The sequence below is a fragment of the Stenella coeruleoalba genome (assembly GCF_951394435.1).
Source record: "Stenella coeruleoalba genome assembly, chromosome: 3".
Lineage (NCBI taxonomy): Eukaryota > Metazoa > Chordata > Mammalia > Artiodactyla > Delphinidae > Stenella > Stenella coeruleoalba.
The window spans coordinates 157,939,550-158,050,528 of NC_137148.1; the positions used below are offsets into that span (position 1 = coordinate 157,939,550).

The window sequence follows — 110,979 nt, forward strand, 5'->3', positions numbered from 1 at the left end:
GGGGCATCTTGTCCCCTTACCCTTCCCACTAAGGTATGAGGCCCCTCCTACAACGATTCAGGTGCCTGGAGGCCTGTGGCACTCCTTCCTCAGTCTGATACCTGCCAACGCTCTCAACCAGGAACCCTATCAGGGAGAGCCCTTGCTGCGCAGAACCGCAAGAACCACCTGGGCTTGGGTGAAGGAGACAGGGCCTGACGGCAGTAGGCTGAGAAAAGGCCTGGAACACGAGGCCTGGCTCTGTCCTGGCTGCCCTGTGCTGGGCATCAGACACCCAGGCCCCGGCAAGGTGCCACTCAGCCTGGTCTGCTGTGCCTTCTACTTTGCAGCTGACAGGAACTCCTGCGCCTGGCTCTCCCTCCTCCCTGTCTTCACATTCCCACTTGCACCCCATCGCATCCACAGAAGAGGAGCAAAACCTGCTGTTCCAGTCTTGCTGTTGCCTCCCTCTTGGCCTAGCACCTCTCTCCACCTCCCTCATTCACAGCCCCTTGTAAGCGGAAGGCAAGAAGGGAGCCACTGGCCTGTACTGCTGTCCAGGTCGTACTCAGCTCCATACCCTGCCTTGGAGCCTCACTTTGGGTTGGGTTGTTTGGGAGATTGGGAGTCGGGGGGTGATCCCACACTGGTGCTGCAGACAAAGGACCCAAAGACCCCAGAGGACTGGTCTCCTTCCCAGCCCCTCATAGCCAGGACGGACCCCCAGGTCCTGCTGCTGTGGCTATGGTACATCAGACCTACCCGCCACTGGCCACTGTTGTGGAGCCTCTGGTTGGCCGCTTGACTTGGCTCTGCTCACGTCTGACTCATCCATCCTGTCTGGGAATGAGTGAGACTGATGGACCTCTCAACCAATGCCCACAGGGGCTTCCTGCCAGGTGCTGCCATGCCAAGACCTCTCCTCCTCAGCCTCTGCCACTGTGAAATGTTGCCCAGCCCCCTGTCCCCGAGGCCCTACCCTCCAGGCAGGGGGAAGAGACAGTTGGGGCGGGGGGTGGGGAGGACAAGCTGCACGGCTCGCTAGGGATATGACCTTCCTCTGCCTTGAATTTTGCATTTTTGGTTTTAATTTTATTTCCAATGCTGCTATATCCACCATACATAGGAACTAGACAAACAGATGTGTTATTGTTGTTTTCTTTTTCTTTCTATGAAAGAAATTATTTTAGTCATAGCTTGTGAGTTTCAAACTATGGGGAAAGTAAAAACAAACAAACAAAAACGAAAAGAAGAAACAACCAAACAAACCTGTGGATTGTGCTGGATTTTTGGTGGTGGGTCAGCAAGGCATGGGGCCTGGATTGGTTGTGACCCTCTGGGAGGGGCCACGATGGGAGGTGGGGTGGGCATGCTTAGCTCAGAGACTCCTGGGGCCTCTGCAATAGCCTCCAGAGCCAGAATTCCAGGGGAAGGAAGAAGGATGGCCACTCCAAAGAAAGGAGGAAGCAGCCAGTGGTCTTGAAGTCTGGGGCGGGGTAGACTAGAGACCAGGGCAGAAGACCCCAGTGGAAGTGCAGAGAAAGGGAAAAGGGGATGTACAGTGCAGTGAGCAGGGGACCATGGCAGCCCCAGGGGGGAGACCCCATGCAAGTCAGTGGTGCAGCAGGACATCCACCAAGTCAGCTGAAAGCCACTTCCCCAGACATCCACAACATGCTTCATTCAGCTGACATTTGAGCACCAGCTACGTGGCCATGCTCCCTGGGCTTGGGGACATGGCCCCTGTGTGGGGTCCCCTTCTCAGCCCACCAGGGGCATTCTAGGAGCCCAGTCTGGTTGGGAGGACGGACATGTTCCCTCAATTTGAGGCTCACCAGCCTGAAGCCTGGAAATCAGGCAGCCGCTTCTCTCTGGGCCTGGCCTCCTTCTACCTCCTGCAAAAGCCACTTTAGAAGTCCAGCTCATGCAGCTGGAATCCAGTTGGGAGGTCATGAGGGACATCCCTCACGGGCAGAGAGTTGCTGCATGAACCCAAGAACTCCCAGGGGCTCCCTCCTGCCTCTGTCCATCCTCAGGCCAGAGGCTAGAGCTGACGCTGGACCCCTGGCCTCCCCTCCACCATAAGGCATAGCTCAGGAATGCAAGTCTTGGCAGAGGTCAGCAGTCTCTCAATGTATGGTTGGCCAAATCCTGGCATCATGCTCAGAGCCTTGGGATGGGCATCTTTCCAAGGCAGACAGGGAGAGCCTCAAGGACAAACGAGGCATTCTGTTGGCAGAAGCCTCACGTTGTCCCTCCATGGCTATTGCCTACATCCATCCATCCAGGGTATCTGGGGTATGCAGAGCTGGGTGGGCCTCTGAAAACTTAGGCTGCAGGAGCCAGGGGGTGAAGGAGTGGCTTTCTCAAGGCCACACCTTCATCTCTCCAAGCCAGGAGCAGGGTCCTTGCTTCTCTCTGCGTCCTTCCATGCCCCTCTCCCCACTACTACCACCACCTCTGAACGCTGCCTTGATATCCAGCCAGACCCACAAGGAGGGAGAAAGCTGAGGAGGGACAGGCTAGGACAGGTGGGGGCCGGGGGGAGATGATGCTGGAGCTGAGGGGAGGAGGCCTAGTCCCACCCACTCAAAGGTCAGGCCCAGCATAGCCACCCTGCATGAGCCATATGCTGGAAGGGAGGGGGCTGGGAACAGACAGGAGCCTCGTAATTGGGAGGCCCGTGCCTGCTGAAAGCAGAGGGAGGGAAACCCAATTCAGCTGGCTCCGTGGCTAGACATCAGGGCCACATGGTGTCCTTGAGAGTAGGGAATGAAGGGCCACCCTCTGCCAACAGAGAGTCGTGGCTGGCTGGGCAGGGGTCCTGGACAAGGCTGTGCAGACCCATCGTGGGCAAGAATGTCCATTCCACACAGAGCCCTGCACTGGGAGAGAGCTGTGGTAGGGTATGGGGAGCTGCCTGATGGATGGAGTGGGAACCCATCAAGGGAGGGAGGGAGGGAGGAGAGAAGGAAACATGGCTTCATCCCTCAAGACAGGACTCAGGGAACACCAACCCCACCACTTTACTGGCCACAGTGGTCTTTGCTGGAGGCTCCAAGCTACTGAAGACAGAGCCAGAAGAGGCCCAGTGAGGCTAAGGGACTAGAGACAGATGCAGGGCTCTGGACCCCAAAGCCCCTGCTTTCACACTCCAAATCACGCATCAGCTTCCCGGGCTGGCACACCAACGTCCCGCCCCAAGCCCATGGCCTTGTTGGCTCGGGGCTCACTGCTCCCCCACCACCAGGCCCATTTCAGGCCAGGTCACCCACTGTTCCGGGACTGTAGCTGACCACCAGCAATTCCCAAATGGGGCCCCAAGGGGTTGGCTGGGTCCAGACAGACTGCAGGCAGACACTCTATAAAGAGGGAGACAGTGATTAAGCACACAGGACAGTGTCCGAGACTGGAGTGCAGGTGGCCAATCTCACCCACGGGTGTGAGTCACCAGCCGGGAGGACCCGCAAGCCCTCACAGCCCACCAGGCAGTAGAGCCAGGTCAGACACTCCACACAGGGGTTCAGCCCTGGAGGTGGGGGGTGACAGGTGCCCCACTCGAGCTGCCTATGGGCCACATCCACAGTGCACGGACAGTACAAATGGTGCGGCACCTCTAAGTTAGGGTACGGGCAGGAGTTGCCCTAATTGGTACCTGCTGGGAACCAGGTGCCAGGGGCTCCTCAGATGAAAGGGTAGGGGAGACAGGTTGGGCAGGGGGTGGAGGCATAGCCACAAGGTCACAAGGGTGAGATGCCAAGAGAGGAAGCAGGGACAGAGCCGGGCCTCCTTAAGGGAGCAGAGCCCAGATACCAAGAAACAAAAAGGAGCTACCCTGGGAGCTGATGCAGAGGTAGGTTCTGCCTACCTGGTCTCAGCTCTCTACCAGGTGAAGCACCAGGCTCCCACTACCCATCGCCACGGCTCCAGGACAGAGAGGGGCAGAACCCCACCAGAAGAGGCCCATAGATCCACAGGACAGGCCCCAGTAAATGGGCGAGGGGAGCTAGCAAGAGCCTGTGTGAATGAGGAGGCAAAACTCTCAACTCTCTGCTGGCCAGGAGCAAGCCCCGCCCGGGGCCTCAGTTTCCCTCTAGTGCCAGAGGAAGTGAGATGAGGGGGCTCCCCAGGGCCTCTCTGCTCCTGCCTTTTGCTGATGTGGGATCTATCCGGAGCCCCCTCTAGAGCCCAGCTGGCCCCCCTCACCTGCCAAGATCAGCATGTCCCCATGAACCCTGGCCCAGCCCCTCAGCCCCTGCCCTTTACCCTCAACTCAGAGGGAGGGCAGAACACAGGGCAGCCTGCCTGGGCCTCAGAAGCACCTCTCCAGGGAGTTTACAGCCCCTCCCGCCAGCCCTGAAGAAGGAGGAAATGGGCCTGGTGGGCCTGTTCACAGGTAGTTGAGATAGGAGAGGAATAACCATATTAAAGGCCCGGAGGTAGTAGGGCCTCACCCCACCAGGGCCCCCCTTGGCCCAGCCCCCTGCAAATCTCACACCCCCAGGGCAGCAGCTTTGAAGTCCTGGAGGGTGTGTGGCCAGCCCCCTCCTCCTGGGGCCCCCACAGGCCCTCCCCTCCCCCCTCCTCCCCATACTCCCACTTTCTGGGTCCTAGGACCTCAGTTTCCACACATTTCAAGAAAGCTCTGAAGCACCCCGTGCTGGGCCAGAACCTCCAGGGCTGGGACCCCCCGAGCAACAGGTGCAGGGCCAGCTCTGGATCACCAAGCCCGGTACAAAGGGCTGAGGACCCCTGGCCAGGTTCCCTGGTCCCACAGTGATGGCCCACACTGCCTACAGCAGAGCCTGGGCTGGATGGGCTTTAAGGCCCTGCTGGCCAGGCCTTTGCCCCTGTCCTGAGGGTCTGGTCTGGGGGACATGACACAGCCCATCCTGGGGTCTGGCCTGATGGCCTGGGGTTGCCCCAATCCCTCAGCTTTCCCCTTCAGGGGCCTACCCCCACCCCAGCCCCCTGTCCCTCCCCAAGCTGCTTGGCCCTTTTGCCTGTGACTCATTTCCCTGTTAGAAACCTGTGTCCCTTCGTGAAACCCTCTGGTTGGGACACCCAAGGACAAGGCATCCTGGCAGTCAGCAGCTTCCTCTCCAGCAGCCCCTTGGCCTCCTGGCCTGAGCAGGAACAGGACACCTTACCCGCCCACACTGCCCTCCAGCCTCCAGCCTCAAGTCCAGCTTCAGTCTGGACTGAACAGACTGAAGCTGGACTTCAGGCTTGAAGTTGTCCCTGCAGGCAACCTCCCAGGGTGATGTCCAAGGCTTGGAGGAATGAGACAGCATCCCTGCAGGGGTGGGAGTGCTGCCAGCCCTTCTGTTCATAGACACTGACAGGTAAACTGAGACCTACTGGGTGAGGTCTCTCTCCCCAGTGTGAGTTTATGAAGGCAAAACTACCCCATTTTCTCCCTCCCTCTCCCACCATAAAGTAGGGGGACAGGAAGCAGCTAACAGAGGGTACTCCCACCTGCCACACCCCTCACCCCCCCTACTCTCTCACCTTGGCCCCAGAGATTTGGGTGATGGCCCCTTCTATATCTTCTGGGTCATCTGGGAGGGCTCCCAAGAGGAGGTGAGCATGTGGTGCTGTTTCTATGGCTCTGACATCCACAGTCTGGGCCCCTTAGGCATCCTATACTACTGAGAAGTCCGTCCCTACAGATGCCAGGACGAAGGGGGGTGCCCAGGGCACTGGGGAAGCCCTGGGGAGGGCCCCAGCCTGGGAGCCACCACTGCCTGGCCTGGCAGCTGGGACAGAAGCTAGTCAGAAGGTGCTAATTGATGTTTAGATCCAGGCTGGCTCCTCAATCACGTCTTTCTCTTTCTCTCTCCCTCTCTCTTTTTTTATTTGAGTCTCTGGAGCACACAGTAAACAGTCATTTGGCTCTCAGGGCCCTGCAAATTGGTGTTTATGGTATAAGGACCAAGAGTCGTCCACCCAAACACGGCAGGCTGGGAGGGAGGCGCTGGGCTGGTAGGGATGGCACGCCCTCCTGCCCATGGAGGCCCAGCGCTGGGAGGGCCTTCCCTCCACTCTTAAAGGAGGAGGCAGGCCTACTTCTAGCAACCCCTGATGCCTGCATCCCAGCCTGAGGTGAGGAGCCAGCTAGTTCACCCACCGGCAGTGGGCCAGCACTGGCCAGAATCCTGCCAGCTGGGCACTTGTGTGGTTGGAGGTGGCCAACACTTGAGGAATTGCCATTAATCCAGGAGGGCTTCTAGGAGGAGGTGAGTTTCTGTGAAAGAAAGGACCCTCCAAGGGGAGCTCCAAAGGTTCGTCAGCACACTCAGATTCCCCAGGGCTCTGTGTCCAGTCACAGCTCCTGTCCAAGCTCCTCTCAGGCTTCCATCTCCTTCAACCTTCTCCAAGTTCCTATGGCAGATGTCAGGACCCTCTACACACACACCCCCTCCCAACCCCAGAGGCCATCTGCAGAACTAAAGACAGGAATGTGGGGAGGTCTAGGCCTTAATGCAAGAGGTTGAATGGTGGAATTCCAGGACAGCAATGGGAAGGTCTTGGGAGAGAAGGGGGACTTCCCAACCTGTCTGCCCCCTGCCTTACAACCAGACTGCAGAGAGGCAGGCAGGCCTATGCAGAATCTCCAGCAGGGCTCAAGAGCCCTCCCCGGCTCCTTAGCTCCCTGTGCTGCCTATAGGTTACAGGGGTTCATTTCACCTCAACTGGCTCGCCCAGCCTGTCAGCCTGCAACCTTCAGACAGGCAAAGCCGGGAGCCCTGGGGAAGGCTGTTTGATGTTTGGATTTTGGAAGGAGCCCCATAGATCACATGTGCTTCTTCCCTGAGTGTGCTCTTAGCTCCCAGGTCTGGGCCAGAGAACAGGAACCTCAGGAACAGAGGACATGGGTCGCACATCCCCAAGCTAGCCCCCTCCTCTTCTCAAGATACTTCCATGGCTCCCCAGTGCCCATGAGTTGGAGTTGGAGTGCCTCAGCCTGCACCCATCACAAACTGGTTCCACTCTGAGCTAAAGGGGGACCTCTAATCCATGGATGGATAAACTGACCTGGGCAAGACATGACTTGCCTGAGGGCATTCAGCACGTTAGTCAGGACAGAGTCTTAAGGAAAACTGAGACCTCATATATACCTTCTGGTCCCACCCACAGTTCACTCTCACCTTCCTTCACCCTTGCCTCCATCCCTCCAGTCTCAAGTCTCCCCTGGCCTCTGCTGCAGCCTTCTCACCACCTCACTGCCATAACCTTTGTGGTTCCTGTATCACTGTCCCCTGGGGACATGGAAGGTCAGTGCCAGCCATACCTCAGGGGCCCATGCAAGGCAGAGGAGAAGCTGTGTATGTGTTGCATGTGGGGGTTGGTGGTGGGGGGATCTGATGCCAAGCTGGCCCGTCCCCAGGGCTACAGGCCTCTGCAGGGGCCCTGACCAGCTCCTAGGGCTGAGCTATCTCCCCAGCTCTAGACCCAGCTCCTAACAGATCCACCCTCCCCAGCTCCAGCCCTTGTGCAGGCCAGTCTAAGTAAGCCAGATTATCAGAACACCTGAGGGGAATGCCCCTTATCTGGGAGGAGATTTGGGAGTGGTTGGGACACCTGCAATGGGCCACCCTTACAACAAGTGGCGTCAGTATCAGCTGTCTCTGCAGCGATACCAGGGGGTCCCTGTGTGCATGCCCACCATGGAGCCTCACCCCAGCTCCCATATCAGGGTCCCCAGGAGGTGGCTGTGAGGAAAGGTGTCCCAGGTCTCTGGTCACATTGCAAACAGGGAAACTGAGGCTGGGAAAGAGGCAGGCCTTGTCCCAGCCTCTCAGAGTCAACGGCACATTGAGGACAGGCAGGATCCATACACTGGGTCACCCCTGCGCTGGAAGCCCACCAGGAAGGGGCTGCATCCAGCGCAGGCAGCTCCAGCTGGGCAAGTGTCCAGGAAGGACAGGTGCTGCCTGGGACAGGATCAGGGTCAGTCTGAGGTCAGAAGTCAGCCTGGCAGCTCAGAGCTGGGTCTGAGTCTGCTCCTTGCCTGTCTCCAGAGGGCTGGTTTTCATGGATGTCCCCCATGGTATGGGGTATGGGTGGCCTCACCCAGGCTCCTGGACACCCCTGCGGGTGCAGCAACAGCTCCCTGGTCCCCAGCCCATGCCTAAGCGCCTCAGCTCCAAGTCTCCCACCCACTGGACCACTGGAGAGCTGCCCTGGCACTTCCCAGTGACCCACAGCCCTGCCAGTGCTTGTTTGGCAACTACTCCTGGGGGTTGTGGAGGTTGGAGAGTTCTAGCCTCTCAGATGGGGAGGATGGACACCCCAGCCCACAGCTGGTGTGAGGAAGCTGGTAGAGCTCCAACCCAGCACCCACCCACTCAGACTAGGAGGACAGTGTGGCCTCCTCCCCCAGACAGCTCAGCTCAGCTTGCCCCAGAGTAGCCGAGGATAACAGGTATGCTGGGGACTCAGGTGGGGGTAGTGCAGCTGGGGACACTGCAGGTGAGAAGGACACTGCAAGTGAGGAGGATGCAGGTGGGAAGGAGAGAGTACAGGTAGGGAGGATACAAACGGGGACCCTGCTGGTGTGGATGCTGCAGGTGGGGACAATACAAGGGAGCATACTACAGGTGGGGTTGCACACAGCACAGGTGGGATACCTCAGGCTAGGACACACTCACAGGTGGTTCAGACCCGCTCTCTGCCTCTCCCTGTCACACGGCCTGCCCTATGATGGACAAAAAGAGAGGAGTTTTGTTCTTGACCCCGGGTTTAGCCCCTCCCCTGGGATGACCCTCGACTGTGAGCCAGTTGGGGCTGACCCACAGGGTCCAGCTCCTGCAACCCAGCCCAAGGCTGACATGACAAGTGGGACAGGCCACCATCCACTCTGATATGCTTCCTCAGCCAGCAGGTTCAGGAACAGGTGCGACCACTTCCTATTTCCCCTATCACAGGGCTTGGGGTCCCTGAGCAGGCCCTTGGGTTGAGGGACATGAGGACACACCTGGGTCCTGGAATGGGACCAGAGGCCTCTCCAGGGTTCCCCCTGCAGCTCTCCAGCTGCAGCTCAAACCCAGCCTGGCCTGACACGCTGGCAGGCAGCAGCACCAGCCCAGCTGATACCCCAGCATGGCCAGCAGTCTCCAGCTCTGGGTCTGTCCCAGGGTCAGGTGTTCTTTTTATATTTTCCTTGTTCAGTTATGAGGAATCATTTCTCTCCAGGCCCAGAAGCAATGCTGGGCCTCCTCACACCACCTGGCCCACCTGCTCAGGCTCCCCCAGCCCTCAGCCTAGCTCTGCTGGGCCTCTGGGTCTGGACTCTGCCTGTTGCCTGATGTTCAGGCACTGGGCAGCGGTGAGACACTCAGGCCTTCTTTATTCCCGTCTATGGCAGAACAAGGCCTGCTTTTGTCAGGGACTCGCCTTCCTCGGCCTATCCATGTCTCCCTCTCTAGAGCCAGGCCTTTGAAGGATCAGATCCCAGATCCTGATGTCCCTGACTTCTCATCTGGCAGGCCTCTGCCTGCCTACTGGCCTCCCTCACAGGGCACCCACCCCCTTGAGCACACCTGGGGAGCCAGGTGCCTTCCAGGGCAACCCTGGCCTGTCCTTCACAGACAGTTCTAACAAGGGGTGGTAGGAGGTAGCAGCCTGTGCAGGAAAAGGCTTGAGACACCCTCCCAGGAAGGGGACTCTCCAGGGCAGGTGCCCAGCTGGGCTTGCAGGTAGAGATGGGGTGCTGAAAAGGGCAGGGCCGGCCCACCATGACCTGGGAGCCAGAAGCAGCACCCAGCCCCCCAGGCTGGACTCAGGACCTGGCACAAACAGGCTGGTGTCCCCAGAGCCAGGCTGCCCTCACTCGGTGGGGACAGCAAGCCACTTCAGAGCCTCAGGATCCCTGAGGGATTTTCACTCTCTTGGAGAGACCAGAGTGGGGATCATGGAGCTGCACCCCAATGTGGGGTGGCAGGTGTGAGGCCAGCCCTCTGGGGTATGAGGCAGGGTGCACGCGGGCAGACCCTGGCAGCAGATGCTGGGACACCGTGATGCCTTTGGCTGGGCTTTTTAATTAACCTTGGCCACTCTGAAGGGCCCCAATTAAATGGAGAATGTGATGGCAGAGTGGGGTCAGGCAGAGAGATGAGTTTTAATTAAAGCACAGAAGGTTCCCAGCCAGGGTAGCAGTTGCCTAGGCAGGAGCGCCCCCGCCTGACCGCCTTTGCTCCAATCTTGCTCCAAAGGATGATGGCACACCTCAGATGGCAAGAGTGAGCACTGCCTGCCCTTGGCCTGGCAGGACACAGCATGGTGCCTGCAGAGCCTGTGACCTCTTATCCAGTCTGTGTGGCCCAAGATCAGGCAGCTCCTCTCTGAGCCACTGTCCCCTGCTGGCTGCCCCCCTGCTCTCCTTCCCATCTGTGAGCATCTATGGTGTGTCCACTGCAAAGGACCTGCTGGGTGGTGGAGGATAGACAAAAACAATGAAACAAATGTATTAAATACTTTCATGTGCAATGGAGGAGAGTGGAGTGAAGGGCTGAGAGAAGCAGGGAGGGCTGCTTCAAATGGATAGGGGGTACGGAGGAGCACCTCCTTCCTCGGAAGGAGGAAGGAAGGAGGGAGCGAGCTCACCTGGATGGGAGCAGTCAGTGCGAAGGCCCCGGGACAGGACCCTGGGCACAGCTGAGCTGCCTGATACCTGCAAATTAGAACGAGAGGGGGCCAGACGGCAGAAGGCCGTGGGCATGGGGGGCTTTCAGCTTCACTTAGGGGGACAGGGACCACATGCAGCTTCTGAGCAGGGCCACTTGCCAGGTGCCAGGAACCAGGGTGCCTGAGCCCTCCATAACCCAGACCCCAATCTGCTTGTCGTCCAGGCTCCCTAGCCTTGCTCAGTGGGATGGCAAGCAAGATGCTCATGAGTCCTTGAGAGATTCTGTGAATCCTGACTCCTTCTTCTGAGGATAATCCACACCTGGGCCTGGGCCTGGAGCTGGCTGGGGGAGGCGGTGGCAGGCAGGCACATGAGCCCGCCCCCACAGCTGCCCATCTTTCTTCAGGGCAGTTTTGCAATAACTGCAGCTACAGAGACATTCTCCACACCTGGCTTCCTCCAGACACGGGGCTTTGGGAGCGATGAGTGAAGGAAGCAGGGTGAGGGAGTGTCTTTCAGTATCAGCACGGACTGCCTCCAGTCCTTCCCCTAGTCCTGCTGAGGGCTGCAGGACAGGGGGCACCTGGGAAGGGACTGGTCTGACCCCAAGACCCAGAACCACTTCAAGGTGTGGCGGTCACAGCAGAGGACACATGCCCAGTGGGGGACACATACCCAGCTGGGCAGGCTAGGTGGCCACTTGCTAGAAGTCGGCCACCCTCAGGCTGATGTGTGCAGATACCACCCGGACAGGCAAGTGAAAGGAAAGAGGGGTGTCTAAGGGGCCCCCATCCTTTCAGCCCCAGGAACCAGCCCACATGAGGCCCTGGGGAGGCCATGACAAACTTCCACAAACGTGGTGGCTAAAAACAGAAATTTATTCTCTCCAAGGTTTGGAGGCCAGAGCTCTGAGATCAATGTGTAGGTAGAGTGTGCATCCTCTAGAGACTCTAGGGGCAGATCCTTCCTGCTTCTTCCAGCTCCTGATGCCCCAGGCGTCTCTTGGCTTATGGCTGCATCACCCTAATCTCTGCCTCTGTTGTCACGTGGCCATCTCCCCTTGTCTGTGTCTCAAATCTCCTTATAAAGACACTTGTCATTGGATTCAGGGCCCGCCCTAATCCAGGGTCATCTCATCTCAAGATTCTCAACTAATTACAACTGCAAAGATACCATTTCCAGACAAGATCCCGTTCGGAGATTCTGGATGGGTGTGATGTTGGGGGTCGCAATTCTAACCCCCTGCAAAGCCTGTGGTGTAAACCCAGGCACTGCCGCTGTCTGGCTGCACCTCACGCAAGACTTCATGCCAGTACATGTCACCAAGATGCCGCTAGGTCCTAACCCCCAAGAAGGTGGCATATATAAGGACTGTCATTTTAAGCCACTAAGGTTTGTGGAACTTGTGGAACTAGTCACCAGACCGCAGAACGGGCGGGGACCAACTTTTCCCTTTCCTAGGGTTTTTGGAACCCTGAATTCATTAGATGCCTCCCAGGCCAGGTGGAGTCCCTCCCTCCTGCTGTCCTCTGTCCGGGGATCGAAAGGAGAGAAGGGCCCCCAGAGAGAGGCACAGACACCAGCCCCCTCAAACCTAGGGGTGAGTCCCAAGAGAACAGCTTGGTCCAGGTGGAGACTAGTGTTGCATGCCCCCCCACAATCTGTGTCTCCCTACCCCCAGACCCATGAGGGCCCCACTCTTCCTCCCTCCCCTGCCCACCACCTTGCTGGGTGCTGTGGCTCCACACCCTGGTCAGCCTGGTCCTGGTGGCCTCCTCTGCTGGCTCCCTGGCCTCCAGCCCCTCCCTGGCCACACAGCAGGAACCACCAGGGAAAGCCCCTGAGTCACTGGGGCTCTTCCTCAAATTCCAGTGCAGACATCTCTGCTGGCCACCTGCTGCAGCCTGTCTTACATATCCCCAAGTGGGGCCTCTCTCCCACCCCTACTGACCTCCTCCAGAGGTTAGAGCAGAGAGGCTATGTAGGCACCAGGGACCCCCTAGCAGGCTGGTGAAGCCCATGGGCTCCTTCTCAGAACAAGGTTTTATTACTGCCTAAAATAAATGATGCACCATCACAAAAGAAACAGATCCAGTTATCAAAAGCTTTAAGACTTTTGTGGCATGTGACTTCAGGGGCAACAGGTTTCCATTACCTTGACAAGGGTGATGGCTTCCAAAACGTTCTAAGTGTGGTTAGAACTTTCCAGACCACACACCACCAGTGTGTCCTTCTAACTGCGTTCACCTCCATAAAGCCAGAAGATATGGAAGTGAAGCGTTGTGCAGAAGGGGGCACGGCATGCAGCATTGTCACCAGCACCAGAGATGAAAAGGCTGGCTGCAGGCTGACAACCTCTGTAATTTCAGTTGAGCAGGGAACAGAAACAAGATTTCATGGTTCCTGCAACAGCTATGACACGACATGAAAATGTCTTGAGGTTTCTGTTGCTGATGTCATAGGTCCAGCACATACTGCTGTTTGGGAATGTCACCTATATTCAAAATGGGAGGAAAAGCTAAATGTTAGTCAGAGGGTCCTAAAAACAAAGATGTGCTTTTTGGCACCCCTGTGCGAGGCTCACTGAGCGGGGCTCCCTGTACGCGCCTTACCTGTTGTCTGCCCAGGCATGGAGTGAGGCCGAAAACCAGGTGAGAAACATCCTTGCCCAGTGGAGCTGGCCTTCCAGGGAGGACCATGGTGCCCAGGAGAGCTGAGGTGAGCGTGCAGGAACCGCCCATTCCCAGACAGTGCCCCAGGCAAAGGGAGAAAGGCCCTGGGTGGGGAATGGTCCCGGCCTGTCCCTGTGAGCTGGGCCAGAGTGAGGGGGCCATAGTGAGGATGCAGGGAGGGAGGGGCCTGCATGAGATGGGGAAACTGAGGCAGGAGCAGGTATGCTCAAAGGGTCCGAAGGTGAGAGAGACCCCAGAGCCAGCCCTCTCACATGTGTGGAACTGGGCTATGGGGGTCCTCACACTGCCCCTTGACCGCTGTGTGGCTCTGGGTGAGCCCACCCCTGTGCCAACCACAGGCTTCCCACATGACCTGGCAACCCCCAGACTCCAGCCCAGGCCCAGGACAAGGGGCAGAGCTGCCCAGGGGTGGGGCAGGAAAATGGACATGGAGGGTGTGTAAGTCCCCTCCTGGGATCCACACCATCAGAATAGCTGTAATAATCCCTGCACCTGCACCAGGAGGGACATGTAGGAGGGTGGGCTTGGAGAGTGCGCCTAGAGAAGAAGGGATCTGAGCTGAGCAGAGGGAAGGGTGCGGCCCTCTCCACACCCCACCTCTATCTGGACAGAAGCCTATCTCAGGGTCTCCTCTGGGCTCAGGAAATCTATAGAGGCCAGCCCAACAGAGCCAGGAGCAGGTAGGGGAGTGCAAATAGGCAGAGGACCCCCATCCCCACCCCACCCCCATCCAAGAAACTCTTTAAGAGGATAAAGTTCTACACTTACGTCCTGGACGTTGAGTGCCTTCACAAGTAGTGAGCTCCCCATCACAGGAGGAGTCCAAGATAATGTTGCAGCCTGCAGATGTACTGAAGCTCCAATGTCTCCAGAGGCAGGGTAGGGCCAGAGGAATAATGAAGGTGCTGGCAACAGGCTTTCTGGAGTCCCAGTTCCAGGGGCTCAATCCTAGCTGTGTGACCTTGGGTGGGCTTGCAACCTCTCTGACTGCCAATAACCTGGCACAAACGCTGTCCACCTCACAGGTGCCACACACAGAAGCTGCATGAGGTACCTGCCAGGCCTGGGGTCTTGGCATTTCCTATTCCCTCTCTCTCCTGCCTCTGCCCCTTTGCTCTTACTGGTACTTCTGTCCCTCTAGCCACCTTCCCCAGGGGGCCTTCTTATTCAGCATCCTTGTGTCTGACCTTGTATTTGGACTCAGGGACCCCCAGAGGGGAGGAACTTGACGCCAGACCCCAGGCAGGCCCCTGGCGTGGGTCAAGCTGAAGGTGAGGATCTGGGCTGGGGACTCTGAACCTGACAATGGAGGTGGCCATGGATGTTGGCAAGCCCTCTAGCCAGCTCACCTCGCCCCCTCCTGGCCAAAGCTGGGTAGGCACCCTGTTCTGTCCATCCCGTGTTTCCATCGCTTGGACTCCAGGGAAGGGGGCAGGGAGGTCCTGGTGGGCACTGGGGCCTCACTCTCCCTAGGCAACTGCCTGACACCTCCTGGCTCTCTAACAGGTCTCCTGCCAAGGGCAGGGATCCTTCCCCTGAGGTGCCCACCATGGGCTATCCATACCTGTCTGGCCTGAAGATGCCTCCTTTTCCCAAGGGAGGGGGGGCACCAAACCAGGAGAACAGAATCAGGAGGAAGGTAAATTCAGTAACCTGGGGATTACACAGGAATCCATCTTATTTTTTAAACTGTGCGTGTATCTTTCACATGCTCCTTCCTGTCTCTCTCTCTCTCTCTCTCTCTCTCTCTCTCTCTCTCTCTCTATATATATATATATTTTTTTTTAAAGGAAGCTCTGAGGACACAATAATCATTTGCAGACAGTCAGCTGTGGGTCAGTTCTCTGGGGGTAGAGAGCCAGCACCACCAGAAGGTTCTGTGCCCCTCTCTGGAGATATAAACCCCTGAAGGCACTTTGAGTGAGCATTATGATGTGTTTACAGCATTGGGGGGGGCAGCAGCTGAGGTGCAGAGCACAGGCTGGGTCTTCCATAGATAGTGAGGTCTGCGGGAGGCTGGGTCTCGAGACAGGGGACTGGTAGGGTCTGGCTAACAGGGCCTAGGGCCCTCAGCCTCTCAGGAGAAGAGGTCATCAGTGTTTGGGGCAGGAGGGCTGCCCTGGGTGTGTGTGTGTGTGTGGCTGGGCAGCCCTGGGGAGGGCTGGTGAGGTCCTAGCCACCCCAGCCCAGTAAGGAGGCCCTGCCCAAGAGAAGTGGGTAGGTGAGGGGGGGCAGAGAAATGACAGGAGCCTGCCGGCATACTGCACAACACCTCAAGGCTTTTCTCTGCTGGGCAGGCTCCTGGGCCAAGACCCAGGTGATGGCCTGCTTTGCGCCCTCCACAACATGCAGGGCACTTGGGGAAGAGGGCCCCAGCAATCTCACCAATGACTCTTGATTTGGGGACCCTTCACAGCAGCAGGAGTGTAGTGGGGAAGAGAGTTCAAGTAGCACAGGGGTGGAGGGATGGTGCGGGACTGGGGGTTGGCGGGGGGCCACAGTCAGACCCCCAGCCGGGAGAACGTGCAGAGGGACCACGACAGGCCCCCTCTCCCTTCTGATCAGCTCAGGGAGGCTTCCCAGAGGAGAGGGCTCCCCCGTCTGTCACCTGGAACCCGCCTCGGTGGCTACCTCGGGGGAGCGCTGTTCCCTGCCCAGCTTGGCTCCCGGCTCCGCCCGTGCTACTAGACGCCAGCTTTATTTGATCTTGGGTCTTGCTTCTTCAGGTCGGCTCCTCGGGCGCGCATGGGGCTGCGTGGGTCACTGCAGTCACCCGAGCTGAGGCTGGGGAGGGGAGCTGGCACCTGGGCACCGCCCTCCCGGGACCGCAGGGCCCACCCGGGACTCAACCTCTGCATCTGCGAAACGGACGCGAGAGCTCCCCCAACGGCCGACCACTGAGAGGCGCGCGCAGGCGCAGCCGTACTCTGCCGGGGCTGAGGGAGAGGGGGGGCTGGGGGCGGGGGGAAGGAGGGGTGCGCGCAAGCGCAGCGGTGAGAGAGGAGTCGTCCCTGAGCCCCGCGCCTGTCCGCGGTCCCGTCCCCACCGCCCGCCCAGAGTCTGCGTGTGCACGCCGCAGCGGGGGAGTGGGCGGGACTGCGGGCGGGACCGCCCCGTTCCCCAGCGTCCCCCGCGGCAGCAGGCACTGACGTGGCTGCCGTCAGAGCCGCCATCTTGTGGGAGCGAAACCAACGCCTGCCTCCGAGCAGCAGCTGCGCCGCGGCCGCCGAGGGTGAGGCTGGGCCCGGGCCGAGGGGGGGGCGGGGGCTGAGTTAAGGCCCGGCGTGAGGCTGGGCCGGGGCGGTGAGAGCCAAGACGGGTCCGAGGTGAAGCCGGGCCGGGCGAGGGGCGAGTTGAGGCCGGGCCGTGGGTCGAGGCGGGGAGCCGAAGTGAGGTAGGTAGAGGCGGGGAGCCGAGGCCCGGCAGGGTCCAGGGTCGAATAGAGGCCGGGGGCTGAGGAGAGGCTGGGCCGGTCTGGGGGTTGAAGCCGGGCCTGGGACCGAGGCGGGGCGGGGCAGATTGGGTGCTGTGTGCTGGGCCAGGGGTCTAGGCTGGGATGGGGGTCGAGTAGGGGCCGAGCTGGGTCGGGAGCCGAGTCGAGGCCGGGGAGGGGGTTGGTCGCGCAACCCTCTCCTCAAGCCCCCCAGAGCCGCCGGGGCGGGCGCCGGAAGTCCGGCCCGCAACGCGGGCTCTCCAGGAAGCCTCGCTTCCTGCTCCGCCTGCGAGGCCTCCTGCCTCGGGGTCGCGAGGACCAGGAAACTGAGGCCCGCAGCCCGGGACGCGGCCAAGGTCACACGATGGCCAGGGTTTGAGCCCAGTTCCTGTCTGTTCCGAGCACGGAGCCGGCGAGGTGGGGCGGGGTTCGGGGTGCGGGTTCCAGGGCGGGTGCTGTGGAGCTGGGGTCTGAGTGGGAGTGCCTGCGGCCCAAGGAAGCCCCCGATGGACGCGCTGGCGACACTGTAGGGCCCCTTTATCCAAGCTTGCTGCAACCCCGGGATTGCTTCCTGGGTTCCTTTGGCATGGATTAGAACACACTTCCGAGCTGGTGAATCTTTAACCTACGTTTGGAACGACCTGTCCAGGGTTGAGGCGGCCTCCCTAGCAGAGCGTCCTAAAGCTTTCTTGTTGCCCAGTCCAGGTGGTTACGGGAGGTAAAACGGTAGCTTTGTTAATAAGGCTTGGCAATTATAAAGTCCTTAAAATATTAGCTAATCAACTGAGCACTTTGGAGCTCCTCAAAACACCAAGTTGCTGTTTTAAATGAATCGAGCAAAAATGCACAAGAAATCATTGGCAGGAGACAGAGGCAATTCGGACGATTTGGGGAGGCCCCGGAAGTCACTGTTGAGAGCTGTGTAGTTGATGTAGTTGTAGCTGATGTAGTTGGTGTTAGAGTAGTCAGCTCTAGTTCTTGTTTCAGAACTGGTGGTCAGCGTTTTTTTCTGCTGGCTGTTTGCGTGGTTGCTCCTACATTTCTGGCAGTGTGTGTGTGTGTGTGTGTGTGTGTGTGTGTCTGAAGGAGTGTGAGATGCCATGGCGCATGCTGTGTGTGGTGTTCTTGGAGTTTTCAGAAACTCAAGAGTAGCCAGAACTGGAAGAACTTTGAATGCGTGGTGTTGTTAGCTGGGTCCAAAATTATGAAGAATTGAGTGTGTATGTGTTTTTCACAAATTTGGCCACTTTGTTAGAGTGTGCCATAAAGGTTTTCTCTAGTTAACGGGTAGAATGTAGTGTGCCTGTTCACTGGGCATGTCCTGTTGAAAACAGATCCTTGTCACTTGGGCATTAGAAACCTGCTGTTTCCCGTGAGGGCTAACTTCAGATACAGGTATTCAAAATTGCTACTTCAGAAAGATTTAAAATAGTTGGTTTGGATAATAGCTGACTCACATGCTGTCTGCTCATCATTGTAAGAAAGTTAGTAGAAAGCAAAAACTGGTTTTGTGCTTCTCACAGTTCTGGTTTTTAAATCATGTGGTTTAGCTATTTGCTTTGCCTCTTGCACAATGTGAAGAGGGCGTTCAGACCTGCTAAGCCACCTCTACCAGAGATCAGACAGGGTTTGAAACTACAGGAAGGTACACCTGGACTTTTCTGTTTACTTTAGTAGAATTCAGTATGGACCATCAGCCACTGAGGTGATCTCCAGGATCGAATGGCTGTAGGAATAAATCTAACATAGGGGAAAAACCCTTGTGCAAGTTCATAAATAGTATATTAACTTGGTTTGAGAGAGTTAAATCAGTTTCCTTCAAATTCTTCAAATTCAATGTTGCCTTGAGATATATGAATTTAAATCTGCTCTTGATCACAGTTCAGGCTCACCAAGCATTTCTGCAGCCTTCCTGAGGGTTGTGATCACTTACCGAGCTGGTGTTCAGACCCAGCTAGCCTGTGCTTGCCATAGCATTTATGACTGGTCTCTGTACACGTTGTCCCATAGATATTCTCCCCTTTGACCTTCCAACCTTCGTAGGATTAGGAGAAAGAAGGAAATAAAATGCACATCTGTCAGAGGTGGTTGGGAAAGAAACATGAAAAATTCCTTTCAGTTGGGATCTTAACATTAAATAAGAACTTACCTCTTTTGTGGTCTGTCTGCTCGTCATTGGTGTGGATGGTGTTAGAGATGTCCTCCCAGCACCATCTGAAGTGGTCTTTTGGAAATGTTTTTGACCTAATAGTGGGTTGGGTGTAACACTTCCTACTGGCAGGTAAAGGAGGGCTTGGGAATGTGCGAGTGTGAAAGAATAGGGGGTGAGGTTAATTTCAGAGTGTGAGCCAGGGAGAGGGGAATACTTCATCCTTAGGTTCTTATCCTCTCGTGATTGTTATAAAGTCTTTAAAATATAGTATCTGTTATAGCTATACAGCTCTATCACTATTCTGGAAGGTAGTTCAACATTCTCAGATGGTTCAGATGGCCTGATTAGCTAGAAAAAATGTGGCAGAATTTAACACAAAAACATCAAAGCTCCTTATTCCTAGGAGAATCTGTTAGGCCCTCACCCAGTTCTTTCAGCCAAGCTTCCTTATATGAGTGGGAAGAAATGGTGAAGCTATCTGTTGCAGGGACTAACCTCCATATTCCTAACAAACCCATGTTTCCTGGGTTTTGCATACGTCGGAGACAAGAGCTTGGCAGCCTGTCATCACATAGAAAGGGAAGAGTGGGACTTATCACTCACTGAAAAGAAGAGACAGAAAAAAAGCATACAAGACAGGCAGATTTTACACACATAGCATTCGGGAGCGATTCTCTTTAGGAGGCAAGCATTTTTACACACCTGAGGCTACAGGGGTAACTGTTAGTATACATTATAAATTAACAGAAGCCCCAGTTATGATCCATGCACATTTTCAGAAGTTAGAGATGTACAGTATATTTTAGAAACATTAATTAATGTTTAATCAGAATTTAGTAAGTTTTGCTCCTCAGAGGGATGCTAGCAAGCTAGAAGAGTTTGTCTCCAAAGAGCAAGTCATATGTAAAATAGCCAACATCTTTCAGTTTGTATTGTACATCAAATTATTTTTGCAGTGATGTATGTGGGAGCTAAACAGAAAGCTTAATAGTACTAGGTCTCTGAGGTCCTGGAAATTTTTAACGTGAAGTTTTTAAGTGTCCTATCAGTTTGACTTAGGGACAGATGGCCAAGAAAGCAGTTTCAAGATTCTGTCTAGACTTATATGTGAAGAGTAGGAACGAAGGCAAAGTTAGATGTGCCTGTGTTTTGATCACAGGTTTCAGAATAACGGATGTCTTTAAAAATTGCTGTTAAGAGTGTGTTTTCCTGTCAAGTATTCTATCATCTGTAGATGAGCATGCAGTTCCTAACTGATGGAATCTATTAATTTATATTTAAAATACTGTATCTTTTGTCAATTTTGGTGATGTAACTTTGCTTAAAATAGCTTTTAGCATTTCTCTTTTGTCAAAGTGATATGAGATCTTGCAGATTCCTGGGGAGATCACTGAAAATATATTTTAAGTCACTGGTTGCATGTACCTGAGGGCAGGTTTAGGAAGCAGATTGTGTACACACCTCTCCTGTGGTATTGAACTTTGCTGAGATGGACGTGTTTGCCCTGAGTAGTTATCTGTGTCTCTACAGCCCAGATTTCCTCCTCACTGGAATGTCAAAGGAATGTTCAGATTCCATCACACTCATGTATACTTTTAAACCAGTATGAAATTCATCATTGAGTTGATAGGGTTTTTTTTCTGACAAACTAATTTTTCAGAAAAGCATATGTGTATGATTAATCTTTCTACTTTTTCATACTTAAGGCCCTGATAAATGTTCTTTTATGATTCTTTTCTCCTCTTCTTGACAGTGAATCTCTTGGGTGCCCAGGGAGGTGGCCAGTAGAGAAAAAGACAGGTGGAGATAGAGAGATGGGTGGAGGAAGGTGCGTGAGTTCTGGGCAGAGGAGTACTCACTGGCAAAGTATAAGGCTGGGTGGAGACGCAGGGCCATGGCAGTGAATGGAATGGAAAAGCAGGCCAACAGGACACAGTAAAAGGAGTGGGCACTGAGTCAGACCTATCAGGAGGATAGGGGAGGAGGTGCCATTTGAGTAGAGGTATAAGGGAGTGGGGGTCCTGTGGGTCTTTGGGAGAAACAAGAAGCTTCTCCCAGGCAGGGGAACAGTAAGTGCAAAGGCCCTTAGGTGGGAGTGCACTTAGTGGTTTTGGAGACCTGCCAGGAGCACAAGAAAGGAGAGAAGCCTGCTGGTGTGTACCAGTGGTCCTTTGAGGGATAGCCCCACAGAAAGGGTATTTTGGGAACTTGTGGGAGGATTTTGGGCTCTGCCAATGGTGAGAGGCAATACTGATGTTTAGTACGTTTAGCAGCAAGAATGCATTCAGCATGACTTTCATATAGGTGAAAAATCTGTTTATATCTTAAACCTAATTCTGTTTATGTATGGAGTCAACGTGTGTGTGTGTGTGTGTGTGTGTGTGTTTGGTTTTAGTAGATGTTCTGAATTTTCTAGGAAAGAAACTACCTGGTAAATTAAGGGTGATTGTATTTTGTTCTTTGCAGAACTTTACGAAGAGTTGTTCTCTGTTTCCGGTGGTGGGACATTTCATGGACACAGCAGGTTCTGAGTATCTGAGATGCTGGTGTATTTGTGGCAGTCTTCATTAGGTGGTTCTCTGACTACCTCCCTTGAACTTGTAGTGTGGTCATGACCAATACTGAAGGTCATGTGTTATATGACACCATCTTTCATTTCCGTGTTACATTTTAGTTGGGGCAACATGGGTTTTTTGCAGTCTGGTGTGTATGTTGGTTGTATTGTCTGCTAGTTTCCTTTCTGGATGGCAGGGGTGGTGCTCTGAAATGCCATGGGGGTGTTGGCTCTGATCTTCTTAAAGAGCCTGACTTAGTCTGACCTTTCCTAACAGGACCCTCTTGCTGGCATTGAGAACACCTTGCAGAGTGGAAGCTACAGGCTTTGGGAGTGCCAGAGGAGAGATGAGGTGCCTGGGACCAGGTGGATAGTGATGGGGAAGCACCTTTTCAAAGGGAGAGGTGATGGGACTTGCCAGTAAAGTAAACAGATTTGAGGATGAGAGGGACAGAGAGAGGAATTGTGAGTGTCTCTGGGGTTTGGGTCTGAAGAACTGGGAGGAAGTTGCAGAGAGTTAAAGTGGGAAAGAGTGGGTCCTTTATATTTGAGGATTAGATTTTGATGGGAAACCCATGTGTTAAGGGGGTAGTAGAAGAGACGTCTGGAGGTGAGAGGAAGCCTCAACTGGGGTCCCATGTAGGGGACTGCATTCCTCTGGGAGTGAATGGCTGGATAGGGGCAGTACTAGGGAGTGAAAGTGCAAGACACTGAGTGTGATGGGACTGCTGGTCACCTGAGGCGGGTGATGGGGACTGCTGGGAGGTTTGAAGCAGAGGATGGCAGGATTTCATATGAATGAAATTTCCCTGAGTCCAGGGCTGTCCAGGGTTTGAAATGTGAGCAGAGGTAGGAAGAGGCCTATTGAGAGGTAGCTGTGGCTGTTCAGGCCAAACAACGAGAAGTTCCCACAAGGACATTGTCCTCCCAGCCAAGACCAGCTGCTTGGAGAGTGAGGCAGAGGTTTCCCCGAGTGCTCTGAGCTGGTGCACCTCTGGGTGCTCCTAAAAAGGGTCTCAGGAGGGCAGATCTGGCAGGGGGCTTGCTTCAGAGGTAGGAGGATCTAACAGAGGCTCTCAGCCACTGCTGCACTTTGCTATTCTGTGTCTTCTGGGAAGCCCATCACTCAGAAAAAGAGGTGGGGCTGTAATTTTTTTTACATTTTGTTTTCAAAATGAAAGTTCTCTGCAGGCAAAAATCAAGTTTTAGAGATTGGTTTAATCATTTTAATCACTCACAAAGTCCCCTTGTGCTGAAAAAGCCTCAGGGGGCTGCCTGCCACTCTGAGAAGTTTGAGGAGGAAGAACTGGGCACTCTGACAGCTCATGGTTGGTTGCAGTTCCCTTTTTCTTCAAGGGTGTGGAAAGGGGTCCGAGCAATGCTGGCTTCTCCAGAGCCCCACCCTTGTGCCTGGAGAGGGTCCTATGTCTGCACCATGGGTGCAGGTGGCCTCCTTGAGAAGACACCAGAACAGAAACCATAGGGGCTTTAGCATGTTTGTGGTGATCATATAATTAAAGGAGTGACAAAAACAAACTAATGTAATATACTTCACAACAGAAATCAGAATCCTGAATTGCCTTCTCTTCCTTGTTCTCACTACTGGAACTGAAACATAGGACTGTGTTATTTGACAGGTGTGCCTGTCCTTTCTGTCAGGATCATGGGGACTGAGACTTCAGCAGCTGGAGCTGTGTGTGTGTGTGTGTGTGTGTGCGTGTGTGTGTGTGAGAGAGAGAGAGAGAGAGAGAGAGTGTCTCTGTGCTCATGTTGAAGCTTTTAGCTGCATTGAAAGGACTATAGTGTAACTGTGGATAAGTCTTTGACATTGCTTGGCCCAGAGCCTTGTTTGCCATTGAGGTGAGGTTGGAAGGATGAGCACTCTGTTCCACTTGTGTTTCACCATCTGTCAGTTGGATTCATTGAGTACTCTTGAGCTTTTGTGTGCCCAGGGCTGTGCTCATCACACAGCTGCTCCTTACATGAGTGTGCTGACTGTTAGCCCCACAGTGTGTGGAGGGTATGCTGAGAACAACAAAAAGGAAAGGACTCTTCCCTGTGGAAGATGGCATCTGAACTTGGCTTCAGAGGTTGAGTGAAGGGCTCGGTGGGCATGGCATAGAAAATCAGTACGGAGAGGGGACTGGGAGCACAGCCAAGGTCAGAATATAGGCCTGAGTGACTTGCTGAGGAGTTCCAAACCAATGGTGGTCTGTTTGCCACTAGGATGGGTTGAAATACAATTCTAATTGATTTCCAAAGAACCACTGATGTGCAGAATTAGTAAGGAGTTGGTGGTCAACACTTTTCAGGGTATCTGGGTGGTTTACAGTTGCCTGTAGTTTCTCTAATCCTGCTTTGCATTTTAGTCATAAATTGCTTTGTTTCCTCCATTTTCAGTTTAATTTGTTATACATTTTAATGTTCTGAGGTTGATGCAAATTTGTTTTTGGTTTTGTTTTTTCGATCTTTTGATTTCTTTTTCCAGTAACAATTTCTTTAGACTTAAGTGTGTTTGGAGTCAGATGGAGGGTATATATGCCCTGACTTCTGGAGTAGAAGTGCTCGTTAGGGTCCATGGCACTGGCCCCACCACAGTGGGGGGCCCAGGCGCCCACCACCAGGTCTGCAGGACCTGGAAACCATTCCATCACTGTTGCCCCATCCCACGGGCTAGCATACTCAAATGGTCCTGCATAGCTACAGGGGGCTAGGAATGTAGGTTTACTCTGGAAGGCCTCAAGCCCAGGGACAGATCTGGGAGAAGAAAATACCAAGGAGCAGCCAGCGTCTGCCACCAGGATGAATGCACAGAACTGTGAGAGATGCTCCTGATGTAGCGTCTGAGTGAGGCCTCAACTTGTGGGTATCATCCACTCTTTGTTTTACTTCAGTTGGGGGCCGCATGACATTTGTGTTCAGAGGTCCTACATGGATATTGTTTTCATTTGGGGTAGACCATCTGGTTATTTGTGCCCATCTGTAGATTTCACGTCAGTGTAAGTATCTTTGGTAATGGGCTTTGAGAACAGTTATGTTAAAAAATAGTAAAACTTTAAGACTATGAATAAGGGAGAATTGCAGAAGATAACTAAATATATTCATCAGTTAAATGCTTTGGATTTTGTAGTTATTGGTAAGTAGGATTAATTGCAGTTTCACTGTTTCCACGCTCGCCTTGTGGTTCGTATGCTTGTTCCGTTAGACAATGGACAGTGACTCTTGGATGTTCATGTTAGTGTAGACCAAGAGCTACATTCATGAATGAAACTCATTTCTTGTTGTCATTTTAAGGATTTCACCTTGAATCTTAAGCTGGCCAAGAGGGACCTAAATTGAATTTCACTGGTTGCTCCTCCTAAGAATCAGACCTGACCGGAAACCCCTTCCTTCAGCTTTGGGAGGCAACTTGCAGGGCATCTGGAGACCAGGGTTAGTGTACTAGTCTATGGATTTCTGGTACTCATCATCCTCTGGGGGTGGCGGTGGGGGGGTTGTTGGGAACGGGACTGCTGCATAGAGGCCAGGTCTAGTGCCTAATTGATTCCTGCAAAACATCCTAAAAGTTTTGTTGTGAAAAACAAAAAACAGTCTCTCATTGGAATTCACCTTTAGCAGACCAGAACTATTCAGTTCTAGAATGTTTTTGCATGTTTTTCATTTATTCTTTTTCTTTGTATTGAAAGTTCAGAGTCAGTGTAGATGAAATGGGTGGAGGTGGTCAAAAGGTACAAACTTCCGGTCATAATATAAGTAAATCCTGTAATATGAGGTACAGTATGGTGACTGTAGTTTACCGTACTGTATTTATATTTGAAAGTTGCTAAGAGAGGAAATCTTAAAAGTTTTCATCACAAGGAAAAAAAGGGTGACTGTGTGAGGTGATGGGAGTTAACTAGACTTTTTGTGGTGATCATTTCCCAATAATATACACATATCAAGTCATTATTTTGTACAGCTGAAAATAATACAGTATGTCAGTTATATCTGAATAAAACTGAAAGGAAAAAAAAAGTTCAGTCAACTTAATTACATCCTTTGAGTGTCTCAGGCTGAATATTCTTCCTTCTGAGCGTGTTGTTGATTCTTACCTTCATCACAATTGTGTTAGGCCTGTGAGGTGTATCTGCCTATCACTAGTATTGGCACATTCAGTATTCTTATGCTAATTTTAATGAAAAAGTTACAACACGTAACGCTCTACCCAATAGCAGAAAAATGTTAGAGCTACAGAAATGGAATGTTGGACTAATAGAGTAATGACTGAAGGCTTTATTTAGCTGATGGGGTGGAGCTACAAGTTGATGTACAAAAAGCAGTTTGTAGCAGATTATATTATGTGATCATATTGCCTATGAAAGTAGAGGACCCCCACCCCTTAAAATTAAATCCTACATGTCAGGGATGAATTAGGCTTTTGAGTGGTTGATAATCTAAGCACATATTTGACTGCTTGAAGAATGAATGAAACCCTTTTTTATAATGTATATCAATTCCTCAGGAAGATCTTCACTTTGTTAATTTTTCTCAAATTAGATATTAAAATTGACATTATGAACTATTGAGCTGTACATTTTACTGTATGTAATTTACACCTAATAAACTTGACTTTTTTTTAAAAAAAGCAAAACGAAAAAAGTTCTGATGTCACCTAGCTGTTCATTTGAATAGGGGATTCATCCATGTGATCTCTCATTTACAGAGGGACCAGAAGAGCCCATCACATCTGAGGCACAGAATAGAATCCAAACCCTTGTTTTTTGCCTCCTTGGGTCACATTTTCGTTTCCCAAGACATGCTCTAGGTTAGTGGTTTATTCTTCCTACTGATTCCCAGCAGTTTAGGTCATCTTGATATGCATACAGAGATTTTGTTAAGTAAACCAGCTCTAACAGTTTCAGAAAATGTGACAAACTTTCCTTCTGCAGAAGTAAGCTGCACGGCTCTGTAGGGGAGGGCTGTCCCATGCTTATCTTGAATCCTCTGAGGCTTGTTAGGAGATGCAGCAGGCACAGGTAGAGCTCGTGGGTACATATATTTCTCTTCAGCAGCTAAACCAGTCACTCTGGATTCATTTACTGGAGTGGAACGGGTGTAAACTCACGCTACATTTTTTCCTCCCTGCACTGGCTTCCCAGGGAGGCCTGTTGTTGGCCTTGGCCTGTAGCCTAGTAGGTCTTTGCATGCAGGAGTGTAGGCAGCCAGTTGTGTCCTGTTCTTTGCTATAATGTTGAACTGCCACCCTATCATTGTTTCTGGTCCTAACCAGAAAAAGGAAAAAACCATTCTTAAGGGGCTGTGTCCGCTCAGAGCTTTCTGTCTCAGGAAAGAGACGTGCTGTTGTTACTCTTGCATCTTATGAGCCAGCTCGAAGGTGCAAACTCAGGCAGGTGCGGGGAAGTGCTCTTTTGAGAAAATCAGCGTCTTCACTGCTTACAAATACTCACGGCCATTACCATGAACCTGAAAAACAGGTTTTGACCTTAGTGCTAGGGATCCTGGTAGAGGAAAGGGTGAAATAGGCCTAGGCTGGGCATCCTACAAGTTAGAACCTGTGTGGAGAGGCCACGGAACAACTCTCATGGTCACTGTTGAACCTTTCCACTGTGATACTGTGTTAGGTCAGGAGCTGCCAGGGCCCCTGGATCAGGTGCAGGGCGGTTATAGATAGATGCTTGTATAGTGGGAGAGACCAAGTGCTGTGTGTAGCGTCTTAAACCCTAGAGTGTGTGCTCATCCCCATCCAGGTTCAGCCACCAAATATATGGCCCACTTCCCCTTTGGGGCTTCAGGACTTGAGTAAGTTAAAAAACTGTGTGTGGAAGGCAAGGACCACACTGATAATCAGGGCTCAGCAGACTGCACGGCCAAGGCAGGCCAGGGGTGAGTGGGCAGACACGCTTGGGTGGGGAGGGGAGGAGGCTCTTGGACTGCCATGGCTGTGACTGACTGCATTTTGAGGCTGACATGCGGGTGTGGGCCTGCTGCTGTGCCCAGTTTACCTGGAATGTTCCATCAGTCCCATGTGGGAGTTGGGAGAGTACACTTAACCTTTTCACCCCTTAGTGCCCAGGTTTTTGTGTCAATTTGTAGGAACGTAACACTAAAACAGGTATAAAACAAGTATAAACAGCAGTCTTCCATCCTGCCTCCCAGGGATAGCCTCTTTCATGCCTCACTGTACTAAATAGTGTGCTAATACTGTTTCTCAGTGTGTCAGCTTTGGACAGTGAGGGTTGGCCCTTGAGACCACAAGTTCTGGCCTCAGCTTTCCAATACCCAGCAATGACAGTCAAAGTATCATGACTGAGTAAATATTGTTCACTGCTGAGTCAAGTGGTGACTGGCTTATGGTTTCCCTCAGGAAATCTTAAAATGACTTCTTTGCATTTTCATCCTTGGGTTTTTTTCTGTGTACCTGTGATTAGTTTTTCCCAATTCCCCTAGAATTGCCAAACCCCACGTTTAAACCACATAGGTAACTGTTCCTCTTTTCCTGGAACTCTCCTCCTTCCTGCTGCAGTCTGCGCTGGCTGCTGTTCAGGCCTGCCTCTGTGTCTCCCTCCATCACCTTGGGGGCTCCCTCTGCCTGTGGCAACCTGGAGAAGAAGGCATGTGTGAAGCCTTGCAAATCTAACCTCTGTTCTGCCCTTTGGCTGATACAGAATTACAGATTGAAAGTGCTGCTTATGTCTCTCTTTTGGGGGAACAGTTTGAGGTTCACCACATAATTGAGGGAAAGGCATGGAGATTTCCAGTTCCCACATAGCCTTCCTCACTATATCCCCCACTAGAGTGGTGCATTTGTTACAGTTGATGAACCTACATTGATACATCATCATCCAGAGCCCATAGTTTACCTTAGGGTTCACTCTTGGTATTGTGTGTTCTGTAGGTTTGGAGAAATGCATATTGACACGTATCTGCCATCGCAGTTTCACACAGAATAGTTTCACTGTCCTAAAAATCCTTTGTGTTCCACCTATTCATCCCTCCCTTCCTCCTAACCCCTCACAACCACTGAAAGGATCTTTTTACTGTCTCCACAGTTTTGCCTTTTCCAGAATGTCATATAGTTGGAATCATAGGTGTGTAGTATTCTTAGATTGGCTTCTTTCACTTAGTAATGCACATGTATGCTCCTCCACATCTTTTCATGTCTTGATAGCGCCTTTCTTTTTAGTGTTGAATAATATTGTTTGGATGTACCACAGCTTATCCATTCACCTACTGGAAAACATCATGGTTGCTTCCAAATTGTGGCAAAATTTTGAATGAATAAAACTTTTTGGAATGAATAAAACTTCTGTAAACATCAGTGTGCAGGTGTCTGTGTGGATGTTAGTTTTCAGTTCCTTTGGGAGCATGATTGCTGAATTATATGTTCAGAGTATGTTTTGTGAGAAACCTCCAAACTGTTTGCGGACAGCTGTACCATTTTGCATTCCCTCGGGTAATGGAGGAGAGTTCCTGTTGCTCCACATTCTTGCCATTGCCAGCGTGTGTTCTGGATTTTGGCTTTTGGTCATTCTAATAGGTGTGCAGTAATAGCTCATTGTTTTAATTTGCATTTCTCTGAGGACATATGATGAGCATCTTTTCATTGCTTACTTGCCTTCTGTAAACCTTTAATGAGGTTTTCATTAAGATCTTTGGCCCATTTTTTTAATTTTAAAATTAAATTTGTTATTGTTGAGTTATAAGTGGTCTTTGTATATTTTGGATGACAGTCCTTTATCAGATGTATCTCTTGCAGATATATTCTCTCAGTCTGGTTTTGTCTTTCACAGAGCAGAAGTTTGTCATTTTAATGAAGTTCAGTTTATCAGTTATTTCTTTCATGGGATCATATCTTTGGTGTTGTGTCTAAAAAGTCATCACCATACGCAAGGTAGATGTTGGTCTTTTAAATTGCTCCTAGTTTCCTCCCTTTTTTTTTTTTTAATATTTATTTATTTGGCTGCGTTGGGTCTTAGTTGCAGCATGCAGGACCCAGTTCCCTGATCAGGGATTGAACCTGGGCCCCCTGCATTGGAAGCTCGGGGCCCTAGCCACTGGACCACCAGGGAAGTCCCAGTTTCCTCTTTTTTAAATCTTGTGTGTGTGTGTGGATTTTTTTCACTTTGGTTGTGAGGTCTGCTGTTCTCTGTGTCCTAATGCCCTGTTCTTGTTTTGTGGGCACCAGGTCCCCACCATGTCGATGCCAAGGCTGTGTGTGGGTTGGGGATTTTGTTTGTTTTTTATTGTTTTTTTCTTTTTAAATGTCTTCTGTCTTCTCTCCAAATTCTTTGTTTCAGTCACTTGCATTGGGGGCTTCTTAAAGGGAGATAGGGGCGTGGCTATTTGAGGGCCTCCAGGTGCAAGAATCCATAGGTCCTTGCTTTGAGGCCTCTGGGTTACATGTGAGGGTCTGCAGGGAAGTGTGCCTCCCTGTTGATTTTGCCCATATCCATCTGTTTCCAGTACAGTGCACCCCATGCCCTCCTCTGCCTGGATAGTGGAGTCAGGGCCCCTGGTTCAGCCGCTCCAAAAAGGTCCCTTGGCTCTCCTGCAGAGCTGAGGATGAGCACTCGGTCAGGGTCAGACCTCACCAAAATTTGCTGACTTCTGTCACCTCTTTCCACCTCCCCCCACTTTTCTCTTTTGAGTCAGTCATCACTTATTTCTTCATTGGTAACGATTTCAGGAGTAAGCTGAGATAAATGTGTGTGTTCAGTTTATTCTGTCTTCCATAATTTATCATCATCTATAGGAAAAATGGCTGTCTGCAGAAAAGGAAATATAGTAAAGATATTTTTAAATTTTACTTTTATAACTAGGTAATATTATTCAAAACCAAAAAGCATTAAAGTGTTGAAAGTGCACTGAAGCCTGCTGGAAGCGCCTCCAGGGGACACCTCTAGGACCATTGGAGCATCTAAGTCACAGTGGGGTAGTGATTCTGACCTACTGAGTAAACTAGGAATGCACAAGTTCACACTATATCAATATATGGAGAAGTGGTTCCTTGCAGTAGAATGCTAACTAACTAATAGCTGGAAGGAATGACTCAATAGAAAATCACCATTTGACAGTCCTCATGGTAATAATTCAGCCAGGAAATGTCAGAGTGCTAAAACTAGAAGGTGGAAGTTGGATGAGGAGCAGGACATGGACTTAGTCACCAAATACTCACTGATGACTAAGGCAGAAAGTAACTTGCAGTGGAGGCCTGGCGACTCCACCTGAGCCTGTCATCAGAGGTGATAAGGAATGGTGGGGATCTGGGGCACGCCCCCCAGGTGGAGTGCAGTGGGGCGTGCCTGTGGCAGGCCCATATCTGTGTCCTTCATGGGTCTGGCCTCTGACCCCAGCAGTGTCCATCCAAAGTCCAAAGACTGGGGAGTTCATTGTTACTTCTAGGGGGGTTACGTATGCAGGGCAAGGCTCCTTCCAAGCCTTGACAGTGGCTTCCACCAACACCCTCTCAGAGGTCAGGTGCAAGCAGCTCCTGCCTGCTTGGAACAAGTTCTCTGTGGTTCATTTGGTTTTCTGTCAACACTCACACAGAGTTATTCCCAGTTGAAGGCTGCCCAGCTCTCCACAGCTTGACTTCACCATAGGTGCCAAAAGTCCAGATTCCTGGCTTTCCTGGTGGCGCAGTGGTTAAGAATCTGCCTACCAATGCAGGGGACACAGGTTCGAGCCCTGGTCCAGGAAGAGCCCACATGCTGCGGAGCAGCTAAGCCTGTGTGCCACAACTACTGAGCCTGTGCTCTAGAGCCTGCGAGCCACAGCTACTGAAGCCCACATGCCTAGAGCCAGTGCTCTGCAACAAGAGAAGCCACTGCAGTGAGAAACCTGCGCACAGCAACAAAGATCCACCTCAGCCATTAATTAATTAATTATTTTTTAAAGTCCAAATTCCTAAGCATTTGAGAAAGTGACCGTTTTTTCCTAAGGCCTTGTTTGCAAATAAAACAGTTGAAGGAGGAGAGTACTGAGCATGGAGAGGCCAGGCCTGTGCAGCTCTGGTGCCTTGGGCACCTTTTGGGACAGGAGATCCTCTCCTCCTTGAGCCTCACTCTCCCGCAGCTGTGGTCACTTGTTCCTTCCTATAGGTCTGGGTGTCTGGGCCTGGTCTCTGACCTTGGGTCCAGCCAGCTCAGTGGTATCCTAGCGTTTCTGCCCTGCTGAGTGAGGAGAGCCTGGTGGGAGCCCAAACACAGCACACGTGTTCTCGTACAAGCATGTTGCTGCACCACACAGGCCCTCTCTGGGACAACACTGACCACAGCTCTTGGGAAGGTGTCCCCTGGCAGGCTCCCCAGGGTCATTGTTGTGGGCTCACCCTTAGACTGAATGCCCTGGTGTGCTGCCCTAGAGCCCAGGTGTTCTCACTCCACCGGTCCTGCCTGCAGGGTGTGCTAAGCTCTCAGCGTGTTGGGAAAGGTTGGTCTCTTTTGGTCTCTGCCATGGGCCCTCCTAGCTTCTTGTGTGTTAGTTGCCTTAACATTGGACTGTTTTTCACTGAGACTTGGAGCAGTTGGGAGACATGGTAGGGCCTTGGAGTGGTTGTTTATGGCCCCTTGAAAAGCTCTGTATTAGATTATGGAGACTCTAGCATTCATTTGAAAGCCACACCTCTCCACGCATGTTGGACATTGCACCCCACAGTGACAGGTTGTAGGACTTAGAGGTAAGTTACCCTGAGGCCTTGGGCGTCACTTCCTGATACAATGGCAGTAGCTGCTTCAAAATCCGGTCAGCCCTGTTCTAAGATTCCCATTCTCTCCCTTTTAAGGGTGATTTTAGGGCTCGAGAGGCAGGCAGGCAGGACTTTTTCTTTTGGATAGGAACCAGAATTTCATCAGCTTATGCCTTGTGAGTTTTCAGGAGAGATAACAGGATGTCCATCTGTCTGTCTGTGGATGAGTCTGTCTCTGAGCTGCTGCTGCTTTGCTGGCCCTGGGCAGCACAGAAAGAGACACAAGGGCTCCTTGTATCTGCAGGTTTCTCTGGCCAGTGTTGCTCCCACCAGTCTACAGCATGGGGAATATCTTTGCAAACCTCTTCAAGGGCCTTTTTGGCAAAAAAGAAATGCGCATTCTCATGGTGGGCCTAGATGCTGCGGGAAAGACCACCATCCTGTACAAACTGAAGCTGGGTGAAATCGTGACCACCATTCCCACTATAGGTGAGGAGACTGGGCCTCGGGAGGCTAGGGGATAGTGGTAGCCCTAGGGAGAGCCTCACACTGGGTCTCCTCCAGGCTTCAACGTGGAAACCGTGGAATACAAGAACATCAGCTTCACTGTGTGGGACGTGGGTGGCCAGGACAAGATCCGGCCTCTGTGGCGCCACTACTTCCAGAACACACAAGGTGAGGGTGGGCCACCCCATTACAACCCTCAGGAGGGGGGCTATGGCCTTTGGGAGAGGTTGGGAGTGTCCCAGGTGCCTACACTAATGCTTACTGTTCCCTATGCAGGTCTCATCTTCGTGGTTGACAGCAATGACAGAGAGCGTGTGAATGAGGCCCGAGAGGAGCTTATGAGGATGCTGGCAGAAGACGAGCTCAGGGACGCTGTTCTGCTCGTGTTTGCTAACAAACAGGTAACGCATGACTGAGCCACCCTGTGTGCTGGTGGTGGGTGCACGTTAGGCAGCCAGCCTCTCAGCGATGGAGGTCTGACGAGGCGGGGGTCACAGGTCAGGTGGAGAGGGTTCCGTGCAGTCCCCTTGACCCACGCCTGCTTTGCTACCCTCCCCCCTAGGACCTCCCCAATGCCATGAATGCAGCTGAGATCACGGACAAGCTGGGTCTGCACTCTCTGCGCCACAGGAACTGGTACATTCAGGCTACCTGTGCCACCAGCGGGGACGGGCTCTATGAGGGACTGGACTGGCTGTCCAATCAGCTCCGGAACCAGAAGTGAGCTGTACTCCTCTCTCCTCCCTTCACACTCCCTCCTTCTGCCCTCGCTTTACTCTCATGTGGCAAACGTGCCCCTGTGGTGTGAGTGCCAGAAGCTGTCTCCATGGTCGGTCACAGTGTGCTTCACCATGCTGTAAATGTGCAGACGCAGCCTGCAACTGGGTTTTTATTTAATGTAAATAGTTTTTGTTTCCAATGAGGCAGTTTCTGGTACTCCTATGCAATATTACTCAGCTTTTTTTATTGTAAAAAGAAAATCAACCCACTGTTTAGTACTGAGAAGGGATTTTAGGCACACGGGTCATCCAGGAGTCGCTGTGTCAGAAAAGCCCGATGTTCCTCTTCTGGGCTTTACGTCTGTGTTGAGATCCATTTTGGTGGTTGGTTTTTAACCCAAACTCAGTGCATTTTTTAAAATAGTTACAAATACAAGATAAGGAGAACACTTGAACACACAGAAGGGAGAAATGTGCCTAGTGTAGGTTCTGCAGTAATGGCCTGAGTCCAGTCCACCAGTGGTCTGTTTCCCGTTGGGAACGTGAAACGGGGCAGAACCAGCTATGATCCATTCTGCATGGTCACAATAGGGTCCCTGTGATTTGCTCTGTCTTGGGTCATCCCACACCCCATAGCGTTTGTGCTTGTATCTGTGCTTACATGGCTGCCCAGGAGATGGGCTGGAGGCTGCAGCCACCACTCTCAGACCCCTTGGAGGAACCCCAGCCTTTTCTTGGGTCAGCATGGGCACTTTGGTTGGAACGCTCTGGTTTGAGCGGGAGCCCTGCAGTCCCCTTGCTTGCCTGCTCCGGGCTCTCTGGGGTCTCACCAGCAGGAGCGCGGGTGGTCATCCTTGAGCCCCAGCCCCTCGGAGCCCCTGTCTATGTGTGCTTTCACTCCCTCAGCCTGCAAGGGTCAGATTTGCCATCGAAAAATGATAACCTCTACTTTTTTCTTTTGTATTTTGATAAACACTGAAGAAGCTGGAGCTGTTAAACTTTATCTTGGGGAAAACCTCAGAACTGGTTTATTTGGTGTCGTGGAACCTCTTAATGCTTTCAATACACAATTAGTAATCAACTGTTTTGTATACTTGTTTTCAGTTTTCATTTCGACAAACAGGCACTGTAATTACAGCTATTAGAATAAAATCTCTTAACTATTTCATGGCTCTCCCATTTTTGGGTGCCCCTGACTGACAGTCTGCCTCTTGGAAGCTGGGCAGGGACAGCTGCTTCCTCCTCACTTAGGGAGGGCAGCATTGATCTGACTTGCCCTGTTCCCTCTCTCTGCCCATCCCTTCCCTGCCACCCGACCCTTGTCGCCCTACCCCCCTCCCCCACCGCTTCACTTTCCATGGGTGGGTGTGGGTATGTCCCAGTGCCCTTGTGGTGACCACCTCATTGGTCTCATGCTGGCAGTCCAGCCCCCTGGTCCCAGTCTTGGCAATGCCTGGTTGTGAAAGGAACGGCAGGGTCACCATATGGAGTATGCCCAAAAGGCTAGGGCCAGGTGGTATGTGGAGGAAACCCCCCACCCTTCCTAACATCCACCCTCTGTGGTACCCCCCAAGCCAGCCAGCTTGTCCTCTGGAGGGGCGGGAACCCCTGGCCAAGCTCCACGTCACTGCCACAGCGATTGACCCATGCCTGGCTGGGTGCTTTGTGCACCTGTGCCATAGACCCTGTCCCACTTTTGCAGGGGTTGTCCCTCTGACCTGGAGCCCTTCTTGGCACCCTTGTTCCCCCCACTGGGTGCAGGCATTGGCAGGTGAAGTTCCAGGTGTCCTTTCCCCCAGAAGGCAGGCTGCCCCACCATAAATAATGATGTGCTCTAACAGGTTGAAAACCAGTGCTGAGTGCTCTGAAGACAGAATTGCCTTCAGCTCTCATTTCTTGGAAAATCAGAAGCAAAACAAGAACCTCCATAATGAATCCAGGCTGGGTTTTGTCTTTATTCCAATGTGGTTGTAAGATGTTTTCACTTTTTCTGTGGAGGGCCAGGTTGTATGTATGCCTCCCAGCCTTGGAGATGGGGGGCCGGGTGGAGGGAGCCAGTGCCATAGCACGCAAAGGGGATGGGGGTGAGACAGTGGTTAAGAGGTCCCTTGGTGGCCTGGAGAGACAAGGGTGGCTCCAGGTACAAGTCCAGCTCCCCATGATCTAAATGCCCAGGCTGCCCCTTCTAGCGTGCTCACCTACCTGCAGCTGAGCACTCTTTGGCCCCTCTGCCTTCCCTGCTGGCCACACATGACCCGGAGCTCTTGGTACACCTGAAGTTGATGCAGGGGACCAGGCCAACATGGGACCCCAGGATGCTGACCACCAAAAGGACAGTGCCCCTCCCAATGGGCTTGCAGGTAGTCTTGCTGGAACTCAAGAGATTTACCACATTTTCACACATCACGTTCTACTGTGACACATGACAACAACCTTCCCTTTAGTATGAGACACTTTCCACTTAAAATAAGTTTATTTAAGTACAAAGAATGAGTCAACACAAAGAAGAATAGAAGTAGCCATACTTGGCCACAACTAAGCCTCTTTGGGGACCTGGGGTGACCCCCACAGGCCCGCCCTCCAGATCCCTGGGCCTCAGTCGCTGTCATGCCTGCGCTTCCTCTTGCAGCAAGTCGAGGAGTCTGAGTCATGCCTAAGGGAGACCAAGGGACACCTGGCGTGAGGGCCGCTGCCTGCCCAGCACTGTGTCTCCATCCCCAGGCAGCTGCACCTACTGGATGGGAGCAGGGGGCTGTGAGGAATCCGGCCCCTTCCCGTGCTCCTTTTCTTTCCTCCTCTTCTCTTTCTTGTGCCTCTTCTTCTTTTTCTTCTCCTTCCTGCTCTTCCTGTGGCTTTCAGGGCTGCAAAGGATGATACGGAGTACCAGGAGCCTCTGGGGTTTTGGGGGTCTAGCCGGGGTGGGGCCACCACAGTAGCCACTGACCATGTGTAGCCATTTCAACCTCAAATCACTAAAGGAAACTCCTCAGTACCGTGTGTGGCCAGTGGCTACCATGGTGGGCATCACAGACACATTCCAACCATGGCAGAAAGGTCTGCAGGGCAGCACCTGACAATCTCATGGCTCCTTCCAGCCTTCCCATTGGGATGCCCCTGCACTCTTGGGGCCGGGTGGTGACCCCCTCCTGTGCTCCCCAGACCCTCGCACAAGTGGCCCATGTCTGAGCATCCTCCTCCAGGGCCCCTGACCCTGCAGGAGGTTGGTAGGCAGTCCTGAGGCTGCTCCAGGGCTCAGAATCTCCAGAGGCTCCTCAAAAGAAAAAAGGGGCTGGAGCTGGGGAGTTCACTGACTGGAGAAGCAGCCAACATGCCGAGAAAACAGTGAGTTCTGTGCCCTGGGAGGCCTTACCCCGGCTCCACCTTCTCCTCTGACCGAGGCTTCTTTTTGGTCGAGGCCGGGGAGGTCCCTGTCCGACTGCTCTCCACGCGGTGGTGCTGCCGAGAAAAGCCACAAGCCACTCAGGGGGTGTGCGGGGCGCCCTGGCATACCGACCGGCGAGAACCAGCCAGAAGCTGGGAGGGTATCCCCAAGGAGAGACGGCCTGCCCCCATGGCCCTCAACAGGAAGAGGCACTCAGACCGCCCCCCACCCCACCATGGGATCCCAGGATGTTTGGGGGTAGTTACCGTGAACACTGAAAGCCCCAGCTTAGCAGCCTCTTTGTCTTCCCGGGACAGCGCCACTCGACCTGCAGAGCCACTGCGGGGACGTGGGTGAGATCCCCCCATGGTGAGACACACCCCCACAGACACACCCACGGCGAGGACCGCCCATCCCCAGGCCTCCCTAGAGAAGTGGTGCGCCCAGACGACCCGTGCTAGCGTCCACCTGGGCGGCTGACAGTACGGAGCCCCGAGGAGCCACGCCCTCGCGATTTCTGGGGCCCCCAAGGACCCTCTGGCCCCGCACCTGGAGCTCCCCAGGCCCAGGAGCCGGTCCACTCCCTTCTCGGGGTCACCGCCTTCCCGCTTACAGACTTCAACAAAGTCCTGTTGGGGAGGGGAGTGCAAGTGCTCACCGCAGCGCAGGGTCAGACCCCTCCCAATCCCGCCCCCGCACTCCAGGAGGGCCCATCTCTCACCTCCTTGCTCAGGCCGGTGGGCTGCTTCCTTACGTTCTTGTAGCCTCTGCGGGGGCCGCGCGTGAGCTTCAGGGAGCTGCGGGCCTCGCCTCGGCCCCTGCCCCTGCCGCGCCCCCACCCGGAGGTAAACCAACACCCTCCCCACCCCCACCCCGGCCCAAGCTCTCAAGGCGCACTCACAGCGCTGCCATGAGCGCCTCCTGCTCCGCCTGCCTCACAGCCGCCAGCTCCTGCTCCCGGCTCAGACCCGCGCTGTGCTCCCGGCCCTTGGCGTACCAGGTGAGGTCACGGCCCTTCTGCCAGCGGCCCACCGGGGCCATGAGCGAGTTGCCTGCGGGGAACGGAGCGCCGAGTGCTCGGCACGGCCCGCGGGTCGGCGCATCCCCAGCCCGCGAGCCCCCGGTCCCTGCGCCCCACTCACCCAGGTAGTTCTCCCTCTGCTTATCAGTCTTCACATCCTCCCAGCTGAACTGGTCCTGCCCGCCGCGCACGCCGCCCCGGCTGGAGCCGAACATGGTAACAGGCAACCCTCTACCTCCGGACTTCCCGGTACCCAGGCCCCACAGGTCCCCGCTCCCACTCACGCGTCGCACGCGGTGACGTCACGCCTGCGCCAAACCCGTGCGCTTGCGCTCTGTTCCCCCCTCGCCTCCCGAAGGTGTCCCGCCCTGGCGCGCCTGTGCCTCAGTGCCGGCCCCCGAGCGCTTGCGCACTGCCACGGGCCCAGCGGTGGCGCTGGCAAAGGTGCGGAGGCTGGACCCGGGCACCCCAATGACAGGACAGTCGTTATTAGAAGTCACATAATGTGGGTGACGCCCCAGAGTCACTGTTCCCATTGTGTGCCGTGTTCCCTTGGCTGTGCCGGCAGAGGGGCAGGCACTGGAGAGACGTCTGCAAACCCGCACTGAGTTTCCCGGCTATAGCTGCTTGAGGTTTCGATCAGGTAGCAGGCTGCCCCAGAGACAGGGAGCCGCCAAGGTCAGGTCGCGCCTGCACCGCTCGTCCTCCGCCCTCGGGGGTACCGGCTGTGTCCAGTTCCCAAGGAAGCACACCTCATCGCGTTCGTTCCCCAGACAGCGCAGAGAACGCCTCAGTCACCCACAAAGTGTTGGCAGATGCTTCTCATTCGGCACCGTTTCGGTCATTGCTGCTGTCAGGTGATGGCTCAGTATCCGAAGTAAATTGAGCTAGTTGTAGGGCAAGCGCGTTCCGTTTATCACCAGAGCGAACCAGACTAGATTCAGTGATAACGGTGCTAGTGAGTGGAGGGGTGCCACTCTATTAGCCAACCCCTGCTGAATTGAAACCGTCGGGTGAACAAATGTTCTCTGAGGAATTTACAGCAAGGTGTCAAGAGTGTTATTCTGTATGCCCTTTGTATTAGTCCTTTCACAAGACACTGCCCTCCTTCAGGTTACTCAGTGAATTCACCTGATGGGCTGGCAGGACATTAAATGAGAAGAGGCCTTTCACCTGGCCTTCCTCTGAACCTGCTTTCTCGGGGAATCCCTCACTTGCCTGACGGCTGCCGGGGGCATCCTTGAGCAAGCCAGGTTGGCAGGGCCTGAAGTGGACAGCTGCTGTGGGGGCCGGGGGGTGGTGCAGTGCAGTGGACGTCCCCGTGCAGCTGTACAGTGCTGGTGTGGTGAGTGGACCAGAAGGGGTTGGCCTTCTGATCTAGAGATAAGGTACAGGGTTCATCTCCCACAGGCTGCTGGCTCCTGCCTCCCAGGTCATGAACAGAACGCCGTCCCCACCATCTACTATATGACAGTGCTCTACAACTGGCCCTCAGGTTTATGAAAAGGAGCCTGACAACCAAGGACCTAACGAGAAGCAGCCTCAGGCCTGGGCCGGGTCAGCTGCCTTAAAAAGGCTGGGAATTGCTCCCTTGGGTCTTGCAGGAAGGCTGCCAGGGTAAAATCAACCCCTGGAGCAGAAAGGCAGCAGTCAACTGGAAGGCCTAGCAGATTGTAGCTACAATGCACTGCAGACCTCAGTGGCGTTAACAAAGAGGGGCGGCCAGTCCCTTTGGCCCCTTTGATGGGGAGCATCTTCCCACTGCGTGCTGGGTAGGGCTGAGGGAGCCCTGGTGAGGGGTAGGGCAGGCCAGCTGTAGGCTAGGTGCAGATGTCCTTGGATCCCAGACACCCTGCTCCTCCCACCTACTCTTGGTGGCCACTGTGCTCCCCCAGGAGAGTCCCTGGTGCCCTGAGGCTGAAGGCAGCGCTAGAACCAAGGGGGCTCCAGGACCCAGAGGGGCAGGTACAGCAGTGGCCAGGCTTCCCTGCAGTAGGAAGAGCACCCATGACCTCGGTACTGTTGAAGGATCACATGCCCTTTGGACCTCATCCTAAAACCACAACTGACCTGATTCTAAGCTCTCCATTCAGCTCAGTTGTAGAGACCCTCAGGCTAGGGCACATGAAAAGGAAAGACAAGATGGACACAGCTTCGTGAACACATGATTTAAAGACACATGCCCCTCCCTGCTCCACAGCATCCCCCTCGGTCAGAGCAGCTTCCAGGCACCATCACTTTTTGGTCCAAAACTGCTTGTACTGCTCCACATCGAAGTCGTCACCGATCTCTGGCTCCTCCTCCTTCTCTTTGACCTGGGCCTCTCGTTTCCGGAACCGTGCACGCCTCTCCTCTGGGGACAGAGAGTCCAGGTCCACGGGCATCTGCGGGGAGGAAGGGATGTGTACATGGCTCAGGTGGAGTGTACTAGGATGTTCTCCAGGGTCTCCACTTCACCTTGTTATCATCTACCACACAGTTTAGGTCTTATGTGTTCTGTTGGGTTTTCTCTCCCTTTGAAGCTTTTATTTTTTAAAAAACTTTTTCTGCTTGTTTTCTCAAGACGTGATAGTTTTTTGAATACACACCTCACTACTGCTTTCTCATCTTGATGTGTGGAGTGAGCTCCAGGTCACCCTCCTCCCTCTCCTCAAACAATTCTGACCCATGACTCGCCTTCCCTCCCCAGTCCAGTGATGGTGGGTTCTGACCCCATGAACCCCTAGAGGAGCCGTTTCTACAGGCTAAGACCTGCACCCCAGGGGAATGTTGGGGAAAGAAGCTTACTGTGAGTATCTGTCGAGGCTCCCGGTAGCGGATGTGGATGGTGGAACCATCCTGCTTGACCAGGAGCACAGGATAGAGGCGTGCGTAGGTCTGCCGGTGCACTCGAGTGAGTGAGGCTCTGTTGCAATCAGCCCGCTGGGAGGACATATACAGTTGGCGGCGGCTCTCAAGGGCAGCCCCTGTCACCACACGCTGCCAGAGCAGTCTGCAGACACACACGTGCTGGTCAGCGGTTGGTGCCAGGACCAGAGTGGCCACGCAGCCCAGCTCCTATGGGGGCACACAGCAACCCGCACCAGGGCAGGATGTGGTCAGAGTAGCTCCACCCCACATCCAGAAAGAGGCTGCAGGGGTGAGCCCACAAAGCTCTCAGATGGGTGAGGACAGAGTCCACAGCCAGGACCCTGGTGGGTGTCTCTGGTGAGGCCTGGCCCCATAGCTAGGGTGCTAGACTACAACATTGAGTGGGAAGCTGACTTCCAGGGGACTGCAAACCTGGTGCTTGGACTGACCATTTGAGTCCATCCCACGCCCCCTTCCCCATTCACACATTGAAGCCCTAACCCCCCGTGAGATGGTGTCAGGAGGTGGGACCTTTGGGTGGTGATTTGGATTAGATGAGGTCGTGAGGGTAGGGTCCCCCCAGTAGGATTGGTGCCCTTATAAGAGGAAGAGACCAGAGAGCTAACTCTCTCCTCCATGTGAGGACACTGCAAGAAGGCAGCCATCTCTGAACCAGGAAGAGAGACTTCACCAGAACCCTGCTGGCACCCTAATCTCAGACTTCCAGCTTTCTTAAGCTGCCTGGTCTGTGGTGTTCTGCTAGGTCAGCCCAAGCAGACCGAGACAACTGGTCCACTTGGCTTCTGAGTGTGGTGGGCGCTCAGCCCTCCCGCACACAGCAGAGCACATGCTCCAAGGTGACAGGAAAGGGCTAGGTACTCTTCATGCCCCACTCTACCCAGCCACGTGACCCCACATTTGTCTCACCCACTCGGGACCTCGATTTCCCTGTCCCAGCCTTTCCCTGTGACCCCCCGCCCCAAAGTCCCTTCCAGGCTGGCTTTCATGCAAACTTGAATTCAGAGCCCCAGGCTGTGCCTCAGTCCATCCGTTTCCTCCCTCACAGGTTTGAGGAAGAATGCATTCAAACAAGTACCAGAATTTCCTGGAATTGTCGGGTACTCTGGAAGTGACCTTCTTCTCCTGGCATTCTTTTGAACACTCACGGTGGACAGGCATCCTGCACACTCACCATGTGCCTTTTCCCAAACCCCTCACTGCATGGGCAGTCACATCATTGCAGACCTTCCCAACAGCCTCCCACCTGGTCCCCATTTCAATTCCAGTTAAGTTCTCCTGCTTTGTGGGTAGTGATTCTAAAAACCTGATATTCACATCACTTCAGTAGCTCCCACCAGACTTTCAGGACTTCTCTCTCCACAAAGCAGCCAGCATGAGCACATGGGCCACGCACAGCCACAGTATGGCAGCCTCTGCTTTGGTTGTGGTTCCCACCACCCCCTGCACTCCCCAGCTGACACCTCAGGCTGAGGGCCCATCTCCTCCACTAGCCTGATGGCCTGGGGCAAGAATTGCATCTTATTTGCTATCAAGTCCCAGACCCTCCCTAGCTAAGTGCTTGTAAATTTTGGCAAAATGAATCCAGTCCCTGCCTCCAAAAGTGCAAGACTGGAGAAAGGAGGTGGTGGGCAAACTCCAGCACCAGAGGAACCTGCAGTCAGTTGGGCAGGGCCTGTACCTAAGCAGCACCAGGGAGCCCAAGCGCACAGCTGCTCCAGAGAACCTGGGGTTGGTGACTCAGGAGGCTTCTGGAAGGGGCTGGAGTCAACCCTTGAGGGGAAAGAGTGGATGTTTTCCCACCAAATAGCAGCTGCAGTTCCAACATGAACCTTCTCCAGCAATGAGGGCCCTCCTGGGAACGCTGCAGCCCGAGTCCCTTCTCCATCTTCATACTAACCCACAGCTTCAGGTGCCACATCCCTCTCCCTAGATTCCACAGAAACAATTCAAAACCTACATTCATTTTCTCCTCCATCAATACTTCTCACCTGGGGGAGACCAGGGAGTGAGAGGAACATGCAGACGGGGAGGCAGTTCTGGTGGTAAGAGAAGGAAGGCCATGATCTTCTCCATGGCTGGCCCGCAGGCTCTGAATAGGACAGTGACCACCATCACATCTGTTTGGTGCCAGGTACTCACAAGTCACTTCCATTCCTCCTTCAACACTTAAGGTGTCCACACATATGTACTTGTATGTATTCTCTAGATAAACACACTGGCTCTGGAGGTTTTCCTGAGGCAGCAGACCCTAAGGCTCTTGAGTTGGCATTCTTTGGGTGGCCCCATTACAGCAGTCCCAAGAGGCCTGGAAGTCCGTGCTTACCCAAACAGTCTGCCCTTGGCCACCATTCCTCCTGCAGCACGTGAAAGCCCAGGGTCAGTCACTGGCCCAGTGTGTGACCTGCTAGGCAAAGAAATGAGAGACCTTTTTAAAAGGCAGGCTTTTCCACCTAACTGATTCTCACCAAATCCCAGCCAGGAACAAATTGGTCTCCGAGAAATTACCAGGTCAGTGCCAGTCTTGCCCAGTAACCTATCAGGCTTCCAGCCCTGACCTGGCATTAGAATCACCTGTGGAACGTTTTTGACCCGGAGATGCCCCAGTCCTACTCCCCAAAACTCTGACTTAGTACGTCTGCAGCAGGGCCCGGGACCTTTGTGGTGGGTTGCTGAGTCACGGGAGCCACTCTGAGGATGGAATGCAACGTAAACGGCGAAGACTAGCTCATACCTTGTTTTCCAAGGTCATTGCATTCTCACAAAATCCAGCGAGGTAAAGATTACAAAAGGGCAGCCGCGGCTTACTAAACCTTGAGTCCCAGGGAAACTGAGGTTTCCGCGGTGACAAACCTGTTGTTTCAAATGTCGAAGACCTGATGTATCAGACATTCAGACCCCAGGAAAAGAGCCCTCCCGGCCGCGATGAGAAGGTTTGCCTCGCTATCCCCAGTCAGGGCAGGGCACCTGCAGGCTTCCTTCCGCCTTAGGACGTGACTCAGCAGGACAACGAAATGCTATAAACCTCCCAAGCGATACCCGCCCATTCTCTCGCCCTCGAGGGCGGCTTGCGGCGGGGCCCGGACCCTCCCTTGGGGGAAGCCCTCCAAAACCCGCGCGACGCGGCGCCTTTCCGGCACCAACTTGCCACCCTCACCGCCTCCGGAGCGGCCTCGAGGACCAGCGGCCAGGCCGCCACTGGCCAATCGGGCGCCGGACTAGCCAGAGCCCAATCCACAATCACCGTAAACGCGGCTTTCAGTTCTCCTGCAGCACCGCCATAACGTCATCCGGCGGGCGCAGCGTCGTGCTGCGCTGACGTACAGCCTTGAAAGGCGGGGCGAGGCCGGCGCAGCTCTGACCAGCTTGCCCGCTGGCTGAGGCGGGTCCGGCGCCAGCGCTGAAGTGCTTCTCTGAGGGGCGGAGAGAGGCCGGCGCGGCGCTACTCTGTGACGTACGTCCCCGCGGGCGGTGGCGGCGGCCCTTCATGCTGCGGCGCCCGCTGGCCGGGCTGGCGGCGGCCGCCCTGGGCCGGGTCCCCTCGGACGGTGAGTGGCGGCCCCTCGCGTGGGGGCGGAGGTCCGGGCGTGCGCAGGCCCACGGGAGGGCCTTCCTGGGGAGTCCGGTCCCGGGCTCGCGTGTCGCTGTCTGAATCCGCGGAGGAGAGACGGGGACCGCCGCTGCTTGCGTGCGAGGGGCCGCCAGAGCCCGTGCTGAGCGCCGGTGTCGTGGACCTGCCTGAGGGACTCGTGGGGCTGTGCTCGTGAATTCTGTCATCCCGCCAGGCACCGAAATTGCCCTCGGCGGTCCTCAGTGGTTTCCAGAGTTCCGTCTCGGAGCGAGCAAAGCAGGGTAGACAAGGAGAGGGTAGTGTGTCTTCTCATGGAGTTTGCAAATTCAGGGAGGCTTTCCTTCGCTTTGAAGTTGTATCCCGTGTGTCTGTGTTTTAGAATTGCTTTTGGTAGTTACTATTTTACTTAGAGAAATTAAAAGGTGGTTCCCCTGTGTCAGTCCTCAAAATGTAGGAGGAAATTCTCCTGGCACGGGAAGATCCAAACAGCTTGTAAAACCCCTGCAGCTTGAGGACTTCATGCTGGATGCCATTGTGGACCCTGCAGGATGCGTGGGGGCAGAGAGGGGAGCAGCCTGACACCCCTCTCCAAGGTGGGCCACACAGCAGAGCCGAAAACCCTGCGAGATCAGGGTTTTGAAAGACCTTAGGTTGCCCCTGGTATGGCAGAGTCGCAGAAGTCCCGATTAGCTCACCCGGCCTGTAGATGTATGTAGTCTACCCCGAGCTCAAGAGGAGCAGCACAGATAACAGTTGTGAAACCCTCCCGGTGGTCCAGCTTTGGTGCTATGTTTGGTTCCCAAATATTGCCAACGCAGGGGCGTCCTAGGTGGGCAGAGCTGACTGCTCCAAGGACTCCCAGCCAGGAGGGCCCCTGGGACTGCTACAGGTTCCTGGCCAGCGCCACAGCCCAGCGCTGCTGGACATTGCAGATATGGGTACTCCACGCAGGAGCAGGTGGTTGGTGGCAGGCCTTCCTGACTCGTGGGCATGGTAGCTGGGGTTCAGCTTCCCTCAGGACAAGACACCCCAAGTCTAGGTTGCTGGAGCTGCCCATCTGCTGATTTTAGACATTGTTTTGGGAGCAGTGACAGGGAGTGAGTCTCCACCCAGATGTTGGTTTGAGGAGGAGCAGTGAGGGGTGCCACCTCACATGTTATCAATGTCTTTTGATAAGGGTGGAGGAGGTGGAAGCTCAGGTGATGACTGGCCAGTGTGGGATGAGGCCCACGGGGACAGGAGGAGGGAGGCCAAGGTGTGCTTCTCATGGTCAGCCTTGCACGAGTCCCCTGTGAGTGCCCCTTGGCAGCATGCCTGGCCAAATGTGGACTTTTCTGTCATTCTTTCACTTCCCAGACCATGACTTGTGAGGGACCCAGGAAAACCTTCACCTTCGCCACCAGGACGGATGTGGGGTGGGTGTGGCTTCCTGTCTTATCATTGACAAGCTGAATTTCCTGCCACGTGAGCCCCCACTCTGCCCTTTCCTTGTAAGAATTCCACACACTTGCCTGCACACACCAGGCCAGCTTGTGATCTGGGTTGGTGCCACACCAGTGATAGGTGTAGTTTGCTTGGGCTTTCCTTTAGACTCTGAGAACACGTTGATCCAGCCCTTGACCTTTGTCTGGAACTGGTAAGATCAGCAGTTTATTTGAGGAGCACATTCTGCAAGTTCTGAAGTTGTACATTTTTCTTCAGCCACACCCAAACTTTTTTTTTTTAAACACTTGAACTGTTGATCTCCATCGTTTGCGTCACATTTAGCATAGCCCAAGAAACACGTTCAGAGGATTTGAGGAAGAGCAAGAAGGAAGGTATTATGATGTGGTTGGGGGTGGAAGGAAGTGACCCCAGTCCTCAAGGAGAAAAGGGGAAGCACAGAGGGTGAGCTGTTGGGGCACTGGTATGGAGGCAGGTGCTCTTCAGTCGGACTCTGACCCCTGGCTGAACCTGTGTACCAGGCCTCTGTTCCCCCTGGGTCCGTCTCTGATCCTGTGCGTGCTGGGCCTTGGTTTCCCCTGGTCCCTGGCTGAGCCTGCATGTTCCAGGCCTTGATTTCCCCTGGTCCCTGGCTGAGCCCGCATGTTCCAGGCCTTGGTTTTCCCTGGTCCCTGGCTGACCCTGGTTGTGCTTGACCTTTGTTCCCCTCTCTGTGAGAGTGAACGCTGCCCCAACCAGAAGGGCTTGGGCTTTTTCTTGCTCCATGATTTGTATGTCCTAGACCCCTTTCCCTTTCATGCTCCCTCTGCCTTCCCTTAGGGCTAGAACTGAGGATCTCACGTGGGATTGAGTCCCGGTTCTTCTCCTTGATGGAAAGAGATCCAGAAGCAGCTGTGTAGTGCCATGACAGGCCTGAGTCCTCCATAGTGTGGCTTCTTGCCAACACTTTTGAAGGACAGGCTTCCTCTCAGGGAAGGCATGGGCTCACCCCACTGCCGGGAGAGGAGGTGAGAAGAAAATCGCTGGCTGCGTTGTGGCTCTCCCACTTCAAGTCAGGTTCTTGAAGGTTAAGTGGTTTCTTAAGGTCATTGGGCCAGGACATGTCCCACACACGGAGCACCTGAGGCCAAGGCCAGCGTAGTCCTCCTGTCCCACACAGCCTTTTGGGGGGATAGGGCATGACCAGCTATCCTAACCCAGATCAACTCATGTCTTGTGGCTTGTGTTTCGCAAGAGGGCTGATGGGGTTTGACTTTCTCTTCTGTGTATCCTCAGAGGGTTGCACCTTGTCTTAGTGTCTCATGGAGGAGTGGGGAGGGAAGTGGGGTGGTGGCCATGCCCAGCCCTTGGGACAGGGCGGGAAGGCAGGTGGAAGCAAGAAGGAGAGCAGGAAATGCTTCTCGAGGCAAGCCTTCCAGGGCTGCCTGAGGAGCTCTTCGTGAGGGGTTCCAGCAGAGAGCATTCCAGAATGCACAGGCTTGCACCAGCGACTCCTACAGAAATTGCATCCCTGATCCTTATTGCTGTCCTTGTGAAATTTCCAGTTTCTTTCCAGGAAGCTGGGGTTCAGAATGGTGGAATAGTCAAGGAGTAGAGGATACAGAGCATTCCTAACTGCCAATCAATTCTACCAGCTGCTGGGGCCAAAATCAGGCTCAGGGGTATCTGGCACATTTGATCACTGGGACTGAGAGGCCCTGAGGTCTGTCCCACACTGAGTGTGCTCCTGTCAAAGGTGGCTTTAGTGAGCACTCTATCACCATGATCACTAGGTGGAGCCCAGTACCCAGCGACTCCCCAAGTGCCTTCTGCAGGGCTAGTCCACTCCGATGTGGTCACTGTGGCTCGGGCCCTTGTGCTAAGAGGAGGTGACCTCAGGGAGGAGCCCCACGAGAGGAAGGACTCTGGATCCCACCCACCTCAAGGCAGTGGTGCTAGGTGGGTGCCCCCTCCCCTTGTCATCAGTAGTGTAACCTTTGAAGGAGGGCACGATGGATGGCCAGCACTGGGAAGGCCTGGGGCCTGGACTTGAGGGGCAGGTTGGGGCTCAGGAGGATACCCTGTGAGGAGTGGGCTGGCAGGGTAGGGTGATGATTTGGACCCAGGCAGGGAGTGAACTTTGCAGCCATCAGCCAATCCCCATGCGTGCGTACATACCTGCTGCTTACTGCCAGTGGTTGTTGGGCTGGGGATGGGAGGTCTCAGTGGGATGCAGGTGCCGTGCCCATGCCCCCAGGGTTCACAACATGGGGTAGAAAGCCAGATAGAAACCAGGTAAGATGATGAGTAAGACTTGTGCACAGCATGCTCCTTGAGGGTTTCAGGCGCTGGGACTTCCACGTGTAGCGTTTGGTCCTGATTGAAGACATGTCTTCCCTATGCAGGTTTGCAGTGTCCAGATGTTAGAGCTTATGACCACAACATCTGGCCATGATTGCAGGCATGGGGGACAGGGCAGGAACTGCCAGGGAAACATGTTAGGGGCCTGTGTGCTGGCCTGGAGGCACAAGGCAGGTCAAGACCATGTAGCCTCTGGGTGTTGCTGGCAGGTTTACAGTTGAGGGCTGTGGGACGTGAGGGCGGGGCACCTGTTCAAGTTGGCAAAGGAGCATAGTGTTCCTGAGGGGCTTCTTCATAGATAAGCAGGATGGGTCCTCCCCTCCCTGGAGGTGGATACCCCAAGTTGGATCCAGAGGGCACCAGCTGCATCCACTGAGTTGAGGGTTTGTTGCTCTGAGCAGGGCCCAGGTAGGCTTTCTGGTCCATCTCTTGTGAGCATTGCCATGTGTCCACTTGATGTTGCCTCCGCCCTGGAGAAACTCACATTCCTGTGGCGCCTACATGCTGCCGGGTCCTGGGAAGACCTACACTGCTGAACAACCACAGCCCTCCTGCTTGCAAGGTGGGGAGGCAGTGTGTGTGCGGCGGTGACTCGGCCCAGTCCAGAGGCCAGGCACTGTGGTGGCAGACCCCAGCCTCCATTGCCTTTCTCTTGCCAGGGCTCCTCTAGGAGCAGCAACCTTACTCAGGGACTGACTGGCCCCCAATATCTCCTCTGTCCTCCTATGCCCCTCCACCCCGACGTAGCTCTCTCCACAACCGTGGTCACTCACTGTCAAGTCAGGACAGACTCAGGGGGGTGGGCTGGGTTGCCCACAGGACATTCATTCTGCAAAGGAAGGAACTTTGTGAAGGCCAACAGTGAGCCAGAGATGAGACCTTCCCATGCACCAGTCCTTAGGGTAGGGCGGGGGCTGCGGTCTATTGGGCCACAACAGCAGTGGGCTTACAGTCGGACACACACACATGTGGGCATTTGTATGGTGGCACTGTGTCTGGGTGGGAAAGTCAAGACACCAGAAAGGAATTGGGAGTCCAGTGGGACCGTTGCTAGATAAAAACGGTGTACTGTTGTAATAGGAAACTTGGAAGAGACAAGGGAACTAAGAACGGGTCACTTAGAAGTGACAGGTAATTGATGAGCTCCTCTGGGTCCATTTCTTCTATCTCTCTTCAGCAGGGGAACGTATCTGTTTCCTGACTCCTTCTCCGGGGTGTTTGCATATGGCATGATGGTCCCAGAATAGCTAGCTATGCTTTAGCCAGATTACCCAGGTTGGCCTCATTGCGGATTAGGGAAGCAGTGACCACCTGGGGCCCGGCTGGAGAGCTGCCCTGGGCTAGATGACTGGGTGTCCCCAAGCAGAGTGGCCTGTCCCTCCTGGGCCTCATCGCTGGTCTGCTGGCCACTGACTGCTCCTCCACACCTTACCAGGCACCCCACAGACAGAGCCCTGCTGGTGTAGGCCAGCTCACCACACGCCCTCCCAGGGTCTCCCTCCGGAGCAACACATAGCCTCCCAGCCCCCTAGCTCAGTGCCTGCCTCGATTCCTGTCTTCTGAGGCTCCAGATGCACCTGACCTTCCTCAGCCCATCTTGTTCATGTGGCTGGGTGGGCAAGTGCGCATCTCTAGGGTGAGGAGCAGCCTTTGCCCTCTGCTGAGCAGGTGGTGCTGGCTGCCCTGGGAGGGATTTAGTGCTTAGAGGGTGGGGAGCAGGCAAGGATTACCACTCTCCTCTCAGCTCATCCCGAGCAGCCCCAAGGTGAGCACAGAGGCTGCACCCCACGCAGAAGGTAGGTCCTGTATGAGGGGTGCTGGGGTGATCCGATGGGCACAGAGCAGGCTAAGCTGATGCTTCCAGAGCTCCCCCACTATTCCTGCCCTCGGCGTGTTCACCTGTGGCAGGTGTCTGAGCCCTGTGCTATGAGCTGGGAGGGTGGCACCCATTGCTCTCCTGCTGGCTTCATGAGACCCAAGTATCAGAGAAGGGGAGTCAGGAAGCTGTGGTCGTTTGTGGTCAGCCCCTTGCTTTTCAGTGGAAGTTCCCAGAACAGAGCTTGGGTTCCGCTGACCTTGACCAAGGGCACCTCTGGGGTGTGGTGCCAGGAGACACAGGAATTGGGACCCGGACATGCCCCTCCCAGGAGCTCCTTGATGGTGGGATAGGAGTGGACAGCTGGGGAGGCCACACGTTTGTGGTCAGTGCATGTATTACCAGGTAGCACGCCCAAAGGGAGGCATAGCCAGGGTTTGAGCATGGCTCTGAGTGACTGCCCACAGCTCTGCCCAATTTCTGGGGTGAATTCACTTGGGGCAGAGGTGGGGGCACTGCAGCCACCTCGCCCACTTCCATAGGGAGCAAGGCCCTGCTGATATTTGTCTCCCCTGTCCCCCGCTACAGGGATGTCAGGACCAAGGCCCGTTGTCCTGAGTGGACCCTCAGGGGCTGGGAAGAGCACCCTACTGAAGAGACTCCTGCAGGAACACAGCAGCATCTTCGGCTTCAGCGTGTCCCGTGAGGCCCCAGGGGAGGTGGGGGAGGGTCTCAAGGAAGCTGGGGGCGGGGACCCCTGCTGACATGCTCTGAAGCCCCCCACACTCCCACACGGTGGGGCGGAAGCCCCCACACTGCTGACCCTAACCTGGAGCCTCCTCTCCCACACCCCGAGATGGGCTGAGCCAGGCCCTGTGGGCAAGGCCCTGGGGATGGGATGCCTGGGGCTCCAGGTGTTGTCCCAAGTCAGTCACTGGTACTTGTTCCTAGACACCACAAGGGACCCGAGGCCAGGAGAGGAGAACGGCAAAGGTGAGCTTGGCCAGCCTCAGTGCTCCAGCACAGGAGTGGAGCAGCCCTCCCTTTGTCAGAGTGATGCATGAGGCCTCAGTCTCCCCATCAGCTCCTCCTCCTTTGCAGATTACTACTTTGTGACCAGGGAGGTGATGCAGCGGGACATTGCCGCAGGAGACTTCATCGAGCATGCCGAGTTCTCAGGGAACTTGTATGGGACCAGGTGGGCCATGCTTGGGGCCCTCCCTTCCTCCAGTTCTCTCAGGAACCTAGAGTGGGCAGCCCAGGCAGGGATATCTCTCTGTGGGCACTGAGCAGCGGGTCTCCCCTTGGCTGGGCCCCAGGTGGGGGGTTTCTTTCTGTGGGCTGTCTGGGCAGTTGGGGCAAGGGACCCAGCCCCCCAGGGGTCAGGATGCAGCCACAGTCAGGGCTCTCTGGGCCACGCCCTCCTGGCCCAGCCCCACTTGTGTCTACCTGGCCAGGCTGCTGTGAGAACAGTGGGCCACACGAGGGCCTGGTATGCAATGAGGACTTGGAGGACCTGGGTCTCATAGGTCGGCAGGTTGCACTCCCCCCCCCACCACCTCCAACCCCTGGGGTAGCCTGAGAGGGTCCCTGGCACAACAGCAGCTGCCCCTCCCAACAACCCACCAGAGCAGGGTCTTTGCTGGCTCCTCGCACCTGGCTTGCAAGGCCTGGAAGCAGTGCCTTGACACAGGCAGGCGTGCCTCTGTGCATAGCCTGTCCCTGAGCCACCTAGCTGGGTGAGGCAGGGACCCCACAGGACCCAGCATACTCTGCCCCAGGTGCAGATGGGAAGAGTGGTGGGCTGCCGAGTGGGGTCATTTGGCCACTGTGGGGACACTCAGTGCCTGCTGAGGGGCAGTGCCCCCAGTGGATGAGGAGCACATGGCACGTGGTGACCCTAGGGTGAGGGGCCAAGGCCTACAAAGGGTGGCCAGGGGATGAGGAAGCCCAAGGGCGTGCCGTGTAGTTCTGTGGGGGCCATAGCCAGGGCATCCCTCTCCAAGCAGGGCCCCAGCATGCAGGATATGGGAGGGTGGTCGCCATCGCTAGCCTGAGGGCACGATCCAGGGGGGTGATGCCAGAAACTTCTGGAGGCATGCTTGGCGGGTGGGACTGATTGGGGTGATGGAGTGGTGTGGGGCCTGGGAGCAGGTGCCAGGAGGAGAGGCCCTGGGCCAGGGTCTGAAGGTGCCTCTCCCTACTGCCACACCAGACCAGCAGAGGGCCCCCTTGTGCAAGGGTTGCTCAGGGAGTACTTCCAGAAAGAGGGAGCAGATGCCACAGTTAGGGTGGGCCCCTGTGGGCACCCCCAGAGAGGCCCAGAGCAAGGGGTGGGCAGTAGATGGTCCCACTGAGGCTCTTCGAGGCCATGGGGTCTGCTAGGGCCTCAGGAGCCCACAGCTGAGTAGCCCCCCTCCTATCATCCCCCAGCAAAGCAGCTGTGCGGGCCGTGCAGGCCATGAACCGCATCTGCGTGCTGGATGTGGACCTGCAGGGCGTGCGCAACATCAAGAAGACCGACCTGCGGCCCGTCTACATCTTTGTGCAGCCACCCTCACTGGATGTCCTGGTGGGGGCTGAGGGAGGAGGGCGGGGGGGCAACCCTGGAGGCTCTGACCTTCTGACTTTCATACTTCGTCTCAGGAGCAGCGGCTGCGGCAGCGGAACACAGAGACGGAGGAGAGCCTGGCTAAGCGTCTGGCTGCTGCCCGGGCTGACATGGAGAGCAGTGAGTGTGGGCACCTATCCCTCCGTGTCCCTGGACCCTCTCCAACCCCCACAGTAGAACAGTCCCACCCAGCAAGGGGCAGAGGAGGGCTGGAGCCATCACCCAGCACTGTGGTCCACGTGAAGGGTCCCCGGACCCCCTCCTCTGTCACCAGAGCCTCCACTGACCCTGCTCCCACCCTCAGGCGAGGAGCCCGGCCTGTTTGACCTGATCATCGTCAACGACAGTCTGGACAAGGCCTACTGGGCCCTGAAGGAGGCGCTCTCCGAGGTGGGCTGGGAGTGGAGGTGGGGCCTCAGACCTCTGTCTGGCAAACGGGGAAAATAGGCTGGGACAGGTGATATGGCGGCCCCAGGCCCTGGGCGAGACCCTCTTCCTTTTCCCAGCCTCTCTTCCTTTCTCCCCGGCAGGAAATAAAGAAGGCTCAAGCAACTGGTCACTCCTGAGCAGGTCCACCGGCTATAACTCCTCAGGTGGGGCCTAGGGCCTGGCACCCACCCGCAGCGGGCCAGGATCTCCGGCGGTGGCTCTGCTCACCTCAGCTAGCACCCAGGGTTTGGGGTGCTGCGTATCTTCCCTCACTCCCCCACCGTGACTGGAGGACTTTTCTCTCACCCCCTCTCCCCATGTCCCTTTCTAGGCTTCCTCCCCACCCTGCCCTATCAACCCCCCTCCCATGGAAGCTGGGCCAACATCCAAATAAAAAACTGCTGGGTTAGAGTGTCCTTGAGCCCTTGGATCATGGCCCTGGGTGGGTGGGGCCACGGTATACCACTCCAGACCCACCCCCCACCCCACCCTGCTCTTGGCAACCACGCCCTAACTGGCCAGCCCCTGGAGGTCCTTGGGCAGCAGCATCCATCTGACATCTGCTGCTCTGGGCTGCCGGCCCCCAGAGAGGGCTGCCCCTGAGCTGCTGCACGCTACTTGCCCAGGGCTCCCACCAGGTGGGTGCAGGGCCTCATCCCCCACTGTCTCTTTGAGTTGCCATTGAGGCCGGGGTCAGAAGGTCCTGGGGGCTCATCCTGCATGAACCACTCCTCCTGGTCCCTGAGCTGGGCTGATGGTGGCAGAGGGACAGACATTGCATACCTGAGGAGGGACTGAGACTACAGAGGATGGACCTCTGCATCTGGGGGCCTTGTGCATGGCCCACTGGGGGTCTGGCCGGCCGTAATGTTCCTGGAGAGGCCAGCCCAGGGAAGACACCTGGGGGCCTCTGTTAGGGTTCCAGGCTCTGTGGAGTCTCAGAAGATACCTCCAAAAGCTGCCCATCTCAAGTTGGGGCAGCTGAGTTGTACTAGGCACAGGAGGCACTCGCCTGAGCCCTGGTCCATGCCCAGGCCATGCTCCTATGGTGGAACCCAGACAGATGGTGGATGCAGACCTGGAGGAGGCAGGGAACCCAGACAAATAGAAAGGCTGGGCTCCATCCAAAAGTCCAGATGAACAGTGGAGGGCAGGCGGGAGCTGGGCCTGGACACTGGACGGTGGGCAGAGGGGCACTGGGCAGCCCCTAGGCCTGGGGGCAAGTGAAATGGGGCTGGGCTGCCTCCTGACCTACTCTACAGCCTGGGAGAGACTGGTTCCCTCTCTGGGACCCATCCAGCCCCAGGGACAATCAGGGATTCAGACCCCGAGCCTCAGGGGGAACAATGGAGCCCTTGAAGGCCCTCCCCCCACATTGTGCTTGGTGGTGAGAGGTGGCCCTGGGTCGGGTCGGGCCCTGGACTTAGCCGGGTGCACACCCTCAGGAGGGCTGGTGTCCAGCCGGCCAGCAGGTGGAAGGGCTCAGAAGGACTTGTTTCCTGGCCTGGAAAAGGTAGGGTACCACCAGGGGACCAGGTTTGGGGTGCCCTTTGGGGCTGAGCAGCACCCTGTTTACTTTGGGCCCAGGGTCTCAGGGGCCTGGACTCAACTCTCTTGGAACAGCCAACCCCGGGAGATAACGGGTGCTGAGCCTGGTCGGGTGGCCCTCCATTCTGGGGGTCTGTCCATCTCAGGCCCACTGCCCTCACAGGGCCATCAGTCTGGGTGGTGATTCAGCTGCAGTAAGACTCAAGGGTAGGAGGAGGTAGAGGCAGAAGTCTGTCCCTCCCCCTCCCCCAGAAGCTGCTCAGGCCAGCTGATGAGCAAGGGGGGAGGGGGGTGGGCCTCCGAGCAGCTGGGACCCCTCAGGCCATGTGGGACTGGCCAGCCCCTGCCAGCTAGGCAGCTGCAGTGTATCCAGAGGCTGATGCCTTGGGCTATTCAGCCCTGGGGGAAGGTTGGGGAGCCCCAACTCTTCCACATGGGCAGACAAGCTGTAGTTGGTACACCTGCCTGCTGTCCACACTGCTCCTGGTTTAGCCTTTATGTGGCCACGGGCACCTCCTAAACCCTTGTGGCCACCTGCTAGGTCTTGCGTCCTCAGATCTGGGTCCTGGAGGCTAGCAGAGCAGAACAGACTCCTGTTCTCCAGGAGCAGCACCCACTGCGCCACAGATGTGAGTTGTCTGGATGCGGATTGCATGCAGGGTGGCTGGACATGAATGGGGAGCGGGACTGGGCTGGGGTCCCGACAAGGGGCAGCACGGCTGACGGGCGGCAGCTGGTGCTGTGGTATGCCTGGCTGTTGGAGGAGCAGGTGGACACAACAGGTGTTCAGGGCAGGAAGGGGGTATGCAGGGCAGAGAGAGTGGCACTGCCACACACTGAGGGGGCAGAGCCTGCAGTGGCTTTAACGCGGCGTTTTGGGCCGCATCAGGGTGGAGGGTTGAAGGAAGGGTTGAAAATGTGGGCACCCCATGGAGTCCGAGGGGCACAGTGTCCTGCCCTTGGCCAGCAATGCCTGGGGAGGTCCTTGAGGGGGCACCGAGCTTGGGCAGGGGTCCTGGTTCAGCCTCACACCCTTGCTCCCCCTGACACCTCCCGCTGCCAAAGCCCAGGGTTCTACGGCCCAGGCCACCCTGTAGCAGCAGTTCCTGGCCTGGCTGCAGGAGCGGTACAGGCTGCGCCACCATGACTCACTCCCTAGGCCTGTCCCCACCACACCCTCCACTCCTGCAGGAGGCCCCTCACTTCCCAGGTTCCAGGCTGGAGCAGAGCAGAGAGGGGGCCCCCTCGTTCCTCCACAGACCCAGAGTGCCATGTCCTAAGGTCACCATGGGACGTGGTTACCAGCCCAGCCACCTGCACCTCCAGAGGCCCTGGGAGGGAGGAGGGCCCTCCCACCTCAGGTTTACACCAACCCTCCCCAGAGCTTCCAGGCAGGGCTCCATTGCCTCAGACATTGAATCATCCCACTGGCATTTGCTGAGCGTTTGTGTGATTGGGGGCACTGAGCATGCGCAGTAGGGACACCTCACTCTTCTGGCTGTGGAGGGAGCTTCCCAGAGGAAGGCCATTGGAGCAGTACAAGGCAGAAGGCAGTGCGTGTGTGTGCCTGAGTGTGAGGATGAAGTGTGTGGGCGTGCAAATGCGTGTATAAGTGTGTGGGTATGCAGTTGTTAGAGGGAGGGAGTCCAGACATGGTCAGCTCTGAGGTGGGCAGGAGCAGGTCAGGAAGTTCCTGAGGACCTCTGAGGATATGGGCTTTGTGCTGAGAGCCCCAGGCTCCCTGGGACCCAACCCAGTGGGGCCTGTGTCCCCACCTTGGGGTGCCTGCAGGAGGGGAGATGGGGGTAGGGGACTGGGAAGGGAACCTGGTCACTAGCTGGTGTCTACACTGTGGGAGGCTGTGGTGTGCACTGGAGTTGCTGGGGGCGGATGGATGTGGCAGAGGGTCCCCAGGCCTGGGGTCTGGGTTTTGGGCACCTGGGTTGGGGGCGGGTGCACACCTCTCAGTGGCCAGGGGGTTCAGGCAGGACGCAACTGGGGCATCCGGGACAGGGGCACAGGGAGGGAGGGACATGGAAGACAACCCACAGAACCACTACCAAACTGACAAGGGGGAGACCTCGTGGGCATCCTAAGGCCAGGCTGTGAGGGAGGCCACCATTGGGAGGCCTGGGGGCTAGTGGAGGTGGAGAGAAATCAGATTTCTTCAGGCATACAGCACTGGGGACTGAGCAAGGCAAGTGCTGCAGCCCCACTCTCTGAGTAAGAACTCTCCCCCACAGGGCACTTCAGTGGGTGGGTAGGCAAGCAGCAGGAGGGAGACCTTAGCCTGGGAGGTGGGTGGATTGCAGGAGCAGCCCCTGGTCCCTGATCTAAGGCCTCAAGTCTCCCAGGGCTGAGTCCGCCTTGGGCTACTTGTAGGTACTCATATGTAGAGGAGGGACCACCCAGTGCCAGGTACGTGCAGGAATCTGAGTCCTCAGGAAGGGAAAGAGGTTATCTGAGATGCCCAGATTCCCAGGGAAGGATTCCACCAGTCCTCTTAGTGAGCTGAGCACTCCACTCTGGGGGGGTGGGGGTGGGGCAGCCAGGCAGCCCCACCTCAGCCAGAGGAAGTCCACCCACCATGAGAGGGGGCACATGGGAGGAAGCTGGGCCAGGGATGGAAAGGAAATGGCTGGGCAGGCCCTGACCTCACTAGTACAGGAGGAGGCACTGGGCATCTCTGGTTCTCAGCCTTTGACCACCCCCCCCACCAGCCCAGGACCTTTGTTCAGACCCAGGGGTGAAAGGGGCTTGAAGCGGGGAGAGCCCAGCTGCCCACCCCTGTGGGAGCCACTCCATTGGTGCCAGAACCAGGTGTGCAGGGCCCAGCCCACCCCAGCACAAGTCATCCTGATGCCCACTGGAGCCCATGGGGCCTGCCTATCACTCTCCTCCCAATAGGGTGCCTCCTTGGGCAACTTGGTGAAGATGACCCCAGCCCCCTTCATGGGGATCCCCCATGTGTGCCCTGCACCCTGCCCAGTCACCCCTCCCTCCCCCGACCCCACACCCTTTACTGAACACTCCCAGGCCTGCCCCCTCCCAGACCTGACACCCAGGTGCACCTGGGCCCCTTCTCCCCAAACCTCGTCCTGGATCCCACTTGAGTGGCCCCCATCCGCACTTGCTCTAATATGTAGCTTTGGATGAGATTCCCTCTGAACAAAGGTCCCAGCAAATGCCAGGGCCTTGTTCCCTGAGGGGCCAGCACCCCCTCACACACCCTCCTCTCCTGCTGGCCCAGCCCAGAGCCAAGCTCCCACTGGCTGCCTGCCATCAGCACTGGGCAGCCATGGGCCTGGCCTTTGCCTCCCACTGCCCCATCTCTGTGTTGGGGTCCTTCTTGCACCCCACAGCCCCAGGACAGGTCACAAGCAAAACTCCCAGCTCTGTGCTTGAAGCCTCCAGACATAGAGAAATACGTTCCAGATGGGGCAAGACAGGGAGAGGGAACTTGAAGTGATGGAGTAGGAAACCATTTTAAATAAGGTTTTTAATTTTACAACACGTGTGATTTACAGAGAAGCTATAAAGAGACCAGGGAGAGTTCTCATTTGCCCCCAAACCCAGTTCGCAGTGATGTGCTTGTCACAACTGGTGCACCAATATTGATACATTGCCATTAGCCAAAGATTCCTCACTTTTCCATGTGTCCTTTTGCTGTCCCAAGGTCCCCAGGGGGAGGGGTGACTGTCCTCGTGTCTCCTTGGTCCCTCTTGGGGGTGACTCCCTCAGACTTCACTAGTTACTGATGCCCTTGGCATTTTGAAGGTCAGGTCGTTTGTAAAAGCCCCTGCTGGAACTTGTGTCAATGTATCTCATGATCGCCTGGGGTGAGGGTTTGGGAAGAAGCCTCCGGGGCAGCAAGGTCTGTGCCCTCAACTTGGCTCCTCCCTGCAGGTGGGGACCTCGGCCACCTGCCTGAGGTGATGTCTGTCAGGTTGTACTCCCTCCCTCCCTCCTTGCTGTGCTCTCTGGAAGAGCACCCTCCTTGAGGTCACAGTGACTACATGAATTATTCAGAATTCCCTTCTCCCCCATTTAGTTAGTTATTGTATCATTTGTATCAGTGGGGTCTCATACATTTTCTACCTTGGGCAACAATCTATAAACCAATCTATAATAGCAGGGTGGTGGGCTGGCCTTAGAGGCAATCGGGTGGAGAGACAGGACCAGGGGGCAGGGCTCAGCGTGGAGTGGGGTGGAGCGGGAGTGTGGGCGGGGAGTGGACGCTCCTGGGACTGCGGCGTAACAGAAGCCCCAGCAGGGGTGGTTTCCGCCTGTGTGGGAGCAGAATGCGGGTGCTGGTGCGTTGGGACCAGGTGCGCTTGGCACTTTACTGCAAAGTCGGGGGGAGTCTCAGGAGCACAGGTCGATGGGCTTCCTAAGGTGCTTGGCAGAAGCGAGGCAGGCCCAGGGAGCGGCAGGACCCGGTGGAGTCCGGTTCAGGGTTTTTGCTGATGAAGCGGAGGGGGTGCTGAGCGGAGAGCCGTCCAGGATAAGCCCATCTGAGAGGAAGACGCTTTGGAGGGAAAGTTTTGGGTCTGGTCTTCTGGGGTTTGCTGTGCCTGCTGGCATCCGTGTGCCGATCCAGCAGCTGGCACCAGAAGTCTGGATTTGGGGGACCCCTGCGCATGGCACTGAGGGCCTGGGCTCCTCCAGGCCATAGCTGGTCAGCATCAGCCCCCTGACCATGGAATGACCCCGCCGTGACTGCGTGTGTGACACAGGCCCTGCACACACATGTACACAGCACGCAGGCATGGGCCCTTGGGTCTGAAGAGCCAGAGCCTCTGCTCCACACCCAGAGGGTGCCTGAGCTCCCCCACTGGCACAGGGGGGAGGAAGAGAGGAGGTTTGCTCACCCTTCCTGCTGCCCAGGCTGTCCCCTTCTGCTGACAGCCTGCAGGGCCTGCACCCTCTTTCCTCCACACGACTTATCTCTGGGGGGGGCTCTGTGTGCACCCAGGTCAGCCCCCCAGGGCAAAGTGCCATCCTTCACACCCCAGGGCAGGGTCCACCCAGTGCCATGCTAGAGCTGGTCTCAAGAACCCTGCCCTCACCCCCCACTCCCCGCCCCCGTGAGTGTCTCCTCGAGCTGGTCATGGGCCTGGTGGGCGCATTTACACCACGGGAGTCAGCAAACACTACACCAAGGCTTTTCTACCGAGGGCCAGTTGTTAAATACCACACAGAAGGGGTCAGGACTGCCCTGGCACCCCCACCCTCCCTCCCATTTCTCCACTGGGCTCCATCTTGGAGGGGAGAGAAGTGGGGGATGCTCTGCCATCCCTTTTCTGGGTTCCTGCGTGGTGGGACTATAGGCCTCAGCCTCCTGGGATGTGGGACTGTCGAGGTCAGGGTTGGGGGCAGGTCCTGAAGGAGAGCTGAAGTTAGAGCTGAGGAAACACAGCCAGCTGAGGACATCATAGACCCTCATGCTCATTCCTCCTTGAGGCAGAGGTATATCAAAGACGGCCCTGAAGGGCTGGGCATGTGCCAGTCTGTGTACCTGTAAATGTGTGTGCCTGTGCATGAGTGCATTGCACATGTGAGTGTGTGTATATATATGTATGCACATGTGTGTCTGAGTGAACGTATTTGCATGTGCACTTGTGAGTGTTTGCATGTGTGTGGCTATGAGGGGGCGCTGCACACAGATGTGAGGAAATAGGGTCACTTCCCCAGGAACCCCGGCTGCCCCCTCTTCCTGCCCCCACCTCCTGTCCCGGGAGAGGCCCCAGCTCCATAAAGAGGGCCCGGAGCCCTGAATGCCCCTGTTGTTCCATTCCACACCTGCCCACGCTGCCTCCCAGGCCTGTTCCAGAAGGAGGGGGCCAAAAGCATCAGATACTCAAGGGTCTTCTGCCTCCAAACTACCCAGGAGCAGGTACTGGTGTGGAGGAGGGAGGGTGGGCATTACGAGGCTGCAGCCCCCTCCCTAGAGGTGCAGGGGTACAGGGGTGTCTGGTCCTGCCCACTGAGCCCCTTCTAGGTACAGGCTCACTCAGGGGTAGCTGATCTAGAAGGAGCACTGGTCTGGGACGTGGTAAGTGGCCACATGGCTGTCTCCGAGTGTCACAGGTGCCCGAGTGTGGTTGTGTGTGTGCCTTACGGTGTCTGTGGGCCTCGCTGCACATGGTGCCACCCTGAACAGACACCTGGGCTCACCCCCTCACCCCCCAGCCAGGATGTGCAGAGGACATGGGAGTGCTGGAACAAGAGGGAGGAGCAGCCTGGAGGGTAGGCCTCAGCCCCTGGTACAGCTGGACCAGTGGCGGGGGTGGGGGGGCGCAAACAGCACGGCAGTGGTCTTTTGTGGAGACGGGGACCAGAGCCTCTGTCCAGGATGTGGAGGAAGGGGGGCCCACTGTTGGTGCGTCTGGAACTGATGGGGCTGGGGGCTACAGGGGCTGGAAGCTGACAGAGCCGTTGGGTCTGGGGATGGATGGGATTAGGGGGTGATGAGAAGGCTAGACTAGGAGGCTGGGGGCTGAGGGCCACTGGGTCTAGGGGCCTGGAGAACTGTGGGCTGGTGGGGAATGGAGTGGCTGAGGAGCTGGGGGGCCAGGCAGGCTGCAGGCCCAGCCCTTGATGGGCCCCTGGCATGCTGGCAATAGGAATCCAGCAACCTGGGTGCTGCAAGGTGGGAGCAGGCATCTGAGGTGAGGCCCAGACTCTGAGCAAGGCTGGTCCGTTTTCTGGTTGACCTTACAAAGGCAGCTCACCCAGTGGACTCCCTGTGGCTCTCGGGGCCTGGGGTGAGGTCCCCAGAGGCTGGGTAAGGGACACAGCTTGCACGGCACTGGGCTTTCCTAGAGAGCTGGGGGAGGGCAGGAGGGCTGGCCCTGCTCCAGGCCACAGGGACCTAGAGTCGGGTTTTGGGGGGAGCAAGGGTATGTGCTCAGCCAGAGAAGGAGACCCCTTGTCTGTCCTTGTAGGGTCTATCCTCTGGCTGCAGAGGCCCCGGCCTCTTGCTGATCCCTCCTAGGGCAGGGTCAGGACCCTAGGTGAGGGCGGCGCTCCTGGAGGGGCTCCAGGTGCCACTGTACACCCTCCCAACCCACCAGCCCTTGCCCCCATTACCCTCGCCCCAGGTTGAGCTCCTGCTCATGGCCTGCAGGTCCCATCCCCCGCCCCTATGACCAACATGAGCTGGAGCTTCCTGACGCGGCTGCTGGAAGAGATCCACAACCACTCCACGTTCGTGGGCAAGGTATGGCTCACGGTGCTCGTGGTCTTCCGCATCGTGCTCACGGCGGTGGGCGGTGAGTCCATCTACTCCGACGAGCAGACCAAGTTCACGTGCAACACGCGGCAGCCGGGCTGCGACAACGTCTGCTACGACGCCTTTGCACCCTTGTCCCACGTGCGCTTCTGGGTTTTCCAGATTGTGGTCATCTCCACGCCCTCCGTAATGTACCTGGGCTATGCTGTGCACCGCCTGGCCCGCGCCTCACAGGACGAGCGCCGGCGCGCCTCACGCCGCCGCCAAGGCCGCCTCGCGCCCCGTGCACCCCTGCCCCCACCGCCCCACCCGGGCTGGCCCGAGCCAACAGACCTGGGCGAAGAGGAGCCCATGCTGGGCCTGGGTGAAGAGGACGAGGATCCGGGCGCGGCCGAGGGCCTGGGCGAAGATGATGAGGCTGAGGACGTGGGTGCCGCCAAGGGCGCAGGAGGGGACACAAAGGCGACCGGGGTCCCAGGCCCGGCAGGTCAGCATGACGGGCGGCGGCGCATCCAGCGCGAGGGGCTAATGCGCGTGTACGTTGCCCAGCTGGTGGCGCGGGCCGCCTTCGAGGTGGCCTTCCTGGTGGGCCAGTACCTGCTGTATGGTTTCGAGGTGCGGCCCTTCTTCGCGTGCAGCCGCCAGCCCTGCCCGCACGTGGTCGACTGCTTCGTGTCGAGACCCACTGAGAAGACGGTCTTCCTGCTGGTCATGTACGTGGTCAGCTGCCTCTGCCTGGTGCTCAACCTCTGTGAGATGGCGCACCTGGGCCTGGGCAGCGCGCAAGACGCTGTGCGCAGCCGCCACCCCCTGCCCACCACCCCTGGCCCCATGCCTCGCCAGCAGCCCTGTGGTCTCCCCGCCGCGCCTTCGGGCCTGGCCTGCCCGCCAGACTACAGCCTGGTGGTGCGCGCGGCTGAGCGCGCACGCACCCACGATCAGGACCTGGCCAACCTGGCGCTGCAGGCGCTGCAGGACCGGCGGTCACTTGGGGACCTCGACAGCCCACCAGGCCCTGGCCTTCCAGCAACCGCCCGGGGGCCCCCGAGGGCCGGTGCCCCTGCCTCCGGGTCGGGCAGTGCCACGTCGGGGGGCACTGCCGGGGGCCAGGGCCGGCCAGGGGCCAAACCCAGGATGGGCTCTGAGAAGGGCAGTGCGAGCAGCAGCAGGGAGGGTAAGACCACCGTGTGGATCTGAGGCCTGCATTGGTTGCTGTTCCTCCTCCCTCCGCACCAGGGCCGAGGTGGAGGGCTCTGGAGGAAGTCTAGGGTCTGGACACTGCCTAAGGGGCAGAGCACAACCTACCCTCCTCCTCCCCCTCAGGTGGCTGCTCTCCACCTCGAGAGGGGGCGGAGGGCACCAGCCTGCTCTGCATCACTGCCCCTCCCTGCCTGAGCCCCATCTTCATCCAGGATAGGGTGGGGAAGGTAGGCCTGGGAATCACGAATGGTCCCCAGCTCTGGTCCATAAGCCCTGATGGGTAGGTGGGACTGTGGCTGGGGCATTTCCACCCTCCCAGAGCCACCCTGGCCACCTCAGGACAAGGCTGCCCTCCAGGAGAGAGCTCCACCCGCTCCTGCCCCGCTTTCCTGGCAGTAGCCCATGTGCGACTGCCCAGGGATGCTTGGCCTGGGTCTTGGGGAGTACTGTGCTTGTCCACAGTACTCCCTGCCCAGCAAATGGGGCTCTTTTCCTAGCACCCACACTCTTCTAGCCCAGGTTCTGGTTCTTGCAGAGATGGAAGCAATGACAGGTCTTCCTTGTACAGAAGGGAAAACAGAGACCACAGTGGGCAGAGGCCCCTGCGCCCAGCCCTGGTCTGTACCACCTCCTGCCTCACCCCCACTAGGCCCCAAGCATGAGCTGCCTCGAGTGCCAGTGGACCTGCACCCTGCTTCCTGTTCCCTGCCCAGGCAGATCTGGGGCTCAGGCCCTGCATGGGCCCCAGGGTGGATGGGACCATGCCCTCTCCAGCTCCTGTGCTGGCCTGGCGTGGCCCCTTCCTCTGGGACATACTTCAAGTTCTGAAAAGACATCGGTCCCCCTTACCACTCAGACCAACAGGATGGTGGTGAGGGGCTATGGCTTTGCCCATGCTAGGGGAAGGCGCTCTGAGGCTCCCACCACAGCCTCTTCCCTCCAGCCCCCTGTCCAATTCAGACACAGCCTCCAAAGGGAGTGAAATAAAACTAACTTTTGTTTACAACCACATGTGTATGTGTATGAATGTCCGCATAAATGTGTGTGTGTGCTTGTGTATGTATGTGGGAGTGTGGTGTGTGCACATATGTGTGAGTACACATATATGCGTGTGTGTACGTGTCCACCGCTGGCCTCTGGGGACACATGGCTCAGCTCTAGGATGGCTGGGAGAGGAAACCACTTTGCAGGGACCATCTGGGGAGCAAGGCCCAGGTTGAGCCCCTGCAGCTCCTTGGAGACACTCCGGTGCCTCTCTGTGCCAGGCAACAGGCTCTGCCCAGAGGGGAGGGATATGGCTGAATGAGAACAAAGAACAGCCGGGCCTGCACGTTTAGACCCAAGGTGGTAGCTCAAAGGATAGAGAGGCAGTCCTGTCTCAGGCCCCGGCATTATCCAGATGCTGGCCAAAGCCTGCAGTGGTAGCTTTTGGTGGGGAGCAAAGGTGAGCACAGTTGGGGAAACAGCTGCTGCCGTCAAGGAGCCACCTTGGTCTAGACTTCAGTGATCCTGCTGTCTACCAGCCTCCCTCAGGCCCAAGGCAGGCCCTGAGAGCTTCTCCCAGATTGCAAATCCTCTCTGGGGTCCCAGGGCCAAGCCCCAAGCCTGGGTGGACCCCAACCCAGCCTGCCTCTGGTCAGATGCCAAATGCAGGCTGAGTCCCTTTCCTTTGTGGGGTCTGACTGGCTGATCCCGGGTTCCAGGTGACCCCACCCCCAGGTAAGCCCCACCCCCATGAAGTCCCAGATGTCAATGCGGGAAGCAGAGCCTCAGAAGGAAAGCCAATCCAGACCCAGAGCAGGGACTCGCCACTCGCCTCTCCAAGAGAGGAAAGCCCATGGGACTGGCATCCCTGCATTTGGGGCTGTGCTGCTGGCAGTGTCGTCATGAGGAATACTGGGTTTCTGTGGTGGGGAACACGCTGTCTGTCCAGCCATGCCTGGCTCCCATCAGTGTGACTGGGTGCAGCAGAGCTGGTGAAGGATATCTGCAAGGCACTATTGTTGGCTGACACCCTTGCCGTGGCCCCTCCGTAGCCTCCCTGCCCACCGTGTCCCTGAGAGCAGCCTCCTGCAGCCAGTGGAGGGCCTGGAGGACATCAGGACCTCAGGGAGTTAAGTGGGCATTCCAGGTGGGGAATAGTGGGAGGCTTTAGGGTTCAGAACCACCCTAGTGGCTGGAGAGGGCTGGTGAGGAAGGCAGGTGTCCACTCCGAGCAGGACCCAGAGGTTGGCCTCGATCCTGATGGTCAGTGCTCCCACATCTCAAGGCCATGAGGCACACTTGATGGTGACAGGGTCCCACAAGGGGTGGAAGGTGGGGCATGGGCCCTCAGCATCTGCCTGAAAAGAAGCCTTAAGCCAGCAGACAGGGAGACCCTGGGCGGCTTTGTGTTTGGGGAAGAACATTCTGGATTTCACCGTGACAGTGTCCAGGGAAGCCTTCCCCCATCCTCTCTGTGGAGTAACATCAGGATCTCACCCTCTATAACTCGGGTTGGGCTCCTGGTGTAGTTTCAGCCTGGGAGTGTCTGGTGGGGCCAGGGCTGGCTCAACGATTTCCTCACTCACCGAGCTGGGGGTCCATGCTGGGGTCCCTCGATGTGGTTTGGACCTCCTTGCAGCATGGCGGCCCAAGAGGACCCAGCAAAGGCCAACTGACTCTTATCACCAGCCCTAAAATCATACCACTTCACATCATAGCAGTCACAGGCCTGCAGGATCCCTCTCAATGGGCCAGTGTCACATTTTAAGGACATGTGGAATAGTCTCTGTTGGCCTTGGTCCGCTGGCCCCCCTAGCCACGTGTGAAGCCCTTCAGCACCCCTCCCACCCGCACACACGGGCACGTGATCTTGGGGCCTCTGCAGCCACTGCTCCCTTCTTTTACCACAGTTCTGATATCGGTCCATAATTCGCCCCATACTGTTTAGCCTGTCCAGTTTCTATCATCTCAGTCCCCCACTCCTAATTGGTTTAGATACAATTTGAGGCAGCTGGGTCAATGGGAACAGGACACTGCCCAGGGGCTCCTGGGGAAATCTATTTGCTGCGTGTCTGTGACATGGAAGTCAGATGTGGGTCAAGCTGTGAGCCTCTGTGGGTTGGTCCAACACCCATCTAGATGTTGCGGTGAAGCTGTTCTTTTAGATGAGATTAGCATTGACGATCTGTGGACTTTGATAAAGCAGACCACCCTCCCTAATGTGGGTTGCCCTCATCCAATCAGGTGATGGCCTTAAGGACAAAGACTGAGGTTCCCAAAGAAGGGATTCTCCCTCCAGACTGCCAGTGATGATTACATTTATGGGTCAGCTTAACTGGGCCCTGGGATGCCCAGAACAAGCATGATTCTAAGTGTGTCTATGAGGGGGATTCTGGATGAGATTCATACTGAATCTGCACACTGAGTAAAACAGATGGCCCTCCCCAGTGCGGGTGGGCCTTGGCCAATCAGGTGAAGGCTTGAGTAGAACAAAAGGGTGGAGTAAGAGAGAACTCCTGCCTGACAGTTTGAGCAAGAACACTGGTCTCCTGTCTTCAGATTCAGACTCAGGCGAGAACTCTCCTGAGTCTCTAGCTTGTAGATGGCAGACCTTGGGACTCCTCAGCCCCCATAGTTGAGTGAGCCAATTCCTTATAATAAATCTCTGTCGAGTTGGTTCTCTTTCTCTGGAGAACCCCAACTAATCAACATCCCATCAGCCAGAGGTTGTTAAAAGGGCATCCCAGCTGTGAGGAAAACTGCAGATGGAGGCTCTATTCTGGGAGGTATCTCAGTCAGCTCAGCCTGTGTAACAAATACCATAGACTGGGGGCTCAAACAACAGACATCTATTTCTCATAGTACTGGAAACTGGAAGTCCGAGAACAAGGTGTCAGCACCTGAGGCCACTCTCCTTGGTGTGTAGACAGCTGTCTTCTCCCTGTATCCTCACATGGTCTTCCCTTTGTGTGAGTCTGTGTCCTCATCTCCTCTTCTTATAAGGAAACCAGTCTTATTGGATTAGGGCCCACCCCAGTGACCTCATTTGACCTTAATCACCTCTTTAAAGACTCCATCTCCAAATACAGCCCTGTTCTGAGGTCCTGGGCATTAGGGCTCCATAATGTGAATTTGGGGGGATGCAATGCAACCCATATTAGAAGGCAGATGCCTAACTAAAAGCTCAGTCACCACAGAAGGGGATCCTAATGCATAAGCCTCTTGTTTCAGGAACTTAGGGGCCTGTGTGAACCACTGGGGTCCTATATGTTTTGTGAGCTTTCAATGGGGGTGACTTAGGATTTACTGTCATGTCCTCCCAACTGATGTCACTGGCCATCCCAGGCTAGGGGAGCCAACCTCTGTGTCATATACGTTCCTACCTCTAACACCAATTTCTTGATGTTTTGAACCACCATAACCATGATCTCATGCCTGAGCCCCGATACCCTAACAGGGTGTCCATCTCCCACCTATGACATAGTATCTAGTATGCCCAAGTCTGTTAACTCTCAGAGGTGGAACCCAACCACTAAACTTGGCACTTAATGCTCACCTAACTACTTAAAAAAAAAATCCTCTCAGTGCCTGTATGGCCATGAGGCTGGAGAGCTGAACTGGGGTGCAAAGCCATCGACCCTCGCCCCCCATCTTCTGTGCTCTGGAGCAGGCTGGTGGGTTGAGCCCAGGCCTCCCCACCCCTGCTTCACTGTCTGGTGGGGTCCTCGGGCTGTGTGGGGCCCACCCAGGTCTGTATAGGGGCAGGGCCAGGCCAGGGGAGCGGCTGGAGCAGGATCAGACAGAACGGCCTTGTCTCATTCTCATCCGTTTCCATGGCTGAAGCCAACTCGCCGGCTGCTCAGGGATATCGTGGAGGGCTTCAGGGAGGGGGGTGCCCAGAATGGGGGCAGCTTCCTTCTTCTGACTTTGGGAAGGGAGGAGGCCATGAGGAGAGAATAACAGGAAACAACCCCTGGCCTGGCAGCAGCTGGGAAACAGGGTCTGGGACCCCCACGTCTGCTGATTTTCCAGCTCTCAGATCCCCACCCCTCCCGACAGCTCCAGGGCCCATGGCCTCAGAGGGAGGAGATGCACATGGGATCCAGCACCAACCTATGCCCTGAGCTGGACCCAGGCCAATGAGTGGGGTTCCTTGGGAGCATCCTGAGACCAGTCCACAGTTCCCTCCACCTAGACCTGTAGGCATGAGAAGCTGCAGTGAGAGGACCTGAGAAGGAGCAGTAGCCAGGCCATGCCCACATGCAGGGGTCCCTGCTGTCAGGCTGGCCAGGCTGGTGCAGAGATCTGGGAAGCCTTCCTGGAGGAGGGAGCCTGAAGCAGTGCTGGTTGGCAGACTCTAGAATGCTGGGAAGTGCTGCCTGCTCTGTTCACAGAGGCAGCCACCAGCTGACTGTGGCTCTGGACATTTCAGTGTGGCCCATTCAGTAAGGAGCTAAAAGTTTCATTTGACTTCATTTGAGTTAATTTGCATTTAGACACCCCCAGGCGGCAGCAGTGGCCCTGCTGGACCAAGTGGGCTGGGCTTGGCACTGGACTGGGAACGTCAGGTAAGGTTCCGGGTGGCCCTGGGTCAGCCTGCTGGCCCTTCCCACAGGCTGTGCTGGTGGGAAGCAGGTTTTCTGCTGGCCAAGGGATGGGCTGATGTGAGGCTTGAGGAATGCAACCCCCCCCCATGTTGTCCTCGAATGGTTTCCTCCCTGACCTCACAGGGCTGACAGGGAGGTGCTGGGTCACCCTAGGAACACAGGCCCAACAGAGGAAGACCTTTTCCATGAAAGGCCAGTGGAACTGCATTCCAGGCCTGGCTGCTCACAACCAGGAAGCCGACTGGGAGGGGACCAAGGGCCTGGAAAACCCTAGGGAGTTCTGGTCAACCAGTTTATGTTAATGAGGTGACTTTTGAAAAGCCCCTAAGGATGGGGGCTGGTTGCCAGAACCAACCGTGTGATTAGAGGGTTAGAGCTTTCAGCCCGACCCCTTGACCTCTGGGGAGGAGTGATGGGCTGCAGGTTGAATCAACAGCCAATGGCCAATAATTTAATCAATCACATTTGGTAATGAAGCCTCTGTAAAATCCCAAAAGGACTGGGTTTGGAGAGCTTCTGGGTTGGGGAACACATGGAGATTTGGGGAGAGTGCAGTGTGCTCAGAGGGCATGGATGCTCTGTACCCCTTCCCACATACCTTGCTCTTTGCTCTCTTCCATCTGGCTGTTCCTGAGTTATATCCTTTTATAACAAATCAGTAATCTGGTAGGTAAAATGTTTCTCTGAGTTCTATGAGCCACTCTAATAAACTAATTGAACCCAAGGAGAGGGCTGTTGGAACCTCTGATCTATAGCTGGTTGGTCAGAAGCACAGGTGACAACCTGGACTTCGACTTGCATCTGAAGTGGGGAGGGGGAGAGTGTGAGTGTATGAGACAGTGTGTGTGGCAGTCTTATGGGATCTCATGCTATCAGGTAGATGGATTAAAAATTGAGTTAAATTTTAAGACACCTAGCTGGTGTCAGAGAATTGTGTGGTGTGGGGGACCCTCCCCCCCACATTTAGTGATAAGAAGTGAAGGGTAGTGTGAGAGTATAGGATACACAGGAGTGTCTGTTTTACAAAGGAACTGAAAGCAAAGTTGTACACCCATCTTCATAGCAGCATTATTCAAAACAGCCAATGGGTGGAAACAACACAAATGTCCACCAATGGGTGAATGGATAATTCAAATATGGTATACACATACAATTGAACATCATTCAGCCCTTAAAAAGGCTGACATATGCTACATCATGGTGGAACCTGGTAGACACAAGCCAGTCACAAAAGGACAAATACTGCATGACTCCACTTCTATGAGTTTCCCAGAGGAGTCAGGTTCATAGAGACAGAGTGGAATGGGGTTCCCAGGGACGGGGAAGGTAGATAGGGATCTGCGTTTGATGGGGATGGAGTTTCCGTATGGGAAGGTGAGAAAGTTCTGGATGATGGGGATGGCTGCAAAAGAGTGTGAACGCGCTTAATGTCCCTGAAATGTGCACCTAAAAATGGTTAAGATGGTAAAGTTTAGGTTATGAGCGGCTCACCACTGTAAAGCAAGGAGAAACTTCTCTGAGGCTCGAGGAGGAGGTCAACTGCAGGAGCAGAAGCCAGCTCAGGGTAGGTGGGCGGGGGACTGACAGCCCGAGGCCTCGCCCCCGCGCAAGGTCCGCCCACCCTCACCCTGGCCACTCACGCGAGCAGCGCTCGCCCGCCTCCAGGGATTGCTGTGGTACTAGCCCGCGCATGCTCGCGCACACTCCGCCTCCACGCACGCTTCGCCCGCCCGCCGTCAGGGGCTGTTTTGGGGCCCGCCTGCACCGCCTCCACCCACCCCCCCACCTCCGCCCCGCGCACGCTCCGCTCGCCCGCCTCCAAGGTGTTGTGGCGCGCGCCCGCCCGCTCGCGCCGCCGCCCGCGCCGCCCCTTCCCGCCGCCTCACTCCGCCCCAAGATGGCGGCCGCAGCGCTGCTCCGGGGTGCAGCTCCAGGGCGCGGCGGCCGGGCCTGGAGCTGGCGGCTGCGCGCTGCCCCGAGGCGTCGCCTGGGCCACAACTCCTGCTGTCAGCGTGGTGAGTCCGCGGGCAGCGCGGCGTGGGCCTGCTTCCTACTGGACGAGCGTGCCCTGGTGCGCGTGCGTGGGCCGGACTCTGCGCCCTTTCTCCTGGGTCTGCTGACCAATGAGCTGCCGCTTCCGGGTCCTGCGGCCGGCGAGGCTTCAACTTCGGCGCGTTCGGGCTACGCCCACTTTCTCAACGTCCAGGGACGCACCCTCTATGACGTCATTCTCTACGGGTGAGAGCGGGTTGGGGCACAGCCTCCGGGGGACCGGGGTAGGGGAGGGGGTATCACCCAGGGGAAGGGCACCCAGGAGCGGGCATGAGAAGGCTTGGAGGATGGGCTTCCATGGAGAGCTCTCAGGGGAGGGGTAGGCACCGGGGAGGGGCGGACAGGGGGCGGAACTAAGGACACCCAGAGGCAGGGCACCTAGGGGAGGGCTACCAATGTCCCAGGACGGACATCCAGGAGAGGACATGCAGGACAGGGCATCCAGGGGAAGGGACACCTGGGAACCTGTGCATGGGGGGGCCGAGGTGGGCCTCCAGGGGAGGACACCTGAGGATGGGAGGCGCGTCCAGGGTAGGGAACTTGGGGACCCGCACACAGGGTGGGCTGGGGATGGGCACCTGGGGGAGGGCACCGGGGCAGGGCAGCCATAGGTGAGCTGGAGCCTGCACCCAGGGATGGGCCAGTGACACTCACCAATGGGAGGGCCTGGGCGTCCCTGCGCCTGGCCTCTGATCCTGCTCAGACCCACTGCACGGAGAAGGGGTCGTGGCACCTGCAGCCACACTGCAGGGAGCAGTCTCTGCGCGACTGGCTTGTGCTACTACTTCCTGAGTTCTCCAGTGTACACACATTTCTGTCCAAAGTCTCTCCGTATTCAGTGATTATTAGCGTTTGGTGTTTTACATCAGTCAGTGCTGATTTTATCATGACTTTCTGTGATGGTCACCAAGACAAGTCAAGTCAGTGGCCTTTAGAGCTATAGAGCTTTTGGTTTTCACTTGCTTAGCTTTCTCAGACTTTCTCAGAGGTTCTTCTAGAACCTCTCATGCAGTTGCAGGTCGTTGCTCTGCCTGAAACTGCCCTGGAAACTCCAGTGTCCCTCTTCTATTGTGGGTTCTTGTCTGCCTCTTCCTCAGTGCCTACCTGCTGGAGGAGTATGTTCTTTAGTGCCTTGTTGAGAGGTAGGATACTTCAGGTGGACCTTTGACTCCTTCAAATGGTTTTACCTGATAGCTTGGCCGGGCATAAAATTCTAGGCTGAAAATCGTCCCTGAAAACATTGAAGCCACAACTGGCATTGCTGTCAAGAAGCCTGGTGCCTTTTTATTTTTAAGCCTTTGTGTGTGACTGCTTTTTCTTTGGACACTCTTCGGGGCTCTTTTTCATCCTGATGTCTTGAAGTGTTACGACGATGTGTTGTATTTTGGGTCTTCTTTCACGTCATGTTGCTGGGCACTTGGTGGGCTGTATGACTCTGGAACAGGACTCAGTAAAGTATGACCCTTGGGCAGATCCAGCTCACTCTCTGTTTTCATAAGTAAAGTTTGGTTGGAATGCTGCATGCCCATTTGTTTGTATACTGTGTGGCTACTTTCATTTTCCAATGGCAAAAGTATAATTAGTAATATAATAATGTGGTAGAGACCGTGTGGCCGCAAACCTAAATTATTTACAGTCTGGTTCTTTACAGAAAAGGTTTGTTGTCATTATCTGTTTTATGTAATTATTACCTTCCCAGTAGTTGCTTTAATCTCTTTTAGAAACTGCGTTCTTTGATTATCTTAAACCCTCTGTGTCAGTAATTTTCAGTTAATCTATCAGTGTTGTAATGATGTTGTTTTGGTCCCCACATTTTCTTCCTTGAGTCTCCAGTCTGCCTTTACATCTTTATGCCTTTGCATTCTTGTTATAATGAATTTTATATCCTCGTAAGTCACTCTACAGTGTAAAATTTTTTTGTTTCTAGGGGTTTTTTTCTCTTCATACTTTTCCTCAGGTCTGAAGCGTTTTTGCTTAGCTGCTGGGCCAGCAGTTCTTGTCACCAAGCATGTATGTGGTGGCTCTCTCCACACATTGTGGATGCCCCGATTTGTCCTATAGAGGAGTTTGTTTTTCTCTCTCTTGTTAATTCCTGAGAATGGAGTATCGCAGTGCCACTTGCTGTCTGTGTGCTAAGGGAATTGGGGTGCACTGTGATGACGCCCCATGACCCCAGGTGCTCTTCTGAGATTCCAACTCAAAGTCCTTTGTGGGGAGTGCTGCCCCGAGGGATGGAGTGGGGTCTTCATTCCATCAGAAAGAGACAGCCTGAGTTAGTGGCCCCACTTCTCCTGAGCAGTTAGAGGAGAGAAGATATGAGAACACTCCCTCAGATGGCTGCTCTTGGGCCTGGGGGCTTGGTAAACAATGTCCAGATTTTGCTCTCCCAGTTCTGCTCAGGGGCATGGGGTGCCAAGCCTGCTGGCCTTCCACCCCGTCGCTATGCCTTTGTTCTGGTCTGATGCCTGCTGTTAGTTCATGGGATGTGGTCCTTCCCCTCCTGGTTGCTCTTGGCCCTTTACCTACATCTGATCTCACTGAGGTCTGCTTTCTGGGGAGAGGGACACACTGGCAACTGGCTGTCCCGCCTGGGAGCCTGGGACCTTCCTGTTTTCTTTGTGCTTGCTCTCTGCCTGGTGTTTTCTCTGCACCGTCTCTCTGGAATTTTTCTTTTTTTTTTCTGGCCAACTGCGCAGCTTGCGGGACTTCAGTTCCCAGACCGGGGATCGAACTCAGGCCACGGCAGTGAAAGCCTGGAATCCTAACCACTAGACCACCAGGGAACTCCCTGGAATTTTTCATTTAAACTGTCATGCTTCTAGTTTCCCATCCTTGAGTTGTTCCTTCCTCAGTGCACCCTGGTCCGGATGTAGAAGCATCTCTCAGACAAAGCTTTAGCTTTTTGTTTTTGTCTTTTTTAAATAGATCTTTATTGGAGTACAGTTGCTTCACAATACTGTGTTAGTTTATGTTGTACAACAAAGTGAATCAGCCATATGCATACATATGTCCCCATATCCCCTCCCTCTTGAGTCTCCCTCCCACCCTCCCTATCCCACCCCTCTAGGTCATTGCAAAGCACTGAGCTGATCTCCCTGTGCTGTGCTGCTGCTTCCCTCTAGCTAACTATTTTACATTCGGTAGTGTATATATGTCGATGCTACTCTACTTCGCCCCAGCTTCCCCCTCCCCGCTCCGTGTTCTCAAGTCCATTCTCTATGTCTGTGTCTTTATTCCTGCCCTGCCACTAGGTTCATCAGTTCCATTTTCTTTGATTCCATATATATGTGTTAGCATACGGTATTTTTCTGTTTCTGACTTCACTCTGTATGACAGACTCTAGGTCCATCCACCTCACTACAGATAACTCAATTTCGTTTCTTTTTATGGCTGAGTAATATTCCATTGTATGTATGTGCCACATCTTCTTTATCCGTTCATCTGTCAGTGAACATTTAGGTTGTTTCCATGTCCTGGCTATTGTAAGTAGTGCTGCAATGAACATTGTGGTATATGTCTCTTTTTGAATTATGGTTTTCTCAGGGTATATGCCCAGTAGTGGGATTGCTGGGTCAAACGGTAGTTCTATTTTTAGTTTTTTACAGAACCTCCAACCATTCTCCATAGCAGTTGTATCAATTTACATTCCTACCAACAAGCTTTTTGTTTTTAGAGTAGACTTTATAGGGAGTTCCCTGTTGGCCTAGTGGTTAGGATTCTAAACTTTCACTGACGTGGCCTGGGTTCAATCTCTAGTCAGGGAACTGAGATCCTGCAAGCCATGTGGTGTGGCCAAAAAAATAAAGAAAAAAGAAAAGGTAGACTTTTTAGACGAATTTTAGGTTCTTAGCAAAATTTAGGGGAATGTACAGAGACTTCTTATATACTCTCTGCCCCCACGCATGCATAGTCTCCCCCGTTATCAACCTCTTCCTCCAAAGTAGTATGTTATGTACAATCGACGAGCCTGCATTAACACCAAAATTACTCAGAGTCCTTAATTCACATTAGGGTTCACTGCTGGTGCTGGGCAAATTGGACAAATGTATAATAATGTGTATGTACTATTATAATATATATGGTAGTTTCACTACCCCTAAATATCCTCTGTGCTCTACCTATTCAACCCTCCCTTCCTCCTAACTCCTCACAAAGGATCTTTTTGGATCTGGAACTGTCTCCATAGTTTCACTTTTTCCAGAACGTCACGTAGTTGGAATCATAGAGTATGCAGCCTTTTCAGATTGACTTCTTTCACTTAATAATATACATTTGTGTCCTCCATGTCTTTTCAGGGCTTGATAGCTCATTTTAGTGTTGAATAATAGTCCATTGTTTGGATGTACCAGTTTATGTATCCATCTGCTGAAGGACTTCAGCAGTTGCTTCCATATTGTTGCAATTATGAATAAAGGTGCTATAAACATCTGTGTACAGGTTTCTGTGTGGCGGTTAGTTTTCATCTCCTTTTAGGTAAATACCAGGGAGTGTGATTGCTGGATTGTAAGGTAAGAATATGTGTAGTTTTGTAGGGAACCACCAAAATATCTTCCAAAGTAGCTGTACGATTTTGCATTCCCACCAGCAATGAATGAAGACTTTCCGTTGCTCCATAACCTCACCAGCATTTGGTGGTGTCAGTGTTCTGGATTTTGATCATTCTAATAGGTGTGTAATGGTAGCTTGTTGTTTTTTTAATTTGCTTTTCCCCGATGACATATGACGTGGAGCATCGTTTCATACGCTGTTTGCCACCTATCTTTGGGGAGGTGTTTGTTGAGGTCTTTGGCCCATTTTTAATCAGGTTGTTTCCTTATTTGAGTTGTAAGTGCTTTTGTATATTTTGAGTGACAGTCCTTTGTCAGATGTGACTTTTCAAACCTTTTCTCCCAGTCTGTGGCTTGACTCCTCACCCTCTCAGCTGAGGCTTTGTGGTTTTTTTTTTTTTTTTTTTTTTTTGCGATACGCAGGCCTCTCACTGTTGTGGCTTCTCCCGTTGCAGAGCACAGGTTCCGGACGCGCAGGCTTGGCGGCCATGGCTCACGGGCCCAGCCGCTCCGCGGCATGTGGGGTCTTCCCGGACCGGGGCACGAACCCGTGTCCCCTGCATCGGCAGGCGGACTCTCAACCACTGCGCCACCAGGGAAGCCCGAGGCTTTGTGTTTTGAAAGTCTTTCCTCATTCTGACCATGTGTTTGTTTCCTGGGCCTCTGTCTTCATGATGGAGGCCTTAAGTGCTGGCTGCAGAGGAGATGCTCCAGGTTCTGGTCCTGGGCTGCTCTGGCTTTTGTGGGACACACTGAAGTCTCTGTCTACGGGTTTCTGGGGGGTGTCTCTGGGGGCCATCCCACCGGGGCTGCCTGGTGAGGATTCGGATGGTCCACTGCTCCCTTGTTTCTCTCCATGCCTGGTTCCCCTTGTGCTCGTCTCAGCTGGCTCCATGCTGAGTCTGGTCTCGGCAGGTTCCTGGTATGTGTGTACCCAGCAGAGGGAAGGTGGGCAGTGGGGCTAGTGCATCTCTGCCCAGGACCTCATGGTTCCTATGGCAACCCCACTGAGCCTCCATTTAACCCACATCTCTTCTGCCCTCCTGCTGTGGCCATGCTCTGTGGGCCCCTGGATTGTCCGCTTCCTGCCTTGTGGGGAGCGTGTAGGGCTCCATATACTCAGTCCCCCATGGGCACGCTGTAGGCTGTTCCCTTAGGCGACTTGGAGTATGCCAGCCTGACAGGGTCCTCCGTGTACAGTCCTGCAGCAGTCCAAGGCCCCTGGTGAGTGCCGCCACTCCTTGACAGGCATTTGGGTCTGGTCTCTGTGCACCTGTGTGTCCCTTACCTGCTAGCCCCCTTGGGCCCCATGCCTGCCCATGCCTCATGACCTGGTACCTGCAGTGCCCCTGAGGGGATCTGTTTATGTGTGAAGACCCTGGCCCTGGGCAGAGCTGGGTCCAGGGCTGCACTCGAGGCATGAGGTCTCTGTGTTTATGGGGGTGGTGGGTACCGGGGTGTCAGGTACTGTGCAGGGCATTGGGCTGCTGGAGGAGGGCACTCTGGGCGTTCTGGATGAGGAGTTAGGTGGGCTTGACCCTCCCTTTTTGGGTTTTCACACAGCCTGCGTCCTGGGCAGGAGGGTGGGTGAGGATGGACACCTGGGATTGCACTGCCACCACATGCCATATCCAGGTCCTGCCCGCCAGGCCGTCTGGGGAGGCTGCAGGTGCCCCTCGACCTTCCTTTTCCTGCTGCTGCGGTTGTGCCGCTAGGAGGGGCTTCCAGGCTTAGCAAATAAAATTGTGGGTTGCCCAGCTAAATTTCAAACAGACACGGGTGACTTTTTAGGAGGTGACCTGTGCAGTGTTTGGGAAATACATATACTAAAGACATTACACTGTTTTCTGAAGTTGAAATTTGACTGGACATCCTGTGTTTTATCTGGCGGCTCTACTCAGGGGCACTTGGTGATGTCTGGGGATATTTGTGGTTGTCATTCAGGCGTGGATGCTCCTTGCATCTAGTGGCCTGGGCCCAGGGGTGCTCTCAGCGCTCAGCAGTGCCCAGGATGGCCCCACAGAGAGTGCTCCAGCCCACACATTGGCCATGCCAGCCAAGAAAGCTGCCCTGAGCATAGGCTTACCCTACTTCACCCCTTCTTCTGACCTGTCCCCTGTTACTCAACTGCAGCAGGGGTAGCAGACAGTCTGATTTGGAGTGGTGGGGAGCAGGGGTGCATTGCAGCTTTGTTGATCCTCAGGGGCTGAATGGCACATGGCCATTTGCACAGGTAGCTCAGAAAGTGTCTGAGCCCAGAACCTGGCCCTGCCCCACCCAATTTGTCTTGAACCCCGTGGAACATCGGCCCCATGAGTGAGATGGGGGCATCAGCCTGGGGCCTGTCTACCCCGGCATCCTGGTGGTCCCTTCACCAGCCCTTCTCAGGGCCCTCCCCATGCTGGGCCTCCTCCCTCCTTGGGTATGGCTTTACCCTCATTTCTCCCTCTTCCCTCCAAGGTTTACTCTCCCCTACAACCTCACATTCTGTCCACCCATGCCCAATTCCTCCCCTTGCCAGTATTTCATACTGTTTCTGTCTGCTTCCTTTATCGGAGATTAAAAAAATAAAAATGTATGTAAATTGATACAGCCACTGTGGAGAACAGTATGGAGGTTCCTTAAAAAACTACAAATAGAACTACCATATGACCCAGCAATCCCACTACTGGGCATATACCCTGGGAAAACCATAATTCAAGAAGAGTCACGTACCAAAATGTTCATTGCAGCTCTATTTACAATAGCCCGGAGATGGAAACAACCTAAGTGCCCATCATCGGATGAATGGATAAAGAAGATGTGGCACATACATACAATGGAATATTACTCAGCCATAAAAAGAAACGAAATTGAGCTATTTGTAATGAGGTGGATAGACCTAGAGTCTGTCATACAGAGTGAAGTAAGTCCGAAAGACAAATACTGTATGCTAACACATATATATGGAATTTAAGAAAAAAATGTCATGAAGAACCTAGGGGTAAGACAGGAATAAAGACACAGACCTACTAGAGAATGGACTTGAGGATATGGGGAGGCGGAAGGGTAAGCTGTGACAGAGCGAGAGAGTGGCATGGACATATATACACTACCAAACGTAAGGTAGATAGCTAGTGGGAAGCAGCTGCATAGCACAGGGAGATCAGCTCGGTGCTTTGTGACCGCCTGGAGGGGTGGGATAGGGAGGGTGGGAGGGAGGGAGACGCAAGAGGGAAGAGATATGGGAACATATGTATATGTATAACTGATTCACTTTGTTATAAAGCAGAAACTCACACACCGTTGTAAAGCAATTATACTCCAATAAAGATGTAAATAAATAAATAAATAAATAAAAAATAAAAATGTACCTGCACATGGTTAAAAAACCTAATAACATTAAAAGGCTTTTGATGAAAATTGACCGACTGCTGTCTTCCTTCTCACCGGCATGGACCAGTCTTCTCCAGAGGCAGCTCCTTTTTCTTCTTTCTTTTTAACTTTTTATTTCGAAATAATTATAGATTTACAGTAAGCCACAAAAAAATGAACAGGGATGTCCCATATACCCTTCACCCAGTTCCTGCAGTAGCATCATCTTGCCTCCTATAGTCCAGGGTCACAATTGGGACGGACATGGGCCAGCCACAGGGCACCCTCAGGTTCTCCCAGATTTCCACATGCTCTCATGCATGCAGCTCTGATTTGATCACACATGTAGACCTGTGTAACCTCGATCAAGACAGAGCTGCTCCATTACCATCAAGCTCCCTTCCGCCCTCTGTGGGCATACTGCCCTTCTCATCCCCTTATCCCCGAGCATAAAGATGCTCGCTCTCCATGTTTATGATCATGTCATTTCAGGAATATCGTACAAACAGAGTCTTCTGAGATTGGATTTCACTCACCTTCATGCCCTTTGGCTTCATCAGTAGTCTGTTCCTTTTCCCTGCTGAGTAGTATTCCATTGAGGGAATGGACCACAGTTTGTTTAACCATTCACCAACTGAAGAATATTTTGGTTTTGTTTCTTGGCTGTTAAGAATAAAACTGCCTCTAACGTTCATGCACAGGTTTTATGTGAACACCTGGGGTGTTTTCTGGGATAAATACCCAGGAGTACAATGGCTGGGTTGTGTGGTAGCTGCATGTTTAGTTTTATAAAGGACTGCAAACCATTTTCCAGAATGTCTGTTCCATTTACGTTGCCACCAGCAAGGCTGAATGATCCAGCTTCTCTGCATCCTCACTGCCTTGGATGTTCTTATTTCTGATAGTTGTGCCGTGGTATCTCATCGTGGTTTTAATTTGCCTTTGTTTCATGATAAGTGACTTTGAACTTCTTTCCTTGTGGTTATCTGAGGCAGTGCCTTTGAACTCTTCTGTTTTTCTCTGTCATTTTAATTCCATCCGTAAATGATCCTTTTTCTGCCCCTCAGCTGATCTCATTTTTGACCTTTGAGGACTGTTTGGAAGGTGAGGTGCTAACCTGACTTGCTGCTACAGCCTGCTGTGTTCCACATGGTTGTCCCTGTCCTTATTGGACCCGTGGCTGATAGTTATATGCATGGACATGACAGGGTTTGTGCTGTAAGGTGAACCCACCAAGCAAGCCTCTGTAGCTCTTTCCTCGGGGTGGGGGGGGGGTGACTGGCTGCTCCAGGGCAGCAGTTAACCCTTTCCTGCCTGGGGAGGGGGTTGGGGGCACAGCTGATGGGTTCTGGAGGAGGGGTCTGGGGTACCAGCTGATGACCTTTCTGTCTTATACGTGCTCCTGGAAGGTCTTACCCGCTTCTGTGTCTCAGCTCCCACCCAGCTGTGGGTCCTTGCTCAAGCCACATCTATAACCAGGACTCCAGCCATGTACTCTGGGTCCTGGATGTCTCCACTTAGGGCCCCTCCACCATGTCTGATGGTGCACTGGTCTCTCCTCTGTGCTCATCTGTCTGTAAGGGCCCCATCATCCATCCGTCAATGACAACAGGATCTGGGGTCATTCCGGTGGATGTGGGCTGCCTGAAGTGAGGGTTAGGATGGTTCTGGAGCCCTGATCAGGTTGCGGAGCTCCCCTAGGGGAGGTGGGCGGTGGGCATGGGTAGGGTGTGGCTTCACCACGCATCTCACCTGTGTCAGCTGTCTGCTGTCCTCCCAGCTCTTCCTGCCTGCCCACATCCCTCCTGAAATCCATTGTGTGCCCTGCCTTAGGACCCTTGGCTTCTCAGTGGCTTCTCAGGGCTGGAGGAGACAAATCCTGGACTTCAGTGTGGCCGTCTGTGCCTTTCCGCCTCACCTTGCGCACCAGACACCACTGTGGTCCCAGGGCCCTGCTTCCCACCTGTTGGGCCAAGCCCTCTCCTCCACCTGCCAGACTGTTTCCTGGGGTTTCCTCCCTGGGCAGGGAGGGGTGGTGCCATGAGGTCTCCAGCACATGGCTGTGCTGTGCAGCTTTAATAGGTGGTCCAAGGTGCACTTGGGAGGCACAGCCACGTACGGCCGCGGCCTGACTCCATGCACTTTCCACGGTGTGCTGTGCCCGCCCCCATGCACCCTTTCCTCTCCCCGCAGGCTCCCTGAGGGCTCCCACGAGCAGCCCACTTTCCTCCTGGAGTGTGACAGCTCAGTGCTGGATGCGCTGCAGAGGCACCTGGTGCTGCACAAGATCCGGCGGAAGGTCACCGTGGAGCCATGCCCCGAGCTGCGGGTGTGGGCCGTGCTGCCCTGTGCCCCTGAGGAGGCCGGCAGGGCTGTGCTGCTTCAGGAGAAGGCCAAGTGCACCACCATCCTCACCCGTGATCCCCGGACTGCTCGCATGGGCTGGCGGCTCCTCTCCCAGGATGAGGGCTCAGCGCTGGTGCTCGGGGGCCGTCTTGGGGACCTCCAGGATTATCACCGACACCGGTACCAGCAAGGTATGGACATGGGGTTGGACCTGGGGAAGGGTCGGGGGTAGAGGAGTGGTGCTGGATGGGGGCGGGGGAAGGACAGGGTGGGATGGGAAGGGACCGGAGGGGTGTGACACAGAGCCCTGGGGAAACTGTGTGGTGAGCCCAGGCACTGGGAGGAGCCAGGGGAGAGAGCAGAGATCCGGGGTCAGGGGTAGGGTTGACTTCATTAGTGGGTGGTATTGAGGGCCAGACCAAGGTGCTCACCCAGGGACCAGAGCGGGGGGCTGGAGTAGGGCCCTGGAGGATGGGGAGGGACAAGAAGGGGTTCTAGGAGGGACCCAGAGGATTGTGGCGGGTCAGGTGGTGGGACTCCTACAGGTCAGTACCCCCGGCCACTCTTGATTGAGCCCCCAGCTCTGGAGGACACCTTAGTCTCACCAAGCCTCTCCCTACCTCTACAGGCGTTCCCGAGGGGGTCCATGACCTGCCCCCAGGAGTAGCCCTACCGCTGGAGTCTAACCTGGCCTTCATGAATGGCGTCAGCTTCACCAAAGGCTGCTACATTGGCCAGGAGCTGACGGCTCGCACCCACCACATGGGTGTCATCCGAAAGCGCCTCTTCCCAGTACAGCTCTCAGGCCCCCTCCCTGTGGGCAGCATTGCCCCTGGCACCTCTGTGCTCACCAAGTCGGGGCAGGCAGCCGGCAAGTACAGGGCAGGCCTGGGGGACGTGGGTCTGGCTCTGTTGCGGTCCGAGAAAATCAAGGGTCCTCTCCACATCAGAAGCTCTGAGAGTGGCCTTGTGGCCCTAACTGCATCTGTGCCAGACTGGTGGCCCACATCCACTAAGTAGTCCTGGATGTCCCTGCAGTCCTGTACAAGGCCTCTGTTTATCTGCTGCAGCCTGTAGGCCAGCCCCCACTTCCTAGGGTGGCCCAGCTGAAAGAATACCCCCTTGGAGGGTCCCCAAGTATACGTGGGCCTCCCAGAGCTGCAGGCATGGTGGGGCATGCTGCTGCAGCCCAGGTGTTCCCAGCCCATCATGCTTCCTGTGGAGGGTCCTGTGCTGAGGCTGGCTGTCCTCTCGTGGTGGCTTTGTGGCTGGAGCATCAGGAGCCCTCCTGAGGACTGAGGGTGGGTAGAAGTGAGTCCTGCGCCTGCCTCTGTGCTGAGCAGAGGCCCAGCTTCCCCCAGGCCCTGGATGAGATTCCGAACCATATAGATCTAGAGGTAGTTCATCCGTCAGCCAAGGGCAGGATGCCTCGGGGCTGTCCGCACCCCTCTGATCCTGCTTGGTCAGGCCTGGAAAGGAGGCTTCTTAGTGTCTGGGGTGGCTGAAGGGGCAAGTGGGCTCTGGGAATGGTCTTACCATGTTGGCTTGGGGGCATGTCTCAGGGTGGGAATCTCTTGGGGCCAGGTGGAGTGGCGGTGTCTGTGAGTGGAGGCACATGCACTGCTCACACCCACCTGAGCCCTCCAAGGTGTATCTCTGTGCTCAGGGGTGCCAGCTGGGGGAGCCCCAATACCATTTTATGCCAGGGTAGCACATCTCCACAGCTTCGGCCCCACAATGGCATTGGCAGCCCCCTCTCCCCACCATAGCCCTCATGAGCTCAGGGGAGGAGTGGCTGCCCTGGGACGACAGTGCCCAGGGTGCAGAGAGGAGTTTCTGCTTGGCTTACTTGCTGCTGTTTTCTGATGTAGTCATGTCTTCACAGTAAGGGGATGACTTACTTCCCCACTTTAAACCACTGACCTCCATTTTCCCACTGCAGTGTGAATCTCGTGGTTACTGGGTGTCCTACCTGATGCCTCAGAGTGGCTATTAAAGTGTGACGCACAACTGCCCCATGTGGAACTCTGGTTTTTTTTTTTTTCCCCCCTTAACTTTATTTATTTATTTATTTAAAATTTTTATTGTAGTATAGTTGATTTGCAATGTTGTGTTAGTTTCTGCTATACAGCAATCAGTTATACATACATCCACCCTTTTTGAGATTCTTTTTCCATCTAGGTCATTACATAGTATTGAGGAGAGCTCCCTGTGCTATACAGTAGGTCCTTATTATCTGTTTTATATATAGTAGTGTGTATATGTCAATCCCAATCTCCCAATTTATCTCTCCCCCACCCCTCCCTACTTCCCACCCTGGTAACCATAAGTTTGTTTTCTACATCTGTGACTCTATTTCTGTTTTGTAAATAAGTTCATTTGTACCATTTTTTTTAAGATTCCGCATGTAAGCGATATCATATGATATTTGTCTTTCTCTGTCTGACTTACTTCACTCAGCATGACAATCTGTAGGTCCATCCATGTTGCTGCAAATGATATTATTTTGTTCTTTTTTATGGCTGAGTAATATTCCATTGTATATATGTACATTTTTTTTAAAGATTTCAACAAATTTTTACAATATATATTGAGCACGAATTCCTGTACAGCTTATTCTTACTAGTTGGGATCCAGCTATTCCAATGTATTATGAACCAGTGAGCTGTCCATGTCTTTTAAAACAAGTCTCAACTGAAATCTCAGAACAATCACAGCAAAAGCCATGGAATAATGGAAGAATTAGATGTTTCCATCATAATTAAGACCAAGGCTCCATGATGGGCAGGAGAGAGCATTCAAGGATAAAAATCAAGTTTTCTACCTAGGTTAGACAGTAACTGAATTGGGATCTTAGAATTCCCAACTTTTATTTGGTGTAGTAATAAGACACAAAAAAGGCAGGGGCACCTTTTTTTCCTAAATGGAAACCTTCACCAAAAGAGGTTAGAAGACTTCAAGGCAAGTTCTTTCTCCAAAATGAGTAAATGACATCAGTTCTAATTCTTACTGAGGCTACAAAACCAACCATCAGAATATTATTAACTCATGTCTAAGAGGGAAATTGGGAGGTAGGGAAAGGTAAGGCCTCAGCAGAGAAAGCAAGTTTTAAGTAGGGAGACAGCCAGCTTCTGCCCTGAAGTTATTGCTAGGTTGTAACTGAGTTGCATATATGTAGACCTGTTTCACAGACGAATTGAGTAGCTGAATCCTTTGTTAATCTGGTAGGCACTGTAAACTGTAGTATTTACTGTCCAGCAGAAAGGTGAAAGATGATGTCTTTCCAGGGAAATCTCTTGATTCCCCCAGTTTCTACAAAGGCTGTAGTCAAGAATCAAATCATCCAGGCCTTGGTATAATGTCAAGGTAGATGATCCAGTGTTCAGCTGACAACCACTTTATAAAATTATTTCACTCCCCCAAAAAGGGATTAGTGGTTGATGGAGAGAAAGCATTAAGCATGTCTGTACCAATAAAGAGGTTCCCTTCGAAGTTTCCCACTGCTTTCCAAGGTCATGATTGGTTCTTCTAGTCTGAGAAATCTTGGCTGCAAGGGGTGGGGATGACTGCCAAGGCCTTTAGGTGTTTAAGGGTTTGCATAGCTCATCCAGTGGTAATGGGGGCACATACAGCTTTTCTGATAGTACATAGTATGTATGTTTGTGCTTGGCTAAGCTTCTTCAGCAAACTTAAGCTCTTCTAGTGGCGAAAAGACCCTAGGAGGGCTCAAAAACATCACCTACTCATTGCATGGCCCTTCCTAAAGGGCTTAGAGAATGCTTCTTCCTGACCCTCTATCAGTAGGCTGAGAAAGGAAATGGGAGTAGGGAGTCCCCACCAACCTGGGGAACTAAGACTTCTAGCTGTCTGCTCAAAGACTGAATCCAGCATCATTCAGTACCTTCTGATACCTCTTAGGTGCTGTGTCTTGCATACTCAGTCGCCAGGAACTTCATAAGAAGTCTGGCTAGAGAAGAGTGAGGCTCTCTGCCTAAGAGTCTGTGCCTTCAGTGAGACCATGTTTAAAACCTCTATGGGAAGGAGGGACCTCATGCTCAGGGGAAAGTGGTTTAAGGCTGTTTGTTGGAGAAGTCAAGCCAAGCAGAAAGCCATTACTTCCACCCAACGCTTTGCTTTTTCTCATAAGCTAAAATTAAGGATGGCACAAAGTCAGGCCCCAAGAAAAGAAGCAGAGATGATCCATGCACCATCTCTTGCACAGAGGCTGGAATTTCCCAGCAGTCTGAAAGCCAGATGCTTTGTTGACTGCCAAGGGCAGGTTAGGAGACTGATAGCTTCCAATCCCAGCACTTAAGGAAGCAACTGTTAACGACTTCAAGTTTTTTTCAGCAGCATTTGTGTTTCATTTCTCACCAGAAATGAGTTTACTGGTCCAAATTCTGTCCTAAGGAGGATCACTACTGGTCTCATAAGCTAACGCCTTTTTGGTCTGAAGAAGCACATGGATTTTAGGTAATGCAGCAACAGACTTTAGCAAAGGTTGGTTAAAGCACAGAAAGCTGGAGGGACCAGAAATGAATCCAGATGTGCTGGGGAAGAAGAGAGCCATTTCTACCAGGACTTCTGGTGGGTGAAACAGAGGCATGCAGCTCAGGGGGATGGGCAGGCTACAGGAAGAAGGGTGAAACTGTTTAGGTTCTCAAAGGAAGGGAGGAAGATATGGTCCAAATTCCAGAAAGTCCTCTCTTCATCAGTTACCATCATCAACCCAAGATCATTGAAACAGGGACTTGCCTGTGTGATCTGTATTAGTTCCCACTGGCCTCGGCCTCTGCCAGACACAAGGTGCACTTCTGAAGCAAGACAGGCATGCCCGGAGGTGACACAGCATCTTTGCTTGCCCTGGTCTTAGGAACACTGCAGATTTTCTTGTTAGCCTGCCCCTCTATAAGCTGGCTAACTGTGGGCCCAGACATCTCGAGCTATGTCACTGTAAAGCACTGAAGAAGCCAGTAGAAGCCCTCAGGATCAGAAGACATGCACGGCTCAGATCACGTACTGCCGGCAGATGGGACACTGGTTCATGCACTTGCCACACTTGGTACAGGTGACCATGTGGCTGCACTCCAGCAGAACACAGTCGATGGGCGAGTCCATGCAGATCCGACACAGGTTCTCCTCCAGGCTGGATGGCACTGCTCCCCTGCTCCCCTGTTTTGGTCTTCAGCACCACACACCAGCTGCTGGAGTCCCCTCTGACCCTTGTACAGCCACCTCACCCTCCATCAGCTCCCACTTCTCACAGCAGCCTTTGTAGTTGATGAAGTTGTGAGCCAGGATCTCTTTGAGATGCCACACAGTTAGACCTTCAACGTCCTCCGGTTGGTCAGGTCAGACAGAGAGGCCCTCCAGCCTCAGCTATCCTCTGAGTCGACGGTCTGCGTCCACCCTCAGTAGGTGCTCTGGCTGTGCTCTCCAGGTAGACGGGTTCCTCTTGGTCCTGAGACACATGGCCATTGGCCTTCCTGGCCACGCTTGTGTGCGCCCCACAGGCCTTGCAGCTTGGTTCTGAGACCGTGGGGGAAGGGAAGGAGCTGTACCCAGGGTTAGAATAAGCCTGCGACCTGGCTTCATGGGGCAGTGAGGCCGCCTCAGGCTGTCCATCCAGGCAGAACGAGTTGCAGCAGGTTGCCCAGATAAAATCGGGGAGGGGAGGAGGGGAGGGGAGGGGAGAGGCCGGATCCTGCCCGTGTACACCGCAGGCAGGGGAGCTGTGGGCTGTGCCCTGGTGGCATCTCGGGGCTGAGGGGCGGTCACGACATCCTCATGGCAGCCCCAGGAGTTTGCTGTACAACATCTTTATCCATTCCTCTGTCAATGGACATTTAGGTTGCTTCCATGTTCTGGCTATGGTAAATAGTGCTGCAGTGAACATTGCGGTGCATGTATCATTTCAAATTATGTTTTTCTCTGGAAAAAATCCCAGGAGTGGGATTACTGGGTCATATGGTAGTTCTATTTTTAGTTTTTTAAGGAACCTCCATAGTGTTCTCCATAGTGCCTGTACCAATTTACATTACATTCCCACCAACAGTGTAGGAGGTTTCCCTTCTCTCCACACCCTCTCCAGCACTTATTGTTTGTAGATTTTTTGATGATGGCCATTCTGACCGGTGTGAGGTGATATCTCATTGTAGTTTTGATTTGCATTTCTTTAATAACTAGCAATGTTGAGCATCTTTTCATGTGCTTTTTGGCCATCTGTATGTCATTCTTGGAGAAATGTCTATTTAGATCTTCCACCCATTTTTTAACTGGGTTGTTTGTGTTTTTATATTGAGCCGCATGGGTTGTTTGTATATTTTGGAAATTGGTCCCTTGTCTGTTGCATCATTTGCAAATATTTTCTCCCATTCTGAGGGTTGTCTTTTCGTTTTGTTTTTGGTTTCTTTTGCTGTGCAAAAGCTTTTAAGTTTAATTAGTATTTAAGTTTAATTGTTTATTTTTGTTTTCATTTTCATTACTGTAAGAGGTGGATCAAAGAAAATCTTGCTGCTATATATGTCAGAGAGTGTTCTGCCTATGTTTTCCTCTAAGAGTTTTATAGTATCTAGCCTTACATTTAGGTCTTTAATCCATTTTGAGTTTATTTTTGTGTGTGGTGTTAGGGAGTGTTCTAATTTCATTCTCTTACATGTAGCTGTCCAGTTTTCCCAGCACCATGAACAAAAGAGACTTCCTTTTCTCCATTGTATATTCTTGCCTCCTTTGCCATAGATTAGGTGACCATAGGTGCGTGGGTTTATCTCTGTACTTTCTATCCTGTTCCTGTACTTCTGTTTTTGTGCCAGTACTCTACTTTTTGTTTGTTTTTTGTTTTGTGTTTGTTTTTGGCTGTGCCAGGTGGCATGTGGGATCTTAGTTTCCCAACCAGGGATTGAACCGGTGCCCCCTTGCAGTGGAAGTGCAGAGTCCTAACCGCTGGACTGCCAGGGAATTCCCAGTACCATACTGTTTTGATTACTGTAGCTTTGTGTATAGTCTGATGTCAGGGAGCATGATTCCTCCAGCTCTGTTTTTCTTTCTCAAGATTGCTTTGGCTATTTGGGGTCTTTTGTGTTTCCATACAAATTTTAAACGTTTTGGTTATAATTCTGTGAAAAATGCCATTGGTAGTTTGATAGGGATTGCATTGAATCTGTAGATTGCTTTGGGTAGTGTATTCATTTTGACAATATTGATTCTTCCAATCCAAGGACATGGTATATCTCTCTATCTGTTTATGTCATCTTTGACTTCTTTCATCAGTGTCTTGTAGTTTTCTGAGTACAGATCTTTTGCCTCCTTAGATAGGTTTATTCCTAGGTATTTTATTCTTTTTGATGTGATGGTAAATGGGATTGTTTCCTTAATTTCTTTTTCTGATCTTTCATTGTTAGTGTATAGGAATGCAAGTGATTTCTGTGTATTAATTTTGTATCCTGCAACTTTACCAAATTCATTGATGAGCTCTAGTAGTTTTCTGGTAGCGTCTTTAGGATTTTCTATGTATAGTACCATGTGATCTGCAAAGAGTGACAGTTTTACTTCTTTCTTTCCAATTAGGATTCCTTTTATTTCTTCTTCTTCTCTGATTTCCATGGCTAGGACTTCCAAAATTATGTTGAATAAAAGTGGCAAGAGTGGACATCCTTGTCTTGTTCCTGATCTTAGAGGGAATGCTTTCAGCTTTTCACCATTGAGAATGATGTTTGCTGTGGGTTTGTCATATACGGCCTTTATTACGTTGAGGTAGGTTCCCTCCATGCCCACTTTCTCGAGAGTTTTTTTTTAAATATTTATTTATTTATTTTAGTTGTGCTGGGTCTTAGTTGCAGCATGAAGCCTTTTTAGTTGCGACATTCAGACTCTTAGTTTTGTCATGCATGCGGGACCTAGTTCCCTGACCAGGGATCAAACCTGGGCCCCCTGCATTGGGAATGCAGATTCTTACCCACTGGACCACCAGGGAAGTCCCATCTGGAGAGTTTTTATTATAAATGAGTGTTGAATTTTGTCAAAAGCTTTTTTTCTGCATCTATTGAGATTATCATGTGGTTTTTATTCTTCAGTTTGTTGATGTGGTGTATCACATTGATTGGTTTGCATATGAATGAAGAATCCTTGCAACCCTGTGATAAATCCCACTTGATCATGGTGTATGATCCTTTTAATGTGTTGTTGGATTTGGTTTGCTAGTATTTTATTGAGGATTTTTGCATCTATGTTCATCAGTGATATCGGCCTGTAATTTTCTTTTATTGTGGTATCTGTCTGGTTTTGGTATCAGGGTGATGGTGGCCTTGTAGAATGAGCTTGGGAGTGTTCCTTTCTCTGCAGTTTTTTGGAAGAGTTTCAGAAGGATAGGTGTTAACTCTCCTCTAAATGTTTGATAGAATTCACCTGTGAAGCCATCAGGTCCTGGACTTTTGGTTGTTTGGAGTTTTTTATCACATTTTCAATTTAGTACTTGTGATTGGTTCATATTTTTTCCTGGTTCACTTTTGGGAGATTGTACCTTTCTGAGAATTTGTCCATTTCTTCCAGGTTTTCTATTCTATTGGCGTACAGTTGCAAGTCTCTTTTGATCCTTTATATTTCTGCGGTGTCCATTGTAACTTCTCCATTTTCATTTGTAACGCTATCGATTTGAGTCCTCTCCCTTTTTTTCTTGTTGACTCTGGCTAAAGGTTTATCTATTTTGTTTATCTTCTCAAAGAACCAGCTTTTAGTTTCATTGATCTTTGCTATTGTTTTCTTTGTCTCTGTTTCATTTATTTCTGCTCTGATCTTTATGATTTTTTTCCTTCTACTAACTCTGGGTTTTGTTTGTTCTTCTTTCTCTAGTTGCTTTAGGTGTAAGGTTAGGTTTTTTATTTTCTTGTTTCCTGAGGTAAGATTGTATTCCTATAAACTTCCCTCTTAGGACTGCTTTTGCTGCATCCCATAGGTTTTGGATCACTGTGTTTTTATTTTGAGTGGAAGGTGCTGGGTCTTGGTTTTGGGTAAACTAGATACATTGAGATGCTTTCCCTGTGCACACCAGATAAAAGACTTTAGCAGAATTTCTCAGTTTGCTGGACTGACAAGAAGGGAAGAGGCCTCAGAGGCCTGGACCAGTGATGGAGCTCCGAGTCCAGAGGAGATTGGCCCCTGGTGACTCTGAGCTGTGGTCTGCAGACCCAGGGCAAAAGGCAGACAGGCCTGTCCCTGTGAGGCATGTGAGCAGTTCCCACAGAACTGGGATGGGATGATGCCGAGGACCAGCCCCAGCTGAACAGGATTCACCCAAAGGGGAAGACGGAGTCGGCGTGGACAGAACTCAAGACACCTCTTCTTGGATGCAAGGATCTGACAAATTTATTTTCAAGATTCCAAAAGCTTTTATATTATAAAGTGATCTCATTTTCAAATTCAACATCCTCATTCCCACGCCAAAAACTCCCCCACATAGGCCACAAAACAAAGGTAATTTACATCAGCAGATTGATTAAAACAGGTTAGGTAATTTTCCCATCGCCCAGAGTCTCTTTCTTCTCCTGTGGTTAGTCACATGTTGGTCACATCTAGGTCAGGAACTCTGTTTGTTCTTCTCAGGAGATTAAAGTGTTCTTGTATTTGCACATTCTGCTTGATCAAGCCATAAACTTAAACATAATTCTATTAGTGATTAACAATATTCAAATAACATTTCATCTACAAATTTTCCAACCCTACCATAATAATCAAAACAATACACATTATTTTTATGCTTCTAAAAAACTATGGGAGCGGGCATTGTACCATAAACTCATTGATTAAACTCACTGTTGCATAAAAACTCGCCACCATACCCAGGTATTTTCCAACATGTTTATAACTTCACTGGGAGGCCATGACTCTTACAATTTTTCTTTTAAAATCAAAAAGCTACTGCAGAAATATTCCCACCATTGTATTTCCCCAACAAATATAATCATTAAGGGAGCCGAAGTAGTTACAATTCTCCTCTTGATTTTTACCCTAACTTGGGGTTTTTCTTAAACCCCTGCATAAAAACTATACATTTTTCCCAACACCAATAGCAATCCTATAAAAATCACCTTAGGCAAAGGCAGGGGAAGACAAGGGGAGCCACACAGAGGAAAGCTTTGCTTCCACACCGAGAAAAGCTGTGGTTCACGGAGGAAATGGGAAACAAAGCCCTGCTGCGGTGGAAGAGCAGTTGCCATTGGCCAGGTCTCTGGTCTGCTACCTGGGTTCCCATCTGAGCTGGGCGTGGGAAGCGAAGCAGCCATGGGGACAAGAGACCTCTCTCAAAAGGGGTGAGGGTTCAGGCTCCTGCAAAGTTGGGGGGGTGAGGGTCTATGCCCCACCTCTGTTGGCCCCCAAGTTCTCTCCTGATGGCCCCTCTGCGACTGTGCCTGTCTTAGGTTGTTCCTTCCCTGAGGAATCTTACCCGTCTCTGGCTAACCAGCCATCCTCCGGGGCCAAGCAGGGAGATGTGAGGTGTGCGAGTGAGCGAGGTGCAGCGCCCCCAGAGAAGGTCAGTTCTCTGTCACCTTGGTAGCCTATGCCCCCGTGGCCTCCACGCCCAGCACCTGCCCTGGGATTCCCTCGCCAACTGGCGGGGCCCCGGCTCTGATCACATGTCTTCGGGAACCCAGGTTTCTCCTCCAGAGAGGGCCCAGCTTACAGCACTGGGCAAAAGAGACCAATTACACGGCACCAGCCACCAGGAGGCCTCAACCTCAGTGTGGGCAGGAAAGCCCAGGCACCAGCCCTGGGCAAGGAGATTGTGAGAAGAGAGCGCCTCTTGGCAAAAGGGCAAGAGGGGCCGTTGCAGGACAGAGGAAGGAAGAACTTTCATCAGCAGGAAGTCCCAGGGAGGAAGGGCTTTCTCTGCCCAGGGATACCAGGCTCTTGGCTCAAAGCAACTCCATGTATGGGGCATGATATAAAGATATGCCCCCTAGCCACGGTAAAAAAAGGGAGCTGCTCTTCATGGAACAACAGGGTAGGGGGAATGTAAAAAACCCTGTGTTCAGGAAGCTTTGCAAACGAGAACTTTGCTTTTCCATATTTATACCTGACAGCACCAGCTTTGCTTGGCACTATGGGTCTCATTGTACCTGGCAGTACCAGCTTTGCTTGGCACTATGGGTCTCGTCCGTGCTGAGACTCAAAGGCTCGTCCGTGCTGAGACTCAAAGGCACTTCCTATACGGCTCCCGGCAGGATGACTGAGTGACAAAGGAGCCATCCTGGTGTTGGGGCAGCAGCAGTCTCCCCTCCAAGAACCTGCAGCCAGATGCAGCCAGGAGTCACTCCAGGAGGAGGTGGGGACAGTGGAGCTGGGGGGTGGGGAGCTGCTGGGAGCCTGAGGGGAAGATGGGGCACAGAGACGGACTGGGAAATTGAAGGTGACTGAGACATGGGGGGCTCTGAGGGCTTGGCCAGCCCAGTGAGGCGAGGTTCCCCTCAGGGAAGGAAACAACCAGGCAGTTCTGACCCCTTCCCATTCCCCCAAACTGAGAGCAGGTGGTCCGGCTGGATGGGCAGCACCATTCTGACGTTCAGTCTCCTGGAGTGAACAACATTAAAAAGGCAGGACATCCACTGGACCAGAACGGAGTAGGTGCTCATGACATATAAATAAAGGACACAGGGGCCCATGTACTGATGGTGCTGCCAGTATCTGTGCTGTGAATTAAAAAACGCTCAGGGTGGGACTTCCCTGGTGGTCCAGTGGGTAGGACTCCACACTCCCAATGCAGGAGGCCCAGGTTCAATCCCTGTTCGGGGAACTAGATCCTGCGTGCGTGCCACAACTAAGAGTTTGCATGCCTCAATGAAGATCCCACGTGCCGCAACTGAGACCCGGTGAAGCCAAAAAAAAAAAAAAACTTTAAAAGAATATAGTATATTAAAAAACTGCTCAGGGCTTCTCACTGTGGATGCCCAGAGTTGGGAGCCAAGTGTCTTCTCTGGGTAGTGGTATTTATGGAACATCAGTCCCTTGGCCTGAGCGTGAGCCGCTGTGCCGACATGTGACCTTATGTGGGAGCCATAAAGTAAATGAGAAAGGAGGTGTTTTATGTGTGGGCAGCTTCCGACTGAAATGCTGCTTGGAGATCATGTGTCCTGTAAATGTCTTCAGGCTTCTCCAGGTAACTGTGACCTTAAAATATTTGGTTCAGATCCAAAGAAATGCACATTCCATGTTTTACCTCAGTGCTTTTAAAAGGAGACTGCCATATGACAGAAGTACTACTTTTCTTGGACAACCAAGTCAGTTTTCACAGAAACGCTGGAGCTTGCAGGAAGCTCTGACTTTCAGGAGCTCTAAAGCCAGCCTTCTTGTGCACATTACCCAGAGGGGGATCAGTCAGTGTTTAATCTTTACATTTGCTTCCAATTTCATAAACACTGATCACTGGGAGAACTGGTGCAGATACTAGGGAAGGTTTTTGCTGATTTTCCTATTTGCTTTAGTTTGTTTTGTAGAAAGTATGTCATAGTTAAAAAAAAAAATGGTAGCACCGGGTGGTAGTATTTCTAGAAGCCTGGCAAATGCAAGTGTAAACCTTTCTTTACAAACCCTTATCCAACTCAAGTTTTACAGAGAATAAGTTCTAAGGAATATACCTTTGTTGTTAAAAACCCCCAAAACCCAGAAACACTAATTTAACCCCAAAAGAAACATGAGTCAGCAGAAAAATCATAGAATCAAACCTACAAATTTTCAGATATTGGGAGTAACAAGGCATATAAAATAAGTGTATTTAGTATATTTAAAGAAATAAAGTAAGGCATTTAAATAATAGTAAGAAGCAAGAGACTATAAAGACGATTAAGCAGGTCATAAACAGATCAAAGAGAACTTGTAGAAATAAAAATATATTCTTTTAAAAAAATCCATGGGTGTATTTTCTGAAGAATTGGGAAATATGATAAAAAGTAAGAGATGGGAGAAGGGAGAGAAGATTTAGTATAATAACATAGTTATCTAAGTGGAATTACAGAAGGAGAGAAAAGAACATGGGGCAGAGGAAAGAAATAATGCCTGAGAATTTTCCAGAATTGATGGAAGTTGTTGCTTCTTAGGCTCAGGAAGCCCGGTGGGTCTGTAGCTGTACCTCATCACATCTTAATGAAAGTCCATAATCCCAAAGACACAGGGAAGATCTTGAAAGTAGGTAGAGAGAAAAATCTTAAAAAAAAAAAAAAAGGTTTATCAAAAGCAACAGTGGAAGCCAGAAGGGAAGTGAGTAATGCCTTCAATGTACTGAGAGAAAAATAACTATCAGCCTAGAATTGTATACCCAAAACTGTCATTCACGAATGAGGTGAAATAAGACATTTTCATCTGAGATAACTGTGATTCTCAGTAAGAAATATATATTTGGTCTTGTCCTTAATCCTGGCACAGAGCTCCTAAAATTCTTGGAATTTACTAAGTAATTAGAGTGATAGAGGTGTGTTAATATGTATAACAAGGTCCTGTCAACCACACCAGACTTTATGTTAATGAGGTGACTTTTAGAAAGCCTTGAAGGATGGGGCCTGGTTGCTAGAGGAATCAACCATGTGATTCGAGGGTTAGAACTTTCAATCCCACTCGCTGACCTCTGGGAAGGGGAGAGGGGCTGGAGCTTGAATCAGTCACCAAAGGCCAATGATTTAATCAATCATACCTTTATAATGAAGCCTCCATAAAACCCCAAAAAGATGGGGTTTGGAGAGTGTCCAGGTCAGTGAATACATGGAGATTTGGGGAGAGTGGCATGCCCAGAGAGGGCATGGAAGCTCCATGCCCCTTCCCACATACCTTGCCCTTTACATCTCTTCCATTTGGCTGTTCCTGAGTTATATCCTTTAATAGCAAACCAGTAATCTACTAAGTAAAATGTTTCTCTGTATTCTGTGAGCCGCTCTAGCAAATTAATTGAACCCAAGGAGGGTTGTAAAAACCTATCTATAGCCAGTTGGTCAGAAGCACTGGTGATAACTTAGACTTGTGATTGCCGTCTGAAGTGGTGAGGAGGAAGTCTTGGGGGACTGAGCCCTTAACCTGTGGGCTCTGATGCTATCTCCAGGTACATAGTATCAGAATTGGGTTGAATTGTGGGATACCCAAATGGTATTGGAGATTTGCCTGGTGTGGGGAGAGAACATACACATCGGAATTGGGTGCAGAATTGTACAAACAAAAAGTTTAGAATTTAAATATTCTCAAGGATGACTTTAAGGCAGAAGGAAAGTCCCATAGAAGAAATCCCATAAGGGAAAATATGAAAGGCAAGATTAGAATGAATGTGCGTGGGGGGGGGGGAGGTAAATATGTGGATAAATCTAAAATGCTGAATCTGAAAGTTGATATTTATAATGCCTAATTTGGGAGTGAGTTTATGCTAATGAGGTGGCACAGGGTGGGCCCATAGATGGCCTTAGAATGGGACCAGTCACCATGAAGACCAAGTGATGAGAGGGTGGGAACTTTCAGTCACACCCCAACCTCCAGGGAGGGAGGGGGTCTGGAGATTGAGCTCCATAAAAACTCTGGAACAAGATTTGATGAACTTCCAGGCCAGTGAACACTCGGAGGTGCTGGAAGGGTGGTGCCTGGAGAGATCATGTGCGCTCCATGCATTGAAGCCCCATACCCTGCCCTACATATCTCTTCCATTCGGCTGTTTCTGAGTTATATCTGGAATGCAGGTCATAAACCAGTAAACCTAAGTAAAGTGTTTCCTGAGTTCTGAGTCACTCTAGCAAATTAATCGAATCTGAGGAGGGGGTCATGGGAACCCCTGAATTTGTAGCCAGCTTGGACAGAAGTGTTGATGGCCTGGGCGCCTCATGGCAATTGGCATTTGAAGTGGGGGCCATCTTGTGGGCTGAGTCCTTGAACCTGTGGGGTCTGACCACTAACTCAGGAACTTAGTCTCAGAATTGGGTTGAACTGTTGGACACCTGGTTGGAGTCAGAGAATTGGAGAGTTGGTTGTTGGAAAAGCCACCACATATTTGATGTCAGAGAAAAAAAACACAGAAATCTCTCTCATTAATTGGCAAATCAACGAAAGTCAGTAAAGACAAGATGATAATAACAGAATCAATGAGCTTGATCTAAAGCATCTATCAACCATTGCACTCAGTGATTGAAGAGTACACATTCCTATCAAAAACACATGGAACATGTCCTTGTTCTCAACCCTAAAGTTTCCACAACTTTCAAAGAATTGGTTTCATAGAGACCATATCCTTTGACCAAATTTTACCTAAAAAGATACCAATAAAAAGAACTAAAAATCCTTCATCACTTGAAAGTTAAGAAAGTCACATCTAAATACCTCATGGGTCAAAGAAAAAAGTCATCACAAATTATCAGCTACTTAGAAATGAAATGACAATGAAAATACAACAAAATTTGGTTGTGGGTTTATATTAGGGGTAACTTTATAGCTTTAGTCATTTTATTTAAAAAGACCAAAAGTTTAAACAGTTGTGCCTCTGACTTAAGAAGTTAGCAAAGTAACGACATAATAGACTCAAAGAAAGTAAATAATAAACAGAAATTAAAGAAGTAAAAAACTGAAAAGCAGAGGAGCAACAAAACCAAGTATTTTTAGTTAACAGGGCAATAGGAGTGGAAAGAGAATCCTGGGGGCTGCATGGGAGGCAGGGGGGCCAGGTCTGCACTCTCCTTTTGCCCAGCCTTTTCTGGAAAAAACCCCTTTCTTCCCACTGGACTGCTGTGTTTCCTTGCCATGTTCCCCTTTCCACCTGGTGTTGCAGGTAACTTGATCTTCCAGAAGCTCTCTTTAAAAATATATTTTTTAAAAATATATATTTACTTTGTCCCATTTCTTCTTCTTCCCATTTTCATTTCTTTCCACCTGGTGTTGCAGGTAACTTGATCTTCCAGAAGCTCTCTTTGAAAATATATATTTACTTTGTCCCATTTTCTTCCGGGTTTATCTCTGTGTTGCTTCTGTGTAGTTGATGTCTTTCTATGTTTAATATGTCAGTTTTGCGTCTGTATTTTTTTCGCCACATTTCATGAGCACTTATCCCTCTGTCATCACCATGGATGTTTTTTGTGGCTTCCAGTATTTGGATATCACTTGGTTCACTCAACTAGGCCACAGATGGACATTCAATATGTTTTCTTTGTGCTTTCTCTCTCTTTTTTAGATGATAATATTTTGATACACATCTTGCAGATAAGTCTTGTGGGATGATTTCCTCTTGACTTCGTATTTCAGATTTCATGGTTCACTATGGGCATGGGCAGGATGCTAACCCCCTAGTGGGTGGCACTCAGCCAGTTGTGCTGCGTTCTTTTCTTGGCACTGGTTCCAGGAGTATTTGTAAATAGATTTGAGAAAAATTATCAAGTTGGAAAGCTGAGACTGAGTTGGATGGAGACCCCATTGTAAGAGGCCGGTACCAAGAGCTTGTACCTGATGCCCCCAGCATATCTGAGTGGAGGCTGGCGGATGCTGATCCCTCCTCCCCGTTTATGTTTAGACATGCTTTCTCCAACATTTTATTTTGAAAATATCTAACACAGAAAGTGAGGGTTTTTAAAAACATATTTATTGGAGTATAATTGCTTTACAATGGTGTGTTAGTTTCTGCTGTATCACAAAGTGAACCAGCTATACGTATACACATAACACCATATCCCCTCCCTCTTGGGTCTCCCTCTCATCCTCCCTATCCGACCCCTCTAGGTGGTCACTAAGCACCGAGCTGATCTCCCTGTGCTATGTGGCTGCTTCCCACTAGCTATCTATTTTACGTTTGGTAGTGTATATATGTCCATGCCACTCTCTCACTTCGTCCCAGCTTACCCTTCCTCCTCCCCGTGTCCTTAAGTCCATTCTCTACATCTGCATCTTTATTCCTGTCCTGCCCCTAGGTTCTTCAGAACCTTTTTTTTTTAGATTCCATATATATGTGTTAGGATATGATATTTGTTTTTCTCTTTCTGACTTGCTTCACTCTGTATGACAGACTCTAGGTACATCCACCTCACTACAGATAACTCAGTTTTGTTTCTTTTTATGGCTGAGTAATATTCCATTGTATATATGTGCCACATCTTCTTTATCCATTTATCTGTCAATGGACACTTAGGTTGCTTCCATGTCCTGGCTATTGTAAATAGTGCTGCAGTGAACATTGTGGTACATGACTCTTTTTGAATTATGGTTTTCTCAGGGTACATGCCCAGTAGTGGGCTTGCTGGGTCATATGGTAGTTCTATTTTTAGTTTTTTAAGGAACCTGCATACTGTTCTCCATAGTGGCTGTATCAATTTACATTCCCACCAGCAGTGCAAGAGGGTTCCCTTTTCTCCACACCCTCTCCAGCATTTATTGTTTGTAGATATTCGATGATGGCCATTCTGACCAGTGTGAGGTGATACCTCACTGTAGTTTTGATTTGCATTTCTCTAATTATTAGTGATGTTGAGCATCCTTTCATGTGTTTGTTGGCCATCTGTATATCTTCTTTGGAGAAATGTCTATTTAGGTCTTCTGCCCATTTTTGGATTGGGTTGTTTTTTTGATATTGAGCTGCATGAGCTACTTGTATATTTTGGAGATTAATCCTTTGTCAGTTGCTTCATTTGCAAATATTTTCTCCCATTCTGAGGGTTGTCTTTTCATCTTGTTTATGGTTTCCTTTGCTGTGCAAAAGCTTTTAAGTTTCATTAGGTCCCATTTGTTTATTTTTGTTTTTATTTCCCTTTCTCTAGGAGGTGGGTCAAAAAGGATCTTGCTGCAACGTCTGTCATAGAGTGTTCTGCCTGTGTTTTCCTCTAAGAGTTTTACAGTGTCTGGCCTTACATTTAGGTCTTTAATCCATTTTGAGTTTATTTTTGTGTATGGTATTAGGGAGTGTTCTAATTTCATTCTTTTACATGTACCTGTACAGTTTTCCCAGCACCAAGAAACTGAGAGTTTTGCAGTAAACACTCCTTGGACATGCCCAATTTGCAATGAGCTTCTGCTGTGCTTTTTCCTTTGGGTATCAATCCCCGACCCTAATCCTCTAGCCACCCCCCACCCCTTGGCCTTTCTTAATTTTTGATGCATTTCCAAGCAAGTGGCAGACCTCAGCCACGCCCATCCCTAGCACCTTCATCCACATCATTTATGGCTTTTTTTTCCCTCTTGGTGGTAAAATTAGCAGATGGTGAAATGCACAAATCCTGCTGTTTGATGAATTCTGAAAAACACATACAATTGTGGTAGCTCTCTCCTGCCCCTTCCTAGTCAGGCTGTATGCCCCAACCATCACAGATGTGCTGAACCTGCTCTAAAGCTTCATGTCAGTGGAATCACACGATGCTGCACTTCCAAGGGAGGTTTTGTTCTTGGCACATTTTTGAGCCTCCCCCATGATGCATGTGTCCCTGGTGCAGTCCTTTTATTGCTGAGTAGTGCTGGTTGAGTGGACGGACCACAGTTAGCTTATCCATCTCCTATCGAGGGACCCCTGGGATATTTGCAGTTTGGGCTGTTATGGGGAAAGCAGCAGTGAGCATACAAACCATGACCAGACCATCTGTAAAAATAGAAATCTGACCTACAACCTTTGGCCACCAGCCCAAGAAACCAACCCACCATCTCCAGTAGCCAGCCTGTTATAGTCAGACTTGCAGGAAGTCAGCCTGCTATCTCTAGCAACAGTCCAGGCAGCGAAACAACAACCCCTGCAATTAGCCATCAGCCCCAAACCACAGGACTTGATCCATAACTGATGCTTCCCTATCTTTTGTCCTGCTTCCAACTTGGGACCAACCAGAGCAAGCCAAATATGCTCCCTAACCTGTCCCACGGGACACCCCACTGCTCGTCAGCTGTTCCAGCTCCGCAGGCCCACAGCCTCTGTTGGCACACCAGGGCCTTCCTTTTTCCCACAGGGATGCTCTGCCACCCCTGACTGCCCCTCACTCCCCTGCTGCAGCGAGCTCTGAGCAGATAGCCTCTGCCCATTCTCTGCTCCAGCCATCTCCATTCATTCCCACACTCGAACAAGCCCTTTGTGGACACAGGCTTTCAACTCGCCAAGTCAGCGCCTTGGGGTGGGCCTGTGGGCCACACATAGGAGGAAGCTGCCTGCATTCTCCCACAGTGACCAGTCCGTTTTACACTCCCACCAGCAGCTAGTCCATGCCAACATTTGGTGCTGTCAGTCTTTCTAATTCCATCTGGAGATTTGGTGTTTACATTTCAAACATCTTGGGCAGATGCCTGGCTGTGCTGAGGGGAAGCTGGGGGAGCATTCCACTCTTCAACCCTGGGGGGAGCCCCCTTGCACTCTCTGTGATCTGGGCACTTAGCCAACTCAGTGTCCTTGTCTTCAGTTTCTTTTCAAACGATGTTGATTCAGTTTGGTCACATTAGTGTTTGTGGGAAAAAGGAATTACTTCTGAATAAATTGTATTCAGAAATCTCTCAAGAAGTTCGTCAGGGAAAGGAATGACAGCAGGGACCCTGTTGATGAAAAATCTGGAGATTGCTGAGTTCTGATCTACATTTCACTCATTCATTCCGCTATTCATTCAACAAATTATTGTGTGCCTACAAACCGTAGAAGTAAAATACAAAATATACTGGATTGCCGTAGCTCTGTGGTCAAGAATAAAGCAGAGAATGGGATGGGGTGTGTGCGGAGATGGGGTGAATTGGGGGGATGGGCTGTCTGTTGGTGGTGGGGATCGGTTATGTGGTGGGGACCAGGCCGTTGGAGGGATGGGGCATGAGCAGGTATGGAGTGCATTGGGGGGACTGGGCTTGTTTGGGGTTGGGGTGCAGGTGGAGATGGAGCAGGGTTGGGGCAAGTAAGGGACAGGGTGGGTGCAGAGTTGGGATATGTTGGGGGGACAGAGCAAGTGTGGGGATGGAGTGTGTGTGGTGTCAGGGAGCATTGGGGGACAAGGAGAGGATGGGGTTGGCGTGCATGCGGAGACTAGGTGCATTTGGGGGATAGGGCAAGGTCAGGGTGAACTGGAGGAATAGGGCATGTGTGAAGTCGGGGTGCATGCGGAGACTGGGTGCACTGGGGGGATGGGACAGGGTTGGGGTGCATGGGGGGGTGGAGTACATGGGGGGGCTGGGCACATGAGGGATAGAGGTTGGGGGGCATATGTACTGCGTGTGTTCAGACAGAGGACACAGCAAGGAAAGGCTTTGAGACTACTGCATGTCTGGAATATCCTTCAAATAGTTGAGTCCAATGCGTCTTGGGGCAGGATTACAGGAGGCCACATCGGGCAGAGCCTGCGAGGGGTTTGCACAGGGCCTGGCACTATCCTGGGGCAGAGCGGGGGTTGAAGGAGAGCCCCTGCCCCTGGGTGATGGGTGAGGGGGTGCCAGCAGAGTGGGCAGAACTGAGTTTATCTTAAAGCACACAGGGCTTGTAGGAATTGTGGGGTGCTGTGGTGGCTGTCCTCATGGGGGTAGGGTTCAGTAGGGGTGGGTGTGGGGTGGCCTGGAGGTCGTGGGCACAGAGGGGGTACCACCGAGAGGGTGCAGACCGACGCAGAAGAGCATCAGGGCTGCTCGCAGACACACCTGGCCCAGGGCCTTGATTGAGTTTGTGCCGCCTCTCCTGACCTGCTCCAGATACCCCATCACCTTGTGTTGGGCTGTTTTGTTTAATGGGTATTTTTACAGAGATCATTGCCATTGTAAGACATAATACAGAGAGGTGCCAGTACCCTTTACCCAGTTCCTCCCCATGGTAACTTTTAGCAAAAATGTGCTACAATATCACACCAGGATATTGACTCTGATACCATTCACTGGCCTTATTCAGATCTCACCGTTTTCTTCGTGCTCATTTGTGTCCATGTGTTGACTTCTGTCTCAACTAGAGTCAAGGTACAGAACACCTCTATCCCATATTAACCTGTCCCTAACCCCTGGCCACCACCAATCTGTCCTTCATTTCTAAAATTCTGTCATTTCAAAAACGTTATGTAAATGAAATCCTATAGTAACCTCTATGTGTTGACTTTTTCCACTCAGCATAACTCCCTGGAGATCTGTCCAGGTTGCTGCTGTGTCAGTAGTTGATTCCTTTTTGTGGCTCAGTCCAACTCCATGATATGAACTACCACAGTCTGTTCAACCATCCACCTGTTCAAGGACATTTGCGTTGTCTCCAGTTTGGAGTGATTACAAATAAAGCTGCTATAAACATTCATATACCGGTTTCATGTAAACTCAAGTTTTATTTCTCTGGGGTAAATGCCCAGGAGAGCAATGGCTGGGTCATATGTTAGTTTCATGTTTAGTTTTATAAGGAACTGCCAACTTTTCCAGAGTGGCTGTATCACTTTACACTCCTACCAGTAGTGTACCAGAGATGCAGTTTCTCTGCATCCTTGTTGGCATTTGGGGTTTTCACTGTTTATAATTTTCTGATGGGCATGCAGAGGTATCTCACGATAGTTTTACTTTGAGTCTCCTTGATGGCTAATGGTGTTGAACCTCCTTTCATGTGCTTATTTGCCATCTATGTATCCTCTTTGGTGACATGTCTTTTCATGAATTTTGCCCCTTTTCTAATTGGGTTGTTTGATTTTTACTGTTGAGTATATATTTCGATACCAGTCCTTTGTCGATGTGGTGGATTCTCATTATTTGCTGGAGTTATATTCTATAACTTCCCTGCAAACACTGAATTAGTGACTATTGAACCACTGCTCCTGTGGAAAGAAGGGAGTTAGGTTCCCTCCAGCCTCTGGTTACATTTTTATCAACTGATCAACAGATACCTTTATTTGATATGTGTTTCTGTTTAAAGACACCTATATATGGCTGGTTCATTAACATTAAACTCACGGCCAACAGCACTATAACTTATACCTGAATGAAGCCCACCTAATGTATTGCCTCCATAAGGCATGTCACAGCCTTCTTGTGCTCAGGAACACTAGATAACACTTCAGCTCTATGCTTGGGGGCCATTTTAAACAGTGAAATCCACAAAAAGTACAAACATTCAAAAAATGTGTAATAAATCAACTATGAAAAGGACATTTGTCTGAGAGCTGGGACACAAAGACAGAGTATGGCTTGTTCCACCTCAGCTGGGAACGTGAGCATTGGGAGAGTCGAGTTTTCACTGCTCTGGGCATGTCTGCAAGGACTGCGAAAGCACCTCGAGTATTGATTTTGGGGTCACAAATAAACTTAGGGAGTAGGCGAATTTGAAAATAGAAACACCAAGGGTAATGAGGATTGAATGTGGTTTGAAATACAGTTGTCCCTTGGTCCTGGGGGGCTTGATTCCAGGACCTCCTTGAATACCAAAATCCAAGGGTGCTCAAGTTCCTTATATGAAATGGTGTGGTATTTGTGTATAACCTATGCACATCCTCCTGTATACTTTATTAAAATTTTTTTCACTGGGGTATAATTTACAATATTATATTAGTTTCAGGCGTACAACATAGTGATTCAAAATTTCTGTCGATTATACTCCATTTAAAGTTATTATAAAATATTGGCTGTATTCCCTGTGCTGTACAACAGCGATCCCCAACATTTTTGGCACCAGAGACTGGTTTCGTGGAAGACAGTTTTTCCACGGACTGGGGTGGGGGGATGGGTTTGGGAAGATTCAAGTGCATTACATTTATTGTGCACTTTATTTCTATTATTATTACATTGTAATATATAATGAAATAATTATACAACTCACCATAATGCAGAATCAGCGGGAGCCCTGAGCTTGTTTTCACTTGCCACTCACTGATAGGTTTGTTTTTTTTTTGATGAAATTTTAAAAAGATTTAATTTATTTTTGGCTGCGTTTTGTCTTTGTTGCTGTGCGCAGGCTTTCTCTAGTTGCGGTGAGTGGGGGCTACTCTTCATTGCAGTGCGCAGGCTTCTCATTGCAGTGGCTTCTCTTGTTGCAGAGCATGGGCTGTAGGCGCGCGGGCTTCAGTAGTTGCAGCACGCGGTCTCAGTAGTTGTGGCACGCAGGCCCTAGAGCGCGCAGGCTTCAGTAGTTGCAGCATGTTGGCTTGGTAGTTTCAACACGCGGGCTCTATGGTGCGTGAGCTTCAGTAGTTGTGGAGTGCAGGCTCAGTAGTTGTGGTGCATGGGCCTAGTTTCTCCATGTGGGATCTTCCTGGACCAGGGATTAAATCTGTGTCCCCTGCATTGGCAGGCAGATTCTAAACTACTGTGCCACCAGGGAAGTCCCACTGATAGGCTTTTGATATGAGTCTGCAAGCAATTGATTTATTATGGTCTCTGTGCAGTCAAACCTCTCTGCTAACAATAATCTGTATTTGCGGCTGCTATCCAACACTAGCATCACCGCCTCAGCTCCACTTCAGATCATCAGGCATTAGATTCTCATAAGGAGTATGCAACCTAGATCCCTTGCATATGCAGTTCACAGTAGGGCTTGCATTCCTATGAGAATCTAGGATCTAGGAATCTAGGATCCTGCTGATCTGCCAGGAGGTGGAGCTCAGGCGGTAATGCGAGCGATGGGGAGTGGCTGTAAATACAGATGAAGATTTGCTCGCTCACCTGACACTCACCTCCTGCTGTGTGTCCTGATTTCTAACAGGCCATGGAGCAGTACCAGGCTCTACCAGTGCACGGGCTCTAGGGTGCACAGGCTTCAGTAGTTGTGGCGTGCAGGCTCAGTAGTTGTGGCTCACGGGCTGTAGAGTGCAGGCTCCGTAGTTATGGTGCACAGGCTTAGTTGCTCCGTGGTATGTGGGATCTTCCTGGACCAGGGCTCAAACCTGTGTCGCCTGCATTGGCAGGCAGATTCGTAAACACTGTGCCACCAGGGAAGTCCCCTTACTGCTATTCTGCCCTTCCACTTTCTTCTCCCCACTGGTGTCCACTAGTTTGTTCTCCATATCTGTGCACCTGTTTCTCTTTTGTTATATTCATTCACTTTTTTGATTTCACATATAAGTGATAGTATACAGTATTTGTCTTTCTCTCTCTGACTTATTTCACTAAACATAATACCCTCCAGGTCTATCCATCTATGCATGTTGCATTTTGCAAATGGCAAAAATTTATTCTTTTTTTGGCTGAGTAATATTCCATCGTATATATGTATGAAATCTTCTTTATCCATTCATCTGTTGATGGCCATTTAGGTTGCTGCCTTATCTTGGCTATTGTAAATAATGCTGCTATGAACATTGGAGTGCATGTATCTTTTCAGATTAGGGTTTTGATTTTCTTTGGATATACCGAGGAGTGGAATTGCTGGATCATATGGTAGTTCTCTCTTTAGATTTTTGAAGAACCTCCATACTGTTTTCCACAGTGATTCCACCAATTTACATTCCCACCAACAGTGTACAATGGTTCCCTTTTCTCCACATCCTCACCAACATCTGTTATTTATTTGTGATCTTTTTGATGATAGCCATTCTGACAGGTGTGAGGTGATGTGGTTTTGATTAACATTTCTCTGATGATTAGTGATGTTGAGTATCTCTTCATATACCTGTTGGCTATCTTATTACCTTCTTTGGAAAAATGTGTATTCAGGTCTTCTGCCCATTTTACAATCTTTTTTTTTTTTTTTTGCGGTATGCGGGCCTCTCACTGTTGTGGCCTCTCCCGTTGCAGAGCACAGGCCCCGGACGCGCAGGCTCAGCAGCCATGGCTCACGGGCCCAGCCACTCCGTGGCTTGTGGGATCTTCCCAGACCGGGGCACGAACCCACGTCCCTTGCATCGGCAGGTGGACTCTCAACCACTGCGCCACCAGGGAAGCCCTGTTTTTCTTTTGATATTGAGTTGTATGAGCTCTTTATATGTTTTGGGTATTAAGCCCATACGGGTCATATCATTTGCAAATATTTTCTCCCATTCAGTAGGTTGTCTTTTTGTTTTGTCAGTGGTTTCCTTTGCTGTGCAAAAGCTTTCAAGTTTAATTAGGTCCCATTTCTTTATTTTTGCTTTCGTTTCCTTTGCCTTAGGAGACAAATCACACAAAAATGTTTCTATGATTTGTGACAAAGAGTGTTCTGCCTATGCTTTCTTCTAGGAATTTATGGTTTCTGGTCTTACATTTAGGTTTTTAGTCCATTTTGTTTTTTTAAATCTTAATATTGAGTCTTTATTTTATTTTCATCAAACCTTCTTTATTACTTTATTACCTAACATTTTATTGGGTTGGCCAAAAAGTTCATTGGGTTTTTTTGAAAGATATTATGGAAAAAACCCGAACGAACTTTTGGGCCAACCCAATATTATATATTGGAGTATAGTTGATTAACAATGTTGAGTTAGTTTCAGGTGTACAGCAAAGTGATTCAGTTATACATATTCATGTGTCTATTCTTTTTGAATTAATTAATTAATTAATTTTTGACAGTCTTGGGTCTTCGTTGCTGTGCGTGGGCTTTCTCTAGTTGTTGTGAGTGGGGCTACTCTTTGTTGTGGTGTGTGGGCTTCTCATTGCAGTGGCTTCTCTTGTTGCGGAGCTCTAGGCTCACGGGCTTCAGTAGTTGTGGCACCCAGGCTCGGTAGTTGTGGCTTATGGACTTAGTTGCTCCATGGCATGTGGAATCTTCCCGGACCCGTGTGCCCTGCATTGGCAGGAGGGATTGAACCCATGTGCCCTGCATTGGCAGGAGGATTCTTATCCACTGTGCGACCAGGGAAGTCCAACATGTGTCTGTTCTTTTTTGGGTTTATTTTTGTATAAGGTGTGAGAAAATGTTGTAATTTTATTCTTTTACATGTGGCTGTTCATTTTTCCCAGCACCACTTATTGAAGAGACTGTCTTTTCCCCAGTGTATATTCTTGCCTTCTCTGTCATAGATTAATTGACCGTAAGTGCATGGGTTTATTTCCAGGCTCTCTGTTGTGTCCCATTCGTCTGAGTGACTGTTTTTGTGCAAGTACCATGCTGCTTTGATTATTATAACTTTATGATTAGTCTGAAGTCAGGGAGTGTGGCACCTCTAGCTCTGTTCTTCTTTCTTGTTTTGGCTATTCAAGGTCTTTTGTGTTTCCATACAAATTTTAAAATTAGTTGTTCTAGTTCTGTGAAAAATGCCATTGGTGTTTTGATAGGGATTTCATTGAATCTATCTTGGGTAGTATGGTCATTTTAACAATATTAATTCTTCCAATCCAAGAACATGGGTTTGTGTCATCTTCAGTTTCTTTCATCAGTGTCTTAAAGTTGTCTCAGTATGGGTCTTTTACCTCCTTAGGTTGATTCCTAGATATTTTATTCTTTTTGATTCAATGGAAAATGGGATTGTTTCCTTAATTTCTCTTTCATATAGTTCATTGTTATGTATAGAAATGCAACCCAATTTCTTTCTTATTTTTCTATTTTTTGGACATGCCATGTGGCATGTGGGATCTTAGTTCCCCGACCAGGGATCAAACCTATGTCCCCTGCAGTGGAAGCACAGAATCCTAACCACTGGACAACCAGGGAAGTCCCCAAATGATTTCTATATATTAATTTTGTATCCTGCAACTTTACCAAATTCATTGATGAGTTCTAGTATTATTTTGGTGGCATCTTTAGGATATTCTATGTATAATATCATGTCATTTGCAAACAGGGACAGTTTTACTTCTTCCTTTCCAATTTGGATTCCTTTTATTTCTTTTTTCTTGTCTTTCTTTTTTCTAGCCTTGGCTAGGACTTCCAATACTATGTTGAATAAAAGCAGTGAGAGAGGGCATCCTTGTATTGCTCCTGATCTGACAGGAGATGCTTTTAGCTTTTCACCATTGAGTATGATGTTACCTGTTGGCTTATCATGTATGGCCTTTATTATGATGGAGTATGTTCCCTCTATACCTATTTTGTAGGGTGTTTATCATAAATGGATGTTGAATTTTGTCAGAAGCTTCTTCAGCATATACTGAGATGATTGTATGATTTTTATTCTTCAATTTTTTAATGTGGTGTATGACATTGATTGATTTGCAGATATTGAAACTTCCTTGCACCCCTGGGGTAAATCCCACTTGATCATGGTGTATGATCCTTTTAATGTATTGTTGAATTTGGTTTGCTATTATTTTGTTGAGGATTTTTGAATCTGTGTTCATCAGTGATATTGACCTGTAATTTTTTGTGTGTGTGATATCTTTGTCTGCTTCTGGAATCAGAGTGATACTGGTCTCATAGAAGGAGTTCGGAAACATTCCTTCCTCTTCAATTTTTTGTAATAGTTTCAGAAGGATAGGTGTTAACTCATCTCTAAATGTTTGATAGAATTCACCTGTGACGCCATCTGGTCCTAGACTTTTGGTTTTTGGGAGTTTTTTTTTTAAATTATTGAATCAATTTCATTACTGGAGATTGGTCTGTTCATATTTTGTATTTCTTCCTAGTGCAATCTTGGGAGAGTATACATTTCAAAGATTTTTCCCTTTCTTCTAGGTTGTCCATTTTATTGGTGTATTGTTGTTTATAGTAATCTCTTATGAGCCTTTTGTATTTCTGTTGTATCAGTTGGTAACTTCTCCTTTTTCATACCTGATTTTATCAATTTGGGTCCTCTCTCTTTTTCCTTGCTAAGTCTTGATAAAGGTTTATCAATTTTGTTTATCTTTTCAAAGAACTAGTTCTTAGTTTTGTTGAACTTTTCTATTGCTTTTTAGTCTCTATTTCATTTATTTCTGCTCTGATATTTATGATTTCTTTCATTCTACTAACTCTGGGTTTTTTCTGTCTTTCTAGTTCCTTTATGTATAAAGTTAGGTTGTTTATTTGAGATTTTTCTTGTATCCTGAGGTAGGCTTATATCGCTATAAACTTCCAACTTATAACTGTTTTTGCTACATCCCATAGATTTTGGATCATTGTGTTTTTTTGGGGGGGTTATTTTTTACTTTTATATTTTTAACGTCTTTATTGGAGTATAATTGCTTTACAATGTTGTGTTAGTTTCTGTTGTATAACAAAGTGAATCAGCTATATGTATACATTTATCCCCATATCCCCTCCCTCTTGTGTCTCCCTCCCACCCTCCCTATCCCCCCCCTCTAGGTCGTCACAAAGCACCAAGCTGATCTCCCTGTGCTATGCAGCTGCTTCCCACTAGCTATCTATTTTACATTTGGTATATATGTCCATGCCACTCTCTCACTTCATCCCAGCTTACCCTTCCCCCTCCGTGTGTCCTCAAGTGCATTCTCTATGTCTGCATCTTTATTCCTGTCCTGCCCCTAGGATCATCAAAAGCATTTTTTTTAGATTCCATATATATGTGTTAAGATATGATATTTGTTTTCCTCTTTCTCACTTAGTTCACTCTGTATGACAGACTCTAAGTCCATCCACCTCACTACAAATAACTCAATTTTGTTTCCTTTTATGGCTGAGTAATATTCCATTGTATATATGTGCCACATCTTCTTTATTCATTTATCTGTCGATGGACACTTAGGTTGCTTCCATGTCCTGGCTATAGTAAATAGTGCTGCAATGAACATTGTGGTACATGACTCTTTTTTTTTTTTTTATTTTTTTTATTTTTTATTTTTTTTTTAACATCTTTATTGGAGTATAATTGCTTTACAATGGTATGTTAGTTTCAGCTCCACAACAAAATGAATCAGTTATATATATACATATATTCCCATATCTCTTTCCGCTTGCGTCTCCCTCCCTCCCACCCTCCCTATCCCACCCCTCCAGGCGGTCACAAAGCACCGAGCTGATCTCCCTGTGCTATGCGGCTGCTTCCCACTAGCTATCTACCTTACGTTTGGTAGTGTATATATGTCCATGCCTCTTTATCGCTTTGTCACCGTTTACACTTCCCCCTCCCCATAGCCTCAAGTCCATTCTCTAGTAAGTCTGTGTCTTTATTCCTGTTTCACCCCTAGGTTTTTCATGACATTTTTTTTTTAAATTCCATATATATGTGTTAGCATACGGTATTTGTCTCTCTCTTTCTGACTTACTTCACTCTGTATGACAGACTCTAGGTCTATCCACCTCATTACAAATAGCTCAATTTCGTCTCTTTTTATGGCTGAGTAATATTCCATTGTATATATGTGCCACATCTTCTTTATCCGTTCATCCGATGATGGACACTTAGGTTGTTTCCATCTCTGGGCTATTGTAAATAGAGCTGCAATGAACATTTTGGTACATGACTCTTTTTGAATTATGGTTTTCTCAGGGTACATTCCCAGTAGTGGGCTTGCTGGGTCATATGGTAGTTCTATTTTTAGTTTTTTAAGGAACCTCCATACTGTTCTCCATAGTGGCTATATCAATTTACATTCCCACCAACAGTGCAAGAGGGTTCCCTTTTCTCCACACCCTCTCCAGCACTTATTGTTTGTAGATATTCGATGATGGCCATTCTGACCAGTGTGAGGTGATACCTCATTGTAGTTTTCATTTGCATTTCTCTAATGATTAGTGATGTTGAGCATCCTTTCATGTGTTTGATGGCCATCTGTATGTCTTCTTTGGAGAAATGTCTATTTAAGTCTTCCACCCATTTTTCGATTGGGTTGTTTGTTTTTCTGATATTGAGCTGCATGAGCTACTTGTATATTTTGGAGATTAATCCTTTGTCAGTTGCTTCATTTGCAAATACTTTCTTCCATTCTGAGGTTGCCTTTTTGTCTTGTTTATGGTTTCCTTTGCTGTGCAAAAGCGTTTAAGTTTCATTAGCTCCCATTTGTTTATTTATGTTTTTATTTCCCTTTCTCTAGGAGGTGAATCAAAAAGGATCTTGCTGTGATTTATCTCATGAAGTGTTCTGCCTATGTTTTCCTCTAAGAGTTTTATAGTGTCTGGCCTTACATTTAGGTCTTTAATCCATTTGGAGTTTATTATTGTGTATGGTGTTAGGGAGTGTTCTAATTTCATCCATTTACATGTACCTGTCCAGTTTTCCCAGCACCACTTATTGAAGAGGCTGCCTTTTCTCCATTGTTTATTCTTGCCTCCTTTATCAACAATAAGGTGACCATATGTGCTTGGGTTTATCTCTGGGCTTTCTATCCTGTTCCATTGATCTATATTTCTCTTTTTGTGCCAGTACCATACTGTCTTGATTACTTTGTAGTTTTATAGTATAGTCTGAAGTCAGGGAGCCGGATTCCTCCAGCTCCGTTTTTCTTTCTCAAGATTGCTTTGGCTATTCGGTGTCTTTTGTGTTTCCATACAAATTGTGAATTTTTTTGTTCTAGTTCTGTGAAAAATGCCATTGGTAGTTTGATAGGGATTGCATTGAATCTGTAGATTGCTTTGGGTAGTAGAGTCATTTTCA

General features: G+C 51.9%; 6 protein-coding genes across 11 annotated transcripts; 4 read left to right on the forward strand and 2 right to left on the reverse strand.

The window, feature by feature from the left end:
- Window positions 1-16,388: 16,388 nt before the first annotated feature.
- Window positions 16,389-34,519, forward strand: ARF1 (ARF GTPase 1). Of its 2 annotated transcripts, XM_079915837.1 has the most exons (6): window positions 16,425-16,534; window positions 24,736-24,873; window positions 32,433-32,617; window positions 32,693-32,803; window positions 32,912-33,036; window positions 33,198-34,519. In XM_079915837.1, the coding sequence occupies exons 3-6, from the start codon at window positions 32,470-32,472 to the stop codon at window positions 33,357-33,359; spliced, it is 546 nt and encodes a 181-aa protein (XP_079771963.1). In that variant the 5' UTR covers window positions 16,425-16,534; window positions 24,736-24,873; window positions 32,433-32,469; the 3' UTR covers window positions 33,360-34,519. The 2 variants fall into 2 exon arrangements, with proteins under 2 accessions (XP_079771962.1, XP_079771963.1); XM_079915836.1 differs by lacking the exon at window positions 24,736-24,873 and having other exon boundaries at window positions 16,389-16,534.
- A 1,284-nt stretch (window positions 34,520-35,803) lies between these two features.
- Window positions 35,804-38,051, reverse strand: LOC307183394 (multiple myeloma tumor-associated protein 2 homolog). Its single transcript, XM_079915833.1, has 8 exons — window positions 37,879-38,051; window positions 37,638-37,788; window positions 37,458-37,503; window positions 37,286-37,365; window positions 37,003-37,075; window positions 36,725-36,810; window positions 36,090-36,215; window positions 35,804-36,007 (listed from the first exon to the last, which is right to left on the reverse strand). Exons 1-8 carry the CDS (start codon window positions 37,970-37,972, stop codon window positions 35,950-35,952), a joined length of 714 nt encoding a protein of 237 aa, XP_079771959.1. The 5' UTR covers window positions 37,973-38,051; the 3' UTR covers window positions 35,804-35,949.
- A 1,834-nt stretch (window positions 38,052-39,885) lies between these two features.
- Window positions 39,886-44,009, reverse strand: MRPL55 (mitochondrial ribosomal protein L55). Of its 5 annotated transcripts, none has more exons than XM_079915842.1 (4): window positions 43,870-44,009; window positions 42,952-43,029; window positions 40,545-40,749; window positions 39,888-40,141 (listed from the first exon to the last, which is right to left on the reverse strand). In XM_079915842.1, exons 2-4 carry the CDS (start codon window positions 42,975-42,977, stop codon window positions 39,992-39,994), a joined length of 381 nt encoding a protein of 126 aa, XP_079771968.1. In that variant the 5' UTR covers window positions 42,978-43,029; window positions 43,870-44,009; the 3' UTR covers window positions 39,888-39,991. The 5 variants fall into 5 exon arrangements, with proteins under 5 accessions (XP_079771971.1, XP_079771968.1, XP_079771969.1 ...); XM_079915843.1 differs by having other exon boundaries at window positions 42,952-43,032; window positions 43,870-44,008; XM_079915841.1 differs by having other exon boundaries at window positions 43,783-43,938.
- Window positions 44,010-44,041: 32 nt separating this feature from the next.
- GUK1 (guanylate kinase 1) lies at window positions 44,042-53,245 on the forward strand. The gene is made up of 8 exons (XM_079915835.1): window positions 44,042-44,173; window positions 50,384-50,497; window positions 50,747-50,788; window positions 50,897-50,993; window positions 52,229-52,367; window positions 52,442-52,526; window positions 52,711-52,796; window positions 52,937-53,245. The coding sequence occupies exons 1-8, from the start codon at window positions 44,113-44,115 to the stop codon at window positions 52,970-52,972; spliced, it is 660 nt and encodes a 219-aa protein (XP_079771961.1). The 5' UTR covers window positions 44,042-44,112; the 3' UTR covers window positions 52,973-53,245.
- Window positions 53,246-61,530: 8,285 nt separating this feature from the next.
- On the forward strand, window positions 61,531-62,907 carry GJC2 (gap junction protein gamma 2; the record flags this gene model as incomplete). Its single annotated transcript, XM_079915820.1, has 1 exon — window positions 61,531-62,907. The coding sequence occupies one exon, from the start codon at window positions 61,531-61,533 to the stop codon at window positions 62,812-62,814; it is 1,284 nt and encodes a 427-aa protein (XP_079771946.1). The 3' UTR covers window positions 62,815-62,907.
- Window positions 62,908-70,256: 7,349 nt separating this feature from the next.
- Window positions 70,257-83,308, forward strand: IBA57 (iron-sulfur cluster assembly factor IBA57). The gene is made up of 3 exons (XM_079915826.1): window positions 70,257-70,646; window positions 80,555-80,898; window positions 81,336-83,308. The coding sequence occupies exons 1-3, from the start codon at window positions 70,306-70,308 to the stop codon at window positions 81,725-81,727; spliced, it is 1,077 nt and encodes a 358-aa protein (XP_079771952.1). The 5' UTR covers window positions 70,257-70,305; the 3' UTR covers window positions 81,728-83,308.
- Window positions 83,309-110,979: the final 27,671 nt, after the last annotated feature.

Coding starts and splice junctions, on each gene's coding strand:
- ARF1 (XM_079915836.1), top strand. CDS start 32,470: ATGGGGAATATCTTTGCAAACCTCTTCAAGGGCCTTTTTGGCAAAAAA. Junction 32,618..32,692: donor GACCACCATTCCCACTATAG/GTGAGGAGACTG, acceptor GGTCTCCTCCAG/GCTTCAACGTGGAAACCGTG. Junction 32,804..32,911: donor CTACTTCCAGAACACACAAG/GTGAGGGTGGGC, acceptor TTCCCTATGCAG/GTCTCATCTTCGTGGTTGAC.
- LOC307183394 (XM_079915833.1), bottom strand. CDS start 37,972: ATGTTCGGCTCCAGCCGGGGCGGCGTGCGCGGCGGGCAGGACCAGTTC. Junction 37,504..37,637: donor GAGGCGCTCATGGCAGCGCT/GTGAGTGCGCCT, acceptor CGGCCCCCGCAG/AGGCTACAAGAACGTAAGGA. Junction 37,366..37,457: donor CCACCGGCCTGAGCAAGGAG/GTGAGAGATGGG, acceptor CCTCCCCAACAG/GACTTTGTTGAAGTCTGTAA.
- MRPL55 (XM_079915842.1), bottom strand. CDS start 42,977: ATGGTGGCCAAGGGCAGACTGTTTGG. Junction 40,750..42,951: donor GCCAAGGGCAGACTGTTTGG/GTAAGCACGGAC, acceptor GTGTGTCTGCAG/ACTGCTCTGGCAGCGTGTGG. Junction 40,142..40,544: donor AGCCTCGACAGATACTCACA/GTAAGCTTCTTT, acceptor TCCTCCCCGCAG/ATGCCCGTGGACCTGGACTC.
- GUK1 (XM_079915835.1), top strand. CDS start 44,113: ATGCTGCGGCGCCCGCTGGCCGGGCTGGCGGCGGCCGCCCTGGGCCGG. Junction 50,498..50,746: donor CTTCGGCTTCAGCGTGTCCC/GTGAGGCCCCAG, acceptor ACTTGTTCCTAG/ACACCACAAGGGACCCGAGG. Junction 50,994..52,228: donor GGGAACTTGTATGGGACCAG/GTGGGCCATGCT, acceptor ATCATCCCCCAG/CAAAGCAGCTGTGCGGGCCG.
- IBA57 (XM_079915826.1), top strand. CDS start 70,306: ATGGCGGCCGCAGCGCTGCTCCGGGGTGCAGCTCCAGGGCGCGGCGGC. Junction 70,647..80,554: donor TATGACGTCATTCTCTACGG/GTGAGAGCGGGT, acceptor CTCTCCCCGCAG/GCTCCCTGAGGGCTCCCACG. Junction 80,899..81,335: donor CCGACACCGGTACCAGCAAG/GTATGGACATGG, acceptor CTACCTCTACAG/GCGTTCCCGAGGGGGTCCAT.